We start from the raw sequence: 128,794 nt of genomic DNA, 5'->3' as shown, positions 1-128,794 counted from the left end.
ACAAGTACCTCGGGCTGTGGGTGGACAACAAACTGGACTGGTCATGCAACACGCAGCAGCTGTATAAAAAAGGCCAAAGCCGACTGTACTTCCTCAGGAGGCTGAGCTCTTTTAACATCCGCAGGAAGCTCCTGAGGATGTTTTTCCAAGTGGTGGTTGCTGGAGTACTGTTCTATGCTGTGGTGTGCTGGGGGAGCAGCTAGCAAAGAATGACTCATTCAGGCTGGAGAAACTAATCAGGAAGGCTGGCTCTGTGGTCGGCATGAAGCTGGACACTCTGGTGGCAGAGAAAAGGACACTAAAGAAACTGCTGGACATTATGGACAATATTATATTATATATTCTGTATTAATATATGTGTATATATGGTATATTTATGCTTATATCCTTACTCTCATTCCCCTTACTGTATCTGTAACATGCAACTTCTGTCGGTGCTGTGCTACTGGAAACTAAATTTCCCAGAGGGATTAATAAAGTTTCATCTAATCTAATCTAATCTCTACTAATGGGAAACTGGCTTTAGATCCATAAATGACACATTCTTCACTAATCAGGATAGTTGGAAAGCTTTCTTCTTTATAAAGGAGCAATACATGTTTTTATTAAACATTTGAACATAATGCAACACAAATTCTTGCAGAGGATACAAAGTCAGAGAGATACAGTTGAAAATGACAAGTACACGTAGAGCGGCTGCAAAAAAATGACGTACAAGCAGAGTGCAGCAGCCAACACAACACAAACATTGGGCCCTACACTCTAGCTTAAAAGCGAAGGACCCACTCCTGAGTATCATAGTATGAACCCTTTTGAATTGAGGCCAGTAACTCACATCCATCCCATCATTTCCTGGTTCATCAATGTGTGAAGTAAGAGCAGACTGAACAAAACCAACACTTCTTAGTTTTTTTTCTAGTTTTGCTCTTTGCGCTGAAGTGACTGATAACTGGCAATGAGGTGTCCAGTTTCATGGCATCAGGACCAAACTGGGTTTCCTGGGTTCAGAGGTTTGCAGAACCTTCCTCCCTTTGTTTCATCACAGCCGTCCTGTTGTTCTGTTGGCCCACTGAGAGCGACTTCATTTCAGAAACATCAGGAAGACTGAAGCTAATCTCCACTGTAGGCCTGCTCCAGAAGATGGACAAATCCAGGACTTTATGATTGCGACCTTTGTTTGTGTGATGTGAGAAGTACTCCACATCATTATCAGATAAAGCACAGAGGCTCTGCACTTTTACATAATGATGTTATATTCAGTCCTGTAAAAAGTTATATGTTTATTAATATGTAATATCCTCCCTGGTTACTCTGATATGCATGACTTGGTGGTGATGGTGAATAACATGCCATTAGCAAAACACAGTGTGAAAGAATTCCAGATTCCATTTTTAGTTCAACAAACAAGTGAAGACCTTTGACCTTACATTGGGTTTGATTTAATACTTTAGGGGGAAATATCATGTCCTCTTTATGCAGCTGACTGCATTCAGGATGTGTCCTGGATGTGCAACACAATATCCTGAAGCACTGCTGGTGCACATCATTTCCACAAAGTGTATGGCACAGGCACTGTTTCAGGTCCTCTACCGAGTCGGTATCCCGAAAGAGATCCTCAATTCAATTCTTTATTTATTTGTCACATGTAGTTATAGCTAGTACAACATACAGTGAAATGTTTGGTTGACCAGGACACCTTGTTCATGTCTCGCAAACTAAAGGAATTACTGGGCATTAAATTTGTTTGGATTGTTGTGATTTGGTGCTGTATAAATAAAACTGAATTGAATTGTTTCAACTCAGACTGTAGTATCATTGTATGAGCTTCATGTTTAACAAGCATAAATGTCATCATAGAATTTCCTCCGTGCTCCTGCAGAGCATATCTATTCCTGTCACCACCACATAACGTTTGTGATTGTTTTTAATGATGAATGCCCCACAGTTGTGCACAAATACAGTGTTCCAAACCAACCTCATTAACCCCCCCCCCCCCCCCCCCCCCAAAAAAAGGAGACTCACATATAGCTCCTATATAAGGAATAACAAATGACAGCTATCATTGTAATAACTCTGTCTTAGTTTCTGATACTCTAAGTATTAGAAAGTGATGGACTGATGTGTTTACAGACAGCATTTTAATCATGATTTTAAAGGCTGTAGGTTGCAGTCATCACTTGAACACTGTATAGAAATGTAAGGGCTCAGTGCTGATTCTTATAGTTGCATCTGCCTCAAACTGTAAGAAACATGCGAAATATCACAATACTAAAAACGGTTGGCAGGTAGGAAGCACCAGGTTAAATCTATATTTTAATTTGGAATTCAAAAATCGTTTTTGAAAAGATGTCTTTATTGAGAGTTTAATTCTTTGTTTGTGAATTTTATTTTCAATTTGAAATATTCAATCAATTTTGAAATATTGAATTATAAATAGTGCTTTCATTTTTAATTTAATTATTAAATAATAAAATCATTTTTAACAAATGCATTTATTAACGCATATTTTATTGCACAATTCATTATTGAAGCACAAAACTGTTTATTTGATCCGCATGACTCTTCTGGTTTTCTGTACTGGCAGCTGATAAGATACAAAGACAGTCACATGACCTCACGAGATTGTCATTTAGTTCTCGCGATATCTCATTTTACCACTGTACAGTATTTCCATCATGGCAGGCAGTAAGTTGGTATTAGAGGCTAGAGTAAGTATAAATGGCTTTATCTTAGGGCTTAGCGTGGTTGTAATTCCTCTGATCAGAACCTGGTTTGGACGTCACGACTGGGTCTTTGATTATCTGACCGAGACTCCCGGGAAAATTGCGATTTCTTCTCATATTGCCCTTATTAACGGCCTCTTACTTCTGATATACAAGGGACCTCTGTACAAGGTAGGTGCTGTCATAAGGTTACCAACTTCCTGCTTTTGTGCTGAATCTTATGCTGAAGTCGTATTTTTTGTGACCTCAGTTTTTTTTTGGCATCCTGCAGTTAATATAGCAATCTAGTTTTACGCCATTTAATATTAAATGCTAACTCTTGCTGCTAATGTTATCAAACTGAGTCGCCTAGCTAGCCTAGCTAACACTGAGTTAATCTCATTAGCAAAAGAAGAGAGAGGCTGTTGGTATTAGTGTGCTAAACATAGAAGTCTGTTAAGCTTAGGAACTTGCTGATTTTAGACAGTTGAAATGGCTAAACTCGATAACTGGTACTAACAGTTACTTTGTGCTGTGACAAGAAAGTAATACAGAAGTCCATTCAGAAATCTGCTCATTTAGTCCTGTATTGGTTTGTATCTAATATAATTTACTTATACAGCATTGCTTGAGTTGATGAATGGAGAAAGAGGCAGTGATAAATTACAAAATGAGAGAAAGGAGGACAGTTACAGGATTAGGAAGCGCATAGGATTAGCAAGGAAGATGTGAGGGCTATAAATAGAATGAAAAGTGGAAAGGCGCTTGGTCCACATAACATACCTGTGGAGTTATGGGATTGTCTTGGTCTCTCTGAGAGAGCAGGGCAGCGGACTTTGCAAACACATTGTTTAATGCAATGCCTGAGAAATAGAGGAGGAGGATACTGGTACTGCTTCTCAAGGACAAGGGTGATATGTAGCACAGTAGTAACAACAGAGCAAGAAAACTGTCGAGCCTTACCAAGAAGCTATGGGAAAGAGTTTTTGAACTAAGACTGAGAAGACCCCTACAGATTGTATGTTTGCATTGGAGAAGTATAGATAAGGTACTGTCTTTCTGGATGTAGACAAAGCATATCTTAGGATGCTAGGAGACACATTGTGGTACTGTATGAGTAAAGTCAGGAGTGACATAGAAGTGTGTGAGGTGTGCAGCTGGAATGAGTTCCAGGGGATACATGGTCTGGTACTTGTATACTGTGCACTCAAAGCACTTTTTACTACAAGACTTATTCATCCAATAATACACACATTTATTCAAGCAGTTTTCCTATCAATGAGTGCGTTGTCTGTCATTCACTCACGCTCTGCATTGTGGATGCACAGGGGGCAGCTTGCCCATGGATCATTTGACATTCAGACTGGAGGAGCTGTGAAACAAACTATCGATCTGGAGATGACCCCTTCTGAGCCACAGGTGGGGCTGGGATTTGCCTTGAGCCCCATCTTGTTCACAGGTTGAAGATGAAGTCAGGCAGGAGTCTCCCTTGACTTTGATATCTGCAGATGACATTGTGATCTGTAGTGAGAGTACAAAGCAGGTGGGATCGAGTTTGGAGAGGTGGAGATATGCTCTGGATAGGAGAAGAATTAAAGTCGGTAGAAGCAAGACAGAATACATGTTTGTGAATGAGGAGCAGACGGGTGTAATAGTGAAGGACGAGTTTTAAATCCCTGGACAGTGAAAAAGTGAGTGCAGAGTGTGTTAACAGCATGTCCTCGTTCTAGGTTGCTGTGAGAGCCTGCTTTTTGGGAGTGACCTTTGGCTGTGGTTTAATTATAACCTTCTCTGAAACCACTTGGACACATTTTGGCTGGTATGTACATTTGTTATGTTGTGTAAAACTATATATATGTCACATTTTCTTGGTTAAATTCTACATAGATTGCGTACGTTGACATCAGGATGTGTTTTTTCCTAATATAGGCCGGCTACAGTTGAACGTGAAGTAATCCTGTCTTTCTGCAGGTACATGTGTTCCCTGTCGTTCTTCCATTACTCCGAGTATCTGGTAACGGCCATCATCAACCCTCGCAGCCTGTCGTTGGACTCATTCCTGCTCAACCACAGTGTGGAGTACACTCTGGCTGCTGTCTCATCATGGGTGGAGTTCATTGTGGAGAAGCTGACCGTTCCAGGTTGGTGTGTCATCTGTGTAATGACCTGCACTCAGTCCACTCAGAACTGTTGAGAAGGGAGGTTGCCTGATCCAGTATATTAGCTCATGCTGAAATAACAATGATCTCAGATTACATCCAGACTGTGGAGCGTGTGCATGGGCTAATGGATTCATGGCTGACTCACATCCTATGTGCAGAGCTTCTGGCCGTGTCGTAGTACCCAGTATGATGCTGGCTGCTGCCAGAGATGTATCACTTTCCTTGCTGTCACATGGGTATGACAATCAACAGTTCCAAAGAGTGGTTGGAGATTCGTGTTTCAAAATAGGAAGTAAACATGTCTGTTAAGTTTAAGTAACATTATAGTTTGGCTGGGAACCTGTGGCGACATGCAAAATGCATGAACAGCTATTCGTGTAACCATCAACATCAAAGAAATATAATAATCAGTTTTTTTTAATAGATAACAGAGAAGGAAGGAGAAAGAGGCCAGCCATCATCCTTTCATGGGAACATACTGACACCTAATGTGCTCACACCTCTGTTGAATAAAGGAAGTGATGTACCCTGGTTTCCTGTTGGCCTGCAGACCAGCAGCTGGTCAGATCCTGATCTGCGCTCTCAGGCTTTTTATGTGCTCACCAGTATTTCATCGGTTTTTCTTATCTCTTATAGAACTGAAGCAACTCAGCTGGTTGAGCGTGTTGGGTCTCTTCATGGTTCTGTGTGGTGAAGGATTACGGAAGGCGGCCATGTTGACAGCTGGTTCCAACTTCAATCACATTGTCCAGAATGAGAAGGCCCAAAGCCATGTGCTGGTCACCAGTGGGGTCTACGCCTATTTCAGACACCCCTCCTATGTGGGCTGGTTCTACTGGAGCATAGGAACACAGGTGAGCTGCAGCAGCAATCATTAGTGTTTAACTTCAGCTCATTTTTCCACCTGGTGTGGTTTGTTTGTGCAAGTGTGAACACAGTAATCGCGCTCACGTGCAGACCAAAGCAGCCTCAGCGAGACTGTTTGGTTCTGTGTGGTTCCAAACAAACTCCAGAGTGACTCTGGATCACAGTTTATGATGTGAACGTGCTCACACACTAATCCGAACCATCTACCAGGTGTATGGTAGAAGTTTGATCTCACAGGAAACGTCCTGTAGCCACGTATGCTTCGTATTCTCAGTGCAGGAAGGCGCTATAAGCTCTGCATGGGCTAGCAGCTAGCTGTGAAATGACTAAAGAAGTCTTCAGGCTCTGAACGTTTCTCCCACTGTAAACACTACGATCAGATGAACACAATCAACTTTCTGGGGATAAAGAAGTCTTTTCACTTTCTTTCCAAGCTCTTTAGAAAACCTTTGGGATGAATTAGAGGAGAGACTGAATCAGGCTCATCCAACATCAGCCTCACAAATGCACTACTAGGTGATTTTTAAAACATTCCCATACACACACTCCTAAACTTTATAGAAAGCTTTCCCAGACAAGTTGAAGCTGTTATGCTGCAGGTTGTGCCGACATCCTAAATCCTTAAACCCTGTAGTTTAAGAATGGGATGTCAGTTAAGTTCATGTGTGTGTGACGGCAGATGAGCAAATACTTTCAGATCTGGAAGCTACGTCCATCTTTTATAATGTCTGTTAAGCCCACGCAGCCCCCAACAGCAGCAGTGATGACGATGCTGGCACAGTCTAACATGGAGTCTGTTTACAAACTGTAAAGAGCGAAGAGGCGGAGGTTTATGTCATCCAAAACAGCAGCGCTGTTCCTGTGGTCACCATTAAAACCTTTACTGGGGAAAAAAGCAAGTGTGAGTCCTTCATCAAAGCAGCTGATCAACAAACTCCAACATGAAGAAAAGCAACTCAGCAGCTGTTTGTTTTATACAGAGAAAAAACCCGCAGATGAACTGTGAACTTAGTCCGATAGCATGTTTAAATGATACTGCTGAAGGATGACGGCAGCCATCGTATTTTACATGGAAGAGAGCAGGGGTGAGCCTAAAGGGGGGCATGGGGGGCACTAGACCATATTAATTTCAATGCTATCGTAACACGTTTCACATTGAAAGTAAAATAATATAAAAATTTGTGTTTGGTACATCGCATTAATATTTTTGTACATGGACCAGTAGAAGATGGAGCCGCTGACCTGAGGGTTGTTAGGTAGATGTTGGTAAACTTTAAACATTGCAATTTCTAAAATGGAAACCAGTAAGCAGTTCATTTAAAAGCCTGTGTTGTTTTTTTTCTCTTTTGAATATCAATTATTGCTCGTTAATAGAGCTCACTGAGTGATGTAATGAGATCACTCTGTCTCCACCTTTCATGGATCTTCTTAAAAATAAAGAATGTAATTCTTGAAAAATGTAAATAAGCCCTTTTGAGCTATAAATAAGTCAAGTGGGCTTATTACTTTATATCGTTTTCAAGTGCTGTTTATGTGCAGCGGATCTTCAGCAGGAGTTTGTTCATCAGTGAATTGAATCAGAATTTGTAATGAACATATTAGAAACCCTGAGATGATCTAAATGTATATCTCATATGATTTAGATGCAGTTTTCTATGCATCTAACAGCTCTGTCGTATCTAAGAGTAATGAGCAGCACTACAATAATAAAGGTAAAAGAAAATATTGATACTGTGTATTTTTACAATTGGGATCATTTTATCTTCTTGTTTGTTAAACACAAGGAACACAGTTTGATCAGAGTATAGCATCAAGTCAGTTAAACATGTGGGATATGTTAGGTAATGAGATTATTCAGTTTCAGCTGCTTTGGAGTTAAAAAAATGAACAAAACAGGAAGTTTCCAGGTGGAGGCCATTTTATTTAATTTGTCACTGCTAGCAGTATGAAGCAATGCCTGTGCCCTGCAGGTACCACCTGTAGTCCAGCTGCTCTGTGATGATACTGTGTGTGCCATTGCCAGAAGCGTTGCTGTGTGGCACCGATGGGCCGCTACTGTAGAAGAGCTGGACAAGGCCATAGAAGGTTCTTACACCATAAGCAGGACCAGTATCTGTTCTTTGTAGGAGGGACGCAGTGAACAATTAATAACAAATACATTTGTCAAGATTTAACGCTGAGATCCAAACTTAAAACAAAGCAAGCAAAAACATTACAGAAGATGTGATCGGGCACACAGAACAGGATATGAAGGGTTACTGCTCGGCTGCTTTAATGCAGCTGTCAGTGTTTGAAATGCATCATTTTTGGTTTGTATGTTTTGGAACACTTTGTGTAGAATTATGAAAGATTTCTTAAAGTACTAACTATGAACTACATGTCCCACTCCTGCTGCTACACAGACCTCAGTCACTGGTTATTTGGTTTACTATTGGAGGGTTTTTCTAAATCAGTTTAATGAATTGTTTGTTGTTGCTGACATCTGTTGTCTTTTTCTGGCTGCTGCAGGTGATGCTGTGTAACCCACTGTGTATCCTGGCTTACACAATAGCCAGCTGGCGGTTCTTCCGGGAGCGGATAGAGGAGGAGGAGCTCTCCCTTATCCATTTTTTCGCCGAGGACTATGTTGAGTACAAGAAAAGGGTTCCCACCGGGCTGCCCTTCATCTCAGGCATTCGTGTCAACTAGACTGAGGTGGATGCTGGACGCAATAGACTTAAAGCTCTAAAGCGAGTCAGACCTGATGGGTGGGTGTGTGTCTGGGCACGGCCCTCCCGAGGTAAAAACCCTGCAGCTGACTGAGAGTCCGTAGCTCACAGGCAGAAACCATGATAGCTGCGACAGTGTCAGGCTGCTGGACTGCTGTTTTTATATCAACCTCCAACATTCAGTTTAAGGCCAGACAAGCTGCACTCTTCTACATGTGTCCCATTTCATTTATTTCTCACGTGTCATTTGTACACTTGTAGCACGCTTTGTGTTCTCACTGATTACCTGTGTTGTTGGAGAGTGATGTGATCATTCTCTCAGGGGTTAGTAGCAAATGTTTGGACAGGAAATCAACCGGGTTCAAAATCATTAGTGTACAAATTCTTGTAGTACTTCTCCATTAAAGCAAACTATTTTTGATATGAGACAGACCCACACGGAGACTCATTATATTCAAGTCCTGATGTCTAAGTCTGTGTTTATCATCACCATGTTTCCAGTGGCAGATGTGCAGAATAAATGTCTGTTTATCCTCTGAATCTGGATTTAAATGAACAAGTCAGATTGGTTGGGAATGTTTACATTTTCTTTCTAAACATGTCCAATTCCACATCGTCCCTGCTAATCCCAGTTTGTCCAATCACACCTCTTCATGTGAAACCTGCAGTCAGGCGTTGCTATTAGGTGTAGTGTCAGCATATAAATAAAAAGACTTTTTGTAGCGTCATCTGTAGTGTGATGTAACAAAAAAAGTCTTTTCTATGTGAAAAGACCAAAATTACAAAGAGTGAAATTCAGTAGCACAGGTTGGCTCAGTGCGCATCCTCAAAACATGTGATCTGGTTTAAAAGGAGTTGGACAATAAAACATGTCATGATTTATGGAGACAAATAGTCCCAATTCTCACTTTGTACCTCAGCTTTTCTCCTTTTTTTTGAGCTGTGAGCAGAGAGGAAGATGAGCAGAGGTGTTTAATAAGACCAAGGCCTCACTTTGAAGTGACATTTGTTCAATTTTAAATGTTCATGAGAACTTTTATATTTACTCTTAGTTCCATTTACAACATGACAGTGTGACAAGTGCGTACGAATACCATTCAGTTTTGTTTAGTTACACTCTTACAGAGCATTTCATCGTCGTATATGACTGACTGCAAACGTAGACCTTCATATGTATATCGTCCCTGTTTGCGCCTCCTGTAAACCTGTGATGTGACTCAGAGGCAGGACAGGTGAGAGAAGTGACAAGGTAGAACAGAGTGGAGTCACAGGAAGTGCTCACAGAGAGCGGTTTATCACAATAGGACAAACATTTTTGCAAAAGGGGAAATATAAGAGCTCAACAGGTCGATACAGGTTGAGTGATGAATATGTGAAAGGTTGGTTTTTATCAAGTTAAATATACAAAAGTGTTTAACAGAATTTTATGCATGGACTGATGAAATAAATGAAGCTACACAGGAATCAGCCCCAACATTAAATCTACTTACAGCTTAAAAAACATTGAGTATTACTAAAACATGTGATGCATGGAGGCTCAAACAATTCACACATAAATGTCTCAGAACCAGAGACCAAGTGACATCACCAGAGGTCCTCGGCCACAGCTGTTTAGAGCTCAGGTGGACCGACACAGCACTGGGCACATGGCTTTAATGTTGTGGCTGACAAAAACTTGATTAAGGATCGTTTCTAAGCACCTGAGTACAAGAAGGACGTGTACATACAGCATTAAACAAGTGTTTAGTGCTGTATGCTCGCATTATAAAGTACCTGAGGCTGTTAAAGTAACGTGAGCATGATCTGTATTCAACAGGAAGTGCTAGCAGCGCTCCGGTGCTGGAGCTCCTTTTGTATTGTAGGAACTGATTATTCTTTTCGTCTCTCCTGTCAGCTTGTGACCCTCAAACTGTTATCCAAACCAACCAAATGACTTTATACTGTCAGCTGTAGCCGACAGTATAAAGCGCCTTTAGGGAACAGTTGTTGTTAATTGGAGCTATATAAATAAATCTGAGCTGAATGACTGAATTATATTTGGTGTTTTTGTTTTGAGGAGAGATTGGATTACCCTTATCTGACTGTGTGTTTAAGGCTTTAGTATCAGATTTCTACTCATGTAGTAAAAACACTGAAACCACAATATTGTCTGTAGATGCAGAAAAGTGTTTACAGAGTAAACTGGAAATTTTTATTTGCAGCTTTACACGCATTTGGTTTCATAAACTGGTTAAAAATAGTTCCCCAACAGCATGTGTCAGGACAAAGGAGCAAACATCCTCCAGCTTCTGTCTCCAGGCAGGGATGCCCACTCTGCCCTTCATTGTTTGCAATTTTTAACCAACCACAGCATCAATCAGACAGGCTTTAGTGATTAAGGGCATTAAAATCAGTCTTTATGCAGATGATGTGTTACTTTTTCTCCAACAACAAAGACATACGCTCATAGATGAGCCTGGCTCATCAGAACAGGCACTATGCAATAATATAGACACCATTCATTACCATTCATCAGCTCAAACGTAAAACGATGCTGTAAAGCATCAATATTCAGCGGCTCTCTGACAGCAGGGTGGGAGTTTCTATAAATGAAATGAGATTTAAAGACAGTGTGTCCTGTTTTCTGTTAGCAGTGAAAGCATCAGTGACGCTCTCATGAAAGGGAAATGTTTTGAGGGGAATGTACTCGTGAGCAAGTTTAATAGTGTAATTCTGCTGGATAGAACTGACATCTGTATGCAGATGACTCTGCTACGACAGAGAGAAAAGCTAAATGGGAGGAATGATGGTACTTTGATGAACCGAGGTGCAAAAGGTGGAAACTGCAGAAAGTGTGTGTGCACAATAAGTTAGCATTTTTTGTTGTTTGTTGTTTTCCCACATTCTATATTCCATGAATCACATGAGCTGCTTTTCTTTTTCTCTGTTGGAGTTTAATGTGAAATATTTTACTTATATTACAGTACTGTGTACAAATGGTATATTGAAATGGGTAAATAAGGTCCAACCATCTGGTTCAAACAACCAAAACACCACAGTCATTATTAAACAGACCTTCTGCCCATAGATGCTATATGACCATCAGAAACTGGGAACATGGCAACACTAAGAGCGTAGGCCTTGTACCTGTTTCTGTGTTTAGCATGGCAGTGATCTGACCTCACCTGGCAGGCAGATGTTTTGGCATTTCACCCTCACTCAACATGGTGTTTGATTAGCTTCACTGTTTAACTGGTAACTTATTTGTATGTGTGTTAACGGAGACATCCATCAGGGGAGTCAGCATGAAGACCCCCCGCAGTGAGACAGCACCCTGACCCGAAGCTTTACCTGCTTTTTATATATAATAAACCAAACACTACATTTCCAGGTGTCCGGTGGTGCTTGAATACATTTATTAATGTTTTAATACCTCATGGTAGGAGTGGATACCATAACAGCACACGTGCAGCACATCTGGAGAGTATTAACATAAGTTTAATTGTTCCACGTTTTGTCATGTTACAGTCTTATTCCAAAATGGATTAAATTCATTTTTCACCTTAAAGTTCGACACACAATGGCCCATAATGTAAAAATGAGATCAGATCATGAATGAATCAGATGTTTCTACAACTTCATTGGAGTCCACCTGCGGTGGAAAATGCACACACTCAGTAGTTGAGCGTGCATGTCAGAGCACAAACTCAAAGCCAAAGTCCAAGAAATTGTGTCGAGGCACAGATTTGGGGGAATGTACAGAAAGATTTCTTCAGCATTGAAGTGAGCACTGTGAACTCCAAAATCACTTAATGGAAGAAGTATGAACCATGCTGCCAAGAGCTGGTCGCCCCGACACGCTGAGCGATCGGTGTAGAAGGGCCTTAGAGAGGAAAATGACCTGGTTCTTAGTAACAAAGTAACACTGTGATGAACCTTGGAGTCATTTTTGACCAGGACATGTCCTTCAATGTACATATTAAACAAATATGTAAGACTGCTTTTTTCCATTTGTGCAACATCTCTAAAATTAGAAACATCCTGTCTCTTAGTGACGGTGAAAAACTAGTTCATGCATTTATTACTTCTATGCTGGACTACTGTAATTCATTATTATCAGGAAGTCCTAAAAACTCAGTGAAAAGACTTCGGTTAATCCAAAATGCTGCAGCATATTTCACCTGCACTGACTTCTCTTCATTAGCTCCCTGTTGAATCCAGAATCAAATTTCTCATCCCATACAAGGTCTTGAAAAATCAGGCTCATCATAAAGACGTTGTAGGCTGTTAATTTACTTGTTGTTCCTAGAGTATTTAAAAGTAGAATGGGAGGCACAGCCTTCAGTTTTCAGGCCCCTCTTCTGTGGAACCAGCTCCCAGTTTGGATTTGGAAAACAAGATTCCCTCTCTACCTTTTGGATTAGGCTTCACATTTTATTTTGCCAGTTTAAAAATGATTCTATCCCCAGGTCAAATACATAAATAAGAAATCCACTATACATATAAGTTAATATATAAATAAATATACTTGTTCTGTGTTTAATTGCTGGTTAAAAACTGAGTTGCATTAAGTACTGACTAACATTATTAATGTCATCCAAAAAAACGTTGATTCTGTTCATCTGGACGTAGCGTTTCAGCAAGAGAAATGTGTCGTCACTCATCCAGGTGACTTCTTCAGTCTCAGCTGACTGCAGGTTTCCAATCTTATAAACAGAAGCTCTCCCTTATCACCCGTAGTAATCCCATATGTGTCAGGAGTGTCAGAACAGTTGAGACGCATTTTTTCTAAACACTGCAGGCTCTGTGAAACTCTGTGGCTTTTAAACCCCAAAACACGCTGCGCCAAAAATTGGTCCACCCCAAGGATCCCCCAACACAAACAGAGTAACAGAGTGTACGCTGTTGGAGGATTGCCAGGATTTATACATCGGGGAAACCAAACAACCTCTGGTGAAGAGGATGGCACAACACAGAAGAGCTACCTCGTCAGGCCAGGACTCTGCAGTCTTTTTACACCTACAGGCCAGAGGACACTCTTTCAAGGATGAGGATGTACACATCCTGGACAGGGAGGAACGCTGGTTTGAGGGCAGTCAAGGAGGCCATTTACGTGAAAAGGGAAAGACCATCTCTGAATGGAGGAGGGGGTCTAAGGGTACATCTGTCACCATCTTACAATGCTGTTATTGCAGCCATTCCCCAACTCTCTGTGAATGGTACTCATGGACATTGATCAGTGCAGGAAACCTGCAGTCAGCTGAGACTGAAGAGGTCATCTGGATGAGTGACGAAATGTTTCTCCCACTGAAAATGTCCAGATGAACAGAATCAACCTTTTGGGATTTCTTTACCTGGATGATTGAGCATCAAGACATTTTCACTTAGGTGTAGAATAAAGTGCTTGCATGAAAGGGTCTGAATGGGTGAATGAGGCATGTTGTATAAAGTGTGTTGAGTGCTCCAACAGTTTAAAACAGCCATATAAGAACCACCACATGTACTGCTTAAAGAAGTCCAGTCACATCCTTTTTTCAAGCTCTTAAGAAAGGATCAGGTCGCTGAGCAGTATTAATACTGTAGCACTATAACTGATGATAAGGTTACCTTTGAGCTTTAGGTGGATGCTGTCTGTAGAAAAGCTTCCCAGCACATCTAATTTTAGGTTACTGTTTTATTAAATCTGCTCTTCCACTCTCTTTTTTTGTCTGCTGGTGCAGGCACAACGATACTTCAAGATACAGTGACAGAGTCCAGCACAATCGCAGGTGTGACCCTGAATGAGCTTCCACACCTGTAGAAGGTTATGGCAGCTCCTCCACACTCCTTATTAGAGGAGTTTGAGTTGATTCCATCTGGTTGTAGAAACAGTATCCCAGCATACAGGACGGCAACTCCCCAACCATTCGTCTTTTAAATAACTCACCATGTTCTCAATGGTCATATTGCTTTGTTGTGTATTTATTGCACATTATTGCATTTTGCTTGATGTTTGTGTGATTTCTACTGACTGCACAACAAATTTGCGTTTGGGGATAATAAAAACCTCCCTGATCCTCCAGAGTCAACTTATCCTTCTGTCCTCCACCCGTTGTCTCTGTCTGTGTCTTGCCAAGTGCGTGGTGTATATGGACGTGGACATATGAATGGCCACAGTCATAATATATATGGACATACAGTAATAAGTTGAGAGATGTGATAAAGTGCCAGGCTTCTTCCCGCTAACCATCAGAGCATTCCACCGGAGTGTTGAATTCCATGTTTTGTTTCTTGTGGCTTGTCTTTGCTGTCATCTCCTTTGTGCATAGCCTCATGTACCAAGGAGGGAAGCGAGTGGAAAACTTGGAATTACCTGCCAAGTTTCTTTCTGTGGAGCCTTGGAAAAGCCACTCTAACTTTTATTCCTGCCTCGTGTCCTGCGCTGGAGTCCAGTGTCCCATTGAAACTATAACACGACTGTGCAGCTCAGTTAAGCACCATAGAAATAATACTAATTCACTTTCAGTTAAGCTAATTTACGCAAAATTTTATGACAGACAAAACAAACATCTAAGTATTTTTATTCAGAAAAAATATTTTATTCAATGAAATCTCCTGGAAAAGCTGTTAAGGCCTTGAAGGTACAGTATTAGAAAAACCGGTGAAGATATCTTCAAGAAGGCCTTCGATGATGTTGCCAACGCATGTAGAAGATAGAAGATGTGAAGCCTCCGGCAGAATCCTTTATTCAACACCTTTCATGAACTCCAGGAACTCTATCAGAGACAACGAACAGGTCAGTACATCAGTCACATCAGCAAAGCTATTCATTACTAACTATCCATGACTGGGTGCAATGGAGGAAACAATGTTATTTTGAACTTTTCTACACAACACTGTTTGATTTAAAATCTATGGGTTTTAAAATCAAAGTCCATAAATATCATTTTCACAGTTACTCCTTTGGATTTTGTTTAGTTGCCTTTTGAACTCAGTTTCTGATTTTTGTTACTTTATGCACTTTGTCAGCCACAATAAAGAGCTCAGTGACTCTGTAATCATTCTCCGTGAAATGGTTTGTGAACGTGATGAGAATGTTCTCCTTATGTTGTCAGGAGTCAGCTGTTTTGTGCACATTTTAATTGCAAATAAACTGCTTCCCATACCATCATAATCAATTTTGCCATCATTGTTTTTGTCTCCATCCTTCATCAACTCTTCGATGTCATCTTCAGTGATGGCCTCTCCAGTGGACTCCAGCATGGACTTCAGCTCTTCTAAGTCTATGTATCCATCTCCATTCCTTCACATAAAAATACACTCATCAATCCTACGTGGAATACTCGCTGAGCTCTTTTGGCATTAAGATTTTTACTGTATGTGTACTTTACATACGCAATAATATTCAAAACATCCCTCAATCTCCTACTGGCAGTCAGCAAAGATTTGTCTGGTATCAGGCTGGTGTTATTTTCTTTGTATTCTGGCTGCGTGTGAACAAAAAACGCAAAAGAGACCTACTTATCAAACATGCGAAAAAGTTCAGCCAACTCCTCCTCAGATTTTCCTTTGCTCTCCTCCTTCATGCAGCGGACCATCATAACCAAGAACTCATCAAAATCTACCGTCCCACTTCCTGTGAAAATACAGCAAATAAATAAATCAGGACTATAATGTCTTTTTCACCTTTTAATTTTTTTAAATATGCAAACCATGTCATGAAATAAACATGTTCCTGATGGCAACATACTAATACTGACATACCATCTTCATCCACCTCGTCAATCATCTCCTGTAACTCTTCAGGAGTGGGATTCTGTCCCAGCATTCTCATCACCTTTCCTAACTCCTTGGTACTGATGCAGCCGTCCTCTGCATCCTGAATGAAGATATCAAACGCAGCTTTGAACTCTGAAAAAACAAATCATTGTTGTTACTGAGATTGTTGTTAACGTTGCACACAACAACAAACAGCCGATGCAGACCAGACTGATGCTGAAAATATAACATCTGTGAAGACAAAACTAACTTTGAACTGTTTCTATCGAGGGCTTGTTTACAGCATCTAATATTACAGGAATTCACTGATTATCCTTTGTTATGATAAAAGCTGTCATTTAAACACAAAGATCCAAATCCTATAATCTTATAATTTATCCACAATGGAAAACAGAAAACAAAATAAAATATTTACACTGGAAAAATACTGTTATTTATTCTGGCACCATTTATGGGAAAGAAATAGGCTTTCCTATGGTGTGAGGTTTATTGTCAAACAATGAAATAATCCAACAACCACAAATTTATCAATTTAGTTTTATTTATTTTGTTTGTTTTCTGTTTAACCATCTTTGATTTGTCTAAAATATTTATTTATGCTTGCTTGAAAACGTAGCTTCACATATCAGATACTTCACAATCTCAGGCCTTTTTTCACACATGGAAATCTGAGGCAATGATCATGAATCCCTCAAAAAGTATTTAAAATAAAAGCCTGAAATGGTTCATTGGTTTCTCCTGTCATGAAAAATAATCAGGATCTGTAATTGAAAGAAAATGAACACAAAAAATAATGAAAACAAAACATATTCATATTATTAATATAAAGTGCTTTGAGGTGACTGTTGTTGTTATTTGGCGCTGTAGAAATGACACTGAATTATAATTCTATAACTTCTTTCTCAAAGGTGGGATGAATAAAGCATTTTTCATTTCATCTAATAAAGAGAAAGACAGCAATGAAAAGAAGTCGTTTCCTCACCATTTTTTTGCTCCTCTGTTAAGTTCTCGACCTGGAGGAAAACATCACATTTTAATTGACATGAAATTCATCTGACTTGTGTTTTTCATTTGGTGATTGTTTGTGGCACTCAGCAGCAGCAGAGGTTCACGTCTGCAGCTTCACTCCTGCTCTCAGTATGGACTGCAATGTGACACTAATTTCTTCACTTGCTATTCTTGTTTATGGGAGTTGAGTTGACGGAGTCAGCAGCTGTCACTTCTCTTCTTCCCTTCAACTGTCCAGCTGTTCTTTGTTCTCTTGTCAGGCACCATTTATTTATACATATAAAAGTGACATTTTCAAACCATTTTCAGACCAGCGTCTTGACTCCAACATATAGTTTGGTGACCTCGGGCAAATATTCAAATGAATCCCTTTTTCTTTTCTATGAACTTTCTCCTAAAATTCTTCATTGCACTGCATTGTGAAGTTGGTCAAATATATCACACTGGTACACAAGGCTGACTGAACTCGGATTTCACTGTAAAGCTCCAATAACGCAAAGCTTACAATAATAACATAACTTCACATTTTCAGGAGGACACTGACAGTTGTTAAAAAACAACTATACAGTCTGTCTTATAATATAATTATGTAATTGTCCAATAAATATGTATATCATAGAAGACATGTTATAGAAGGAAATATAACAGCATACTCGGCAATATCAGTACTCACCGCTGCTTTATATACATCATCCATGGCTGCTTATCTGATCCTGCAGTTGAAACAAGAGCACACTCAGACACAGCACGAGGACTGGCAGTTATAACTCCCTCTACCTTTATTGTGAGAGGACTGTGAAACTAAAAAAAGGCTCTTGACCTATCTCACAAAATTCAAGGAGGATGGTGGGAGGAGTGACAGAGGGATTAAAAGAGAGAAGTCTATAAATAGGAAACAACAGAAGGCAGCAAAGAACAGTGAAACACTGTCAGTAGCCCCTCAGCTCTCCACTGCAGCACATTTGAATCATATCACTGCAGGCTTCAGCTTTTTCTTTTGGTCTTTGAAGGTTACTCCCAGTAAACACAGGACTGCTGTAGTTCCCAGTGACCTACACTTACAGGACTGTAATGGACCATAATATCTTAAGAGCTTCGCTGATTTTAGAAAAGACATGGTGTCATTGAACCGCTGAGTGCTGGAGGGAGCTTTAGTCGACTTCCAGTGAAGAAGAAGATAACGTCCTGCCGTTAAGAAAGTAAACGTTAAAATATTTATTGGTTAGAGGTCAACTGGGACATGGCAACATGGGGGAAAGGTTTAATGATCACTGAAAATGTCCTTTTTTCATGTCCCATGAAATCGAAATAATTCTGCCAAAAGTGAGTAAGTGATGAGCCAGAGAGTCAGTGAGACTGGGATGGATCTGTGACAGTCAGGTTTTAGAGAGCAGGACTGTATGAGAGAAAGCTGAACGCAGACTGAACCTGTGTGATTCTTTTAGAGCATTGTCTCACCAGTCATCCCCCAAATTTAGACCCAGTTCACGTTCCCAAGCAGCCTTTAGTAACTGGTGAGGAATCAAAAAATGACATTTCATTATAAACTTTAGAGATAATTGGTTTTTGAAGAGGGTCTTGGCTCATAAGCTCCTCCCACTGCTGTGGAGAGAAGAACTGGGAATAAAACTTTGGCACAATGTCTAATCTGAAAGCACTGAAACAGGTCAGAAGGACGGAGATCTGAGAGAGAGAGAGAGAGATCTGTGACGCTGCAGAAAACACCATCATTGTAAAAATCATTAAAACATGCCAGCCCCTTATTATATCATGCTAAAATGGTTGAAACAGATGATTCCTCAATAAAGGAGATAACGTAGATACTTAGAGAGTTAAATTTGACATGCCTCCTAGACTGATGCCAAATTTTCAGTGTGGAGTGAACTAAGGGTTCTTTGTGAAGCCAGAGAGGTTGGACGGAATAGGAGAAGTAAAGCATTTAGAGTGGATGAGAAACAGGACGGGGGCTCTACACTGAGCCATAGAAGGTCCAAAGATCTGAACCAAAAGGAGATTTTGTGGATATGCGCTGTCCAGTATGGAACAGGAAGTTAGGAAGTGACAATCCGCCTCTGAATTTTACATCACTGAAATGTGGATTTGTTCAGATGGTCATTTTAATCACACTGATTTTACCAATAAGCGAAAGAAGTAAGCTTCCCTATCTTTGGAGGTCCTGTTTAATTAGCAGAGAAAACAGCATTTAATGTTACATTGATCCTTGATGTTTAAAGTCAGAGGGGCCTAATTTAAAAAAGGGACATCAGAATGTGTGAGCAGTAATGATGATAGGCTAGCATTAACTTTTAGCGATGGTCACTCTATAATCAGAGAATGAACCAAATCTGTGAAAAGCAGATAAAATAAATGATTTGGAGAGAACAGGATCCGGGACATACAGCAATAAATCATCAACACAAAGCAATAACTTAAATTCTGTGCCTAATTGGGAAATTCAGCTAAAAATAGAGGAGGACCTCAGAAAGACTGACAGGTGCTCTATGTGAACAATAGGGGGGATAATGGGGATGCCTGTCTCATGCCACAGGAAAGACTAAAAAAGCCTGAGTGAATGCTATTGGTGGAGATGCTGGCATGAGCAGATGTATAAAGGACTCTTATAGAAATGAGAGCAACAGATTTTGAAATTAATCCAGTTTTAAGTGAAACTACTGCAGTTGTCAATGGTGACAAAGGCACCTGTTTGTTCATTATGGAAACTGTTAGCCGATAAAAGTCTAATCATTAAAAGTGCTTCTTTCTGTCACTGACAGGCTCTTATTATAAATGTCTACAGCTGCTTAGAGAGAGATTTTTTAAAGAGCCTGATCATTTTGGTTTAAACAGAAACAAGTGATTTATGCCAGAACGTCCTGTCCTCCCTGTTTCTCCTCACTGCTTCCCTGATATCCGCCCCTCTTCCTCCTCATACCTGCTGTGGCGAATGAAGCCTTTGGGCCTAACCACAGTTGGTCATTGAACAGTGTAAAGGTAAACCAAAACATTTTTCTTTTTTGTTTCTGTCAATCTCGAATGAAGTGATGCTAAAATACTGTTTCTGTAAACGGAGCTCTGCTTTGAACAGAGAAGTAAAGATGCTTTTTGTGATGGAGGAAAATTATTTTATTCATTTCACAAAAAGATGTATCTTTGTAGACCATAGTGCTGTCAAACACTCACAGCTGTACATGGCTGTGATAAAACAAGTACTATCAATGAAAATACTTTGATGGCATGAAAAAATGTAACAAAAGGGCAAATTATTATGTGTAAACACAATACTGATGTAAAAAACAGTCTGGCGTGCTCAGTCATCCAGATAAGGAAATTCTGCCTGACTGGAGAGGTGATGAAACGTTTCTCCCACTGAAAACATGAAAATAGGACTAAAAATAAAATATTAGTAAAAGTACAAATTTATGACAATTCTTGCATTGCATCAGTTTTCCTAATGAACTGCTTAATAAGTGTATATTAATGTTACAAATGGTAATAATGTTACAGAAGTTCTACATATTCATATCTTTATGCACATAGCAGTGTTTGAAGTATGATGTTGTTTTTCAGAGAGTAACTTATAATTGTGCAAAATATGCTTGCTGCACTCTCCTTTATAAATGATCTCAATAGGGAGCTGGAACAAGTTGTCCCGGTGGCACCTTCACCATCACTGTTGAGAGAGGCGATGCCAGCACAGACAAAGCATTGTTTCTTACATGGATTCTGCATGTGCAGATTCAGGAACACTGAATCTCATTTACCCTCAGCAACTGAAGCCGGCTGTGAAGTACTTCAGAACATCTTCCTTCAGCTGGATGCCAGCAGGCTCTTGACCAAAGTACAGATGCTCAATAATAATGTGTATGAATGAGCTGAATCTTCTGACAAATGGGCAGAATTTTATTTTAGACTGAAAGTGAATAAAATGATCCATTGGTTAAAAACAGCAGAGGAGGGAAAAACTACACTTTAGAAAATGTTAGCAAACTTTGTAACGTTTGTTGAAGGTTGGTGAGCAAGTTCAAATTATATGTTTATGAGGTATGTTGTATTTATACTCCATGCAATACAGACAAAGAGTAAAGAAAAATATGTGATTTTGACTGCAGGGTGAATGTGCGTAAACATACTTACATGTGCACGACTAAAGTGTCATCTTATTGACCTCTTATGTTGGCAGAAATGTTGTCATTTTCATTTATCTGTCCATCAATGTCATGTGGTTTGGGTTTTTCTTTTAAACTCACCTACAGTGCAGGCATATATTGATCAGTATTACAGTTAAAATCTACACAGATCCATAAAGGAATACATCCAACCAGTGTTCCCTCTAAGCTGTGCGTGGAGACTGTGTCAGCAGTGTGCGATTGATCCAGCTAAAGCAGGATAACATTTATTGTTCCTGAGCTTCATGTCAAAGTAAGGAAAAAGATCAGAGATGGATCATCAGCGCAAGATTATTATCAGAAATGGTTTCCATACTGTTAACTGTCGAGTGGTTTGAAGACGCAAGACCATTAAGATCGGTGATATGCTCGGACTCAAGTTCATCATTGGCTAGTTTGCAAGACAGTCACTCAGATAGCAGGCCACACAATCTGATAGAGATTCAACAAACACTATGGAGTTGATACGATGGGGCTAATGGTCACCTTCTTGGGTACCAGCGCATCATGAATCAGGGGAAATGAAAAGGCAGGTGTTATGGGGAATCTTGTGCTGAGTAATTGTATTTGTAATGTTTTATTGTTTGGGGCACTGAGAATTTAATTCATAGAGTCCCCAGGAGACATTGAAACAATGTTTAGTCAATATCAGGTGATTCTATTGAATCAACGTAGTGAGTTGTAGTGAATTGTAGTGAATTGCTCACTACCCTCCCCTCAGAAAATAAATGTGCTTTTGTTTTATCTTTGTTTTAAGACGATGATCAGCTCAAAGTGCTCAAAACGTACTTATAGACATTTCTCATGCTGAAATAAAGAGCACTTATCAGACTACTGGAAACAGATTATTTCAGCCCGGTTTCCTGTTTGTAAGCTGACTGATCTGCTGCCCAGTGTCCATCACTCCCTCCCGTTAAATCCCGTTTGTTACTTTTAACCCAGATCAGTCACTCTGAGGGGAAACAGGCTCCAGCAGCTCTGCGCTGAGAAAACGGGCTGCAGTTGTTTATTTTGTGGAGAATATGGGATGACGTCACCAGGGGTGTCAACCTCAGGCCTCGAGGACCGGTGTCCTGCAGGTTTTAGATCTCACCCTGGGTCACCACACTTGAATCAAATGATTAGTTCGTTACCAGGCCTCTGGAGAACTTCAAGACATGTTGAGGAGGTCATTTAGCCATTTCAGCTGTGTTGGATCAAGGACACATCTAAAACCTGCAGGACACCGGCCCTCGTGGCCTGGAGTTCCCCACCCCTGCGTTACATTAAACAGCAGCTGTCCACGTTAAATCGTCACTGTCACGTGGGCGTGTTTCCTGTATCAGCAGCAGGTGTTTAACAGCTGACAGGTAAACCCGCGGGCCCGTCAAACTAATCGTTGTCGTGAGGAAAATGTCGACTCGTTGTTTATGTTACAAAAAGACGGACCAGGCAGAAGGTGTTTTGGGTTTTGTTTTGTTTTTAATTAAAATAATTTAATTGTTATCTGAATATAATATCGATACCTGTATATATTTGAACGAGCTGGAGATGGAGACTTTATTTTGCGGAGGTCTTTAATCTTGTTGGAGCGATCAGACGGTTCCGTGAAAATGACGAATCTGCGGATGCAACATTTTTAACACGGAGAGTGGAAAACAAACAAATCTAACCAGTTAATGTGCAAACTAGTTAATAAGGAATACCGGAACTATTGCGAGGTTCTATGAACATCCATTGCTGTTTTAAAAAAAAAGTTTATTGGATGAATGGAAATGAAGCGATTTTGGGACAAAACGAATTCCATCAATTTTTCGGCGTATGATGTGTAGCGCATGCGCACCGCTTGCTCTTCCTTTTTGATAGCTTCTTCACCATGGCGCCTATTGTAAGTAAAAAGTCGTGCTAAAATCTATCGAAGTTGTATCTTTTCCTATATGAAATCTGGAAAAAACTGGCTTGTTGCATCTACATGGACTAAAATGCAGGGTTTGGGTCCGTTTGTGATGGGTTTTTTTCGGTTACACGGCTGAGTTTTTGTGGCCTATGGCTGTCTGTGAGTTAACGTTAGCTTAGCAGCGTCGCAGAGCTAACCACGTTGCTAGCCCTATAACGATACCTTTGTTTAATAAGGTGCGCAGATAAGGTTTTGGAGGCTGATAGTATCTACGGAGCTATGTTTGTTTGTTTGACCTGTTTGTTAGTTAATCGCTCCGAGACGTGAACGTTACTAGTCGGGGGATTGACGCAGAGCTCAACTCATGGAGATGTTTTAATTACTTTTAGTCGTACTTATCAAAACATTAAAGAGTCGAAAATAGCACTTATGCATACTTAATGTTGTCATTGAATGTTCTTATAATTAAAGTCGAGCTTTGGCTAGAAACTAAGTACAGTTGCATCATCACGTATATTAAACTGTTATGCTGAATACATATAACTCTGTATGTAAAAGCAAAATCCGCTGTTAATTCAGACTGCAGGATTTTTGAATTAATCAGTTGAATGTGATGGTGACCAGATTTTACCAATCGCTCTTTGGACCTATGTACTGCACAAACGGGAAATTAACATTTTGATACATTGGAATGTTAACAGTTGGTTGTTGTTGGGTGTTTTACTAAATTTTGTTCATATAAATGCAGTGGACAGTCTAGAGGTTCTTTGCAGTGAAGTAAATGTTTGTCCTTCCATTGGCAGAAGAAGCAGAATGTCAGCAAAGGTGGTAAGAAGAAAAAACAGGTCCTAAAATTCACACTGGACTGCACGCACCCTGTCGAAGATGGCATCATGGATGCTGCCAACTTTGTAAGTTTTAAGCTGTAACTTTTTCTGAGTTATTTTATTACCAATTTAAGACTAAAGGCTGTCCTGCACAAGCTGCAGGGCCTCTTTGAGATGACATTCCTAGCCAGATCTGGTTCACTCTACACCCTTTTTGAGTTCAGCCTCCATTTGGATTAGCTCGGGAAACCACACCTTTACACACACCTAAGCTTCGGACTATATTTATTCTTCTTCTCTTCAGTCTGTAACATTTCTTGCTACAGATGTCTTTAGGGCCACATGACACTAAGGATGAATGTCATTAGCATTTTCTCAGTACTGGTAGTTGTCAGCACCTAGTTACTGATACTATAATTTAGTGTGAAATGCTTAGTTACTGGTTATACTTATACGAGTTGTTAAGAACAAACTAACAAGGCCAATGTGGTTATGTACAGTGGGGCAAAAAAGTATTTAGTCAGCCACCGATTGTGCAAGTTCCCCCACTTAAAATGATGACAGAGGTCAGTAATTTGCACCAGAGGTACACTTCAACTGTGAGAGACAGAATGTGAAAAAAAAATCCATGAATCCACATGGTAGGATTTGTAAAGAATTTATTCGTAAATTAGGGTGGAAAATAAGTATTTGGTCACCTCAAACAAGGAAAATCTCTGGCTCTCACAGACCTGTAAAGTCTTCTGTAAGAAGCTTTTCTGTCCCCCACTCGTTACCTGTATGAATGGCACCTGTTTGAACTCATCATCTGTATAAAAGACACCTGTCCACAGCCTCAAACAGTCAGACTCCAAACTCCGCCATGGCCAAGACCAAAGAGCTTTCGAAGGACACCAGGAAAAGTATTGTAGACCTGCACCAGACTGGGAAGAGTGAATCTACAATAGGCAAGCAGCTTGGTGTGAAAAAATCAACTGTGGGAGCAATCATCAGAAAATGGAAGACATACAAGACCACTGATAATCTCCCTCGATCTGGGGCTCCACGCAAGATCTCATCCCGTGGGGTCAAAATGATCATGAGAACGGTGAGCAAAGATCCCAGAACCACACGGGGGGGACCTGGTGAATGACCTGCAGAGAGCTGGGACCAAAGTAACAAAGGTCACCATCAGTAACACACTACAACGGCAGGGAATCAAATCCTGCAGTGCCAGACGTGTTCCGCTGCTGAAGCCAGTGCATGTCCAGGCCCGTCTGAAGTTTGCCAGAGAGCACATGGATGATACAGCAGAGGATTGGGAGAATGTCATGTGGTCAGATGAAACCAAAGTAGAACTTTTTGGTATAAACTCAACTCGTCGTGTTTGGAGGAAGAAGAATACTGAGTTGCATCCCAAGAACACCATACCTACTGTGAAGCATGGGGGTGGAAACATCATGCTATGGGGCTGTTTTTCTGCCAAGGGGACAGGACGACTGATCCGTGTCAAGGACAGAATGAATGGGGCCATGTATCGTGAGATTTTGAGCCAAAACCTCCTTCCATCAGTGGGAACTTTGAAGATGAAACGAGGCTGGGTCTTCCAACATGACAATGATCCAAAACACACCGCCCGGGCAACAAAGGAGTGGCTCCGTAAGAAGCATTTGAAAGTCCTGGAGTGGCCTAGCCAGTCTCCAGACCTCAACCCCATAGAAAATCTGTGGCGGGAGTTGAAAGTCCGTGTTGCTCGGCGACAGCCCCAAAACATCACTGCTCTCGAGAAGATCTGCATGGAGGAATGGGCCAAAATACCAGCTACTGTGTGTGCAAACCTGGTAAAGACCTATAGTAAACGTTTGACCTCTGTTATTGCCAACAAAGGTTATGTTACAAAGTATTGAGTTGTATTTTTGTTATTGACCAAATACTTATTTTCCACCCTGATTTAAGAATAAATTCTTTACAGATCCTACCATGTGAATTCATGGATTTTTTTTTTTTTTTCACATTCTGTCTCTCACAGTTGAAGTGTACCTCTGGTGCAAATTACTGACCTCTGTCATCATTTTAGGTGGGGGAACTTGCACAATCGGTGGCTGACTAAATACTTTTTTGCCCCACTGTATTACAAAGCTGAGGTGGTGGCAATTTTTCTGGCAAGTGGCAAGAAACAGTGTTTTTACATGTTTAAGATGATATCTAAAACAAATAAGAGTAGGGTTTTTTTTTTTCTTCTCTTTTAAGCAACAAGAAAATTGGTAAGTACCAACCAAGTTTCTGCACGTTGAACAGATAATGAGGTAAAGGTCTCCTCTCTGTGTGGCTCTTGTCAATTGATGAAGCTTTCTAGGTGCTAATTAGCTTTCTAAACTGCAGTTATTGGTTATTGCTCACAAGCATTTTGATGTCAACACCTGAATTCAACAACTTGGGTGGGTGAGTGAATACTTTTGGCAATGTGGTGTACGCGCCACCAGAATAGCTGCATCAAATATCAACAAACTGGGTGGTGGATTAAAAGCTGTGCACAAGGACAAACGTTCTCATAATGCCAGTAACTGTACCTAGGATAAAGAAATGCAGATCTATTGCTTAAATAAAAATAGTGCTCGTTATTTTGACTTGAGGTGGAAAAACACTTGAACGTTTAGTTTGAACATTGAAGGCTTTGCTGGAAACACAGGACTCTAAAGCAGTTACATGTAACACAGTCAAATGTGCTGCACAAAAAAGTCAAAATGAATTAACACCGAAGGAATAACCCCAGAAATGACTGATTTTTGAATATGTAATTATCTACTTGGGGACAAGTTTAATACCAGGGTCCTGTAGCCATCGAACTCACAGCCATACAATTGGAAAACAGCTCGTAACAATCCATACTACTGTTAGCTTCATTTAAGCAAAAAGGCCTGATGCATTTAAAATCCACAAACTCACTCACCCAAAGAGATTTGTTGGTTTTATTAGAACTTTGCTTGTTACTCTTCAGTGAACTTGTTGCTCATGTGGAGCATAAATAGAGCCGTCGACATAAAGTAACATTTTTACCACATGTTAATTGCAGGAACAGTTTCTGCAGGAGCGCATTAAAGTGAACGGCAAGGCCGGGAACCTTGGTGGCGGTGTGGTCTCCATTGAGAGAAGCAAGAGCAAGATTACAGTGTCCTCTGAGGTGCCCTTCTCCAAAAGGTATCAGGCACTCACTGTGTTGTTTGATCCTAATGTAAAGTTCTGAGTAAGATGACGAGACCACATTACTAACAGAAGCAAATGTAAAGACCAATTAACTCAACATCTTCATATAGATCATGTGACGTTACTAAAAACTGCTATTGGTGATTTCACTGTGCTGAAGGGTTCATGCAGCTGCAGCCATTCACAAATACTAACATTAACATTTTCATTTTAAGACATTAACAATATGGTGGCATAGCAGTGTCAAACGACAGCTGACACACATCTTTAATCCTGAATGACTAATAAATGTAAAAATAATAATAATGAAACTATGTCTAATAAAGTGTCAAATATATTATATGAAATGTAACTTTCTCTCTTGCTGTGCAAGAACAAAGCTGCACAGGGTTTTTATTGAATAGAATCATCATGTGAAGTGAGCTGGGATATTACAACTGAAGACTGGAACCTGTAGTTTAATTGAAAGTGTAATTTCACAGCTAGTGAGCTTATTAGTCATTTTTTATTTAATAGAGGATTCCAGAAAAGTTGAGTCTTTTAAAAAATAAAAATGGATAAATGTATTTGCCACGTAGGCAAATAGTTTAACAATTAATGATGATGTCAGGGAATGGATATTTAGGGAGTTCATCATCATCATGATCGATGAGAAAACGGCCCATGGTGAACAGGATTCAGTTCTTAAAGGTATAATGGCAGTTATGAGTTCAGATGTCGCCACACCACCACTCTGTGTTTGTGAGGGGAAAAATGTGCTATTTTCATGGCATTGTTAAAGCAAGGTTTGCATAGCTTTTTGTAACATTCCATATACCAGGAAGCTATCCATTAGAGATGGACTGATCCGATATTACGTATCCGTATCGGTCCGATACTGACCTAAATTACTAGATCGGATATCGGAGAGAAATAAACAATGTAATCCGATCCATTAAATATCAAAAATCACCTCACAAAACTTGAGACATGGCATAACTCTGCTCATAACCGTAGCGCGTCGGAGCAGTATGCATCACGTGATAGAGCGGCTGTGGCGTGCGGGACCTGTCCGCGGTCTGGTTGAGCATTTAGAGTTTGAACTTATACAAAATGCAGCAAGATATTTAAAAAAACAGTTTTATTGATTAAAAAACACACTATATCGGATTCATATTGGTATCGGCCGATATCCAAATTTATGATATCGGTATCGGACATAAAAAAAGTGGTATCGTGCCATCTCTACTATCCATAACCCACCCACTCACCCACCGTGCTGCTGTTCCCTGAAGGGGATTCAACTGATGATGGAATTCATCTCTTGTTTTTCCAGATACCTGAAGTATCTGACAAAGAAGTACCTGAAGAAGAACAATCTCCGTGACTGGCTGCGTGTTGTTGCCAACACCAAGGAGAGCTATGAGCTCCGCTACTTCCAGATTAATCAGGATGAAGAGGAGGAAGAAGATGATGATTAAAATGGCAATTAATCTGATTTTGTGTATTTAAATAAATGTTGTTTACAATACAGAGTTTTTGTTTAAGGTTCTTTTTCATAATGTGATGACAGATCCGGAGAAACATTATTCATTCCAGTGTTACTGCACTGTAGAGCACTCACTGTAGGATCTACATAGGACCCAATGAATCATGGAAACAAGATTTTAAAAAATTGCAAATTAAGCAGCTCAGATGGGCTGAAATAAAACTGAGCGATATGATTTTGTTCATTCTTCATTGTTGTGAAGTGGGCGGAGTCTTCATATGGTCAAATAGGAGTCAATTACTGCTGGAGTTGAAAACAAACTGCTTGTAATTTAATGTAAGAGTTCTTCACAGGGTTCTTTCTGTCCTGTGACAAACCCAGTACACCCTCTGACTTATTAGCTTGTAGATCCAGCTTTAGGAGGAAATGTTTTCTGTTTGTCTTGCGTTGTTGTAGAGCAATTTTGGCCCCACTACAACAATCTGTTGTGGATTTGCTGGTGTGTTTGGGGTCACTCTCCTGTTTCTCAAACCAGTTTTGCTCCTTTCGTAGTCTTGATGGTGGTGATTTGGTGGCTGAGGAAAGGCACAGACCAGTTTCATGTCATTCCACATGATACCACTCAGCCAATCAAATGTGTGTATTCTGGGCAGCAAACACTACGACTGTACACTACAGACAAGATTTCGAGGCAAATGATGCAGAAAAAGATGGTAGAAAGCAAAAGAGAATGATACATGTAGGAAAAAAAAATGAGAGCGATACAGTAATGAAATACCAATACTTCAGGTTTCTGTATTTTTTTTTTATTTTTATTTTTTTCTGACAATGTTTTGCTTTTAATCCCTACAGTTTTAAACAGGTATCTGAACTTTCTACTCCTTTCAAAACAGGCTGTTTGCTTAAGTTATGGTCAAACGTCTTAAAATACCCCAATTTGTCCTGTTATCTATTGTAATTCAAGTTGTTTAAGTACAATGAAAGCTTGAAATGTTACAAAGTGGTGAGCTGGCAGAGGTTTAAAAAGGTAAGGTTACTCAAAACTGAAAAATCATGTACATTTCACAATGATACATGGGTTAACAATTTAAAGCTGTTCTGCAGCAATGGAGGTTGATCAAGCCTTGAAAGCTGGTGTAATTCCTACAGCTGTTCCAGCTGTTGTGGATTACTCTGTCTGCATAAAAGTTGAACAGTGTTGTACTACTTTGCAGTGTGTTGGTACAAAAATGGTGAGAAAAAGGCGATTAACAATGGAAGAGAGAAGGACCATCATAATACTAGCCAGCTGAGTCTAATATGGGGTGATAACAGGAGGAGGAAAAACTGCAGAGGCGTGTAAGACTGGTCCCCACTATAGTCACGTTTTGGGTAGGTACAATAAGTTTGTCCAGATTTCTAGAAATTAGAGCTGCTCCATCCAAACTGGGATGGATTCTGTGTCTCTTAGAAAGACCATGTTTTCCCCAGAAAGTTTCCAAATGATCTATGAAGCCCACATTTTTGGACACCACTCAGACAGCCACCATTTTAAGGCAAACATGGACTCTAAAGATCTTTAAAATATGGTTTTTCTAACCAGATTCTTACTCTGGATGGCATTACCTTGGCCTCCAGTAGAATAGAATAGAATGCCTTTATTGTCACTATACAGTTGTATAATGAGATACAGAGCATCTCCTACTCAGTGTAAACACTGTGAGGAACCTTGGAGTCATTTTTGACCAGGACATGTCCTTCAACGCACATATTAAACAAATATGTAAGACTGCTTTCTTCCATTCGTGCAACATCTCTAAAATTAGAAATATCCTGTCTCAGAGTGACGCTGAAAAACTAGTTCATGCATTTATTACTTCCAGGCTGGACTACTGTAATTCATTATCAGGAAGTCCTAAAAACTCCCTGAAAAGCCTTCAGTTAATCCAAAATGCTGCAGCATATTTCACCTACACTGACTTCTCTTCATTAGCTCCCTGTTGAATCCAGAATCAAATTTCTCATCCCATACAAGGTCTTGAAAAATCAGGCTCATCATAAAGACGTTGTAGGCTGTTAATTTACTTGTTGTTCCTAGAGTATTTAAAAGTAGAATGGGAGGCACAGCCTTCAGTTTTCAGGCCCCTCTTCTGTGGAACCAGCTCCCAGTTTGGATTTGGAAAACAAGATTCCCTCTCTACCTTTTGGATTAGGCTTAAAACTATGTAAGTGCTCAAAGCATATAGTTAGGGCTGGATCAGGTGACCCTGAATCCTCCCTTAGTTACACTGCTGGGGGGCTTCCTTTGATGTGAGGAACCCCCTGTTTCTACACTACTCTGCATTAAATCAGTCATTATTTCTCTCTGGTTTTCTTCCACTACAGTGTTGTCCGGTCTTCCTGGTCATGAGCGCCCCACTGAGCCTGGTTCTGCTGTAGGCTTCATGTTAAAAGGGAGTTTTCTTTCCCGCTGTCACCAAAGTGCTTGCTCATAGAGGACATCAGATTGTTTGGATTTTCTCTGTATTTTCGGATGGTCTTAACCTTACAATGAAGCACCATGAGGCAACTGTTGTTTGGTGCTGTACAAATAAAACTGAACAAACAGGCCACCATTCACACACCCCTCCCCATCAAACTCCCCACCTCTGAGGTGGATGGATGGCTGAATCGTTTTGTTCAATCTGACCTGAGTAGGTTTGACTGCACAGACAAATTCATTTACAGGAATCTTTATTCAACCATTTCAATGAAACAAAAAAAGCAAGAAACAAACCAAACAAAAACATAACCCAGAGAAATTTCACCATTAAAAAGAACGCACTGCACCTTATCACGTCGAACGAGTTTAGACAGTGCATTGGTGGTTTTGAAGGTTCAGACCTGTTTGTGAAATTGCTTAGAGCGCTGTAAAAGTTAAACTTAATGAAATAAACAAGAGAAAAAAAAGAGCTAAGAGACTCTGTGGTCTTGGAAGGACTGAGGCGCGCATCATTGATGCAAACATTGAAGAAACAAGGAATGTAACATCAACATGAAGTGCACAGAACATGGCTGCTGTGTCTCAGGTAATATTCTTCCATACACTTACTATTTAATGCATAAGTGTGCTCACAATGACAAGTGCGACTGCATAGAGTAAACAGAGTACCTGAATGGTATACTCAACAGCTGGACCAGGATGCATACGAGCCATCCGTGTTGTTGCACCAGATCATCTTTTCTTAGTTTCCTGTATATCCATAACAACAATAAGCTTGGCATTTTTCAGACTTTTGGCAGTTGTTAATAAAGCTGTGGTGTTGTCAAACTGCACGTGGATACTCCAAGTATAATTTGCAAAGAAAAACAGCTTTTTAAACCTCATTCTGGGGCAGTCTCCAAAAGTGTTTTAATCAGATTTGACTCGCGATTCTATGCATGCAGTTTGGTCGTGGTTAACACTAAAGTCAAACCTTCAATTCAATCAAAATAAGCTTCAGAATAGCTGCCCAGAGGCATTACCAAGATGGCTGCCAAACATCAAGACAACTTCAGTCAGTGGAGAGTATACAACCAACTGTGTTTAATCTGGGTAAACACTATCCTGTCGACCTTAATGCAGTCTGCAACAAAGTACTTAAGTGCACTATATGGAAGTGTATTACTGCAAGTATTCAAAATGAGACACAGTGTATGTTCCAAATCCTGATTATAATCTGCAGCAGTCGCATACACTCGGTCACACTGCCACAGACAAGACGGATCAGCTGATCCTCGGAACCAAATAAACAAGAATTCCATAACCTGAACATACATGTAGAAAAAGGCACAGGTATGGAGTGTTGGTCTTTAAAATGCCCCCAGTAGGAAAAGACCGAGGGCTCCTGGAGTAGCACCTGTAAATGTCACAACTATCAATACTGAAACAAACAAACAGAATTAAGAGACCCGACATGAATGAGAAAAGAAACTGGAATAGGTTTTTTGGGAAGCACAACTTTGCTGGACGAGATGTGCTTAGAACAAACCGTTGCAGGCTCATTGGGAAGTAAAGATATCTTGACCATTCATTGTGAGAGCTGGACCATCCAGAGCATCTGTCAGTCTCCAGTCCCATCTTCTCTGATTTGAGTGTCCAAATTGTTGTGGAGTCTGTTGGGAGTCGCGATGTGTGGATAACCTTCAGACTCGTGAACACCTCTCCCCTCAACTCAACCATCCCACTAGCACGATGCCGTGACTAGTAGCGACTGAACAGGTCAGGTATTCCTGCTGATCACATGGTTCTTCCTCTGCTCTGTGAAATGGGTTGAGGTGTCACTGCTGGTGGGCCCTTCAGATTGTTCGGGGGTTGTACTCAGGCAGCTTTTTAAGTTTCTCCTGTTCCTGCTCAGTATCCTGTCTAGCAATGACCAGAGAGTGAGAGTAGCCCATCACCACCTGGAGAAACAACACGCACGTTATTTGAAAGAGAAGGACATTTCCCTGCTTCGTGGTAAATAGACAGGTTCTTATATTTCAAATCTACCCGAGTCCTCAAAGCGCTTTGTACAACCTGCCTCGTTCACCAAGTCTCACAGGCACTTTTGTCGTATGCTTTTTCAATTTAATTTAGCTGACTTTTTTTTTTTTAATATACCACCACATCACAACAGATGCCTCAAGGAACTGTACATTGTAAGGCAAAGAGCCTACAGCAACTATTAGTTGCTATTGTTATTATTAATTGCTACAATGTGTAGCAATTAGTCTACAGGTTTAAGGACATCACTACTGAAGCTGAATACAAGCAAACTTGGGCTGATATAATGCTTATTCAAAGTTTTACTTTTATTCAATCCAAGCTCACACAAATTATACAGTTTATCTACCCGTAAGCACTTATTACTAACACACACACACCAGGGTTCAGTATCTTGTCCAAGAATACTCGAGTTTTTGGGAGTCTGGGATCAACTCTGCGACTGTCTGATTGGTAGCTGACCAATCAGACCACGTTCTACCACCTGAGCCACAACCGCCCCAGTACAAATCCAAGACTGTCTGAAACTATGCATCAGATTTGGATCGGATCATTCACACATTCTAATTATGTGAAACTTTGGCACTGCTTAATTTGATCAACGATTGATCAGCGATTGTAACAGTATGCATCTTAATGACTCTACTTCAAATAGTTACCACCTTGTCCATTTACCTGCTCAATGTAGATGCCATCCAAGGTCTTTACCTCCTGGGCGGTGGTGGAGGATTTGGGTTTGGTGTCTCCGTATCCCTGCAAAATCAATGACAGATGTGATCAATGTTCATCTCCTATCTTACAACAAAACAGCCAATATCACAATATTTCACTTGCATAAACATTGTTCGAATTTGGAAGCAAGTCACTGGTCAAATTCATCTTCATGTGAATGTCAAAGAGATTTTGACAAGACTGTAGCAACACTAAAGCACACTACAAAGTTTCAATGTAACAAGACTGTGGAGTCTTATGATCGTTTTCCAATTCATCCTCCAACTTTAATTTTCCTGTGTCCCACTTATTTTAAGTTATATTAAAGTAATTTAAGTACTAAGTTGTTTTGCATCCTTTTCCCCTGTTTTCCCTCGCTGCCTACTGAACAGCCATCGGATGGTCTTCTGGTTTTTCGACTTCACAAACTATACAACACACTGATGGCCCTGGATACTCATACTGCAGTCAAAAACAAAAATGCACAAGGTTGGAATCAGGCGGTGGGATAAAATTGTTCATAGTGCAAGCTGCGCCAAGTTGCAACTCTTACAATTTAACAAGTCCATTTCAGTCTGGACTGTCAAAACTGATTCCAAAATAATTGACCAATGTGACAGATGCAATGCCTCTTCTTGCAACCTGAGCCACATGTTTCCACTCCTGGTGTAAAATGAACAAATGTCGGACTGACTACTTCATGATCATGTCTAAGGTTTTAGGGACACGGGTAAATGCGGAGCTTTTCATTGCTATTTTTGGGGGTTCCACTTGTTCCCCTGTAGATTAACAAGTCGTTCTCTGTTAGGAAGATATATCCTCCTTCTCTGGAGTTCACCTTTGACTTCCCCAAGTTTTTGTGGCTCAAAGACGAGATTTCTTTAACTGGAAAAGATCAATTTCACATTTAAAAGGTAGCTCTTAATTTCTTTCAAATTTCTTTTATTGGTTAAATTTTTCCAACTATGTCTGTAGTTTGTGTATACCCTGTAAGTTGATTCTGTTCATCTTGATGTTCATCATAAATCCTCCCTCCCAACTGGAAAACTTGCTACCTGGCGCACTGCTCTGAGCATGCGTGTTTAAATACTGTCAGCGCGAGTTTCAGACGAGCAATGAATGAGACTCGCTCGTCGCTTGGATTTTAAGGAGGATGTCAAACAAAATGTGGTAATTTCCAAAACATGCTGCAAACGGAGCAGTGGCATGAATTTATTCCACAAGCTGAATCATCCACTGCAGAATTAAGACTGTTTTACACTCTGCACGCCAACGTCTCCCCACACACCAGCGGAAACGTTAAACCAGCTGTGACACCTGTGACTGTTCTCGGTTAGTAGTTTTTACACTCAGTATCTAGACTTTTGTTTCTGTAATTTGAGGGCATCACATTTTTTATTTGACAGATTTTATGTTATTAGCACAAAAGAGCACCTGTGTAATTTCAATCGTTTTATTTTGTCTCACAAAATATTGATATTTTCACTAACTAAATTTTAATTTTATTTTAACTAAATGTTACTATTTTAACCAAACAGAACTATTGTTCTGTATGTTTTTTGTTCAGGTTTAAAAACAAAAATAACGACAGATTATGTAGACGATGGCCTACAAAGCTGTTAACACTGGACATGTGATGTCTCATAATGACTCTTACCAGCTCTCCAAATGTGGGCGAGGGTCCCCAGCTGATTGTACTCTCATCTGCAGCAATGATGATGCTGCTCTTCCTGATTGATACAAACATGCAAACAGAGTCAGAGCTACGGATGTAGATAAGAAAACAACAAACAGTCCCAAAAGTGTATGTAAAACACTATTAAAAGTGCTTTACTTACATTAATTGTATTGTAAAGTACTATACATACATATTACACATAAGGTGCTGAATAATGACCCATCTTATCTTAAAGACCTCATAGTACCATATCACCCCAAAAGAGCATTTGGCTTTCAGACTGCAGGTTTATTTGTGTTTCCTTCAGCTTCCTGGTGCCTCTTCTGTGGAACCAGTTCTCAGTCTGGAGTCAGACACCCTCTCTACGTTTAATGCAACAGGTCTATGCTGCTGAAGGCTTCCCATGAGGAGTATGACGTGTTTTTTCTTCACTCTCTTTTTTCATTCACTGTGTTTTTACGCCACTCTTCATTTAATCAGTTATCCCTGAACCTTGTTCTGCCAGAGGTTTCTTCCTTTCAAAAGGAAGTTTTACCTTCCCGCTGTTGCCAAAGCGCTTGCTCAAAGGAGGTCATGTGACTGTTTTCTCTGTATTATTGTAGGGTCAACTGTTGTTTTGATTTGGAGCTATACAGGTTAAACTGACTCTAATATGCATATGATAATATATCAGTGTGTGTGTGTGTGTGTGTGTGTGTGTGTGTGTGTGTGTGTGCACAGTGAACCTTCAAAGGTGAGTCTATAAATCAAAGCGTGAGAGAACTGACCCTGAGGAACTGTCCAATTAGGGCAAGATAATCCCAAAACCAAAAAATACTGCCGGCTGTGAGTGGTACCCCTCAGCTACACCTATGGCATCAATATAAAAAAATCCTAGGCGACTTCCTTCCTGACTTATCACATTCACAATATTTTCAGAAAACGTGCCTTGTGATCTTGAGGTGGAGGTTTAAACTTATCTGAGGTTTCTAGTAGATACATCTATGGTATGAATCTACGTGAGCTTGTTCTTGAGTTATCACATCAACAAACCGTCCACGCTGTCCACCCACCTGGTGGGGTCCCCACAATACTCAATCAGGCTTTTATGGCTGAAGGGTAATAAAAACCAAAAGAAAAAAACGAAACCAAACAAGTAACGACAGCACTCACCCACATGCCAGGCTGCGGATCTTCCAGCCACAAAGATCCTGCACAGCTTTGGGGTACATGGTTGACTCTCTAGAAGTATTGGTCACCCCCCAGAAAAACAGCCCACCTGTAAAATACAACATGTACAGATTTATACGTGTGCTCCTCTCACACCTCTCATTAAAATTGTAGTTTCTGTAAACAACCTTGCAAAGAAAAAAAAAAGTTTTCTGTTCTTTAGAAGACAAAGTTAAAGAAGCCTTTCTTTTTCACGATTACTTCTTTATGGTTTCAACAATTTGAATACATTAAAAATGGAAAATAATAATCGCACCTTGTAATGGCTTTTTGTAGCAGGAAATAGCCATGGTACAGTTTTTGTCCACTAGGGCATACACGTCATCATCTGCTAAGCTTCTGCTTCAGTGACGTCTGAGGGAGTCCATCCTCTTTATATTGAAGAACTGATTTATATTTAATTGATTTAATTCTTCGTTCTGCCAGTGTAATCTTATGCAAATGACTATAACACAAGTCTAAAGTATGAGCAGACTGATAGGCGCCTCTTTTATGCTCCTAATTTCCTTCAAACAAATTTACTGTGCAGCTACAAAGTTACATTTTAACTCCATGAGACTTGTTTCTAAAATGCATTCGGTTTGTCTAAACTGTTGATGGAATGGACTGGTGGGCAATTCTGCGTGCCACATGACTTCACTTTCCTGAACATCCAAGTTAAACAAGAATCTGTGAAAACTAACAGTATCAACGTTCATGAAACCTACTTGAGCGAGACTGTTTAGAGATCTTGTTGCAATATGACATACCCATCTCGCTGACAGCAAACGAACATTGGTAGCCTGCATAGATCTGACTGGCACCACGGCCAGGAAAGTCAAACAGCTTGACCAGCCGGGGAACCATCTCATCCTTCTGCTCGGTGTGACCGAGGCGCCCATAGCCGCCAAAGCCCCAGGTGAACACGCGCTTCTGAGAGTCCAGCACCAGCTGAAAACACAAACAGCAGCAGTTTGTAAACCCTTTTGCAAAATTAAAAAAATCAATCAATCAATCACTGGCCATCTAATTTGATTTGCTCCTGATAAGACTTCTGGGAATCCTCTCACCGTGTGATTAGCCCCGCAGGCCACGTCTCTCACAACCACGTTAGGCACAGGCATGATCTGGCCATCCTTGGACTTCTCAATGAAGATCGCGACACGACGAGGGATGAGCTCACAGTCGAACTCTATGCGCTGGGCACGAGCTATGAACTTTCCATCACTGTTGTGGCCTGCAGTGACAGAGATGCAGAACAATAAAAAACTAATGGAGTTTATCGTTCCCAACACATCAGTGCTTTCCAGTGCACAAACTACACTACTGTGTCTACATGATACATATCCCGTGGTATGAATTTCAGAATTCTATGCCACCTCATTCTCAAGTTATCACATTCACAAACTTGGATGTCCATGCTGTCAGCCCAAGTCTAACCTGGGAAATTCACCATGATGAAAATCATTTGCGTGCATTTAACTACAGTTTTCTAGAATAAATCAGCAAGAAAGGTTTTGTGAAACACGTCAGTGATGGTGAACTGTAATGGGCTCGATATAAAATGTCATTTCATCTTGATAAGTGTGTAGTTTGTTAACATATGAAAACACTTTATTTACCAACCCAAACAGATGCACCTATGGTATCAATTTCAAAATCTTGAGTTAACACATACACAACATTTTTGGAAAACTTGACCCTGAGGTTGAGATTGCTGAAATTAAAACTGCTCTAAGTTTTAGTAGATGCACCTATGGTAACAATTTAAAACTCCCAAATTGCTGAGGCGTGAAAACTGGTGTCATTGCAAACAATCTTCTGCAGCCTTAAGCAGTTTTATACTGTAAACAATGTTAAAACATGAAAATACTGTGCTGAGAGCTTACCCAGCTGTCCATACTCTGGGCAGCCGAACGAGTACAGGTTTCCTTTGCAGTCCACCACCATGCTGAATTCAGCACCACAAGCCACCTTCACCAGGGGCTGCCCATTGTAGGAAATCTAGAGAGAAACACAATTCAGTTTTATTTATATAGCGCCAAATCCCAACAGTTGCCTCTAAGTGCTTAATACTGTATGGTGGCACCCTAAAATAATGGAGCAAAAACCACAACAATCAGACAACCCCAGCAGCCTAACCCCATCACAGCAAAACTAAGGGAGGTTTCAGGGTAACCCGATCCAGCCCCAACCAGCTTTATTAAAAACGATGCTTTAAGCTTATCTTAAAAGCCACGAGTATATCCATCTCTTGACTGACTGGTTCAACAGAAGAGGAACCTGAAACCTGAAGGCTCTCTCTCCCACTCTACTTTTAAATAGCCTAGCAGGCAGTCTGAGAGGAAGTGATATGGCTCAGCACGAGTAACAATAACTTTAATTGTGTATCACATTTTAACTGAATTTGTGCTTCACAGTTTGAATAAAAGACACATTAAAAGTAGGGGTGCAACGATACACAAAATTCACGGTTCGGTTCGATACTTTGGTGTCACGGTTCGATATTTTTTCGATACAAAAAAAATGTTCATGCCTTTTTAATTTGTCATTTATTAAAATTATAAATATATATTTTAACTCAAAAGTACAGTTTTTAAATTTAACCCTAACCCTTGTGCATGTTTTTTATTTTGACAGCGAATGCGCACCTGTGGACCACTTATGTGCAGCCCTGGTTATTTAGCTCATCATATTGCAGCCACAGAAATTCTTTTGTCCATGAAACCATAAAGCTGCACTTTCTTTTTGCCTTATAGTCTGATTTGTCATAACTTCTCCGTTTTGTGGTAAGCTTTTCTTTGGCTGTCACTTCTTCACCCTGACCTGTCTTATTTGGCTCAGCAGAACTGAAATGCTTTTACACGCTCACTCACATAAGCTCAGCGATTCTCTGCGCGATCAACCTCTCACATGTTTAAGCTTGCTGCGGGAGATTTCACTTGTCATGTTTGCATAGTAAGCTAACGATTAATAAGACGATGTCAGAGGAATTGGTGCACAAATTATCATCACTCACAGATCAGTGCTGTCGCTCTCTATACACAGTTCGCACGATTGCAAAGTGAAAGCAAAAAAACAAGCGCAAATTCAAACGCGACTTCAATATGTCACATATTGACAGTGGCTCACCGATGCCAATGACATAATTACCCAGCTACATTTCTGAAAGAATGCAAAAGCATTGACATATATTTTTCCTACAATAGCCCGACGGGCAGGGAAGAGATAGATTTTGGTAGCCCGACTGAAAAAATCGCTAGCTCCGGGACGTCGGGCTAGCGATATTGCAAGCCCTGTATCTGATTGAGGAATCACTCATCTTTGGAAAAGAGAGTTTATTACAGAGAAATGGCTCTTTCCAAAATAAAAGCTATACTATCCGCTTCTTCTGGGCTATATTCTCAGCAGCATAAGGAGAATCATGTGCTAACAGCTGTCTAAATGACTCGGCTAAAGTTAGTAGCATGCTTGTTGTTTTTGTCTTTGCACTAGGATGATGTCGGCGTAAATGTGCAGTCATATTCGTTGTGTTCCCACTAGTGCTTTCAGGTTAATCTCGTTGAAATGACCTTAACGCCACAACACGGCAAATCTCCGTTAACGAGCTACCGCCGATCGCTCCGTGCATGGGGCTACACGGCAAACACGTTAACGAGCTAACTGCGCTAACACACTAGTTCACACCAATGTAATTGAGCATTGCATGGCACATCCAACATACTGTTTTACTTTAGTCCATGACTCGCTTACCTTCACGGTCATACGTCACATGAAAACCAAAATAATTCCAAACGCCAGATCTGAATGTTGCAAGTAGAGCTTAACTTCTGTCTCGCTAGCTTGCCCTGCGCTCTTCCTTCTGACTATGCTGTCTGTGTTGAGCGCTCAGTGGATCTGCGCTCGACAGTGCAGCCTAGGCGGAGTAGTCGAACACAGATTCACTGAGCGCTCAACACAGACAGCATCGTCAGAAGGAAAATTGATAAAATAAATTACAAATGTTGTATTGTTCGATACATATGCGTACCGAACCGAAAGCACTGTATCGAACGGTTCAATATCGATACGAATATCGTTGCACCCCTAATTAAAAGTATACATGTTCAGACATACAGACCAACCACATGGGGTAAAACATTCATTCCAACATACACACTTAGATGTAAACTACAGCCCAAAATAAAGAGGAAAAGATTAAGGGAACGCTAACCTATAAATGTGTTTTCAGCAGTCGTTTAAAAGAAATCTCACGCTCAACCTGACAGGGTGTTTGGGCACCACAGCCTCACCAACATAATGTTAGGAGACCCTGGTTAGAGGATTGGACAGGTCAGCCGCAATGGTAAGCTCTCTGAAGTTTACCAATGCGGCTGACTAATCAAAGGTCCTGGGACCCTGTTTCTCAGCTCATTCCAGGTGCTGCATGTTTGTTTTTTTATTACAGGTACAGCAGTTTGCCACACATTATACAGAGCTCGAGACTAACTTTTTTTCTTAGGTGCACCAGCACAAAAGTTGGGTGCACCCAAATTTTTTCGACCGCATCACATTGTTTACTTTGAAAGGGCCTGCTTCACCGCTCCACTTAAGATCAAAGTGGGCGGTATGTGGCCCGTGATGTAAAATGAATTTGATACACATCGATCATAATTTAAGACCAATGCATTAATTAATCAAAGGAGTAATTAATCATATGATTATTGGGGTTTTCTCTGTATTATTGTAGAGTGTTTACCTTACAATATACAATATATGTGCCTTCAGGCAACAATTTGCTACATTTATACAACACTGTTTCTGATGCTGGATTTAAGAAATAAGTTCGCTTTTAAAACATGTAAATGTTTTGTTTTTATGTATCACTTTTCTACTCTGCAGGAGCGCTCAAAGTTCTTTATACGATGCCTCATTCACACCTCTTCACACAAGCACTGTTTCAATGCAGAAGTGCTTTCTATCTAACATTCACACACATTCATGCTCTGATGGATGCAACAGAAAGCCACTCCTGTTTGAGGATTCTGACAAGAGGAGCTAGCGGTGTTGATTCATTTAAATTAACCACCTCACTGCTGTAACCAGGTTTCTAGCAGGCAGAGTAAATCAATAATTTGATTAAATAATTAATCATTTACTCACAAAGACTTAGAAGAGCGAGACCACTATAGAGTAAGTTTTGCACAAGAAAACTATAATCCAGGCAAATAATTTCATTTCACAGGATCAATTAAATTCCTTGCATGTAAATTCAATAACCTGCATGTGAACTTAGCAGCCACATGCACAAAGAAGCCACTGTCTACGTGAGTATGTCTCCTTGGTGCACTGTTGCAGTTTCACAGTCTGTGGGTAGCTCTCTGCGCTCTACATCCTGTATGCACAAATCAACTGATTTCTGAATGTCGGAGGCAGAGCACAAAGGAAGGAGGTGTCCTGCTGTGGTCACTTTGATGGACTGTTCAGGTTACGGCTTTAAACTGAGTTACATCGCGGCAGCGCCGTAAGCGCCGTTTTAAACCATATTTGTTTACAATTTGGAAAATAAAGTTAGCAGAATTAACGATCCACAGTCATTGTTTGCTGTGTAGCAGAGGAGTTGCTGACAACCAAAGGATTCTAAGGTAAACTATGAAGCCACTGCACTGCTGTCCCATTAATTAACAATTTTGTTTTTGTTTGATAATTTTATATAATTGTTTTGAGTTTGTTTTTGTTATTTTGAAACCATAAAAGCTATGGAATAGCAGATTAACTGTATTCATTTCCTGTGACTGACGAGACTTGGACAGCAGTGACACCTACACCACCACACTTTATCATCTGATAAAGGAAGGAAAAGTACGAGTTACACCCTGGCTTACCAGTGCTGGGGTGAGGACTGCATCAGTCTGGTTGCCCTGACCAAGCTGGCCCAGCTTGTTCTCTCCAAATGAATACACAGCACCATCCTCTGAGGAGACAGAGTACCATCAGCAAACATGTTAAAAGCACAGAGCCATTACCGACTGGATTTCAGTTTGGAAACCTCCTTCGATGACCTGTGCAATCAAACCAATAATGCGTAATCCAATCCCAGAATACACTGGTGTTTCATTTCAACAAGCGGCTGTATTACACGATCTTGTGGCTGTTCTGCACAACCACTGAAAACAGCTGCTGTTGTGCAAGGAAAACCCACACAGTCCCCAGTTAAGCCTACCTGTGAGTGCCAGGGTGTGATTGCGTCCACAGGCTACAGAAACAATAACATGCTCTGCCAGGGCCTCGATTAACTTGGGAGCTTCCAGGCGCTTGGTGTCTCCATGACCCAGCTGACCTTTGTCATTACGACCTAAGGAAGCAGGAAGACAAGCTCAGTGTCTGATAACACAACCAACACAGACAACCACTGTGCATGTTACTTACCCCAGCTCCACAGCTTTCCCTCTGTGGTTATGAAGAGACTGTGAGCAGCACAGGGGCCAGACACCACGCAGCTAACCTGGACGTCATTTAGGCAGCCATAACGATGAGGGCCCCAGAGATTTTGGCCCAGGTTGCGGAAAGCAGCTAAGAAACACACACAAAACCCGTGTCAAGACCCCCCACACACACAAATGCACAACACTGGCACAACCAGTGTTGCCAACTCCTCAGTAAGGAAAATCGCTATTGGCTGGCCTAAAAGTCGCTAAATGACATCATCGCCTAATTTGCATAATTGGTCATGCTAATCTAATTGTAACCTACGTTGTTGGAGGGAGAGAGAAATAACATCGTGGAAGAGACAAAGTGAGTAAAAAACATCCTAAATGCATTTAGAGTTTATTTAGAACTACAAATTAAATTTCTTTTAGCAATTATTGTTTTTTTAATGTCACAATTCCAACCCTGCTCCTTTACCCGGGCTTGGACCGGCAAAAGTGACCCGAAATAGGCACTCTGGTGGAGTTACTTTGTGTGTGTGTTTATAAGTAGTTTTAAACCTTGTGATCCACAAAACAGCATAATGTAAAAGAAGAACTGACTGCGTTACAGCACCCGCTGCTTGTTGAGAGTAAAAGCGATACGCGCTTTCACGTCTTTTTTTAGTGACTTTTTTTCAGAAAAAAAGTCGCTAAGGGGTCTGAAAACTCGCTAAATATAGCGACAAAGTCGCTAAGTTGGCAACACTGGGCACAACGCTCCCTCCGTACCTTATTCTGTTCATAAACACTGCATTCTTTAAGAATGCTGACATTTCTATAAACGGAGCACAAAAAAGAAAGTTTGTGTTTGATCATTTCTTGTAATAATGCTTCTTTGTAATAACTAAAGGTGCACGGTTGGCTTGGAGAACTTTAATAGTTTAACTGCACAAAAAACATTGTCAAAAAAACAGCGTTGACTGTATTTATGTGCCAAGTCAAAAATATACTTTCTAAAGAAAATATTTTTGTTAAATGCAAAAATATATAAATAATGTCAAGTGCAGTCAAAGCTTAACATTTTTATTGGTCTGTGGAAAAAATGTTATATTTTTAAATAAATGAAATTTCATTAACACAATATTTTATATTATTTCAATTTTATTTTATTCAAAATATATTTCAAGTGGATGTGGTCTGACACTGCCCACGGCCCCCTTTAGACTCACCCCTGCTTGGCCTTCAGTGAGCTGTGTAATATAAACATGCTAAGTTAACAGTTCATCTGCTGACTTTAACGGAGGATTTTTCACTGTGTAAAACAAACAGCAGTGGAGACAAAGTTTACTTTTCTTCAGGTCGGCGTTTGTTGATCAGGTGGTTTGATGAGGACTTTGCTAGCTTTTCCCAGTAAAAGGTTTTAATGGCGATTACAGGAACAGTGCCGCCGGTCAGCCCGACCTCCCGATGTTATCAGCTCCACCTCTCTGCTCTTCTCCGGTGTGTAAACAGACTCTAGAGTGACAAAAAACTAATAAAATGCACCTGGAAAGTGTGGCGCATTATGGCGTGCATTTTTAAGGATGCACTATTCAAAAATCCGTGACAACCACCTCAAAAAACCAACTTATCATACATCTAGTTTCCTTTGAAAACTGCAAGTGGCCAGAGTCAGGAAAGACTGAGAAATCCACTGCTGCAGCTGAGCTGTGGTGTCTTTCAGGGAGAGCAACAGCTTCCCACTCCTGCTGATACACCAGGAAAGCAGTGAGAGGAGCCAGCCAGCTGAGAGATGGAGAGCAGAATAGACACGCTGTTCTGCCTTTATCAAAGACTGATAGTTTAAAAATAACTAGCTACCCGTTTTCAGGTAATATTTAAATAATTCTGTCATTAAAATGGGATGTTTTCAGTCGTGCTCAGGTCCTACAAGCAAAAAGTAACATGAAACATGGTGTATTCTGGATTATACTACTGTTACATCTATGTATTTGTTGCATGTTATTGTTGCAGATGTCAAATGCTTTATATATTTTACAGTAAGTTCACAATGATGATATTCATTTGTATCATCTCTGCACTGTTAGAGCCGTTTAAGACTGATATCTTTTCCATCTGGCTTGAAACAGTGCACATATACAAGTACTCCCAGTGTCACGCGAGCTTTTATTTCCTAAACAAAACTTACACTTTAAAAAAATTTTTCCATTTATACTTCCTTTGCAAAAAATATGTTTGTAAATTCTGGATTTGACATAAGCAAATAGATTGGAATATAAATACTCACTTCATGTAGTTAACACCATCATCAGCTGGTTAAATAAACAAGCCCATTCACTCATTTGGGGTCCAGATGTCAGCATGAATGAACCTATTTCAGACTCTTTGGCTGCAATGATTTTTTTAACCCCAGGCTCACACAGACTGAGATGTGTACGGCCAGTTCATAGTGAACAGGCTGCATCATCAACTGACTTCTCTACTGCAGATGTAAACTAATCAACCACTTATTGATTTTATCTGGATCTGTATGCCCCTGCATCAGTTCTGCACTTTAATGAGAACAGCAGTCAGGTAAAGACAAGAGCATCCACACAGCAAACAAAAGCACTCACATGCACAGAGAGTGCTTTTTTTTGGAGCCAATTTCTTTTCATGTTGTTTGGCAAACTGTTGCAGTCATTTATTGAAAATGTTGCAAATAAATGAAAATACAGGAAGCACAAAGTCTGTGCAGTTCTAATGAGCTTGAAATGAATATTTGATACGTCTTTGTTCTTTGCTCTCCTCTATGAAGATAACACCACACACTGCTGCATCTCTCTCGACCTCCTCCATAGATACCAGATATTGTAAATTTGCATTTGTCACTCCTTAAGACCTGCTGTCACTGAATTTTGAGGAAGCTTGTGAGAGCTTTACTTAGTAAATCAAATTTTTGCCGTTTCTGTCTTGAACAAAGGTGACGACAGGATTCAGGAAAAATTGACTTTAGAGGGTAAAGAATGGCTTCTTGACAGCCACACGTCTACTTCTGATGAGGCTTGGCATACAGTAGACTGATCAACTGACAGGCCAGATGCATCTTTTAGAACCTGTGTTGAGTCTTTGTTTGATTATGTTTCTATTTCTTATGGACATTAGTTCTTGAAGATCTCTGAAAGCTTGGAGGATTATTGTTTACAATATTAAGCAAAGTATAAAATAGAAATAAGACTGCTCAAGATTTTTGAGGAATCATTTTCAATGAGTAATTAGTACTTTTAACTGGTTGTAATGAAAGATACAATCAATGTGACTCAAACTGCTCCAATGTTACAGGCTTAAAGCTTTCAACATGTCCTGATGTTGTCTCCACACTCTCAGATGTCCAACTAGGGGCTAAATTTGACGAGTACCTGGAATCTAGTTAAGTGCTGGTGGTTCAGCTTCCAGTGCAACAAGTCTGCAGCAGTATATCACAGCTGATAACATTTGTCTAGATGATGTTCAATGATTTCTCTGCCCAGGATATGCCCCTAGTGCCCCTGAAGACAACAACACAGGGACTTGATATCTACAATATGGTGAAGAGATTCTTCATAGAGGAAAAAAAAAAAAAAAAAGAAGATACCAGTGAAAAAGCTGTTGACGCAACTACAAATGGAACAGGCGTCATTGTGCAATGTAAAAATTACACAGATTTCCCAACATTTCTACATTACCCCCGCACTATTCAGCAGCAGGAGATACATGCAATATGACAACTCCCATCATAGAGATCATAATTAGCATCTGGAACTTTTAGCTGAATATGGTAACCTGTTACAAAACACAAAGATCCGATGGTGCAGGCGGGGGCGAGTTTGGCAGTGTTTTTGTCACTTTTGAATTCAATGAGTTAATGCAAACCCAAGATGAAGACATCTCACTGTAAATGCATTTAAAGCTACGATGAAAATTCTCTCTGTACATTTACAGAGGAAGAAAAAAATCCCTGCACTTTCCCTCTGTGCAGTCAGTGCTGAATAACAATGCTTCTGCATCTGGGGCTTTGGACGAAGCTGCAGACAAGTACGCTCAAGCCTTAAACAGACTCGGGCAAGAGTTTGAGAACAGGTTTAGTGACTTTGATCGACTTGAGCCATGTGTGTGTGTTAGTCATCTGAAATCATTTCATGTAAGTGTACACGACATGCACTGCTGAACAGCTAAGTCCAACTTGGATGCTGGACAAGATTAAAATCCTAACAAAATGACCTCCACACATCTACAAGACTCACTCAGAAGTGCAGTGTTATTTATATTGTAATTATAGCCCAGATTACAGTTCACTGGTGTACAGCATATCTGTAAGTGGGAAACCAGGCTTCCCACTAACAGATATTTACAAAGACACTGTAGTTCTGTTAAACTCAAATATTGTACAAAAATGTGATCAGTTCAAATAAAAAAAAAGTTACATGATTTGAAGTTGTGACAGTTAATGGTTTCTTAAAGAAAATGCTACAGAAATTGTGATTTTAGACAAAATGCTACAAATGTGTTCATTCATACAAAACTGTCAAAATATTTACAAAAATATCACAAGTGGAAACAGACTTTCAAATGTTGATACAGAAGATTCGCACAAATAAACAATGTTGTGTATTTAAATCTGCATTTCCCAAATAATTGCAAATATTAATTCTGGGGAATCCTCGACACTACTGTGATCAGGTCACCCGCTCTCAGATAGAAATATTAGCACTAAAGGGGAACAGCTAAACTTTGTTATTCAAGATATCATACAAGTAGCACCTCGTACTACTCTGTATGCTTCAAGTAACTCTCAGTTTAACAAAAGGTCGGTGACCCTTGACCCTTGACGCAGTATAGGTTGACCTCACAACTACCAGCACCATGGAAGCTCATGAAAGGTGTGTTTGTATCAAACAACAGACGTACTGTTTGATAGAATAGAAAGGTAAAAATAACATTTTGTAGCTTTGATTATGCACTGAAGCCTTTTCTTGATAAAAATAGTTTCTCTAACAGGCTCAGGACTACAGTGTGCACTCTCTGTATAAGGACCTCAGGAAGCTTCTTAATCACGCCATCATCACCAAAATATTAAAAATGACTAGATGAGTCATACTCCCTAAGAAAACAGGATACACGTGGCCATGCCAACATACAAAAAGTAGGACTATCCTGCGACACAGGTACATTATAGGATAGCCATTTGAATGGTGTTTACCTTGCTGTTTGGGAACCTCCTTTCTTCCAATCAAATCCCAGTTGGTTGCCCCAAAGATGAGCAGTTGGCCCTTTACCTTTGGGCACTCGAGTTTCTGCAAAAAGAGGACAATAACTATAAAAAAAACAAACAATGAATAAACAAAAAATAAATCTAATCTAAATTTCCTGGGTCAAAGGGAAAAGTAGGTTTTATTTTGTATTATTATTTAGCAATAACCAAACAGGAACAGCTTTAACACAAACTTTTCATACAGCAAATATTTCTTTTTAAACAAGAAAAACAATGAAAAAATGCTGATTAAATTTCATATTACAGGTCAGGCTGTACTATGAGAAGGGAAAAGCATAAACACACATGCTGATGAAAAACAACAAAGAAAGGCGAACGGTTTGACTGACGGTCATTATCAGGTAATAACTGAGAAATGTTTGTAACACAGAACACTTTAACTTTCAAAAACCAGTCAGTCTATGTTTGATCAAACGCACTATTTTCTCTTTCACGTCGTCTGCCACAGTGACCGGTTGGAGACCAGACTTGGTGGTGGGTTTGCCGGATTTCTTGTTGTTTTCCTGCTCAAAGTCAAACTCGTCATCACTGCTGAAATCCCTCTCTCTCCTTTTCCCGCTGGCTCGCTTCCTTTTCATCCCACCATTCCCTGAGACATCTGTCACCTTCTTGCGTGGCATCTTTCAAACTCAAGCTGTTTTCTGTGGAAAAGAAGAAACCACATAGTGTTATTCAGACCACATGGAAACTTAATTGTCAAAGAAACAAAGGCTGTGGAAAAGACCGAACGAAGGCTTGTTGAATAAAACTACTAACGTGTTAAATTACAGAAACACTTATTTGAAGTACAGCACAACACAATAAGATGTGAATGAAAAACCCTGTGCAGGAGTTAATTACCAAAAACTTCAACTCATTAAACTCGTGGGCTGGTTATGGCGGAATGGACGTTATTAAAAATAACTAAATGCTTCAAATCGGTCTTTTGTTAACGTAAACTTTGGCGAATTGGCGAACTTCACTGCCTACAAGTTCACACGCTTGAGTTGATGCTGCCAGCACTATATGTGTGCCGTTATATAAGTTTGCCACATTCAAGAAGCCCTAATTCATCTCTATTGTTACGTACAAGCTAATAAAATCTCTCCGGTTTTCTTAAATTAAATTCTTAGTGGCTGTCTAATACTCTGCTATTCGACATTGGCGTCGGGGGAAATACACAAACAAAAACAACCACCTAGCTTGTTATGCACACACAAAAAAACCCAGCAAACTATAACAGTGCACCGGTTTAAGTTTGCGAGCTAGCTGCTAGCCTCATTAGGCTGAGCGGCTAACCTCTGTCGCTCTTTGTTCACATAATGGTTGGGTACCAAGCTAGCTGATGTGCTAACACACGGCGTACGAAGTTAAATAGTTAGCCGCTACACAAACAAGCTGCGCAAAGTTTGTATATTGTACGAAAACACCAACACTCTCGAACCCACCGTAAAATAATATCACATAAAATGGGAAAAATAGACGACTTAATAGGTTTCATTAAGCTAACGTTACCTCTCTACTGTATGCTAACACACATCCTAAATAAAGACATAAACACAAACACTCTATAAAACGATGATACAACATAAAACTTTATCCACGTTTTCTTGGCTGGAAATATTTTTTTAATAAGCCCAGGTACAATCTGTGTGATTTCGGGAAATATCATTATTAATTTTAGACAACTAAAAATAAATCAGATACCGGCGATTTCCTGATTCAGCGGCTCTCTGTCCGTCTCTGGTTTGATTGATTTGAACAAAAGAAGCTGCAGTCTGCTTTTACACCACGTGGTCTGTTTTTCGTATTCATACAGGAAGCCGATACACACAGGGGTGCCGCCGGGTGATATGGGGCCCCGTGAAGAAAAGCAGCACTGTGGCCCCCACCTCGTTCATATTGCAAACCATGCGAGCCCAAAAATATAACACTGTGCAGACATCAATATTCTGCTTGGATAATTACATTTTATGACTCTGTGTAAGCTTGATGAGAGATTTTTAATGTTAATGTTTGCTAATGGTTGGTACCTTATACTAAAAACAAATAAAATATACCTTAACTACTGTTTAGAAATATGTATGTATATATATATATATATATATATATATATATATTTACTTAATGCACAGTTGGCGTGAAGCACCTATAATTTTGCTGTACATGTACAATGACAATAAAGGGCTATTCTCTTCTATATAAATTAAATAGAATAGAATTCAACTTTATTGTCATTGCACATGCACAGGTACAGGGCAACGAAATGCAGTTTGCATCCATCCAGAAGTGCTTTAGTGATATAGATATATTACAATATATATTAGCAATAATATAGATATGTGAGTATATTACAGAAATGGGTCTATTATGGTATGTTATAATGTACACGGTATGAAGTATGTTGTGAATATTCTATAACTATAAGTATGTACAGGCTGTAGTGAGTACAAGCTATGTACAGGCTATGAACAGGATATAAATATGAAAAACTATACAGAATATGAAATAAATAACTTTACAGAAATCTGAGATATACAGCTATACAGAAATGGGAACTATGCAAGTTGTAAACAGTTGTAGGGTTAAAAATTATCGAATGTACAGAATGATTATTTACACAGAGCTATACAGTAGTGCAGTTAAGATAAGTGAGATATAATTCCTACAGAGGCTATATAAAGTGCTAGTGGTTGTGAGTGGTGGTTCAGTCCATGTTATTATTGTGTCCTCTGATCCTCTGATATGTTTTTTTCAAACAAAGTATTGCAACATGAAATTTGTCTCTGTCCTGAGACCTGGTGGAAATAAAAATAGATTTTAATCTGTTTTAGCTTCCTGAAAGCTCTCACCACCTGCAACAGTCAAAGGCAGTGTGCAAAATACACCCAGAGCTGTACATCTCTAAAAGTTCTCTGCTCATGTTACAAAATAAATAATGTGTAGAAAAGTATATTTCCCAAAGGGCCTCCTGCAACTTTGGACATCACCTACTTCTTGGGTCCTACCTCTGCTTGCCACACAGCACAACCCTGACAATAGCAGCCATGGCAGTTTGTCTTCCTGTTGGCTGTCTTACAACAGTCCCAGCATGGGAATAATCACTGCCTAGAATATAAATAAAAACACCTTAATCTGTTTTATTTTATCTTATTTTATTTTTCACTGTGATTCATTCATTCATCGAATTTGTTTTTGATTAATGTGTGTAGACATGAGTGATTGTGTTTATGAATACTGCTGTGATGGTAACAAAACAGCACCACTGCACAGAAGACTCCACCCCCTCCTGGTGACCAGGTGATGACCCTGTCCCCGGACAGCGTGAGGAGATCCCTCAGCAGGATCAATGCACGTAAAGCTCCGGGTCCTGACAACATTCCTGGTCGTGTACTGAGAGACTGTGCAGTGGAACTCACTGATGTCTTCACAGACATCTTCAACATATCACTCATCCAGGCTGTCGTCCCCACATGTTTTAAAGCCACCACAATCATTCCGGTTCCAAAAAAGTCATCTCCCTCCTGCTTTAATGACTACCGTCCTGTTGCACTTACTCCCATCCTGATGAAGTGCTTCGAACGACTAGTCATGCAACACATCAAGACTGTCCTGCCCCCCTCCCTGGATCCCTTCCAGTTTGCGTATCGGCCCAACCGCTCAACCGATGATGCCATCTCCACTGCACTCCACTCAGCACTCACACACCTGGACAATAAAGACTCATATGTTCGAATGCTGTTCATAGATTTCAGTTCAGCATTCAACACTATAATCCCCCAACAGCTCACCCAAAAACTGGTCCAGCTGGGGCTCAACACCTCACTGTGCAACTGGCTGTTGGATTTCCTCACCGGAAGACCTCAAGCAGTACGGGTCGGCAGTAACACATCCAGCACCATCATTTTAAACACGGGGGCCCCGCAGGGATGTGTGCTGAGCCCCCTCCTCTTCACTCTGCTGACCCATGACTGCACTCCATCATACAGCTCCAACCTCTTCATCAAGTTTGCGGACGACACAACGGTGGTGGGTCTCATTAGCAACAGGGATGAGACCGACTACAGAAGTGAGGTGAGACGCCTGGCCACGTGGTGTGCTGACAACAATCTCTCTCTGAATGTGGAGAAGACAAAGGAGATTGTTGTGGACTTCAGGAGAATGCACACCCAACATGCTCCTCTGACCATTGACGGAGCGTCTGTGGAGAGAGTGAGCAGCACCAAGTTCTTGGGTGTGCACATCACAGAGGATCTCTCCTGGACGTACAACACCACAGCACTGGCCAAGAAATCACAGCAGCGTCTCTTCTTTCTCCGCAAACTAAGAAGAGCAGGAGCACCAGCCCCCATCATGCACACTTTCTACAGAGGCACCATCGAGAGCATCCTGTCGAGCTGCATCACTGTGTGGTTTGGAGCCTGCAATGCGTCCTGTCATAGAACCCTCCAACGCATAGTGAGAGCTGCAGAGAGGATCATTGGTGTCTCTCTCCCCTCCCTCCAGGACATTTACAGCACCCGTCTCACTAAAAAAGCCCTTTGCATAGCGGCTGATCCCACGCACCCAATGCAAAGCTTCTTCAAGTTGCTGCCGTCGGGGAGGAGACTGCGGAGTCTCCAGGCCAGGACCAGCAGGCTGAAGGACAGCTTCATCCATCAGGCTGTCAGGAAGCTTAACTCCCTCCCGATTCTGCCCCCTCTCCCCTCTCTCCTCCACGGTCTCACTGAACTCTGTCACACACACTCACACACACACACTCTCTGACTCACTCACTGGCCTGCACCAGTTACCAGTCACTTTGTGGAGCATTGGACTGCCATTACCTCATAAGACTTTGTTGTTACACTATCTCTTACCGTACATTACTAAATCTCCATTTGCACTATTTGCCTATTTGCACTACTCTGCCTGGTTTGCACTCAATGTCATTTACCCTTATATTGTATATTGTATAGCTTTCTTGTTATATGTAAAATTGTATTATATTATTTAATTTTATTTAATTTTTTTTACTTTAAAATATTTTACTTGCATTTTTAATCACTCTTATATTTAAATGTTCATTTTCTATTTTATCTAGGGATTGAGAGTAACGAAGTTTCTATTCTCTGTATGTCCTGTACATGTGGCAGAATTGACAATAAAGTTGACTTTGACTTTGACTTTGAACTGTATTTATTTTTATTAAGAAATAATATTTTTTCCATATGCTTGACTCGGGTGTTTTTTGGCAATAAGCTCTCTAGCTTTGGAGCAAAACCCTTTGACATGAAACTGAAGATAGAAGGGTGATAGAAGTGTTGCACAGCAAGCCTCGAGGGCCGGTGTCCCTGCAGGTTTTAGATCTCACCCTGGGTCAACACACCTGAATCACATGATTAGTTCATTACCAGGCCTCTGAAGAACTTCAAGACATGTTGAGGAGGTCATTTAGCCATTTCAATCAGCTGTGTTGGATCAAGGACACATCTAAAACCTGCAGGACATAATTCACACCAACACTCTTTCTGAAACAGCGAAGCTTCAGATTGCAGACATCGTTAGATGTTGTGATGGCCAAACCCGTGGCCACACTCTAAAGTCAGTAACTTTTGTATTTTCGGTTTTCATTTGAACATAGTAATACATTTTAGTTGCCAATAACTTTATTGATTGGTTTGGATACATTTCTTCGATTTGTAAGCGCGCACATTTAGTTTACTTATGTATTCATACTACTTCATTTCTTTGCTTTCTGACTAACCTTTGTCTTTTTATTTCTTACCTGCCATCATCCCTGGGAGTTGCTGGACAAAAGATGGTAGCCAGGGTTTGAAACCATTAAATGGAAAGGAAGATAATTGGACCATACCACCACTTCCTGCTGAAGGGGAGAATGTGTGTTTTCTTTACTTTAAAAACAAAGTATTTGTATTTAATTAAATATTTGAGTTTAGGGTTTAATGGGGTTTTTGATTTTCTTCTTTGGTGTTTAGTTTATTAACAAACTAGATTGTACTGCATCGTTTGTGATTTATGATTTTGTTTTGTTTGTTACCCCTCATGTGTCACAATGGTCTGATCAGCCATTATATATACCCTTGTATGTCATTTCATGTTTAGGTCAATTATGTTTGTTTGTAGCAGTTATTTGGTTTGTTAAGGTTGCAGTCTTTGCCGGAGTTCAGTTTTGTTTCTTTGACCTCTTTTATGAGCTCAACATTTATTACTCTTGTAAATATAATTTTTGGGGGTTAAGTAAATGGAAACTATATTTTTCTAATAATTCCTGGGACTCCTCCTGTTTTTTCAACTCGGTCCATCACAGATGTCAACAACATGATCGGATGTCACATGGTCACAGTTTCAACCACTGTCCAAACTGAAACCTAAAATTAGTTTTGTTTTTTTGGCTTTTTTCTCTGCTCATTTTTGTCATGCTGGAGTATAAACGCCACAGTATTTATAAATCCATTTTTCGCCTTTGGACTTGACTTCTCTTCTATTGGTTATCCCTACACAGAAAAGAGAGGGGCGCTGGTGGCCATCGCACACTCGTTCTCTCTAACCTTCTTCCTCACAAGGATCAGCACACAGTAAGCATTATAGCATAGAATGGAATAGAATAGGTCTTTATTGTCACTGTTACAAGAACAATGAAAGGCAGTTTGGCATTGTTCCATGTGTGTGAAGTACACAATAGCGTAAGTATTTACACAGTAACACAGACAAATTTACATTTACACAAGAAAGATATGTACAAGTTATACATACATCTACACACATACATCTGTGTGTGCGTAGGGGGGGATGCTGCTGTTGCACATCGAGTGGGGTGGGGGTGCTGTTGCTACTATAATAATTACAGTTTAAAAATGTAGGAATGTTGGTTGCAATATAGTAAAAATAAAAATACTGTCTATAAATAAGGTGTAATGTCCATGAGTGTTGGCAGTGCAGTTATCCTCCAATCAGGGTGGAGGTAGGGCATGTTTGATAGCCTGTGGGTAAAAACTTCTATTGAGTCTGTTTGTCTTTGAGATGATGGACTTGTAGCATTTACCAGAGGGAAGGGGGGAAAGTGAGTGTCCAGGGTGCGAGGGGTCCTTGATGATGATGCTGGCTTTCTGCTGAAGTCTGCCAGTATAAATGTCTCTGAGGGGGGTTAGTGAGGTGCCAGTTGCCCGCTCTGCTGCCCTCACCACCCGCTGCAGTTTCCTCTTGTCCTCCGCGGCGCAGCAGTTGAATCAGAGTGTGCAGCAGTAAGTCAGGCTCTCGATGGTGGAGCGGTAGAAGTTTACTAGCAGTCTCTGGGGTAATTGGGCCGGACGCAGCTTCCTGAGAAAGTACAGCTTTTGTTGTGCTTTCCCTACCTGGTGGGAAATGTTTGTGGACGAGGTAAGGTTGCCGAGATGTGGACTCTGAGGAACTTAAAGCTTTCTAACCTTTCTAACCTCCTCCCCATCAATGTAGAGGGTAGAATATCTCAGAGTAGGTTAATTAGGTAAGTATAATTTCAGGTTTTGATTTTTTTTTTTTTTAAATTTGATTCTGCTTTTGCTCTGCTCCTGCTAAACTCCTTTAATAAAATACTCTGCAATTAAAGTGTAAACTGTTGACATTTCCTTTGTGAAGCAGTAAAGATAAAAACTTGAGTATTAATCTACATTAATATGAACAGCTCTCACTCCAGCAGTTTAAAAGTAACAGACCCTTGGGGCTTGGTCCAAGCCATTAAATTCAACCCAATCAGTTACCAGGTACACAGATCTAGAGGTCAGCTGTCCTTAACGGGTGTGGCTGGTAGGACCAGGCCTGCAAAGCTACTCAAGCTCCCAGTTTTTAATCAAAAGAGGGAGGGTAGACACCCAAAGGGCTTCGATCACCTCCCCCATTGTTTGTGAATGTTAGACAGAAAGCTTTTAAGCAAAAAAGTGCTTGTACTTAATACAAAAGTGCTTGTATTAAATGGTGTGAGTGGGTGAATGAGGCATGCTGTATAAAGCACTTTGAATGAACTGGGATATTACTTGAGTGTACTGATGCAGCTGCAATCACAGCATTGTCCTCTGTTCAGAAATGCTCTTTCCCGTTTTACATAAATGGCGTTCTCTCTTCTTGTTCGTCTGTTTTGTGACATTTGTTTAGGCTCATGTTGTTTGCTTTCCCGAATGATAGATCATGCATTTCTCCTGGCACGTAAAAGCATATGTTACTCTGTACTGGGGGTTGGGCACATTTTAACGCTGGTTTAAGGTACACATCAACTTTTAATTGTCCCCTATTACTAATGAAAATCTCACTATCAAAGAAGTCTAGCATGTCCCCGTTGGTAAACTTGATTTGTTTTTTAACCAGGTTAATGTGATCAGTGAATTGTGGCACCTCTTGAGATTTAATTTTGACCAAAAGTCTTTGCCATTGTTAAAAATCTGAATTCCTGTGGATTTTTACTATTGTTCTACTTCACTTATGCCATCTGCATTTTCTTTTCAATATATCCATATACCTGAACTGATGACTTGGTGGTGTTCCAGGCTAGGATAACAGAGCGCTCTTTTTCACTTCCTCTATATACAAATTGGTGTCAGTAGGTAAAACTGGGGAACCCATGGCACATCCATGTTTCTGCCCGTTAGTACTGGCCCTTGTATGTTAAATATATGAAATGAAGACAGTTCCAAGAGCAGACTCACTTGAATCGGTGCTGATCCTGTTGCTGATGTTGGGACTAGCCTGTAATTTCTTACAAACCTTTGGGGCTTTCAAACCCCAAAACATGCCAAAAACTGGTCCACACTAAGGATAAAGTCTTTGGTACAAATAGTGTATGCTACTAAGTGTCAGGGGGATTTATCGTCTTTCTGGGATGTTACCTGAGTCTTTGCTATTGCTGGTATCAGAGGCTGTAAATCCAAAACTATTCTACATATCTGTGTGCAGTAAAGGATAAAACAGAAATGTGTGTGGAAATTATACAATATACAATAATGGGGGGTTATAAGCCTTAAAGATGAAAATAAATTCTAACATAAGCAAATATGTATCCACTAGTTAAATTTGAAGTCTAGTATTTCTTTTTATTTCCTCCACTAACTCTAAGAAAATTTACTTTTTAAGGAACACGGTTGAGTATTTAGTAAGTGAACTAAACAACTAAAGTTTTACCATATTGGTAAAACAAAGACTATCACAACGTTTCCCAACCAGAAGCCGTGGGTGGATAAAACCATCCGCGACGCTCTGAGATCCCGCACCGCTGCCTACAACACGGGACTCATGACGGGGGACATGGACCCGTACAAAGCCGCGTCATATAACGTGCGGAGGGCGGTGAAAGAGGCGAAGCAGCGCTACGGGAGGAAACTAGGGTCACAACTCCAACAGAGTGACTCTAGGAGCCTGTGGCGGGGACTAAGGACAATAACGGACTATAAAGCACCAACAACCGGTATGACGAACGCGGCCGTGACTCTGGCAGACGAGCTGAACACTTTCTATGCTCGCTTCGAGGCTGCAGCTAAGGTCTCCAACAATGCTAGTGTTAGCGGCGCTAACGGCTGCAGACAGGAAGATACTGCCAGCACCGGAAACGTGCTCGTCATCTCCGAGCATGAAGTAAGGAGAGCCTTCAAGAGAGTGAACACCAGGAAAGCAGCAGGACCAGACGGCATCCCAGGTCGTATCCTAAGAGACTGCGCATACCAGCTAGCTCCTGTGTTCACTGAGATATTCAACATCTCTTTATCTCAGTCTGTGATCCCCACATGCTTCAAAGAGTCCATCATTGTTCCTGTCCCGAAGAAACCCCACCCTGCTTCTCTCAATGACTATCGCCCTGTAGCCCTCACCTCAGTAGTGATGAAGTGCTTTGAACGCCTGGTCAGAGACTTCATCATTTCTTCACTACCAGACACACTGGACCCACTACAGTTCGCTTACCGTCCAAATCGTTCCACAGACGATGCCATCTCTCATCTCCTCCACACATCACTCACTCACTTGGACACTAGAAGGGGGAATTATGTTAAAATGCTCTTCATAGACTACAGCTCTGCATTTAACACCATAATTCCCTCCACACTCACCACCAAGCTGGAGTATCTGGGACTCAGCTCATCTATGTGTCAGTGGATCTCCAACTTCCTAACTGGCAGACCACAGGCAGTAAGGATGGGCGGACATGTCTCAGCCTCCACCACTCTCAGCACTGGAGCCACCCAGGGGTGTGTTCTGAGCCCCCTGCTGTACTCTTTGTACACATAAGACTGTGTGGCCACTACCAGCTCCACCACCATCATCAAGTTTGCTGACGACACCGTCGTGGTGGGCCTGATCTCTGATAACAACGAGACGGCCTACCTGAAGGAGATTAGGAATCTGGAGAACTGGTGCCAGAGGAACAACCTCCTTCTAAACGTCAGTAAGACAAAGGAGCTGATAGTGGACTTCAGCACAAAGCAGGAGAGGAACTACCAGACCCCCGTCATCAACGAGTGCCCAGTGGAGAGAGTGGACAGCTTCAAATACCTCGGAGTTCACATCACGCAGGACCTGTCATGGTCCTGTCACATCAACACCGTGGTGAAAAAGGCCCGACAGCGTCTCTACCACCTCAGACGCTTGAGAGACTTCCAACTGCCCTCCAAGGTGCTCAGGAACTTTTACTCGTGCACCATAGAGAGCATCCTGGCGGGAAACATCTTAACCTGGTTCGGGAACAGCACCATGCAGGACAGACGAGCTCTACAGAGGGTTGTGCGGTCAGCTGAGTGCACCATCCGCTCCGAGCTCCCTGACCTGCACTCAATCTACAGCAGGCGGTGCTGGACCAAGGCCAGGAAGATCGTGAAGGACCTCAGCCATCCCAACAACAGACTGTTCTCTCTGTTGAGGTCAGGAAAGCGATTCCGCTCCCTGAAGACCAACACAGAGAGACTGAGGAGGAGCTTCTTCCCGCAGGCGATACGGTCTCTCAATCACACCACCACACAGTACTGACCCACACATACAGTTCTTACACACACTGGACTTTCTGGACTTTGTTTTTGCACAACACTGGTCACTATATTCTTCATTTCCGGTTAATACTTGTACAGCTGCTGTTATTGTGTATATATTTATTTATATTTAGATTTCTTCATACATTCTTATATAGTTCTATATTGTATATTGTGTATTTTGTTGTACAGTTATTTTATTTTCAACTTTAATTTATATATTTATCTTATTCTTCCCAGTTAAATTTACCCTTCATTCTAATTTGTGTTGTACAGTTATTTCATTTTTAACCTTAATTTATATTTTATTCCTTCCTAGTTAAATTTACCCTTTTTAATTTTTCATATTTATTTCCTATCTTATTCATAGCCTTTTCCTTTTTGTTTTCTTTAGGTCACGAGCAGTTGTCCAAGCATTTCACTACATATCGTACTGTGTATGACTGTGTACGTGACAAATAAAATTTGAATTTGAATTTGATTTGGTAAATAATCAGCTAAATTCCACCAACATCAAACTCTGATACAAAGTAAATTACAGTTACTTCAATGAGTAAAGCCCCAGAACACCTGCAGCAATAATCATTTCACTCACTGTCAAAGCCTCATCTCACAGTCGCATGTTAAGCTGCAGGCAGCTGCTGCAGTACTCTCCTGAGCGATAGGTGTCGCCACTCAGACAGTATCTCCACATAAGCGTCTCAGCTTCTTGCATAATACAGTGCTGCTCGCTCGTTGACTTTGTTAGTTGTTCCCGTACACGACTCAGGGGGACGATGCCTTTCAGTCTGTGGCACCGTGTCTGTGGAACCGTCACTACCACAACAACATTTAGTTGACTCTGTGGATTCTTTTAAAAGCAGCTAAAACAAAAGGCTTGCTGTTGAGAATGTTATATTGAATTAATATTTACTTAAACTTACATGCTTATTTTACTGTCTTTATTTAGTTAATTAATCATTTTTGTAGCCTTTTGTGTACAGTGCTTTATGACCACTTGTCTGTGAAAAGTGCTTAATAAATAAACTTTACTAAACCTTTTCTACACAAGCAGAAAAGACAAAACCAGAAAGCAAGACTTTGTTTTGTTGCAAAATGTTTTCCACAAACTCAAGTTTTCCAGCTGTTCCAACACCTAAGCTTCTGCACTGGAGTCTGTGTTGTATAATTGAAATGGTAACAAAAACCAACAGGATTGTACACTTGTGTTTTCATGCCAGCTGCGGTGGCCACAGCACAACGCACCATGTTACAAAAATTGAGAGGTGCATGATGACCGACGTGCCTCAAAGGCTGTGTTGCACAACGCATGATATGATGTCTAAATCAGCACAAAACATCCAGTAGACAGACATAATGCCTCCATAAGGCCTGCCTGACACCCATCAATAAAAGCTGCCATCACTTCCAATATGAAGCCTTAATATCATTTGAATGTATAACATAAAAAAGAGGGGGAACTATTTACCCATCTACCTAGATAATTTTCTAAACATATTTTTTATTGTTATGTATTTCACATTTTGAATGGGTAAAGATTTGGGCCCCAGCCTCAAGGGGCCACTGAAGTTCTTCATATTGGATACGTATTTCCTCCCCAGCATTGCTCTTTGGGTTTGACAAGTATACAACAAGCTGAAACTCAATATGAACGTTCATAGCTGAAGACTCAACTGATATTGATCCTATCGTTTCCTATCACACACACTTTTCACATTTCACTGTTCCTGCATGTCCACGATGACTCCTGGAGCTAAAATTTGTGAAATTTCCAAAACAAGTTCAGCAAACTACAAATGTACATTTTTTAAATCCAATTTTTTAACAAAAAGCATATAAAGTATAAAATACAGTGCTACACAGCTGTACTGTGTAGTACTGTGGCATCACAGCAAGAAGGTTCTCAGTGTTTTGTGTTCAGTGTTTTATTTGTTCCTGAGTAAATCAGTTTGGCTGAGATTAAAGTTACAGTTTTCACACAGCTGAATGAATGTCAGACTGAAAACGGATTAAACAGAAGTGTGAGATGGTCGAGAATTTACTCTAAAAAAAGAAACTATTTGAATGCAGGATATTTTATTGACACAGTTTAGCAGGAGCAAATCAAAAGCATAATCAAATATTCAAGCAATCAAATAATTTGAATTATACTAATCCAACCAACCTACTCGGAGCTAATGCTGACTTTGTTTTGATCTTTAAGAGGAGAGCGGAAAGCAGAAATGGGCACGCCATGGCTACGATGCGCCTATCTCTGTGTGGATATAATCCAACAGGAGAGGAGCCCAGTTCTTGTTTCCAATCAGAAACAATGGAGAGAGAGAGGGAAAAAGTCAAAAATCCTAAATTCAATTAGTGGGCATTGGTTGCTCCTGTAGTGTCACTACTACAGAATAATTCCTAATCCCCCCCCCCCCCCCCCCCCCTCTCTCCTGTCTGGATTGATTTACAATCACCTCATATCCAGTCACACCTCATCATCATTTCAGTTTCACCATTTATGATTTAAAACAAAGTGTAAATTTGAAATTTTAAAATCTTCACATTTTCTTCTTTTCTATGCTGTACTTTAACATGACTTGTCAATAATTCAATCACATATGAACACTTAGTCATGCATGAATATATGTTACTTCATGTTTCATTCAGTTTATTCACTTCTCAGCATAATCCCTTTTAATTCAAATGCAGATGAATACTTTTTCTTACTTTTTTCTTCAAAACGCTGACAAACTGTCTTTGTCAATTACAATATAGTCAATACGATTTTTTAAATTAAACCATGCATTTCAAAGTCAGACATTCTTAGCTCCTTAGTGTCGCCACCAATCACACACAGCCTCCAAGGCCATCTCCACAGACTGTCAGTGAGAGGCCTGTCTTAAAATCATTACTATAGTTTCTTATTCATTATACTGTTTAACTTTCTACCTGATTATATTCCAGTATTAAGCAATTATATGTGATTAACTATCAGCAAGATCACATTAGTAGTAGTAATTATGATTCTATGTTCAACAATTACAAGACATATTAGCATTACTTTTGTTCAAAATCAGATATAATGATGAGTTGGTGACACATTTGGGATCTTTTCCACATTCCTACAGTCACACACAGACACTAATCTGTGAAGCTGGATCATGTCCACACACACAAAATCCAGAGAATAATTTTCATTACTCAAACTGCACTCATTCAACATATGAATCATAATTATATTCTTTATCTTTCATTAAGAATAAAGATGATTTACTATTAGCAAAAGCACATATTATGGCACTCAACATCATTTTAATCATTAAAGGCTGGGTGTTTACCCTCTCTCAGGTGATGGGAGGTAAGTCGGGGGACTTCAGTCTTTCTCTTTCCCACCAGTTGACTGTGGGTTCTCTTCAGGTACTCTGGCTTTCTCCCAGTGATATGCAGTTAGTAAGGTTAAGTTAACTAAATTGGCCATAGGTGTGAATGGGAGTGTAAATGGTTGACCATCTCTGTATGTTAGCCATATGACAGAATGGCCACCTGTCCAGTGTATAGCCTGCCTCTCACCCAATGGCAGCTAGGATGGGCTCCAGCACCCTATGACCTGGAGCGCAGGATGTATGCATTTAAACATGCTTTTGTTGCCAAGCCAGAGCAGAAGTTGGCTGCAATCAAAGTAATGGAGATCGTACCACCAGGATGATACATACTGGCTGCTGAAGGGAATTCAGTCATTCAGCATTACTCTCTTTTTATGTGCAGTACTGTGCAAAAGTTTTTAGCCACCTCATTTTTCATACTTTGCATCTAAGAATCCAGACGTTCATTCTTTAAAAAACAACAACTAACAATTATCTTCAGTTCTCCAGCCTTTCTGAAGCTCTTCAAAGTTTTTCTTTGGACATTAGCCACTTTTATTTGTTAAGCCGCCGTGGCGGGGTGTGATTTGTGGCTCAGTTGCAGGGGAGGGATGGACCAGTGGGTTCAGGGTGTGGTGTCAGGGGAGGCTGGCCCACACAGCTGCTGTCCATCACATGGTCATGCTTCCCTATTTCAGTAGGATGCCAGGACCTGACAGGGGAGTGTGTCGCATTAACAAGGTGGCTGGAAAGCTGCACAAACATTTAAATAGTTATAAATAAAGGAATTCACCTGTCTGTAACACTGTGTGCTCGGGTGCTTTCCAACACAGCTACTAAACACTGACCAGTGAAGCAATAAAAAAGTACCTAAGTCAAGGGATGAGCTACCATTGAGTCTACTAACAACAGAACACTTAGTAAAAAAGAAAAAAAATGATATTAATATATATATTTATATTTATACATATATTGGTAAATGGTAAAATGGCCTGTATTTGTATAGTGCTTCACTAGTCCCCTAAGGACCCCAAAGCGTTTTACACATCCAGTCATCCACCCATTCACACACACATTCACACACTGGTGATGGCAAGCTACATATTGATTATAATTCTCCTCATTTTGAACCATAATGAGTGCTAAGGTGATGATGGAGGGTGACTGCAGCAAAGGCTTTGGCTTTGTGTGCTTTGTGTGCTTCTCTTCTTCAGAGGAGGACACTAAAGCTGTAACAGAGATGATTGGACGTATTATGGCTACAAAGCCACTGTATGTGGCCCTTGCTCAGCGGAAAGAGGAGCATCAGGCTCATCTAACCAACTAGTACATGCAAAAGATGGCCACTGTCCGAGCTGTGCCCAATCCTGTCCTTAACCCATACCAGCCTGTTCCACCCTCATGGCAGCTATCCCACAGGCTCAGAACGGTGCTGTGTTCTCTGCCAAACAGCTGGCCCAGCTGGAAGTTCTGGAAGTGCGCCCTCAGCACTTCCAGAACATGCCGAATGCTATGCGTCAGTCAGCACCCAGGCCTCAGGCCTTAAACACCATCTATACAACCACCACCAACAACAACACCCAGGTCCCACACTGATGGCTGCTCAGCGTATACCCACACAGGCACTCAACCAGTGCCCTGCAAATGCTTCAGCCGCCGCAGCCCCAGTGCGTGCCAGTACAAATATGCTGCCGGTCTCTGGTCCTAGCAGCTGTCAAGAAGCCGTTGTTTAGGAATGGAAACAAGGGGAAAAGGCTGAGGTACGCTGAATTAAACAAGAACAGGACTGAAAATCAGTGGCAATAGTTCTCATGGAGTGATGAAAATTTCTAATTTTGACTTAAACTGTTATCATTTGTGACACCAAAGACCCCACAAGTACACATTGTTGCAGTGTTAGTGATGTTTTTGCAGCTTTCTAGCCTCTAGACAGCCTGGCCTCTTCTGAAGACTGATTAGCCAATCAAATTCATCCAAGAAGGCAATTTTTCGTGAAAAAATGAGCAGTACTCAACTGGCCCAGGAGCTCATCGACCCAGGGCATGGGATAACTGAGACACTTTATTCATGGTAGTCAACACAGAACCATAGAGACCCATCTTGGGGCTACACCATACTCTCTGTGACTCTTCTATTTTTCTCATTTTCAGTCTTTCAGCCATTGGGGGCAGGGATAGCTCAGTAGGTAGAGTGGTGGCACCATTGTAAGGTCAGGGGTTCAAATCCACTGAATGGCTACCCTGAGGTACCCCTGAGCAAGGTACCGTCCCTACACACTGCTCCCCAGGCGCCCAGTGGCTGCCCACTGCTTCACTGAGTGAATGGGTTAAATGCAGAGAGGAATTTCTCCACAGGGATCAATAAAGTATACATTATTATTATTTCTTTCTGAACTATTTTCATCTCATGCTCAGGTAACCTGTAGGGCCGTGAACTCATCGTCATGCCAGGTCCCATGTTAAAATGGTGCTCTGTCAGTGACATACGACTGGGCAACATACAACATTGTGTGGCTCCTCCTCTGTCCGACACTACCATCTCAGAGTCAGTGTCACCCATTCATTGTGTCACTACGAAGGGTCCTTGCCACTTGGAAAGTACCTTTGAGCTCAAAGAAGGAAGCAGTATTGCCTGATCCTAGACCCTCTGTTGTCCATGTGTTGCAAATTCTCTTGTGATAACAATGTGTGTAGTTTTGCTCTCCCGTCCAGGACCTATTGAATTTTGCTCTTTGCTGGGCTTGGGCCTTCCTCCCAGTTTTTAATAATTAGGGTCAACACACCCTGTGTCTTCCTGCCAAACAGTAGATCAAGGGGTAACCTACCCAAATGCAAACAACCGAGGGTCTAACCAGCAATCCCAGTTGTGCTCATCCTCGTAAATAAACTTCTGAATCATGGACTTTGAAATCTTATTCAGCTGCTCGACCAGCCTGTCAATCTGAGGGTGATAGATGCTGATGCAAACATCTTTAATGCCCAGTAATTCATACAGTTCTTTTAGTGTGGGAGACATGAATGCCCTGATCAGACAGTATCTTTTTTGGGATGCCGACTTGGGTAATTACATGAAAGAGCACCTTCGCCACACTCTTTGCAGGAATGGAGTGCAGGGGCACTGCTTCAGGAGATCCCATTACATAGTTCACTAGAACTGATGTAAAGTAATATCCCCAATTTAAATAAAAAAGACTAAATGTGTGTGACGTGGTGTGGTCTGTGGCTCAGCTGCAGGAGAAGGATGGGGCTGTGGGTTTAGGGGCAGTGCCAGGGGAGACTCCAGGGGAGTGTTTCTAAATGTTGGGGCTTCAGAAAATCAACACAGTGTCAAGCACCTTATCCACAGAGAAAGCTAAAAATAACTACACTAAAATAAACCAACCAGAATACAAATGTAAATAAGCAGGAACTAAAAAAGAGGAGTCACGATATAAAGGAGTTTAAAAATCTAAAACAAACAAACAAACAAACAGAACATCAAATAACAAGACTTCAGTAACAAAAACCCCTCAAAACTGGACCAAAGCCCAGGACCATATCAAGTTTTGACTTTAGAGCTTGTTAGATTTGCACACTCTTTTTTTGTGTTGTGTACTATATTTCCATGTCTGTTTGCACGTCGCTGCACCTATTCCCAATTTTCAAAACATCAAGAGAAAAAGGGTGGCTCAAGACCTTTGTACAGTACTGTAAAATGACATTAATTCTATCTAAGACCTACCACATTAATGAAACATCCATTGTTTTTAATAAGCTGTACAAACAATAATGGTCTGGAATGTATTAAACAAAGCTGTTCACAGAACACAAGGACATAAACCTACAAACACAGAGGCCCACACAACACAACACAAGGAATATCTAAAAAGTTCTTCTTCATATTAAGTCAAAATCAAAACCTAAGAAGTAGAAACCTTCACTGATCACATCAACTCAGTGGTTAAAAACAAAGTTTAGGGAGGAGGATACCAAGGATAATGGGTTACCATTCCTGGACAGTGTTGTGCTCATTGAAGAGGATGAAAGCCTCAACATTGAAGTTTACCAGAAACCCACACACAAGACAAGTGCCTACTCTTTAACTCCCACCACCCAACAAAAGTCCAATGGCAGGACATTTCTCTTGTCCAGATCAGGCTGGCTGTTCCACCTGATCACGCCCCTCCAGATCTAGCTGTCATTGTCCACATGACTGTTGAAGTCTGTCGATACGAAGTGTGGCATCATCCAGAACCCCACCCTGCAACTCCAAGAAAGTTGAGTACTCTGAACTGTTATTCAGCACAAGAAAAAAAACCTTTTGTCTACTGGGAGAAAGCAAGAATACCCACTCTTGCCCACTGCCTCTAAGGGACTGAGTCCAGTCTCTTGCCAGGAGCCTGGTTCTGGGGCCATTTTCAATATCAAGCCTAAATACTCTGAGCCAATAACTTTGGAAAGAAATTGGACTCAAAAGGGTTAAAAATGTGTATGGTATGTTAATAAAGATTTACAAAAATGTTCAATCCACACACAAATACAAAGCATTTTAACCACATGTAAACTATTTTGCAAATGCATGCACCTAAACATGAATAACTACGGATCATTTACACATAATTTATGAAGTTCAACTTCACACGATTTTCACTTTCAAAAAGCTTTCCGTGCATCTAGATGTCTAAACTACATGTAACATCCTTCTCACTTACAACCTTAAATACGAGTGCACAAATAGCACAGGTCACATGCCCACGTGGGGACGAATTTCATGCTGCCAGCTTCACACAGACTCACAAATGTAAGCTGCGTTCAAGATCTTGCTGTCATCTGGCCTTCTTCTAAACAGAACTCTACTGGAAAACATAGATTTACCAATTACAGACACTACACAGTACCCTGTGAAGGTTGATATATATAGTTTAAATAAGCTGATGCTGTGGATGATAACGTATGCATTTATAACCCTTTTGAGCCAAAATTCTCTCCATAGATAACCACCTTTGTGTGTCTGCTTGGCCTGATTGACACTGTTGGCGTGTGTCTGATGACAGAATGTCGAACTTTCTTTGTAATACTTAGTATGAGTGAGACTTTCCAACTCAAAAGTTCAGGAAGGAAATTAGTATGAATTGAAATTTTTTTATGTCAGGTCACAACTAACTATGTCTTTTAGCTGTTAAAGCGCTACCTGCAACAAACTAATTTCTCAGATTCTCTTAGGTTAATTTATGTTGGCAGAGTTATTGGCTACACATGCTGGTTGGAGACAGGAACCAGATCAGGTTTGAGTCCACTGCTATGCTGGCTGGGTTGAGGACTCTTATCTCCTCCCTGCAGTCCTCCAATCATGGAGCCAAGGGTACTGCAGCTGCTGCTGTAGGTCTCCATCTGAGCTGCCATTCTCTTGCCAGGTTTGTCTTTCGGTGGCTGTGGCGAAGTTTGGTTCATGAGAAGAGACACTGGAGTGGTAGCCTTCTCGGTCAGACTCTGCACTGTCACTGATGACTGGCATAAGTACACATGGAAGGTACATTCATATTAGAAAAGATACATAGCTTTTTACACAATTCCATATGATTGTTATTCATCATAGTCGGTTTCAGTTTAGTTGTTTTTATTAACATAACACCGGAAGAGGGTTACAAGAATACCATATGACCAATCATATAACTGTCCCACTCTCATATTTTATGTTCCCATTAGTCCCAGTATATACTAAACATTAGCACTGTTTTCTGTAATCTGCCTGTAACACTCTTTTTCCACATTAAAACCACCGAATTGTGAATAACAAGGTTGGGAAATTTTCTGATCAATTTATAATGCGTACAAAATGCAATGTAGACAACAAAAAATAACATTAAAAGTATGTTTGTGATTATGGTGCTGTGGGGATATATTAATTAATTGCACCAGACTGCTACTGGCAGCAATACTGACTATGAGGTGAATCATGTACTTGCTATTAGATGATAGAGCTACACTATCTGTGTCATATAAGTGTCAGTAAATAAAATTATGTTAAATGTTTTTGCTCTCATAAATGTATTCAGTTCAATGCGTTTTTTGAAGCTTTTTAGCTATTCAGTACAATTCAATTAAAATGTATTGATGCAGTGCCAAATTACAACAACAGTTGCCTCAAGGCGCTTCATATTGTAAGGTCAAGACTCTACAATAACACAGAGAAAACAGAGAAAATGCCAAGAATCATATGATCCCCTATGAGCAAGCGCTTTGGTGACAGTGGGAAGGAAAAACTCCCTTTTAACAGGAAGAAACGTCCAGCAGAATCAGGCTCAGAGTGTGAGGGGAGGGAGCAGAGTTGGTTAATATGGAGAGCCAGAGATGAATAACAATTAAGAGTGGGGGAGATGAAGAGTGGGGCACAATGAGTGAAAAAGGGTGAGCCAAAAAAGAAACAGTCAGTGTATCGAGCTAAGAGAGGATTCAGCCCTGGCTATATGCTTTATCAACAAGGAAAGTCTGAAGCCTAATCTGAAAAGTAGAAAGGGTTCTGTTGTAATGGTGTGATGCAACAGTATGAGGTCTTTAGATTAAGATTCTATTCTGATGTTAAACATGGGCTAAGGAGGCAGGCCCAGGGAAGGCCGTCATCACACCGGGCAGTAATTGTGTAAATGGCCTGTATTTGTATAGTGCTTTACTAGTCCCTAAGGACCCCAAAGCACTTTACACATCCAGTCATTCACACACTGGTGATGGCAAGCTACATTGTAGCCACAGCCGCCCTGGGGCACACTGACAGAGGCAAGGCTGCCGAACACTGGCGCCACCGGGCTCTCTGACCACCACCAGTAGGCAACAGGTGAAGTGTCTTGCCCAAGGACACAACAACCGAGACTGTCCAAGCCGGGGCTCGAACCGGCAATCTTCCAATTACAAGGCGAACTCCCAACTCTTGAGCCATGATCGCCCTTGACCTCTCCTATTTCAGCAGGTGCCAGGACCTGAAGAGGGGAGGTAAGCAGTGAGCAGGAAGTAGCACCAGAGATGAGTTGGGAAGCCGGATACTGCCGGCCTGCATGTGCCAAAGTGTTTGTGTGCAAAACAGTAATAAAAGAAACTGTACTTCACCGTGACCCTCTGGCTGTGTGTGAGGTCCTTAGTGCTCCATGGAGCCCAAAGCGAATCTGTGTGATGACGGATATGTGACCTGCACAACTGGTGGAGGCACTAGCACAAATGGTGGTGGAGCTTGCTATTATGCACTGGGAGCAGCCAGTGGCCACCCATAAAAAACACGTAGAACCAGTCCGAGAGCCAGACAAAGGTACCTCCCACAAAAGAGGAGGCCCAGTTAGTGAATATGGTGGTCCTGGAACAATTCATGGAGGGGCTCCCAGCGGGAATGGCAGAGTGGGTCTGCTGCCACCAGCCCTTGGATCTGGCGGTGACCCTGGCCAACGATCACCTGGCAGCACGGCCAGGGTCTCTAAGGGAGCTCCTGCAGCTGGAGGTCGGGAGCCGGGCAGTCTCAGCCCCGAAGAGGAGGTTCTGGAGCATGTTCCAAGCATGGCTATAGTTACTGCAGCTGCTGAACCGGATCCCCATCCCCTTCTGTTTCCACCCCCTTCTTCTGCTGATGCGACTCTGATTTGATTTGATTCAATTCAGTTTTTTACTCAGAAATATTATAATTATGATTTTTTTATGAGTACATATCCATATTTTTATATCTATGTATAAAAGCAAAGCTGACACTTGTGAAACTTCATCAGAGGTGGGTGTACCCCTCTTCTTGATCTATAATAGCTGGGATAGGCTCCAGCCGTGAACCTGAATTGGATAAGAAGAAGATGGATGGTTGGATGGATGGAGAACACTGACACACACTGGAAGATGTGTTGCATTGGAATAGGAAAGAGCTTAGAAAAAGTGCTTAAGCAAATGGGTGTGAATGAGTGAATGAGGCAAGTTGTGTAAAGCACGTTGAGTGCTCAGAGTAGAAAAGCACTGTATATTAATGGTATATTTACCATAAGTCAATGAGAAAATAATGCTAACATCTGGAACGAGATTGTAACATGCTTTTGAGAACCAGTTTTCATTAGCTTGGTGGTTACACTGTGGGTTAATTGGTGTAATACCCACGTGACACAATTGCAGTAAAACATATACATACAGAACACAAACATAAAAATATCAAAACAAAATTGTAATAAATTGATGAAAATGTAAATTTATAGACACCTACAGTTGGTCAGGGAAGATGTAAGATGTAATACAGAAATAATGGGAACAAATTAGTATGAACCTGTTTTTATACAACAAATGAATGACTACAGTGCTATTCACAGCAGAACAAACATTTAAGGCTCAGTGTTAAACTATGTAGGACAAAAGCTGGAGGACATGCACGGATGCTTCTCTAATGGAACATATTCAGAATATTAAAGCACTTTAACTCACATTGCTCACAGATACCTGGCTCCCTGCTAACATTTTCTTCTTTCTGGCCATGTTGGGATTCCAGTGGCAAACCAGACTGTCATTCTGCACGCTGTAGTTCTTGTGGCCAATCAGCCAGTATGTATACATTTTGCCCTTACCCTGGCAGGAGAAGACCGCACGTGAAAAAGGAGCAATGAAAAGGTACTGTTCACCAAAAAAACCAAAATGAAAACTAAGCACTGCATATTGTTTGTGTATATGTGGAAATTTTAAGAAATCTCTTAAAACAGACTTGTGTTGAACATGAAGTAAGAAAATGTTTTATAAAAACTTGGACTAAAGACTCTTTAACAAACATAAAATTTCCACCAAATTTCACTTTTTTGTCTTTTAATTTAAATTTGGAACATTCTTAAAATAAATAAAATAATATTAATGATAACATATTATGGCATAGCTGGAAATTATTTTACCTTAATCTCAATCTCTCCACGAAGCTGCAGCTCATAAGCATTGTCTTTGATCAGAGCCAGGTATGCTTCTGAACTGATGTGGATTTTCTGAGCTGGCATAAAGAAAAATTAAAATCAACAGACATTAAAATCATGTAAAGATTTAAGATTTTCCAGATTTGTATTTGTATATTTGTGCAAGAAAGATCCAAGAAAGCTGTTTTTGGTACCAAATTCCAATACAACACATACAGTCTATTTAGTTTCATTTCATGTCCACTATATTGTGCTATATTGTGTGTGCTAGTGTATACTGGGACTAGCTGCACATACGCAGGCTGGTTGATTCCATTCTAGAGGCTGTGTTGACGGTATCTCCAAATAGACAGTATCTTGGCATCTTGTAGCCCACTATTCCTGCCACACATGGACCTGCATCGCAGGAGAAAAAGAAGCAACACTTTACAATCTTCTAAAAAAAAAACTTTAGCACTAAACATTCAGAATATTCATCAATGGAAGAAGATTGGGGGGAAAAGCAACGACATATCAACTGTAATTTTTGTAAAATGTGTGGTGGTGGGGTGTGGTTTGTGGCTAAGCTGGGAGGGGTGGTGTCAGGGTGCCAGCCATCACCTAATTGTGCCTTTCCTATTTTACACAATAGGACACTGGGAGTGAGGGGCGTGTGGAGACATGAGAAAAGCTGCAAGCAGCAGTCAGAGTGACATTAAAGTGGCTAAAAGAAAGCATGAGAGATATGCCTGAGCGACGGCGCACACTAACCAACCTATGGCTACGTGCATTGCCCAACTCACGGGAACTCGTGCAAACGCCACGACACTTCTGCCGGGTGGATCTTCTAGGCGGATGGTGTGTGTTCTGTGGATGGGCTAAAATCAGACAATTTACACTGGATGATAAAGTACTTGTATTACTCTCCTTATCCAAATGAAAGTTATTTGCCAAGTGGCAGGGACCTTTTGTGGTCATGCAGTGAGTGAGGGATGTTGACTATAAAATGGTGCATTCGGACAGGGGTGGAGCAAAACAAATATAGCACCTCCACCCCCTTAAAGCATGGAGAGAGACAGAAACTGTATCTCTGGGGAACCTGGTGAAAGACCGTTGTGATAACCATCTCACGCTGGTTCAGACAACAGCGTTTTCCAGATGCATTCTCTCACTTGCCCATTCACACCACACTCACCACTTTGAAACTCACCCAGGTGTAACACTGTGTTCATGGTCCTACAGATTATCTGTACATAAAAGACAAGTAGTTCAGAAGGAACTGGCTGTAATGCTGGAGATGAGTGTAATAAGAGAGCTGCACAAAGACGGCTCTATATGCTCGTGCACAGACTAAAACAAAGTGAATGAGGTGTAATCTGATATGGTTCCTTTACTAGATGGTACTTACCACAAAGCACCTGACCAAGGTCACTGTAGTGATTCACATTTTTATCAATCCCCACGCAGATTATAATTTTCTATAACACAGAAAACATCTGCTGTATCTTAATAAATTCCTCTGACCTGTGTGGATGCCAGCTCTGAGCTGAAGCCTCTCATTGGGCATGTGAGGAATGGAGACCTGTCTGACGGCTGCTACCAGATCCAGAGCCATCTTGGCAATTTCATCCACATGTCTGTCTCCGTTCCTTTCAGGTAGGCCGCTCACCACCATGTATGCATCTCCTATAGTCTCCACCTGGATTAACAGATTTTTAGAAATGCATAAAATATACAACCTACTCATGTCTAGGAAAATGCCGGGATCGGTGTGGGATCGACTCGTCTGATTTATATATTTTGCAATACCATATTTTCCGCACTATAAGGCGCACTTAAAATCTTTTAATTTTCTCAAAAATCAACAATGCGCCTTATAATCCAGTGCGCCTTATGTATGAATTCTGGTTGTGCTTACTGACCTTGAACTGATTTTATGTGGTACACGGCGCTCAAAAATCTGTCAAAAATGTTTTCGGGTGGCTGTAGCTCAGGTGGCAGAGCAGGTCAGCCACTAATCAGAAGGTCGGTGGTTCAATCCCAGGCTGCCTCCTGGCAGCATGCCAGATAGGTTAGTATCTTGGGCAAGATACTAACCCCATGTTTGCCGCCTACTGGTGGTGGTCAGAGGGCCCGGTGGTGCCAGTGTCTGACAGCCTCACCTCTGTCAGTGTGCCCCAGGGCAGCTGTGGCTACAATGTAGCTTGCCAATGGGTGAATGACTGAATGTAGTGTGAAGCGCTTTGGGGTCCTTTGGGACTAGAAAAGCGCTATCCAAATGCAGGCCATTTTAGTACGACTTTGGTAAGCTACGAAGCCGCACCGCTTGATGGATTGTCGCAGCATTACGGCTACCGTAGTCAGAAGCCTTGCAGAGTAATCTGGGTCCAAACTCTGCTTCAGGTTCCAAAGTCAAACAAACACTGCAGCATCACTGAGAGTTAAAAACTGTCTAAATTCTTTCATCTTTAACAAAATGATCAGCTATGCTGCTTTACCAGGTGTAACAATTAAGTTTAACATCCAGGCATCCATGAAAACAGAATTTATTATATTTAACAGAGTTAGAAGTTAGCAGGAAGTTAGCTCGCTAGTTTCCACCTAAACATGATATACCATGTTCTGACTGAGAGATTTCTGAAAATTTCTGCTATCACTTAAATGAAGGACCCTCCAGCAGGAACAGAAGATGAAGAAGAAATGAAGACAGAAAACTACATAAATGAAGACAGAAAACTAAACAGCAGTGATGTTTGTAGGGTTACTGAAGTTGGGCTAGCTGGTATATAATGATGTGCAATGTGATCGCGAGCGACACAGCTATGTTAGCATAGCATATACACAGTGAAGCTGGAGGATGAACGCTAACTTTTTTCCACTCGATAAAAGTTAACGTGAGGGTTCCCGATGGTTAGAGACAAATGCAATCGCATGGCAGGATGCTGTAAACGGACCAAACTTCAGTCAGGAGAACAACTGAGAAAATCCATCCACAATACGAGGTTAGTCATTAATATACTGCAACGACATTAGGAATCGATGGTACGGAAGTGGAGGAAGCAAGAAGAATGAGCTGAGTAAAGTTTGACTAATCTGACTGTTTTGTTTCGTTTAATGTGCCTTATAATCCGGTGGAGAGAGAGGTGGTCAGATTGTCCCAGGTGGGGTAAGGGTGTCGCTTTCCAGGTTTGCTTGATGTTACTGTACACACGGTCCAGTATCCTGAGCCCCTGGTAGGATGCTTAACATGATGGTGGAATTTCGAGTTTACCAATTTCAAACATGGCTTATTAAAATCCCCAGCAACAATAGGGATGCCCTCAAGCTGGTCTCTCTGCTGTTTACTAATGATAAGTTTTAGGTGATCCCTTACCAGAGTCTTTGTTGCAGTCCTGGCGGTGAAACATCAGATATTTGTGGATGGAGCCAAGATTCAGTTATAATCAGTAGATAACACGCCCGGACAAAATGGTTGTAGTAAATCTTTGATTGTAGCTCTTCCATTTTGTTTGTGTGGGATCTGTCGTTAGTTAGGAAGATGAATGGAAGCAGGGGTTTGTGTTGCTGCTTTTGCAGTTGGACACGATAGCCAGCTCTGCATCCCAGCTTTTTATTCCTCTCCTGCCATCTCTTGCTGTTCCTGACAATAACCAATGGAGCTCCTGGTGGTCTTGCAATCCTGATGGATACTGTGGGTCCAATCCAAATAAAGTCTAGCTTCAGGCTGAGGTCAGTGTCTATCAGTTCCTGACTACTGAAAGTGATTAGTGCATTGCAGGAACTAGCAATGAAAAAGCATAAAAAACACAAAAAGAAAAGTGCTGCAGCACACGTCCGTTTGCATTTCAATCTTTGAATTTAGCTTATTTGAAACTTTAGTAGGATATAAAGAAGTTACCCTAAAGTCCAAGTTTGTGGTGAGAGTAGCCAACAGTGAAATACTGAAAATATTCTTTGGGACTAGCTTCACACTGGAGTACTGCATTCCAAGTGAAGTATCACAATGACAACTATGTGACAAAGTACCAACATCAGGTCAGAATCAAATCACTGAGCTATGACTCGTCCATATTTGCGAACTTAGCAGAGGAACTTTATAGCATTCTCCTGTTGTATGGCGACACTTTCACATCATCTGGTATGTAGCCAGTCTATGATAAGAGCAAGACAATAGCATTTAACGCAGATGAAGAACTGATTCTATGTGACAGTCTTGTAACTCTTGGAGAAAAAAAAAGTTTAAAAATGTCAGAAGTTTCATGTATCTTGGTGTGGTGCAGCTGCAGGGAAGGGGTAGAGCAGAGGGTTCAGGGGCAGTTCTAGGCGCACAGCCACAGTGTGCCAGCCACTATTTTAACTCAGTAAAATGCTGAGACCGGTCATGTTCAGAGAGTAAGGACAGCAGCAGTGGAAGAACGCTGGAGGAAAAGCTGCAAGTGAAGCACACGTGTAAAACAGTAATTGTGAGAATAAACGCGACCTGTTCAGTTGAAACTCAGAGTCTGGAGCTGGATGGTGGGTTTCCCATGACCGTGGTGTTACATTGGCACCCAACTGTGCCTATCACACAAGATGCAAGGGAGCTGGCCAACATGCACCAAGAGCAAGAGACAGCACCACAGCAGTAACTGGAGACGCTGCAGGCCCAAGCCGAGCAGCACACACAGGTAATAGGAGAAATAAAGTAAAAGTAAAGTTTATTTATTAAGCACTTTTCATAGACAGGCAGTCACAAAGCGCTGTACACAAAGGTTAAAATAAACAGAACGTTTGGTAACAAAATCAAAAATATAGTGAATACAAAAGGTTGCATATAAATAAAAATGTAAAATTGAAAAAGGCGTTGATCAACAGAAGTTCTGTTTAAATAAAAGTTTTAAACTGCTTTTTAAAGAATCCACAGAGTTAACCAAAAGTAGTTGTGGTGGTCGACTGTTCCACAGCCTTAGTGCCACAGACTGAAAGGCTGGAGGATTTGTGGCTCCGTACCTGTTAATCCTATTTGTTCCTGCTGAAGGGTCCGAGGAACCTCTTCATCCATCTTCTGTTCCTGCTCGAGGGTCCGAGGAACCGCTCCAGCCATCTGTCTGGAGGGTCAGAGGAACCATTTCTGTTCCTGCTGAAAGTCCAGAGGGGTCGCTCCAGCCGTCTTCTGTTCCTGCTGGAGGGTCCGGGGGGTCGCTCCAGCCGTCTTCTGTTCCTGCTGGAGGGTCCAGGGGTTCGCTCCAGCCGTCTGTTCCTGTGGAGGGGTCCAAGGAACTGCTTCAGCCATCTGTCTTTGCTGGAGGTTTAGAGGAACCGCTTCAGCCATCTTCTGTTCCTGCTGAAGGTCCCGAGGGTCGCTTCAGCCGTTTCCTCATCCTGCTGGAGGGTCCGGGGGGTTCGCTCCAGCCGTCTTCTGTTCCTGCTGGAGGGGCTGGGGGGTCGCTCCAGCCGTCTTCTCAAATTCAAATTCAAATTCAAATTTTATTTGTCACGTACACAGTCATACACAGTACGATATGCAGTGAAATGCTTGGACAACTGCTCGTGACCTAAAGAAAACAAAAAAGGAAAAGGCTATGAATAAGATAGGAAATAAATATGAAAAATTAAAAAGGGAAATAAATATGAAAAATTAAAAAGGGTAAATTTTACTAGGAAGGAATAAAATATAAATTAAGGTTAAAAAGGAAATAACTGTACAACACAAATTAGAATGAAGGGTAAATTTAACTGAGAAAGAATAAGATAAAATATATAAATTAAAGTTGAAAATAAAATAACTGTACAACAAAATACACAATACACAGTATAGAAATATATAAGAATGTATGAAGAAATATAAATAAATATATACACAATAACAGCAGCTGTACAAATATTAACTGGAAATGAAGAATATAGTGTCCAGTGTTGTGCAATCCACATTATGTCTTCTGCAGTGCAAATATGCTTAAAGTGATTTAAGTGGTGAAGTGAAAACAATGTCCAGAATGTCCAGTGTGTGTGTAAGAACTGTATGTGTGGGTCAGTACTGTGTGGTGGTGTGATTGAGAGACCGTATCGCCTGCGGGAAGAAGCTCCTCCTCAGTCTCTCTGTGTTGGTCTTCAGGGAGCGGAATCGCTTTCCTGACCTCAACAGAGAGAACAGTCCGTTGTTGGGATGGCTGAGGTCCCTCACGATCTTCCTGGCCTTGGTCCTGCACCGCCTGCTGTAGATTGAGTGCAGGTCAGGGAGCTCGGAGCGGATGGTGCGCTCAGCTGATCGCACAACCCTCTGTAGAGCTCGTCTGTCCTGCATGGTGCTGTTCCCGAACCAGGTTAAGATGTTTCCCGTCAGGATGCTCTCTATGGTGCACGAGTAAAAGTTCCTGAGCACCTTGGAGGGCAGTTGGAAGTCTCTCAAGCGTCTGAGGTGGTAGAGACGCTGACGGGCCTTTTTCACCACGGTGTTGATGTGACAGGACCATGACAGGTCCTGCGTGATGTGAACTCCGAGGTATTTGAAGCTGTCCACTCTCTCCACTGGGCACTCGTTGATGACAGGGGTCTGGTAGTTCCTCTCCTGCTTAGTGCTGAAGTCCACTATCAACTCCTTTGTCTTACTGACGTTTAGAAGGAGGTTGTTCCTCTGGCACCAGTTCTCCAGATTCCTAATCTCCTTCAGGTAGGCTGTCTCGTTGTTATCAGAGATCAGGCCCACCACGACGGTGTCGTCAGCAAACTTGATGATGGTGGTGGAGCTGGTAGTGGCCACACAGTCATATGTGTACAAAGAGTACAGCAGGGGGCTCTGAACACACCCCTGGGGGGCTCCAGTGCTGAGAGTGGTGGAGGCTGAGACATGTCCGCCTATCCTTACTGCCTGTGGTCTGCCAGTTAGGAAGTTGGAGATCCACTGACACATAGATGAGCTGAGTCCCAGATGCTCCAGCTTGGTGGTGAGTGTGGAGGGAATTATGGTATTAAATGCAGAGCTGTAGTCTATGAAGAGCATTTTAACATAATTCCCCCTTCTAGTGTCCAAGTGAGTGAGTGATGTGTGGAGGAGATGAGAGATGGCATCGTCTGTGGAACGATTTGGACGGTAAGCGAACTGTAGTGGGTCCAGTGTGTCTGGTAGTGAAGAAATGATGAAGTCTCTGACCAGGCGTTCAAAGCACTTCATCACTACTGAGGTGAGGGCTACAGGGCGATAGTCATTGAGAGAAGCAGGGTGGGGTTTCTTCGGGACAGGAACAATGATGGACTCTTTGAAGCATGTGGGGATCACCGACTGAGATAAAGAGATGTTGAATATCTCAGTGAACACAGGAGCTAGCTGGTATGCGCAGTCTCTTAGGATACGACCTGGGATGCCGTCTGGTCCTGCTGCTTTCCTGGTGTTCACTCTCTTGAAGGCTCTCCTTACTTCATGCTCGGAGATGACGAGCACGTTTCCGGTGCTGGCAGTATCTTCCTGTCTGCAGCCGTTAGCGCCGCTAACACTAGCATTGTTGGAGACCTTAGCTGCAGCCTCGAAGAGAGCATAGAAAGTGTTCAGCTCGTCTGCCAGAGTCACGGCCGCGTTCGTCATACCGGTTGTTGGTGCTTTATAGTCCGTTATTGTCCTTAGTCCCCGCCACAGGCTCCTAGAGTCACTCTGTTGGAGTTGTGACTCTAGTTTCCTCCCGTAGCGCTGCTTCGCCTCTTTCACCGCCCTCCGCACGTTATATGACGCGGCTTTGTACGGGTCCATGTCCCCCGTCATGAGTCCCGTGTTGTAGGCAGCGGTGCGGGATCTCAGAGCGTCGCGGATGGTTTTATCCACCCACGGCTTCTGGTTGGGAAACGTTGTGATAGTCTTTGTCTCCACGGTATCATCCGCTAGTTTCCCGATGAATCCCACAACCGCTTCCGTAAACACGTTGACATCATCATCGGAGCTGTTTCTGAACATGCCCCAGTCTGCGTCATCGAGTGCGTCCTGTAACGCGGCCACCGATTGATCAGTCCAGCGCGCGACCTTCCTCTGAACCGGAACTTCCTGTTTCAGCCTTTGTTTGTATTTTGGCATGAGGAAGATGGCGGCGTGATCAGATTTGCCAAACGGGGGGCGGGGCTGTGCCTTGTAGCCGTCCTTGACCGTAGTGTAGCAGTGGTCCAGTGTCCTTTCACCTCTGGTGGGGCAGGTGATGTGTTGATAAAAGTTCGGCGCTGCGCGTTTGAGGTTGGCGCTATTAAAGTCCCCCGTCACAATAAGCGCAGCGTCCCGGTGTTGTGTCTGGTGCTGTGTGAGTGCCTCATGCAGCTCGCATAAGGCGGTGACCGTGTCCGCTTGTGGTGGAATATAAACGGCACTTATAATGACCGATGTAAATTCCCGAGGTAGATAAAAAGGACGACACATGATGGACAGTAGTTCCAGATTTGGTGTGCAGGAGCGTGTGAGAGGAACAACGTTCGCACTGTTGCACCAGTTGTTGTTCACCATTAAACACACGCCGCCTCCCCTTGACTTCCCCGAGTCCCGTGTCCTGTCCATGCGGTGAACCAAGAAGAACTCGGCCGGCTGGATGGCGTGGTCCGGCACCGCTGGGTTCAGCCATGTCTCGGTGAAGCAGAGGAGATTGCAGTCCCGAATGTCTCTCTGGAACTTTACCCTGGCCCTGAGGTCGTCAAGCTTGTTCTCCAGTGACTGGACGTTGGCGAGCAGGATGCTAGGCAGAGGTGTGCGGTGTGCACGAGCTCTCAGCCTGTTCCTGACGCCGGCTCGCTTCCCTCTAGGCCGCCGCCGCTTCCCTTTGTTCTCCCTCAAGATCTCACTCGGCCAGCTCGGATCCGGAGTTAAAAACTTCGAATTGTGAGTACATTGTAAACCAATAGAAACAAGAGTGTCACTGTCATACCTAATGTACCCAATGGTGATGATTTTGCCGATTTAGAAACGCTGAAAACTAACTTAAAAAACAAAGACAAAGAAAAAGTGGTCGGAGCAATCGTGACGGCAGCCGACCTCACCGGCGCCATCTTCTGATCCTGCTGGGGGTTCTGGAGAACCACGCCAGCCATCTGTTCCTGCAGGGGGGTCCGAGGAACTGCTTCAGCTGTCTGTCTTCGCTGGAGGGTCAGGGGAACCGCATCAGCCATCTTCTGTTCCTGCTGCAGGGTCCGGGGGGGTCAGTCACCTGTGCCGTTGCCACTTTCCTTGTGGTTGGGCCCTGAACTGTTTAGCAATGGACTGTTGTGCTGTCGCCTTCCAGGTTGGTCACCTGAACTCTATGTGAACAGTGTCCATGAGCTCCAGTATTTTCTGTGGAAACTGTTTCCTGTTCCTGGTCCTGCTAATCATGTCCTGTGTTTCTCTGGTTATCATCTCATGTTTCTCTCCGCATGTTATAATTCAGGTTTGTTTACTGGGTTTCCCAGTTCAGAGTATTTCTTAGTTCTGTCCCTGCCACCCTTGCTTTTGTTTGTTTTCACCTATTGTAAATAAAGCTCACTAGCATCACTGCCTATGCCTGCATTCTGGGTCCTTCTCTCATAAACTCCACACGTCTGCCGTAGCAGCCGTGACATGTTTTATTGTGAAGGTCTCACGTTTCCATGTTCAGTGTGTCTACCTGTGGCGGCGTCATGTTAATTCGTGTCAGTTGTGTTCCCCGTGTGTTCTCACTACCCAGACATTATCCTTCTGTGTATTTATGTCAGCGTCTCCCTCAGTCCTGTGTCGTGATCGCCCTCATACCTCACTGTGTGTTCTGTCTGCCAGCCTGTCAAAGAAGTACAGCCCAACCAGTCAACCATAAAATGGCTGATTCCACTTCAGCCTACCTAGCACTTCTCATTCTGGAGGCTCCTGGGAGCATGAAATCAGGTCTGTCAAGGCTGTCCTGACTGCAGCCCTGGGTTCGCAAGTTGTCAGCAAAGAAGTGTGGACAACTCGCAAACCCAGGGCAGTTGCTGATGATTTGGCCGACCATTTGTTACCACAGGCAGTATATCGCTGCTTGGACTGCCAAGTACTATCAGACCACTTCTGGACATGGTTCCTGCACCACTACCTGCCCGCCATACTCTCTCTTAGTGGCAGTCAGATACAGCCCTGCTTCAACTGGGTAGTGTTTTGATAATCGCTGATCCCAAACTTCCCAGAGCTTCACATAGCCTGTAGGGAACATTGGCAAGGTGATCCCTGGCAGTCTTATTTGCACTGCAGAGGTTAAAGTGATGGACCATACCTATGGATGACCTGTGAGGTAACCTCATTCGGCTGACTGCTGTTCCGAATGAAGATTTATACAATGGATTTAGTACTGCAAACTTGCTGGAGCAAGTCTGGGGGTGGCTGTTCTGAAGATGTCATTTACCAGCCTGTCCACAAGGGGCAGCTATGTACTGTATTTAGTGCAGATGGATCAGTGATAACCGGTTCAGCCATGCAGTCTCTTGGTTGGCTTCATCAGATCCACAGTTAATTGCTGTTTGTGTTCCTGTGTGTGCATCCAGAGAAATGTAAATTGTAACGTTGCAACTGTTCAGTAAGGCGTGCAGGCTGTGAACAACTTTTCAGTTTCTGATAAACTTTAATGTGCCTTATATTATTGTGTGTATGCATGTGAACCACATCTCTGTGCTGCCTTAAGAAGCAGTAAACCCATAAACTGTGTCATGATTCTTGGTCTGCATTGAGCCTGGGGGAAACATAGGGAGTGCATTCGAACCAATGTGATTATCACCAAGTGTAGCTGGCATGGTAGTTTAGAGCCTTCACCACAATAGCAACACAGCATAATGAACAGGATCCATACTGTCTTAATATCATTCTTTGCAGCAGAGACTTCAGGCTTCAATGATGGCTGCAGATAGAGAACCAGGGAAACTCAGCTGCAGCTTTTCAGACTGATTAGTAGTCTGAGGAGCAGCCCAGAACCCTGCTCTGTCTCTTCTGCAAGTACTGCAAAGGTTCTGTTGAGGTTTCCTTGTGTGTAACGGCACACACAAAATACCTAAATCAGGGAGGACTAGAATGTATGCTAGGGCAGCGGTCCCCGACCCCCGGGCCTCGGACCAGTACCGGTCCGTGAGTCGTTTGGTACCGGCCGCGAGAGTTGAGGCTCAGGTGTGAAATGTATGGTTTTCAGGGTTTTTATCGGTTTTCAGCGTTATTTTGTTATCGTTTTTATCGTTAACTTGGTTTTCCTGGGTCTTTTCACGTGTGTTATGAATAAATCTTCTTTTTTTTGGTACCGGTACTAGTTTTATTTTGTTGTATTCATCCGCGACACCTTAAAGGCCGGTCCGTGAAAATATTGTCGGGCATAAACCGGTCCGTGGCACAAAAAAGGTTGCGGACCGCTGTGCTAGGGTGTTACTGATTGACAGTGTATATTGTTACTGAAATCTGTTGAAGCCTAAGCTACAACCAAAATTAGGCTTTACAGAGGTATACTGAAAGGCTACAACTACTAACTAGCAGATTCAATACATCTGCATAAGTGCAGACACCCCAGATTTCAACAATGTATAACCTTAAAGCCCAGAGACATGCCCACAGAACTAGTAACTAAATAAAGAATTATTTCAATTGAAGTCAAAAAAGTGATGAAAGTGGAAGTAAAACTTGGGTTACCTTGTAGACATCATAGGAGTCAATGCGCGTATCAAAACACATGTAGAGGTTGTTGAGCATCTTCACTACTTGCAATGGAGTACAGGACGCAGATATAGAGGTGAAGCCCACAATGTCTGAGAAAAAAATGGTCACCTGGAACCAAAGGTAGAAAAGTAGTTCCATTACTATATAGAATTACTGGTTGTAGTGGAAATATAATAGAAAACATCTAAAAGAGAAATAAAATCTTCAGACGGAGAAAACGAAGTTGAACTTGTACCAGAATTATGGAAAGAAACTGTTGATTGCTTTGTTGTCAACTCATGAGAGCATGCTTTTCAGTTATTAAAGATGAAACCAAAAAGAGGGAGACACACAAACAAGCAGCAGGAGAATGGCTGTTGTAAAGGCCTGGCTAAGCAACTCAAGACATGAAAGGCAGTAACGGAGGATGTACATAGGTTCAAGACTTTAGGCAGTCACTACCCGAAAAAAAAAAAGTTTACTTGGATATTAAGAAACATTCTTGTATTAAATTTTTTAAATTGCTTACAGATGTTTTCAGATGAAAGATGTCCAAAACCTATGGGGCTACACTATACATATATATTAGGGGTGCAACGATACACAAAATTCACGGTTCGGTTCGGTTCGATACTTTGGTGTCACGGTTCGATATTTTTTCGATACAAAAAAAATGTTCATGCCTTTTTAATTTGTCATTTATTAAAATTATAAATATATATTTTGACTCAAAAGTACAGTTTTTAAATTTAACCCTAACCCTTGTGCGCGTTTTTTATTTTGACAGCGAATGCGCACCTGCGGACCACTTATGTGCAGCCCTGGTTATTTAGCTCGTCATATTGCAGCCACAGAAATTCTTTTGTCCATGAAACCATAAAGCTGCACTTTCTTTTTGCCTTATAGTCTGATTTGTCATAACTTCTCCGTTTTGTGGTAAGCTTTTCTTTGGCTGTCACTTCTTCACCCCGACCTGTCTTATTTGGCTCAGCAGAACTAAAATATATATCGTGCTGCTTTTACACACGGACTCACATAAGCTCAGCGATTCTCTGCGCGATCAACCTCTCACATGTTTAAGCTTGCTGCGGGAGATTTCACTTGTCATGTTTGCATAGTAAGCTAACGATTAATAAGACGATGTCAGAGGAATTGGTGCACAAATTATCATCACTCACAGATCAGTGCTGTTGCTCTCTATACACAGTTCGCACGATTGCAAAGTGAAAGCAAAAAAACAAGCGCAAATTCAAACGCGATTTCAATATGTCACATATTGACAGTGGCTCACCGATGCCAATGACATAATTACCCAGCTACATTTCTGAAAGAATGCAAAAGCATTGACATATATTTTTCCTTCCTACAATAGCCCGACGGGCAGGGTAGCCCGTCTGAAAAAAATCGCTAGCCCCAGGACGTCGGGCTAGCGATTTTGCGAGCCCTGTATCTGATTGAGGAATTACTCATCTTTGGAAAAGAGAGTTTATTACAGAGAAATGTCTCTTTCCAAAATAAAAGCTATACTATCCGCTTCTTCTGGGCTATATTCTCAGCAGCATAAGGAGAATCATGTGCTAACAGCTGTCTAAATGACTCGGCTAAAGTTAGTAGCATGCTTGTTTTTGTCTTTGCACTAGGATGATGTCGGCGTAAATGTGCAGTCATATTCGTTGTGTTCCCACTAGTGCTTTCAGGTTAATCTCGTTGAAATGACCTTAACGCCACAACACGGCAAATCTCCGTTAACGAGCTACCGCCGATCGCCCCGTGCATGGGGCTAGACGGCCAACACGTTAACGAGCTAACTGCGCTAACACACTAGTTCCCACCCATGTAATTGAGCATTGCGTGGCACATCCAACATACTGTTTTACTTTAGTCCATGACTTGCTTACCTTCAGGGTCATACGTCACATGAAAACCAAAATAATTCCAAACGCCAGATCTGAATGAGAGTGGGGGAGGTCCATCTTGCAAGGAGAGCTTAACTTCTGTCTCGCTAGCTTGCCCTGTGCTCTTCCTTCTGACTATGCTGTCTGTGTTGAGCGCTCAGTGGATCTGCGCTCGACAGTGCAGCCTAGGCGGAGTAGTCGAACGCAGATTCACTGAGCGCTCAACACAGACAGCATCGTCAGAAGGAAAGTTGATAAAATAAATTACAAATGTTGTATTGTTCGATACATATGCGTACCGAACCGAAAGCACTGTATCGAACGGTTCAATATCGATACGAATATCGTTGCACCCCTAATATTATATATATATATATATATATATATATATACAGTGGGGCAAAAAAGTATTTAGTCAGCCACCGATTGTGCAAGTTCCCCCACTTAAAATGATGACAGAGGTCAGTAATTTGCACCAGAGGTACACTTCAACTGTGAGAGACAGAATGTGAAAAAAAAAATCCATGAATCCACATGGTAGGATTTGTAAAGAATTTATTCGTAAATCAGGGTGGAAAATAAGTATTTGGTCAATAACAAAAATACAACTCAATACTTTGTAACATAACCTTTGTTGGCAATAACAGAGGTCAAACGTCTACTATAGGTCTTTACCAGGTTTGCACACACAGTAGCTGGTATTTTGGCCCATTCCTCCATGCAGATCTTCTCGAGAGCAGTGATGTTTTGGGGCTGTCGCCGAGCAACACGGACTTTCAACTCCTGCCACAGATTTTCTATGGGGTTGAGGTCTGGAGACTGGCTAGGCCACTCCAGGACTTTCAAATGCTTCTTATGGAGCCACTCCTTTGTTGCCCGGGCGGTGTGTTTTGGATCATTGTCATGTTGGAAGACCCAGCCTCATTTCATCTTCAAAGTTCTCACTGATGGAAGGAGGTTTTGGCTCAAAATCTCACGATACATGGCCCCATTCATTCTGTCCTTAACACGGATCAGTCGTCCTGTCCCCTTGGCAGAAAAACAGCCCCATAGCATGATGTTTCCACCCCCATGCTTGACAGTAGGTATGGTGTTCTTGGGATGCAACTCAGTATTCTTCTTCCTCCAAACACGACGAGTTGAGTTTATACCAAAAAGTTCTACTTTGGTTTCATCTGACCACATGACATTCTCCCAATCCTCTGCTGTATCATCCATGTGCTCTCTGGCAAACTTCAGACGGGCCTGGACATGCACTGGCTTCAGCAGCGGAACACGTCTGGCACTGCAGGATTTGATTCCCTGCCGTTGTAGTGTGTTACTGATGGTGACCTTTGTTACTTTGGTCCCAGCTCTCTGCAGGTCATTCACCAGGTCCCCCCGTGTGGTTCTGGGATCTTTGCTCACCGTTCTCATGATCATTTTGACCCCACGGGATGAGATCTTGCGTGGAGCCCCAGATCGAGGGAGATTATCAGTGGTCTTGTATGTCTTCCATTTTCTGATGATTGCTCCCACAGTTGATTTTTTCACACCAAGCTGCTTGCCTATTGTAGATTCACTCTTCCCAGTCTGGTGCAGGTCTACAATACTTTTCCTGGTGTCCTTCAAAAGCTCTTTGGTCTTGGCCATGGCGGAGTTTGGAGTCTGACTGTTTGAGGCTGTGGACAGGTGTCTTTTATACAGATGATGAGTTCAAACAGGTGCCATTCATACAGGTAACGAGTGGGGGACAGAAAAGCTTCTTACAGAAGACGTTACAGGTCTGTGAGAGCCAGAGATTTTCCTTGTTTGAGGTGACCAAATACTTATTTTCCACCCTAATTTACGAATAAATTCTTTACAAATCCTACCATGTGAATTCATGGATTTTTTTTTCACATTCTGTCTCTCACAGTTGAAGTGTACCTCTGGTGCAAATTACTGACCTCTGTCATCATTTTAAGTGGGGGAACTTGCACAATCGGTGGCTGACTAAATACTTTTTTGCCCCACTGTATATAGCGTAGTGGTTAGACTACACGCCTTTGGAGCAGAGGATCGCAGGTTCGATTCCTGCCTGGGGCGTTTGTATCCAGTAAGGGTCCTAAGGCTAGACCCCCTATGCTAAGCAAGCCTACCGCAGACATGAGCGAGACAGATAAATATGAAGACGTCGCCCGGATCAACAAGGTCCGCGTCAGGTGTTGAGGAACCAGGGCACCCTGACGACAAGTGGGCTACTGGAACAAGAAGGCATCGGTGGGCAAGAGACGAAAACAGGGCATTGTTGGAATGCTACTATGCAAGTAACCCTGGCGGAAGGGGCTACACGAATAGGATGAGGGACCTATGGATTCTTCGATAACCAACATCCACAATGACAGTGAAACAACTAGTAGCTCAGTGTTCCAACATTCGAAAGAAGGGACTGCTATCACAGCTAGAGAATTGACGAGGTACAACACAAATGCTACGGCAAGGAGGAGTCAGGACGCCAGATCAGGGGGGAGATATCATCACCCCTACCCGAGATCTACAATACAGCAGCAGTGACCAGTGAGATGCTTGGCTACAAGTTGAACAGCCACAAGGGGCAGTACCCTCCATGGAGAAGGAGGCTAGAGGGCAAGATCAAAGTAGCACGGAGGGAGGTTAGCCAACTAACGGAGTTGCAGAAAGGTGCGGCAAAGAAGGTGCATAAGAAATCCAGCCAACTGTCCATACCTGAGGCCTTGGAAACTGCCAAGCAAAGACTCACAGCCTTGGCCAGCCGTTTGAGGAGGTACACCAGAGAGATAGAAGGCAGGAGAATAAACCAGCTGTTCTCCACAGAACCAGCAAAAGTGTACTCTCAGTGGCAAGGGAACAATATGAGAACAGCACCACCAAGGCTGGAGACGGAGCAATACTGGAAGAGCATATGGGAGGAGGACGCAACCCATAACGGCAATGCTCAGTGGCTAGTGGATCTGAGGGCAGACCATAGCGACCTCCCTGAACAGGGTCCAGTAACCATCACAGTGGCAGATATCCAAGAAAGGGTCTCCAGTATGAAGAGTTGGACAGCACCAGGGCCCGACATGGTTCACGCCTACTGGAGAAGCTGACTGCACTCCACGAGCGTCTGGCAGCACAAATGAACCAGCTGCTAGTTAACGAGAGACACCCGGAATGGCTAACCGAAGGTCGAACGGTCCTGATCCTCAAGGACCCCAAGAAGGGACGGGTCCCATCCAACTACCGACCAATAACCTGCCTCAGTACTACATGGAAGCTCCTGTCAGGCATCATATCGGCTAAGATGAACAGGCACATGGGTCAATACATGAGTGGGGCTGGACAAAGCTGGACTGAAAGACAGCACGGAAGCACTAATCATGGCAGCACAGGAACAAGCACTAAGCACAAGATCCATTGAGGCTGGGGTCTGTCACACCAGGCAAGACCCCAGGTGCAGGCTGTGTAAAGATGCCCCAGAGACAATCCAGCACATAACAGCAGGGTGCAAGATGCTAGCAGGCAAGGCATACATGGAATGCTATAACCAAGTGGCTGGCATAGTATACAGGAACATCTGTGCCGAGTATAACCTGGAAGTCCCAAGGTCAAAATGGGAGACGCCCCCAAGGGTGGTGGAGAATGACCGAGCTAAGATCCTGTGGGACTTCCAGATACAGACGGACAAAATGGTGGTGGCTAACCAACCGGACATAGTGGTGGTAGACAAACAGAAGAAGACAGCCGTAGTGATCGATGTAGCGTTTCCGAATGACAGCACTAGGTGCGGTGACTCCCAAGCTAGGCGAGTGGCTCCAGCAGATCCCGGGAACAACATCGGAGATCTCTGTCCAGAAGAGCGCAGTCCTAGGAACAGCTAAGATACTGCGCAGGACCCTCAAGCTCCCAGGCCTCTGGTAGAGGACCCGAGCTTGAAGGATTGACCGCCTGCATGGGGCGAGTGGGGAATTTTTTTTTTTTAATATATACATACTCTATATATCGCTATATGTGATGTTGAGATGAACTGCACTCCTGGAAGTGCTTACAAAATGGGTATTATTAAAACCTGATTCTTTGATCCCCATAATAGAACAGATAAAACCCAACTCAGAGTGGTCAAAACATTTTATATTTAATTCAATCATCTTCCAGAAGAGAGAGCCTTGCACAACGCCAATTGCAGAATCTCTAACATTAGAATCATAAAATGTGTCTCATATAGGTGTTATTTTGGTACTTTACACGTCACACAGTTTCAACAGCTCCTAATATGGTACAAGTTCCTCTTTTCTGTCTGGCTTCCCGTATTTATTAATATGCTTGTATAGCTCTAGACTAACTTCCAGTTTTTCAGTCTGGCTTTAGTAACCCCCAAATTACATTAATCCACTACAATTTTGGATGTATTAATACTGTGATTTGAAATGTCCTAAATTCAAATAGAACATCCAAAATGTATCCACTGATTGTGCAAATTGTCTTTCTGAAGTTGTAACTTTTATTAAATTGTCCTTACAGCTTATAGTCTGTAAGGACAATCAGCATAGAGCATACAAAATGAACAGTCAAGTCTCCAGTTCATGCTAATAAATAAATAAATGGAAAACACCAGAGTGTGAGGTGACAGGGGACACTTTAGTGTACAGTGGTTCCTCGCTATAATGCAGCCTTTCGCGGCCTCGCTGTTTTTTTAGGTGCAATTTTCCATGCTTTTTTTTTTTTTTTTTTTTTTTTTTACAGTGCATTGTGTTCTGCGTCCTGATTGACAATGGTCTACAGCCAATCAATCTTGTGCCGTGTCTCCTGTACAGTACAGAATGCGTTCAGCTTGTCAAATTTACATAAATCTTTGTTCGCTAGCAGTGTGACTCTGAAGTGCTGTACTGTATGTTTGTAAGTTTTCTCCCCAACAAACACAACAATGTTGACCAAATGGTGTGTCAAAGGCACCTGCGGTAGCACCCAAAAGGCACAGGAAGATTTTTTTTTTTTTTTTTTTCAAAACAGTAGGGCAGGGTTTTTTTTAAAGATGTTTTCTAAGCTTTCTCTTTTTGTTTATGTCTTCTGTGATCTTTGGGGCTTGTTCTGAATTCTCACAAGAGGACAGTGTTGGCCAGGTAAATGTAGGTAATAGGACTGGGACTAGCCAGGATGACTCAGCCAGGACTGGTGTCCTACACCACCACATGTGTGCTGCTTAGCTGTCCAGTCCACTCAATACTGCTGAGGTATGAGGTATGTACTGTATGTGTGAACAAGAAGCTGTACGTTTTAAATAACCATATGAATTATACTGGTGTTTCTGACTATCGCTCATTGTATTAGGGTCATTTAGAGAACTGTTTGCTCCCAGTGATCTTTCTTCTGCCAATTAATTTTCATGGTAATACGATAACATGACATTGAGACTAACTGACGACTGTTTCCTCTTTTGTTTACTTACAATTATTTTACATATGATTTGACAGCGCATGATTTGTCAACTTCTATATTCTTCCCTCTCTGATATGTTAAGTTTGTTATTTTAGCCTAATAATGTCCTCCCTCACTAACATCTCTTTGAGCCTGAAAAGCCTCTTCTTCTTCTTCTGGGTCATCTTTTGGCTGTTCCCTTTTGGCGTCACCACAGTGGAGCATCTCCCTCCATCTTATACTACCTGTGACACACCAACCCTCTTCGTATCTTTCTTTCCTGTAATATTCTCGATATTCACAAGCTATTGTGAAGAGCTATTTGTGTATATGAGCTATTTGTATATATTAGAGCTATTTCTTATATTTTGTAACTTTGGAATATATTGTATTATTTAATTTAGTTCAGTTTGTTACTGTTCTTATTGTCTGGGAGCAACTGTAACCACATAATTTCCTGAGGCATTAATTCTGATTTCATGGCAAGCCTCCTCTTTGGTCTTACTCTTTTCCTCCTGCCTGGCAGCTCCATAGCAGATCAACATTGGTCTTCTGCTTGACTATCTCCAGATCTGCATAGAAATTTCATTGTCCTATATTTGGAAGATTGCTTTTGAAATGTTTAGATTGTTTTTTTTTGTATATTGAAAGCTATGTCAATGATTGAACATGAATATATAAATAATTATTTGTGTGATCTGTAATTTGGAACAGAAAATGCAAAACGTGAAAAAAGTCTTAGTATTGGCTAGTTAAAAAATGTATTTTTAATCAAGCAGTTTAATTGAGTTAGTGATACCAGGAACCATAGTAGTCCATGGTCACATTGAAGGATCCCTGAAACTGCTGGCTAAGAAAAAATGGGTCCCGACAAAACGGTGTTCCTGTCTTTGGGAATGCACAGCAGTGGCAGACATGGGCTGAGGCTCACCTGCGGCTTGGCAGCGTGCAGTGGGGTCCTGCACGCTGCCCTCCAGCGGACGCAAGGCAGGTCCCGTGGGTGCGCAGAGCCCAAACTCTACTACAGCAGGTCCCTCCTGCGCTCTGGCCACCGCCGACCTCTGACTCCGGCTGCAAGGGACTCTCCCACATGCTGTCCGCTGGCTTAGGTCAAGCACCACAGTCCAGCACCTTGACCCCCAGGTCCCTCTGGTGCTCTGTCCAATGGGTTGGGCTGAGCAGGTGGTGGAAACTGAGGTTGCTCGACTGCCCTCCTCTGTGGAACAGGAACAGGTGAAGGCACCTGCCGGTCACCAACCGCCTCCCATCTGTGGATGGGGGTGAGGTCAGCAGTCCGGAGCAGTCCGGATATCAGCCACTCCACTGCAGTCGAGGGACACCGGTGGTGTCGGCCAGGAGCAGACTTTAGCAGCCAGACTCTATATCAGGTGTATCTGGCGCTCAGTCCAGTTCTCCAGTTCCTCCACCTCTCGGGGCGACACCGCTGCCTTCTCCCTCTGCATGGCCAACAGAGGCACTGTTGAGAGTATTCTCACCAGCTGCATCACTGTGTGGTATGACTCTTGCAAAAAGCTGCATCAAGTAGTGAGAACATCCGAAAGGATCGTGGGCGCTTCTTTTCTCTCCCTCCAGGATATCTATTGCACACGCCTCACCTGAAAAGCCCTCTACATTACAGGTGACTCCACTCATCTGTCCAACAGCTTCTTCAGTTTGCTGCCATAAGCAATGCACTTGATTTCTTCTTATGGTTGCCTTTGTCTTCACAGTTACCTTCATTTCCCACTTACTAACCTTCAGCACTTCCCGATTCACTAAATTACCTCCATCTGTGCTCATTTTCTTCATCAGCTGATAAAAGTACCCCTTACATCTTATCAATACACTTTTTCATCCCTTTACTAGTCAATTTCCCTACATTTTATGTCAGGTCTGTAGTAAGAAGCGGACCCAAACACAGTGGTGATTTCCCCAAATTCCACCCAGTGCTTGTGTCCATGGCATGAATCGTGAATCTTCAATTCTCTGTACAATGGCTCTGCCCCCATGACAAACTCCATTCCCAAATCTTAGTGAGAAAAAAAACACATCAGTCTATCGGGCAAGCAGTGCGCACACAAAGTTTTCACTAGCGAACAGGGGCTTTAATGACAAGTAAACTCAACGATCCGGCATCGACTGAAGCTCAGCCACACAGTTAAGTAGGGAGGCTGATGACGATGCTTGCTCGTAGGGGGTCATATGATTGTTGGGTTTTTTTCTGTTGTATAATTGTACGATCTACAATTGAGTTGAATTGAACCTGCAAGGTTTCAGAGAGGGAGATTAATGGAAGCCCCAACCTCTTGGCGAGGGTCTCATTGATAAAATGTTGTTCTGCCCTAGAGTCAACACATTTTCAGTCAGGCCTGTCAGTATCCCCACAGCTACTGATGGGCAGCATCTTTTAGCTGCGAGGGGCAGGAATCTGCAAAATGCCCCTTCTTTTCACCTACAATCTATCTTATTCTTCAATCAGGGTAGGACAGCTTGGCATGGCCCAACTGCATTGGCTATTCCTACCAGTCTACCTGCTCGTGTTCCACCTAGCGCCGGTCTGCAGACAGAGACCCTTTCCAAGGGCTCGAGCTTCTACCAGCCTGCCGAGGTCCACCAGTCCATTTTCCATACTCATGCATATGATCATCCAAAAGGTCATTATATCATCACTTATTATGATGGCGGCGCGTGAACAACGCGAGGCTCAGTGTCTCTCCAGAATCTGCTATTTAGCGGTTTTTTATCTACTTTTAACCGGATTATTCGTCCAGAATTGCTGTGCGTTGCTGACCTACAGCAGACAAGAGCTTCTGGACATCTGGACTCATAACTCCAACAGTTTTATCGCCGATCTCCGACTCATCCCAGAGATCTCCAGGACACCGGAGGCTGCCCACTCTCCCCGGCCGGGCGGAAGTGCACGCAGACGGCGCCGAGATCGTAAACAAAGGCGAGGTAGGCGCGGAGGGCTACGGGCTAAGCTAAAGCTAACACCACACCGGCTGCCTTTACCCAGTATTTGCCTCGCCAATGTCCGTTCTCTGGCAAACAAAATGGATGAGATACGGCTCTCCATCACTAACAACTGACGGATTATGGACTCAAATGTCATGTTTTTCACCGAAACATGGTTGAACAACAGCTGCCCGGACAATGTTATCGAGTTAGCTTGACGCCACACACACCGAGCCGACAGGCTAGCAGATGACTCCGGCAAGACCAGAGGTGGAGGTTTGTGCATTTATATTAACAATGCTTGGTGCATGAACTCCACTACTACTGAGAGTCACTGCTCACCTAATGCGGAGTTTTTAATGGTCAAATGCAGACCTTATTATCTCCCCAGAGAACTCACTTCGATCATACTCACTGCCGTGTATATCCCCCCCGACGCTAATGCTAGGTTGGCCATGAAAGAACTTTCTGCAGCCATTAACAAACACCAGAATAAACACCCCGAGGCTGCTTTTATTGTTGCTGTCGACTTCAACCACACCAACTTAAAGACAGTCCTCCCCAGATTCCACCAACATGTCTCCTGCCACACCAGAGGACAAGACTTTAGACCATGTGTATTCCAACCTGGCTGGAGCCTACAAAGCCACACCCCTCCCCCACATTGGACAATCGGACCATCTCTCCCTGTTCCTCACACCTAGGTATTCACCACTCATCCAACGTGTGAAACCTGCTGTGAGGACAATTAAAGTGTGGCCAGAGGGGACAGACGCAGTGCTCCAGGACAGATTTAAAAACACAGACTGGAATATGTTCACCCACACAGACCTGGACCAGTACGCCTCATCTGTACTGGATTACATCTCCGAAACCACAGACAGTGTCACCACCCAGAAACGGATCACCATGTACCCCAACCAGAAGCCTTGGATGAACCGGGATGTTCATCTCCTCCTGAAGGCCCGCAACACTGCCTTTAGGTCAGGAGATGCACACGCCTACAGTACAGCCAGGGCTAATCTAAAGAAGGACATCAAAAAAGCCAAACACCATTACAAAAAGAAGGTAGAAGAACACTTCTCCAACTCCAACCCCTGACGCATGTGGCAAGGACTCCAGACCATTACAGACTACAGGACCAACAAACCCTCCCCCGCATCCTCTGATGTCTCCTTCCTCAACGAGCTCAACAACTTTTATGCTCGTTTTGACCGAGGGAACCCCACAACCACAACCAAAGCAGACGTGACACCAGACCACCAACCTCTGACTCTCTCCCCCACCGATGTAGGAGCGGTGCTGAGCAGGATCAATGTCCACAAGGCTGCAGGTCCCGATGGCATCCCCGGGCGTGTTCTCAGAGCGTGTTCTGGGGAGCTTGCAGGAGTGCTCACAGACATATTCAATCTGTCCTTGGCCCACGCTGTGGTACCGGCCTGCTTCAAATCCACCTCCATCGTCCCGATACCCAAAAACTCCAACCCATCTTGCCTCAATGACTACCGCCCAGTAGCACTCACCCCCATCATCACTAAGTGCTTAGAGCAGCTGGTCCTAGCACACTTCAAATCCTGTCTCCCCCCCACCCTGGACCCCCACCAATTCGCATACCGCCAGAACAGGAGCACAGAGGATGCAGTCTCCATCGCACTGCACTCTGTCCTCTCACAACTGGACAACAACAACACATACGCCAGAATGCTGTTTATAGACTTCAGTTCAGCATTCAATACAATCCACCCCTCACAACTCATCAGGAAACTGACAGACCTTGGCATCAGTTCCCTCATCTGCAAATGGTTACTGGACTTCCTGACCAACCGCCCCCAACATGTCCGGCTGGATAACCGCTGCTCATCTACAATCACAATGAACACCGGTGTACCACAAGGCTGTGTGATGAGCCCTTTCCTCTACTCCCTCTTCACCCACGACTGCAGACCTGCTGATGGTTCCAACACCATCATTAAGTTTGCAGATGACACCACGGTGATTGGCCTCATCAGTGACAACGATGAGGCCGCCTACAGGGAGGAGGTGGATCGTCTGGCTGAGTGGTGCGACAGAAACAACCTGCTGCTTAACACCGAGAAGACCAAGGAGCTCATCGTGGACTACAGGAGGAATGCTGACCCACATCCACCCATCCACATTAAGGGGACGGCTGTGGAGCGTGTGAGCAGCTTCAAGTTCCTGGGAGTCCACATCTCCGAGGATCTCACCTGGACGACCAACTGCTCCAAGCTGGTCAAGAAGGCTCACCAGCGCCTCTTCTTCTTGAGGACTCTGAGGAAGAACCACCTGTCCTCAGACATCCTGGTGAACTTCTATCGCTGCACCATCGAGAGCATCCTGACCAACTGTATAACAGTCTGGTACGGGAACTGCTCTGCCTCGGACCGGAAGGCGTTGCAGAGGGTCGTGAAAACTGCCCAGCGCCTCGCTGGAGCACCACATCCTGCCATAAAAGACATCTACAGGAAGCGGTGTCTGAAAAGGGCTGGGAAAATTATCAGAGACCCCAGTCACCCATCACATGGACTCTTCATCCTCCTGCCCTCTGGGAGGCGCTACAGGAGCCTCCGGACTAAGACCACCAGGTACCGGAACAGCTTCTTCCCCACAGCTGTCAGACTCCTGAACTCTGCCTCCTGACATCTGACCCACGTTAACACATGGACTGAACATACACACACCCACAATGGACAACCGTACCCTCAAACACACAATAATAACATGGACTGAACCACCACTCACAACCACTAGCACTTTATAGCCTCTATAGAAATTATCCACACCCTCACTTATCTTAACTGCACTACTGTATAGCTCTGTGTAAATAATCATTCTGTACATACAATAATTTTTAACTCTACAACTGTTTACAACTTGCATAGTTCCCATTTCTGTATAGCTGTATAACTCAGATTTCTGTAAAGTTATTTATTTCATATTCTGTATAGTTTTTCATATTTATATCCTGTTCATATCCTGTACATGTACTCACTACAGCCTGTACATACCTATAGTTATAGAATATTCACAACATACTTCATACCGTGTACATTATAACATACCATAATAGACCCATTTCTGTAATATACTTACATATCTATATTATTGCTAATATATATTGTAATATATCTATATCACTAAAGCACTTCTGGATGGATGCAAACTGCATTTCGTTGCCCTGTACCTGTGCATGTGCAATGACAATAAAGTTGAATTCTAATTCTAATTCTAATTCTAATATGAGATCTCTGGGTGAGTCCTTGGTACTGCTTGTGCTCATTTCAGCGCTCGCCCCGTCACCAGTTCCACCACAAATGAAACCTTGGCACAGTCTGAAGCATAGGCTTGACTCTGCTGTCTGAAAAGCACATTGCATGAGAAAACCTGCACTTTTATCCAACTCTGTCAATATTTTTTCCGACACCAGTAGCGGATGCTCCCAAGGAAAGGGTGAAGGGGAGGTAGAGGACAGGCAGCAGGAAGGCAGAGAGGGTGGAACATTTTCTGCCATGGTGAGGTTGAAACATACATTTCAGTTTGGTAACAACCTGGAGGAGCACATTCTGTTCCTTTGAGATATGCTGCAGCATTTTCTTATGGCGATCCAAAAAATCTGCCTGAAGTGACAGCTCTCGCTGAACAGGGCTCGAGTCCACTGGGTCCTTTGCTGGCTGGATCATTCTGTCAGGTCTGTGGTAAGAAGCAAACCCAAACGCAGCACTCTTCCAACACAAAGTTTTCACTAGCGAACTGGGGATGTACTGACGAGTAAACTCAACTGATCCAGCTTCGAATGAAGCTCTGTCACACAGTTAAAATGGGGAGGCTGCTGACGATGACAATCAGCTCCAGCTGGCGAGGGCTGATGAGCAGCAAGTGTGGCCGACTTCAGCCTGGGAATACTTCCCGGTCAAATGACACTTGAAACTGGACTTCCGGAAACACACACATCAAAACACAGAAACACAGAAACAGGGAAATAGAGAACCGGGAAGGGAGCCAAGACAAAACAAAGCACATGGACACAACGGGCAGGTCGACCGGCGAGGACATTTTAATTCACTTCCATGCCTTTCATTCTCTCTCACCGGTTCTGAACATGCATTCACCTCTAGTTTTGTCTAGCCAACAATATCACAACCCAGGCCCTGACCGGTCGGGTACGGAAATGTTGATGATGTGCATGTTTGATTTGGCAAAAACTCAAACAGGGGCATCTGGGCTTGTGGCTGGCATTAGGACTACACTGGCTTGTGGCCATCCCCCTACCTGGGTTCAATTACATCACATCTTGACTTTTTGATTTAAAATCCACTGTGGGGTTGTGTGGAGGCAAAATTACAGTCTTTCTCCAGCAAATTCTGGATATGACTCTAAGACATTGATTTTTAAAATAAAGGTACTGTTATGGCAATAGCTTAAGAAAATGCACTTGAAGACATTAAAAATCCTCTTTTTTAACATTATATAGAGGACATGGCAGTATAAAACATATACAAAAACCCACATACCTACAGTCGATTTAGAATCACCAATTAACATAACGACATACATGTCTTTTATAAGAGACAGATAAGAGGAAGCTGGAGTACCCAGAGAGAACCGCCAATCCCCACATAGAAAGGCCCAGGCTGCATTCAAACCCTGGAGCTTATAGTATGAGGCACCAGTGCCACCACACCACCATGCTATCTGAAAGCAAATGCCAAATGTCTAGCAAGTGATAGTTTAATCTTTGATGTTTGTTTTTTTTAAAGGATCAGTGCATAGCATTTATAGGCATTTAGCCATAAGTTTACAAATTCAAACTCACTGAATATACCTTTCACTTTCCAAAAATGCAAATGCCTAGGGGAGCCAGCATAACAGAAGAAGACCCATCCAGGTCATCGTACTATAAGGAGCTTGGAAAGAAAAGCGTCTGGACTTCTTTAGGTTGCTTGAAGACGTTTCACCTCTCATCCGAGAAGCTTCTTCAGTTCTAGGGTCAAATGGTGGGGAGTCCCAGATTTAAGCTCCATGGGAGTGTCTCCTCAAGAGGGACAATGGATACCCTATGATTCTCTACCTAAGCATACGAGCCGAGGTGTGAAAACAGGTGTGGGTCACAATCAGCCAAGGTTTCGGGTGAGCTCATTGTGAAACCCAGCCCCACCCTATCATGTGATTTCCTGAGGTCAGATGGCCCAGGGTGTGAGTGGGCGTTAAGGCGTCTGGGAAGGGATCTCAAAACTGGATTATAGATGGCAGACAGTTGGTGTCGTAAGCCACCGCCTCTGTTCAAAGATGGTCGCTCACAGAGGACATACTGTCAAATGGCTTCTTTCACTCCTCTTTCAAACCATCTGTCTTCTCTGTCCAACATGTGAGCATTGGCATCCTCGAAAGAGTGACCTTTGACCTTTAGATGCAGATGGACCACCAAGTCTTGTCCCGTGGAGGTGACTCTTCTGTGTTGTGCCATGCGTTTATGAAGTGGCTGTTTGGTCTCTCCAATGTAGAGGTCTGGGCATTCCTCGGTACACTGTACAGCATACACCACATTGTTATGTTTGTGTTTAGGAGTTTTTCTTTTGGATGAACCAGTTTTTGTGTGAGTGTGTTGCTGGGTCTGAAGTACACTGGGATGTTGTGCTTGGAGAAGACTCTCCTGAGTTTTTCCGATACACCGGCTACATAGAGGATGTCACTAAGGAAGGAGGCATGTTGTACAAAATGCTCAGAGTAGAAATGTAACATATAAGACCCAGTCCATTTAGCTAACAAAAACAAGGCAGTTTGTAGGTGATTGTAAAGAAAAGATGAGATAATTATTTATACTACCCTTCAGTTTTGGCACTGGGCCCCCCCTGTAGCCTGAACAATGGTCCTTTATATAGAAAGTCAGTAATAATATCTTGAAATATCAGAGTTACATTTTCAAGTACCTCTCACTTTGTCTTTTTCATATCTGACTTTTTGTCACCTGAGTACAATGTGTCAGCTTGCAGCTCAAAGTCTAGGATTTTTCCCATGGTTAGCCCACAAGCGGTATTACAGCTTATGTCCTATATCATAGAGGGCTTTATATTTTATTTTGGCATCTCTATCCTGTTCTCAGTTGAAGTGTTCTCCGTTTTCATTTAGTTTGAAACAAATTAATAAGGGGTATAACATTTTCCTCCTAGAATACTCTAGAACTTGAAATTTGTTTAAAATTTACCCTATCAAGCCATATTCTGTAATCGCCCCACAGCCCTGTTCAGAGGGCTTTTTTGCTACAGCTGCTTCAAATCTCTTCAAAAAGCCAGATGCAATTTTCACTCATACGATATGTTTTATCTTCCAATGAATATGCAACAGGGCAATTATAGACAATTATGCTAACAATAGCAACAAAGGCAGCAAACACACACACATTCATTGTGTATGTGTGTTTGCAGATCTTCCAGAAGTAACCCCCTCGCAGCAACATCCCACAGCTCTCACAGCCGCATATGCTCTGGATTTGTTTGGTTAAATGATCAAAGCAAATGGCAATTGTATAAGGTAAAGGTTGTTGTCTTCCCTTTCTTTGCCAAACTTGCAACTTGCATTTAAGATTTTAGGTTTTTGCATCATCAGAGGAATAAAAGTTGAAATGAGCCCATACTGAAGGCTTTTTTTTCATCAATCTTTGTAAACTAGTAAAAGATTACTCTTAGAGATATAAAATCTCTTTCCTATCAAGAGGACTCTCCATTTATATAAACAAACTGGAGTCTATTAGATAGATATGATACAAACTACTGCAGCGCATTACCTGTAATACCTACAGCATGTTCTAATCGCTCTAACAGGATATTATGGTCAACAGTATCGAACGCTGCACTGAGGTCTAGCAGGACAAGCACAGAGATGTATTTAAATTTAGGGGTTTTCAGAATCAGATTCTTCTAATTATAAAGCTACTAAAGATTCAGACACAAAGCCTACCTCATTTCTGCAGATTTATTTTCTTATTTTGTGTTTTTCCTGTTGCACATTTCTAACTTTTATTTTATTTCATTAGAAAATGTACAAATTAAAATGACACAAGATACAATAAAACCTGACTGCATAAACAGTTTCTGATGGAGAATTTATTTTGAAACTGTTCTGGTGTATAATTTGTTTCCAATGACAGGCAAGGAAGGCTGGTCCATTGGTCCAATCAGGTTTGAAGGGGGATTTAAACACCAGCAATCCTTCACTGTATAACCTGGTATAGTCATAGCTACCTCTTGCACCAACCTTTTCGTAGCTCTCAGCTTCAACATGTTTATGCTGGCGGAGCTGTTTGGCAACTGACTTTGGCAGCATTTGGTGAAGCAGATCTTCAGCCAGCTGCCTCTGGTGCTTAAGGTCTTGTGTTTTCTCCTTCAGACTGTGGGCATAGTTTTGTATCCACTCTGTCATCTGTTTGAAAGAGAACATCACCACAGGGTAGATAAGGCACGCCATGGCCAGCAGGCATATCCTCATACTGAGGCCTGAAGAGATGGATCGAGAGCCCGCCCTGAGAGCCAACACTGCACGATCAAATAAACACTGCTGAGTGTTTGTCAGAGCTTGAATTCCAGTGTGAGACCCAGACAGACGTTCCGTACTTGTGCCAGAGATCTGCCATTGACTTGTGTCAAAAATATAGGAATGCTGAACATCCAGCGTAGTGTTTATCTCGTGGTCTATGTTTTCTAGCCAACAGTCATTCAGTTTCTCTGTCAAAACCCTGGCAAAGCTGAGGTAGCTCAGAATGTATGACCATCTAAACTGGAAGCCAGTAGGAGTTTGCATGTGGCCAAAGTCTCTCAACTGGTGGTTGAGCTCAATAAATGTGACCAACAGTCTTGCAGACAGTACATCTCTCCAATTAGAATTCTGTTTGGCCTTTACCAAAGTATCTTCTACTGTACACCAGACGTCAAGAAGTCTTTCAATAGCCAGTGAGAAAGCAAGAATTCCACTTTCACTGGTAATGTTTGTATCCTGTGAAGTATTTAAAAATCCTTGAATGCTCCTCACTAGCTCTTTGCAAAAGCTAGGAAACTCAGTACTGCAAGGAATCCCGATGTCATTACTTCGACCCACCAGTTTGTCACAGTGATTATCAAAGATGAGAAAAAGCATCTTAGGAAAACTTGCCTCAGCTGTCTCATTCCCTACTTTTTTGGAAAATAAATGTCTCGTCTTTTGAAGTTTACTGACAAGTTGCAGGAGAGTTAGAGTCTTGCATGAAGTCAGCTCGCTGTAAGCTGCTTCTGTAGTGTACAGCAAGTCAAAGTTGGAGTTGACGTCGATGAATACAGATCCAAGCAGGGCCATGAAAGAGAGGAGGCAGGCTGTCAGAATCCGACGAACAGTCTGGTTGCTGCCTGAATGGGAAAATATGGAACATCTGCAAAAGAAGAATACAGTTTGTTTAATGTGCTTCAGACTAACTACCCAATGCTAAGTACTGTCTAAATGCTAATTACAGGCACTGTTTTTGTTCCTTTTAGACAAATACCGGTTTCTAGACTCTGTATTTTTAAGCTTTAATGTTATTGCGCCCACTATGCTGGCACACATGCGAATTAGTGCTAAGTGACACATTAAAAAAAACAAGAATTGAACCACACAGCTCATAGCAGGCCATGTTATTTGGCAGGTGAATATGCAAGTGCATATTATTTGCATTACAAATATTCCAAAGGACATCACTACCAGACGTTTAACTGGGTTTTAGTCCTTTTTTAAAAAAATGTATTTTGCTGGGACTGTTGCAACACATCATACAACATGTTGTTGTTGGATATTTTTAATATTAGTGGGAATAATCTCACTATATGTTATTGTACAGATGCATTCTTTATTACTGTTATATTTAGTGGTAGAATCGTTACAAAACAATAGATCCTATTATGTGCTATTGTCAAATATTATTATTATTATTTCTCAAGGACTGATATAGGGACACAATTCTTGCCCCAAATCATTTGACTCTGTGGTGAGATGGCTGCTTTTACTTCTGTCAGGCGTATGTCTTATGGATCTTGAATTATTTATAATGTTAAAACAAAGTCCTAAAAACACCTCCCTATTTAAGTGAGGGAGGACAGGAATAGATTATTTAACAGAATGTAGAATCGGAGAAATTAGAAAAATTCTAGTGAAAAGTGAAGATTTGCCTTCTTCCTGTGTACTCTTTGGTCTGGACCCATTTGAGTGCCCAGTATAGTCCTATTATAACTTGATCATGGATTTTCAGAGAAAAGCAGAGAAAAGCAGGGGAATGATCTGAAAAGCTTGTGTTCAGGTCATTCACCTGACCTGAACACAAGCCTGGAGACGAGCTACTTCAGTTTTTGTTTTTATTATTTTATCATGACAATATAACTTGTGGTTGTGAATTTATTAACTTTATCAAATGAATAGTGCTGAGTGGCATTTTGTAGATTTAATTAAGTGAAAGCCTCTTTATGAGGTACACCAGGCACCTCCCTTCAGCCTTTTTAGCCAACCTAAACTGCCAGCTCGTTAGTAGGAAGCCTCAGACCAAATCCCTCCACAACTTCCACATTACTTTTCTTTTTGTTGTCACTTTTTTGATTTTCACCGAGTTTTTAATTACTTGGTGTGATGTCGCAGTTTCTCAGTGCAAAACAGTTATATGTTATAGGACAGAAAACATTAACCTTAACTTTAATGTTGTTGAGTGTAGAGGTCCACCAATATTTAGATGTACTGTGAATAAAGCTGATAATCTCTTCATATTCTTTGTTTAGTGCAAACAAACTAAGCAAACTCTTGTTTTCCGCTAAATAAGATGCAAACTTATCCAATTAGTCATTATTATGAAGACAACATAAACATGCCCTAACTGCAATCTGTCAAGTAGTCAGTCAGCAGAATCTACAGCAAATGTGGAAAATGTATTTATTTATTTAATTTTAAAAGAACCATATATTCCAAATGTCTGCCTGTGTTTGGGGGGTTTTCTCGGTGTGTCCTAACTTTCTGTCTCACCTGCACAGCTGACACTCGCTGCCCGCATCGTGTTGCCTCCCCGGAGCGACTCTGCTGTTCTTTATGAACCTTCTTTTGAGAGAAGCTGAGGACAGCGTCCCAGATGCAAAACACTGTTTTTTCATCAAGTCCAAGGACGTCATGAGACTTGTGCTGGAGCTGCTGTTATTTGATTCACCGCAGATGATAGAAGCTGATAGAAGTCAGCGCAAGTCAACAGTATTGTCCACTTAATCTGTGGCCTTAAAAAATTTAGATACTGATAAAAATAAATGTATTCATTCAAATAAAACGCATTTAATCCAAAATACACATTAGGTTAGTTTTACCGTAAAAGCTGTTTCTGCCTTTCGTAGCTCTGTGATCGCCGGCCTGTGCGGGATGTAGTACGCAGCCTCTCTCCCGAGCGGCGGGGCACGACTAAAGCTGCATGTCTCTTCGATGGCACAGGCTCCAGCGGTTTTATTATGAAAGTGATCTCGGTGGACAGGAAGTCGTGGTTTTCCTGCCAACTATTTGATGTTTTATTGGTAATAATTATTCAAATTTGATTTAATAACATGGCCATGGTTAACCTGGCACAAGTCTATCGATCTATTTCTAAAATATAATGTTTGGGATACAGAATCATATTTTCTATGAAACTGTAAATCTCTGCAGCAGCTCACAGTTATTCATACAGCATAAATTCCCCTAATGTTAATCAGCCTGAAAATATCTGGCTGATTACAGCCAGATATTTTACATCTGGAAGCTGAACTGAACCGTGTCCACAGGCTGATCTGCACGTCCCACTCTGCACGGTCTCGGATTAACTCTAATTAAATGCTATACTCATATAATCCCGTTCACCTTTTTGTTCCTTTAGAATCATATGCCATTCACTCTTGTTGTTGTTTGTCTTGTCTTTCTATTCTCCTCTTTTTCCTGTCTTTTCCTCAGCCAACCAGTGGGACGGATGGCTGTTGCTGTGGAGCGATATAAACAAAACGGACTAAACTGACTGAAACGTTTCATTGGTCCGATAAGTTCACTACCCAGACTTTTGTGTTTTGCAGTGGTTTCACTGCATTTTATACATTTAAAAAAAAAAATATATATATATATATATATATATATATATATATATTTGTCATCTCACTCGAAAACATTTCTTTCGATTAGATGTAAAGAAAGAAGTTCATGTTTTCCGAAGAGATATCTGGAAATTTCAGTTTAGATTCAGGAATCGAAGCGCACATATTTGCACAGCTCTTTTTCCTCCTGGTTGTGGCTTTTAATTTTGAAAGCGCTTGCCGGAAGTGCTTTATGTAACTTTATTTGGCTTGAGAAATGAACACACACGTCCAAGTGTATAGTATTGTGTGCAGAAAGAAGGAGAATGGTGAAACATAGTGCGGTTATGGTAGGGTCGCTAACTTTCCGCGTCCTCGTGTAACGCGGTGGGCCCGCTGCCCGGTAAAGATTCCCGGGTCGGACTCCTTGTCGTTTTCACGGAGGGAGTGTAATCAGTATATGAAAGCGTTGTTTGGAGCCGTTGAACAAAGAGCTTTTCTTCCCTCTACTATTGTTACGGACTGGGACGGCTGGTATCCCTCCGATCCAGAGGCGGTCTCGAACCGTAAAAGTAAGTGAACTCATCTTTAATGTCTTTTTTTAAGGAGAAGAAAAGGTGCGTTTGAATGCGCTACTTTTATCCATTACGCAACCAGCAGGTCCAAGTGTCCGCCTGGCTAAACTGATTTGATTCAAAGCTAGCTGTAAGTTTACGCAACACTGCATATATATATATATATATATATATATATATATATATATATATATATATATATAATAGTATTTACAGGTATATTTGGTTCACACGGGTCTTTCGCTTAAATGTAATGTGTGCGGTTTAAATTTGAGCCAAACTCCTTGTTTTGTTTTCGTTAGCGAGTTTGGAAAACTAACACTCTGCGTTCTTACCGTTCAAAGTCACACAACCTATAGTGTTAACGTTATCCAGATCACATGCATATATATGGCAGCGTGATTCCACGGTTCTTTCTTTGATTTTTTTTGGTGCTCATTAAATCGTGGGTTTCCACAGCAACCGCGCACGTACAACCCCACGTTAGCCTAACTGAGGTCCCCCTTTGTAAGAGTGACTCACGCCATTCTTAAATCTGGAAATTCAGATTCAGTTAAGGCACATATATACGCTCAAATCGGACCGGGACACAGTGGATCCCGTCTTTATATCAGCATGAGTTAAAACTCAGATTAGTGCAAGAAGTTGGCAAAAGAACCAAAGTTTACATGACTGAAAAAACAGCTGCTGTAAGAGATTCAGGATCCAAAAGTGTTGCTGAAAGATTAAAATTAACACTTTTCATAATCAGTGTTATATCAAGGCGGTGAGCTTTGCCAGAGACACTGAGTAACATTTAATTGTCTCTTCCAAATAATGTGAGACTTCGTCCACATGGCGAGCACTTGTTGAGTTTGTCATGTTGCTCCTGTTGACAGGTGAGGGGTGCCCTGTGCTCCAGTCATGACCTCTGGGAATGGGAACACTAACAGCACCCAAAACAATGGAGAGAGTAAACCTGCCCAGGCCATAGTCAAGTCTCACATCCTCACCCATCTCATAGAAGGCTTCGTTATCCAAGAGGGTGCAGAGCCTTTCCCTGTGAGTACCGGAGCTATGTATGTTTCTGTTAATGCAAATGTTTGTTGAGTGCATGAATACACAGCCTGAAAGTGACAACAGAAGATTAGATTTGATATATCTGACAGAATATAATGTTTTGTGTTGTGTTTGTCAGCTGTTCCTCTCAGACTTCAGGTTTCTAACAGTCTGAGTCCTAATCCTCAGAACCCTTTGCACAGTGTTTGGCTCTTTCTATCAAAAGACTTCTTATAGAAAAACAATATTGATTTTCTTTCATCCTCGTCTCTTTTCACCATTTTCAAAGAGAAACACTTGCGTGAAACTTCACTTTACACCGAATTATTTTTTGTTTGCAGGCCTGAGTGTGCCTCATCCTCCCTCTTTGGGATTTTTGAGCCACTAATTGAAATTTTCTTGGCAGAACTGACTTCATGTTTCTATATAGATTATAATGCATTATGACATTATAATAATTGGCCTCACTTATTAAATCTGTCCAATAATGTATAAAAAAATAAAAGCATCTTATTTTCTTATATTTACGTGCTGTGTACCTGCTCTACGCCTCACTGGTTAGGATTTCCATGACTGCAGTAAAATTCTTCATCCATCACTTATCCCAGCTGCCCTGAAGAAAAAATTAATTCATGATGATCCCAAAGACTGCAGTTACTAATGACCACTGATGACCTTAAACACATTTTTATAATTTAACATAGTCCATAATCTTGAGCTTGTGTAGCGTTCTGCGCTCTTCATGCAGAAACAACTCAACAAGAAGTAGTTTATATTCCAGAGTTGTAGTGTTCACAGTTCAGCTGTGGTTGTGGTTAAAAACTTAAGAATGATCAGGAGGTTATGGCATCAAATGCAAAACTACATGATCTGCTCCACTTTGTTTATTATGGCAGTTGTTTTCATGAATGGTCTGATAGTCTGTCGTCATGAATTATGGGATGGCGTCTCCTCCTATTTCATAAAGGATGGTCCAGTGACCATCTTTTCACATAACGTGGCTACTCTGGTTCTGACGATCTGTGCTGATGGTTTTACAAACTCACTGTAGAAAGCTGGAGCGTGTGGCACTTTCCCATTGTGCAAATGTGAAACCAGACTTTCCCGTCTGTGGGAGCTGTTACGTTGCACTTTTGGAGCCAGTGTCTGCGCAGTACTGACTTGAGGTGCAGTCACTGCGTCAAACTCCTGCCCACACGGACTGGACGTGACCACGAACATGCCCCTCTGCTCTTTTAAGGTAGCCCAGCTGCTCCAGTTTGAGGGTATCTGCTGATGGGTTTACCGTTACTGACAGCTTGTTAAATTAAGGTAAATACAATCACGTCACTATGATTCAAAAGACTCACATCTTAACGTCTTATAGTTGTACACAACACCTGACATCACTCTGTAGCTCCTGGTGGTGATTTGTTTGCTAGATTAGCTGCTAGCATATGCAGTGTGTTAAAAACTTGTTACTGGCTAGTTAGCAGTGCTACACACATTTTTGAAGGATTTATTACTCCTTAGTTTGTGTTGTCGTATTTTAAACAGAGGTGACGTCAGCAGAGTTGCTTTTAGAATTATCTGGACATTAAAAGTCATTCTTTGAGATTTTAACATAAGACTGAGGATGATATAGAACTGCAGATTTAAACAGTCTTAGATCCACTCACAGAGCACTCTGCTGACATGGAAACATTAAATAAAATGTTAGATCTAAAAATGCAGCAGAAGGTTTGATAGAAGTTTAATTTGTCCTTTTCATGTAATAACAGAGTCCACATTATTATGAACAGATAGTGAGGGAGACCAAGCTGGGTGTCCAGAGGTTTGGAGAAGCTTGTTTCCTTTCTGTCACCACAGCTGTCCTGTGCCAGATGTTCTGTTGACTCACTGAGAGACATCATTTCAGAAACATCAGGAGGACTGAAGCTTATCGCAGGGATCAGCCTGCTAGAACAGCCTGTTTCAGTTTTGTGTTCCATGTTGAAGCAAAATATGATTTTTGCCATTTTTCAAGTGGTCTTAAAGTTTTGGACTGTGTATTATCCTCTCTGGTTACTCTGGAATGAATGGCTTTGAATGACTTTATGGCAAATATGACTCTATTAGCAAAACACAATGTGAAAGAATTCCTTATTAAAGTGAATAAGTGAAGACCTTTGACTTTCATCAGGTTTTATTTAATGCTGTCAAAGAAAATCTCATGTTCTCTTTATGCAGTTGAATATATTCAGTGTTTAAAACAGAAACTGTGCAGGTCTGAGATCAGCAGCTTTCCTAAACACTGTTTATGCTCCTATGTAATGACTCCAGTTACATGGATGTTTAATCTCTTTGACTTTTTGAAGTTTAGTCCAATGTAATGTGGGTAGTTACCATTACAAGTGGACATATAAGAATATTTATCTGTTGTCACTGGGCAGGGTGAGGAATCCTAGGTCAGCATCTGTTACACTATAGACAAAATAATCATCACAAACTGTCAAATGTGAAGTTTATCCCTAAAATATGTGGAGACAGAAACATGCAGCTGTTTACAGATATTTATTTAACAGCTCTGCAGAGGAAAAGGAGAACAGTTCATCCTGTAATGTAACAGTAATGTTGGTGACTGGGCAGCGCGATGACTTTTGGACCTCGGTGTAACAGCATCAAGTTAGAAGTTAGAATCAAACTTATGGGAGAGGGTAGCCCTCAAACACGTAATGAGAACGACCAATAACAGCTGAAACCATCTTTGGGTAAAACTTATCTGAGAAAATGTGCTTTTGTTTAGTTTTACCACAGTCCCATCTGCTTTATGGCCTGTGCTGCAGTAGAGATGGCTCCAGGTGTTTTCTACATTCATTGGTCTGAATGAGTAATGTCACATTAACAAGATGAGGATTGTGCATTACTGTTTTGGAGAATGCTGTGTGTGTGTGTGTGTGTGTGTGTGTGTGTGTGTGTGTGTGTGTGTGTGTGTGTGTGTGTGTGTGTGTGCGCACGTGCACACACTGTAATTTGATGTGATGTAGGCATCAAATTACAGTGAGGTAATTTAATGTGATGTAGGCACAGTAAAAATGCTAAAATTTTATCAGCATTTCAAAAACCAAACATGAGCACACTGTGCATGTGTGTGCAAAAGTTCAAGGCCTTAACTTTATACAAAGTCTGTTTGGGCTGAACAAGTGAAGTAAGGTTCAGTGACTGAGGGGAAAATGCTGAAATTTGTGCTCTTTGAGCACTTTGCCTGGGCTCAAAAAACACTAAAGATAAAAAGCCTGAAATTTTCACTGTTTTTTGTTTGGTTTCTTACCATCTAAATTGTTAATTAGTATAAGCAATGTGAGCGACACAGAGAAACCATGAAGGTCCTGGGTTCGAATCAGCTATCTGGGGCCTTTCTGTGGGGAGTTTACATGTTCTCCCCTTGTCTGCGTGGGGTTCCCTGCAGGTACTCTGGTACTCGTTCTTCCTCCCACAATCCAGAGACATGTAGTTGGTGGGATTAGGTTAAAGTGATGATTCTAAATTGCCCATAGGTATGAATGTAAGTGCAAACTAATGTCTGTCTCTCTGTGTTAACCTGCAACATGACCTGTGTAGGCGGTACCCTGTGTTTTGCCACATGGAAGCTGGGATAGGCTGAAAAGGAGAAAAATATTTTTGTTTTGTTTTATTTATTTTTTGCCAACACAAATAAAATCTTACTTTCACAGCAACTTTAATAAGTGCTTTTATTTATTTAGATTACTTCCTTCTTCTGTTGCTCTGTCTAAGCAGATTTCTGTAATTCTATAATTCAAACCAACGACATGTTTGTTAAACCGTTTCCTAACAAGACCGTTGGAAGAAGCCTCAGCATTAATATGCTGTTTATCTTTATTAAAAGACTATGTATAACAGGCTTTTAAGTCATGTTTTAACCACAGTCTTCTTAAAAAGCTTTTGTTTTTGCTAATTATAGAATTATTCCTAAATAGTTCTAGGATGACGTCAGTTCTGCCTCCATAACCCACCAGCTGATCGCTGTAAGATTTAAGAGAGACACAAGGCCTTTTATTTCCCACTAGGACAAGAGTGATTATAGGTCATACTATTAAGAAAGTTTCATTCATGTACATGCTTATGAATGATTTCATCCAACAGTATTTAATAAGCATCAGTGCACTGATACGTTTTTGTGTCTGCAGGTGGAACGTCCATCTTTCTCAATAGAGAATCTAAGAAGATATACACCAGATTCAAAGATGGACAGCCTGTCAACAAAGGGTTTGTCAAATTTAAACGTTTCTCTTTCTCAGAATATGGGCTTGGTTTGGGCACGCTTGTCCCTGTAAATCAGTCCAAAGCTGTACTGAGTGGTTGTCTTTATTCCTCAGATTCCTTGTAGACTTTCAAAATCAGTGCCCAGGACTATGAAGCTGTTTTTGTGGCTCTTGGTGGCCCGACACTTTACTAAGACAAGCTATAAAATTAATTTATAACTTTTTAGAAATGCATTTTTCTGGATTTTTTTTTTAGTTATTGTTCTGTCTCTCACTGTTCAAATCAACTGAAATTGTAGACTAGAGGTAGATTTCTTTATTTAGTGGGCAAACTTACAAAATCAGCTGGTGTTCAAATAATTTTTTCCCTGACTGTAGATTGTACCAACATCAATTTGTGTCCCACTGTTTTCCAACTGTCAGTAGGCTTTTGGATGGCCCTTTGTAATAAATGTATAAATGAAAATCACTACTGTGCCTCAGCATATTTGACCTGTCCAACACGCCCAACACTTCTTCACCAGCTGGGTTTGTGACAAAGATTTGATTGACTGCAGAGCTTCAGAATACACAGTAAGCTGTAGTCAGTACCGCCCACACCTTCATCCTTGCTCAGTTATATGCAAGATTGAGGAGATTTCTAGCATTTCTTTTCTGAGGGTGCATGTAGAGGTAGAAGGTGTAGGACAGCATCATGTTGAAGATGCTTAAAAGCATAAGAGCAAGCAGGGACGCTTGTTTTGCATCACTTTTGAATGGGCTCTGAACAGGAACGTTTTACAGAATGATGCCATATGCATTTTCATGGAAGGACGGTATCATCAAAAGCTCCCTAAGTTGGAACAGTTTGTTAATTTAATTTCATATCGTACAAGTGAAACCAAGTCCAGTCTGATCTGTCACTACCACAGGGATTGGTCGAAGGGTTTTGAAAGTAGCAAAGTGACCTCAGCTGCACATATAAACGTGTTTTGGCTGCTCAGTGAGACTAAAAAAGTGCCATTAAATTTCATTCAGCATTTATTTTGTGTAAGAAAGCAGTCAGGAATACTGGGCATAAAGGGAGTTGTGTAGAACTCTAGAGTTGTGTTAGCCCCTTGTTTTGGTTAACAGCTTTGGTGTTGGTGCTGCTGGATGCAGTTCTTTTTACTGGATGTTCAACAGTTTCAGCGTGATGATCACAAAGATTGTGTTGACTGTTCCCTCAGAGGTAAAGGGCCAGCAGGAGCCCATGCTGACCTGTGAATTATGCGGCAGGGTGGATTTTGCTTACATCTTCAAAAGATCTAAGAGGTTCTGTTCTACGGTGTGCGCTAAACGGTAAGATCATTGTCTTCATTTTCACAGTTCACTGTGGTTCACTGCCTTAATATTGTCTCCGAGCTGATACATCATTAGTCGACATTTAGGAGAATATGACTGAGGAAGCTACTTGAGTGTTTGGTCCAGTCTTTGCCTGTGACCTCAGTGTCACATGTTTATCTCCCGTGTGCAGTGACTTGCTGTGTGCTATAGCTCCAGCTATTTTAAAATATTTTAGGGTCTTTACCTTAGAATATAAAGCACCTTGAGGTGACTACTGTTGTGAACTGGTGCTATAAAGAAATAAAATGGAACTGAATACAAAGAACACTTCTACTGAGAATGACAAAGGAATAACTTAATTCACAACACACCAGACGTAAACATCTAGTTCAGACTTGTGAATGATGCACAGATTTTGAACTTGCCTTGTTTGCTATCCTTGTAGTTACAATGTGGGATGCACAAAGCGAATGGGTCTGTTCCCGAACCGCAAAACCACCCTGGAGAACATGAAGAAGCAAAAAGCTGTGAATGGAAACCACAAAAACACCATCATAGACTCTAAAAAGAAGGTGAGACAGTCAGGACTATTTACCCTAATGAAGTGAAGGATAACTGAGAGTGGTTTGCAAAGATGGTGGTGGTTGGTGCTTTGAACCCCGGCTGCTCCAGTCTGCATGTGGCTAACATTGTAACGTTAGTAAGATGCTGAACCCAAGTTACTCCCAGTGCATCCATCAGACTGTAAATGTTACATAGAAGTGCAGAGTGTGTGTGGGTTTGCTGTGTCTCTCAGTACGGTCTCAACAGCATAGAGGAGGTTTCAGTACTCTAGCAGAGCTGAACGCGGCCATAGAAGCTCTTTAAGCTGTCAGCAGGACTGGTATCTGCTCCTTTGTGTAAGAAGAAACAGGATAAGCACTGCCCAAACCAGAGAGTCGATATCTCTGACCAAACAATCAGAAACGAGCTTTATCAGGATGGCCTGAGGGCACGAGTCCTTCAGTGGCCTTGTGCTTCCTGCAGTTTCTGAAGGATGAAGAACTGAAATGTTTGAAGGTTGCCATGTTGCCGCCATCCTGGAGGTCCAGACTGGCTCTTAGTCCATATTCTTGTGCCTTCCCAGTGTCATCAGCATGGACCCTACCACTAACAAGGGTGATCAAAACACAAACAACCAAAATATAAATAAACATGAGGCTAAGAAGAATTCTGGATTCTGCTGGTAAAAGAAATGGGTACCAAACTTTTGAATATGGTTATATATATATATACTATATATATATATATATATGTGTGTGTGTATGTATGTGTATGTGTGTATATGTGTATATATATATATATATATATATATATATATATATAATTATATATAGATATCAGCCACCTCCTCTATCTGCCGGTGGTACATACCGTGCAGGGGCCTGTCCTTCCATGATGGTTCCTCGTCTCCCTCCTCTTTCTTGGGTTTCTGCTGCCTGAGGTATTCACTGAGCACTCGGTCAGTTGGGGCCATCTTCCCAATGTATTCTTGGATGTTCGTTGTCTCATCCTGGACTGTGGTGCTGACACTCACCAGTCCCCGGCCCCCTTCCTTCCGCTTAGCGTACAGCCTCAGGGTGCTGGACTTGGGGTGAAACCCTCCATGCATGGTAAGGAGCTTTCTTGTCTTTATGTCAGTGGCTTCTATCTCCTCCTTTGGCCAGCCTATTACCCCAGCAGGGTACCTGATCACGGGCAGGGCGTACGTGTTGATGGCCCGGATCTTGTTCTTACCATTCAGCTGACTCCTCAGGACTTGCCTGACCCTCTGCAGGTACTTGGTGGTTGCAGCCTTTCTAGCGGCCTCTTCATGGTTCCCATTTGCCTGCGGGATCCCCAGGTACTTGTAACTGTCCTCTATGTCTGCAATGTTGCCTTCTGGTAGTTCAATCCCCTCAGTTCTGACTACCTTCCCTCTCTTTGTTACCATCCGACTACACTTCTCCAGTCCGAACGACATTCCAATGTCATTGCTGTATAGCCTGGTAGTGTGGATCAGTGAATCGATGTCTCGTTCACTCTTGGCATACAGCTTGATGTCATCCATGTACAGGAGGTGGCTGACAACTGCTCCGTTCCGTAGTCGGTATCCGTAGCCAGTCTTGTTAATGATCTCACTGAGGGGGTTCAGGCCTATGCAGAACAGCAGTGGGGACAGAGCATCTCCTTGGTAGATCCCGCACTTGATGGTGACTTGTGCTATGGGCTTGGAGTTGGCCTCTAGTGTTGTACGCCACATCCCCATTGAGTTCCTGATGAAGGCTCTTAGGGTCCCATTGATCTTGTACAATTCTAGGCATTCCAGTATCCAGCTGTGGGGCATTGAATCATAGGCCTTCTTGTAATCAATCCAGGCAGTGCACAGGTTGGTCAGTCTGGTCTTGCAGTCTCAGCTGACTGTTCTGTCTACCAGTAGCTGGTGTTTTGCGCCTCTGGTATTGTTGCCAATTCCTTTCTGTGTCCCGCTCATGTATTGACCCATGTGCCTGTTCATCTTAGCCGATATGATGCCTGACAGGAGCTTCCATGTAGTACTGAGGCAGGTTATTGGTCGGTAGTTGGAGGGGACTGGTCCTTTCTTGGGGTCCTTGGGGATCAGTACCGTCCGACCTTCGGTTAGCCATTCCGGGTGTCTCTCGTTAACTAGCAGCTGGTTCATTTGTGCTGCCAGACGCTCGTGGAGTGCAGTCAGCTTCTTCAGCCAGTAGGCGTGAACCATGTCGGGCCCTGGTGCTGTCCAACTCTTCATACTGGAGACCCTTTCTTGGATATCTGCCACTGTGATGGTTACTGGACCCTGTTCAGGGAGGTCGCTGTGGTCTGCCCTCAGATCCACTAGCCACTGAGCATTGCCGTTATGGGTTGCGTCCTTCTCCCATATGCTCTTCCAGTATTGCTCCGTCTCCAGCCTTGGTGGTGCTGTTCTCTTATTATTATTGTTCCCTTGCCACTGAGAGTACACCTTTGCTGGTTCTGTGGAGAACAGCTGGTTTATTCTCCTGCCTTCTATCTCTCTGGTGTACCTCCTCAAGCGGCTGGCCAAGACTGTGAGTCTTTGCTTGGCAGTTTCCAAGGCCTCAGGTATGGACAGCTTGCTGTATTTCTTATGCACCTTCTTTGTCGCACCTTTCTGCAACTCCGTTAGTTGGCTAACCTCTCTCCGTGCTACTTTGATCTTGCCCTCTAGCCTCCTTCTCCATGGAGGGTACTGCCCCTTGTGGCTGTTCAACTTGTAGCCAAGCATCTCACTGATCACTTCTGCCGTATTGTAGATCAGCTTGTTAGTGTCAGTAATTGTGGTTGTAGGTATCGTCCGCAGTGCTGCATTAACATCATCTAGCAGACCTTCTGAGGGTACTTCATGTAATCTTGGTAACCGGCTACGGGGGATCCAGGTTTCAAGCTTGGCCATGATCCTATTTTTCAGGTCAGTTCCTCTCGCACTCAACGATCCTTCTCCTATCGCACTTGGGGCTATGTACCCAATCTCGGGTGGGGGTGATGATATCTCCCCCCTGACCTGGCGTCCTGACTCCTCCTTGCCGTAGCATTTGTGTTGTACCTCGTCAATCTCTAGCTGTGGGAGCAGTCCCTTCTTTCGAATGTTGGAACACTGAGCTACTAGTTGTTTCGCCGTCATTGTGGATGTTGGGTATCGAAGAATCCATAGGTCCCTCATCCTATTCATGTAGCCCCTTCCGCCGGGGTTACTTGCGTAGTAGCATTCCAACAACGCCCTGTTTTCGTCTCTTACCCACCGATGCCTTCTTGTTGGCAAGATATATGTGTGTACATACATATATATGTGTATATGTGTGTATACATATATATATATATATATATATATATATATATATATGTGTGTATGTATGTGTGTGTGTGTGTGTGTGTATATATATATATATGTGTATATATATCTATATATCTATATATCTATATATATATATATATATATATATATATATATATATATATATATATATATATATATATATATATATACATACATATATATACATATATATATATGTGTATGTATATATATATATGTGTGTGTGTGTGTATATATATATATATACACATATATACATATATATACATATATATGTGTGTATATATGTATATGTGTGTGTGTGTGTGTGTGTGTGTGTATATGTATGTATTTTCTCTCTTTTTTTTTTTTTTTTTTTTTAAATCAGACTGATGTATTACACCTATAAATGAGAGAAAAACCTCAATATAGTCCCATTTTTCTCTCGGACTCCCTCAGACTGCTCCCTGTGTTCAGAAGCCTGCTGCTGCTCTGCCTACTGCTCACTCAGTCCACCCTGCACAGGAGGATTCAAATCAGTGTTCAGATTTGTCCCTCTACAAAAGACCCCCGTCCCCCGTGTCAGTTCCCCAGCGCCTGCCTGTGACACAAGGCTCTGAGCTGCCACTGCTGCACCATGGCTTCCTGCCCAGTGATCCGGGGCAGTGGAACATAGAAGACGTTTACGAGTTCATCTCGTCTCTGCCAGGTGGGTGCTCAATCTGGTAACGCCTGCGTTCATATCCAGCTGTGCATTTTTCTTTCTTTACAGTGCAGAAAGACTCAAGTGTGCACAACTCTACAGAGGCTCTTCTCATTTATTCATAATTTGTTTCTATGGAGACAGACAAACTTGTAATAACTACTGAACATTAATCTACGAATCGTTAAAGGCACTTAACTCAATCGATGACAACTAAAAATCTCAACCAGTCTAAATCTCAGTGACCTGAAGTTTTGTGAAAATCTTGTGAATGTTTTAACCCTGAGAGGAAGCCACTTAGGGGTTTCAAACTGATACCATCGGTGTATCTACTATCTGCTCTCAGACAAGTTCCAGTGTCAGTCATCTTGGACTCAGCGTCAGAATCAGAATACTTCCTCAGGGATTAATAAAGTTTTCTGATTCTGTTTCAGAGGTGAGAAGTCGCGTTTTCTAAAAATCTTGTGAATGCAGTAACTGGACATGACGTAGGATAGGTCTATCTCCTAAGTATCTTTGACGAGTTCAAATCTCAGTGACCTCGACCTCAAGGTTAGTGGTCAAGTTTCTGTAACCTTCTGAATGCAGTAACTCAACAACAAAGTCACCTCGGATTTTAAAACTGATACCAGATGTGTATCTACAAGGAGCTAAGGGGTTGCACTGGCAGCTGCCAGCAAGTTTGTTTTTCCAGTGAAATATATAAAAATGCCAAAGATGATACAGTTTGTCAGGCATAAAATAATATTTTTACACCACCAAGGTATTACCACAGAGCCTTTGGGATGGTGTGTTGGGTATGTTCTTTAAAAACTCGAGATATCTGGACAAATGGAGGACAGAACAAGCTGTCTACAGCAGCTGACCAAATTTAACAAATCCAGCAAAGATCTGACACAGATTAAATTGTTCCTGACTCGGCTGATCCTGTGGTTTGCTGAAGCCTCATCATCTTTTTTTTTATTTTTTTATTTTTTTATTTTTTTTTATTGCCTGTCCCGTTTGGCTCTTTTGCCATCAGAATTGTTGTCTAAAGGCAAAGAAAGATGCCCAACGGATTTACTTTACCAAATTGACCATCCCAGCCTTGCCATAATGGTCCATTTGATTCACCTTTTATTGTTTATTTTATTTTCACTTACTGAATATGGGACAGACTTTACTGGGGGAAAGAAGGGGAGAAAGAAAGAGGGAAAGAGAAACAGCTGAGAAGAGGGACGGGGGAGAAGGGCAAAAACCAACAGAATGAGCAGAAAAAGAAAAAAAAGAAGAAAAAAAAATGCATATATCAGTCACCTGGGTCACCTGCTGAGAAAGAAAAAAGAAAACAAGCAGAAGAGAACAAGAGTAATAGAATAAACAACATCACAATGATATATGGGAATATGACAGTAAATACTAAATATTAAACATTATTGTGCAGCACATAAGATCAACAGAACACAGTGTGCTTTGAGATAGGAGCCAAAAAGGGTGTAGTTTGTGGGTGTGATCACCTGTGTGTACACCTGTGAGCATGGACGCGCTTGTTTTTTGTTTTTTAAAAGATTCCTTCATGTAATGATCTGCTAGAGGGTGTGGGGGGGCCACAGCCCCGTCCTCCAGGGCATGAAGCAGGTATGGAGGAGATCAAAACTCCAGACATCCAGAGGCCCCCAGAACACAAGAGACCAAGGAAGACCAACAGAGGGGCAGCCACGCCACTGTGCCAGAAAGAGCTGAGGAGAGTCCCAGATGAGGGCTCACTCAGCAGCCGCGGAGCAGAAGCCAGGGGGAGTTGCAGTGACGCGCCCGTGAGCTCCGCCGGCAGCCAGCCGTGCCTGAGTGACCGAGCCCCAGGCCGAGATGCCGGGGGCACCCCACCTCCGAAGTGGCCCGAGCAAGCCCCAGGCTCCAGGCCCCGATAAGCGGCCGCCAAGGAGTGAGCCGGTGTGTACCTGGACGCCCATCCCCGGACACAAAGAACCACCAACGCACCGATGTCTGAGGGAGTCCGCCACTGGCAGGGGAAGTGGTGGTAGGGGGAGATAGGCCTCCAAACCTTGGAGGGCCTGAGATGTCCCCAGAGAGGTGGCGCCTGACACCCAACCTGACATATAGACACAGAAATACAGGCACACACAGATACAAACATCCATTCCCACCCTCATGCTCTCATATGCACTTACTCCACACTCAACCAACGTGGAGACAGACATAAAGAGACGCTGTACACACAATCACACTCCCCAAGCGTACTCTAAGCCCCGGGTCTAGGTACCCTTGCCCCTGGAGGGGGGGAACTGCACCCAGACCCAGGTGGTGTTACCCTTTTCCCTCCGGTGGGGGGAGGCAGACCGCCCCGACTCCGCAGCAGCAGGGAGGCCCCACACTCCAGACCGCAGTCGGACGGCCAACTCCTCCTCCTAGCCCCCCCGCTCCAGCAGGTCGCAGAGAATGGGGGTGAGAGAAGACTCCAAACCTCCCTCCACCCGCTCATTGTAGTGTTGATGCATGTGTGTTCTAAGGTGCATTTAAAACCCAGGAGGGCATGGAGCTACCTGCCAGAGAGCAGCAGGTAAGCGCAGGGTCCCTCCTGCTGGCCCTCAATGTCTACGTGTATTTAACATTGAGAGGTGGGCAACGACGCCAGGGGTGAGGTGTACACCCTGATGGTAATTTGGATTCCGTGTATCGTGCCCACCCCCAAGATCCTATATGTATGTGTAATGAGAGTGTGAGTAATGTGAATGTCTAAGTTGTGGGATAAAATTGAGGCAGAGGCAGCCAGAAGGGGACAGGGGGGGGGGGGGGGTGGCCTCCTCTGCACCCTGGTGACATACCCCTACTCCAAGGTCCTGCATGTGTGGGTGGTTGTGGTGGAGCGGGAAGAGGGAGGCAGCTGGAGATGGGGAGGGAAGGAAGGGAGGGGCAAGTGACCCCTCCCTGGGGCCAGCTCCCCCGCTGATCCCAGTAGGCACCCCCATACTCCGCGACCCACCAGGGAAAGGGGGCCCAGGCCCATCCAGACCGGGGCCCAGCGCAGCAGCGCCTCCCAGCCCCATAGAGCCCAGGACAGTCCACCCAACCCCACCACAGAGAAAACTGCACCCACCCCACCATCCACTCTTCTTCCAGACTGCATAAGACAATAAACACCCAGGCTGAGATCTTCCTCCACCTCTCCTGTGTCTCCCCCTCCTGCTGAGAGAGCCCCTGAGGAGAGGAAAGCTCCTGCAAGATGTGACAATCTTCCCCACCAGTTGAAGAGCCCCCCAGGTGGCTCGATGCACCGGCGGCACCCTGCTCCAGGGCTGGGCCCCCATGCACCCACCCGCCCACAACTCCGGCAACACACCAACCAGGACCCAAGGCCCCGAGGCCCGGCCCATCAATTGATTGATTGATTGATTGATTGATTGATTGATCATACTTTATTCATCCCAAGAGAAATTGGGTTAAGGCTGCCAGCTGTGCCAGCGCCATCTTACCCTTCTGACCATACATACATTACACAAACATCACATGGGGAAGACAGGTCAGAGAGGTTTAACATGGTAAATACACAACATGAGGAAAGACGAGGAGAAAAAAGAACTCCCCCCCCAGACTGAGCTCCAACAGGGAGATCAGTTTGAGAACAGAAAAAAAAAAAAACCACCTCAGCGCACACAAAAAGCACATGACTATCAATACACCATAGAAACACAAGACAAGCAACAGGGGCGGGCAAAGGGTAATAGAGAGCCGGTGTAGACAGCGCATCCGGTCCTGCAGCATGTCTGCGATGGTCCAGTCGACTGCCATCTTCCCTGGGAGGGGACAAGCATCGAAGGCGTTTGGAAAGGGAGGGGGATGAGTGTGTATCAGTGTATGTGTGTGTGTGTGTCCAGAGTTCAGCTGAGACGGTGTCATTCGCCCTGCCAGGCTAAGTAAACAGTCTTCCAGCCAACCCAGGTGGCCTTGCATAGGGGAGGAACAGTCTAAGCACCGTCTGTTATCAGGGTGTTTTTGTTCAGCTCCAGCCTTGAGATCACAGCTGGCGCCGAAGTGGTAGCCGCATGAATTGATGGTGGCTTTTACTTTAGTGCGAACAACTCATGTGAATTTCAAAGCTGTTCTAACAGTCCGACACTGGTCTCTCAATCTCCTGTTGGAGAGCCGTGAGCTTCTCCATGATGTTATCAAACTTACGCTCCGTGATGTCATTCTGGGTGGCTGTAGCTCAGGAGGTAGAGCAGGTCACTTACTGATCGGAAGGTTGGAGGTTCGATCCCAGGCTCCTCCAGTCTGCATCCAAGTATCCTTGGGCAAGATACTAACCCCAAGTTGCTTTCCGATGCATCCATCGGAGTATGAATGTGTGTGAGTGTAGTTAGAAAGCACTCAGTATAGAGGTAGTGCTGGTGAGAATGGGTGTGACTGGGTGAATGTGGTGTGTTGTATAGAGCACTTTAAGTACTCCGGGAGAGTAGAAAAGCGCTATATAAGAATCAGTCCATTCTTGTGCTCAAAGAGCCGATTCTGAGAACTCACGACTGCAGTGAGCTTCTCCAAGGTGTAATCAAATTTTCGCTCAGAGGTCTTATTCTGAGTGTTCTTCTCCAAGATATTATCCGTGCTGCGCTCAATGAGCCCATTTTGAGAACTCACCACTCATCCCATCTATTCAATCCCAGCGGGCAGCCTTGTGGGGTTTTGAACAGCCGATTCCGCTTTGTTTATCTTCGATAAGCCAGGGCCAAGCCAGCTCCGATCAGCAAGAACCCTGTTATCATGGTTCCGAATAGGTAGATATCTTCAGCGTCTTCGATCGACAGTCCCGCCAGGCACACGACCCTCCAGTTCTGCCACCCGTCCATCGTGTATCAGGCAGGGAAAGTACCTCCAGGACACTCAGGCTCACCCGAGCCCAGACTTCTCGTTGAGAAAAGGGTGTCAATTGCATTCAGGGACCAGTTGATCAAATCCATAATTCCTCTTTAGGTTTTAGAGAACAGACTGTGAGAGAGTGTTCCAGGGAAAAGTAATACAAAAAACACGAGACTAGACAAGGACACAAGAGGCTAAGCAGGGAAGATAAGGGAGAGGAGGAGAAAAGTGGGACCGCCTTCGCCAATTCAGACGCCACCAACCTTCCAGTTAGTAGATGACCGGTTGTCCCACATCTACCACACTGGGCTGGCTGTCACTTCCAGTTAGTAGCACAGGTCAACTTCTAATTGGAAGGTTGGTAGTTCGATCACCATCCTCTAACTGAAGCATCAGAAAGCAACTTGGAATTAGTATCTAATCTAATTAGGCAAGCTGAAGAGGGCGGTGATCGAACTACCAACCTTCCAGTTAGCAGATGACCTGTGCTACTAACTGGAAGTGACAGCCAGCCCAGTGTGGTAGAACAGTCCCCACCAACAATAACTGCTTCCTGAGAGTGGCTGTTTTCAGGTCATCAAGCCACTGATGTAATGACACTGAGTATTCAGGACCACCTGTGTGTCTGTGTGAAGGGGAGTGAAACAGCAGTGATGGCTGAGAATATCCATGGAAGACAAAAGGCTGCATTTAACTGCAAAACACAAGTTTGGCTTTCCAAGTAACTTAAGGGTTAACCCAGGGTTTTCTGTACTACTAAGGTGGTTTACTCCTTAACAGGGTAAGTCGTCATGGTAACTTGTGCTGTGAACCTATCTAGCTCTGAAGCAGGTTAAAATCCAGATCAACAATCAGTTCTCCAGAAAGTAGCATCACCTGTCCTGGAAAATCTGCCCGACCTCTGTACACACACAGTAGGAGGGTTTATTGTTTTTTAATGGAGGTGTCTTTCTTTCCCTAATGAACGTCTGTAATAAATAATGTCGATGTTTAGACACAACTTCATTCTGCGACACCACGTCCAACATGTTGGCAGAACCTTCACTGTATATCAAAGTCATACATACATTATGTTTGAATTCTATTTTTATATTTAATGTTTGCTCTCAAATCCAACACTGAGTGTGCAGCTGAGAGAATAAAAGCTGAAACCGTCAGAAGCAGGTTTCAGTTTAAAATCGGCTGGAAGTGCCACATTTACAGTTTGTTTTAAGCGTATTATAGAGTTACTGCTGGTTGAATGTGTTTTATATGTGCAGCTTGTTAAACTGTGCTTTGCTAAAAAACACTGAATGAATCACAAACTGTCACATTGTCACAAGAACACAGGACACATGTTACGATTACCTGTTCATTAGTTTAAAGCTTTCCAGTAAGCTTTAAACTGGATCCATTTAAAGATTAAAGTTGCAGAGCTCTAATGTTTAACCATCAGCTTAGGAATCAGCAGTGAGAGTGCACTCAATGTTAAAATGATCAACTGGATCTAAAATGATACCATTCTGTGTGCTGAATCACCACGTTAACAATGAATGATCGTGTCTTTTTTTAAAACAGTGTTTCATTTTATTGAAACACATTTTATTATTATGTTTTCTATGTTTCTTATAGATTTTAACACATTTCTAGTAAAGCTGTCACATGGATCATTTTCTGTGATCCATAAAGGCTGGTAATGTAAATGTGCATTTGAAGTGTTTTAAGTAGCAGGTCATTTCAAATGCAACATTTCTGTCAGCTGAATAAACATCAGCAAACACACAAACTGTGTGTGTGTGCAGTCTGTGACAGTGTGTTGCTAACTAAAGGTCCAGCTGCTGGATTCCCAGGGAGAGAAAAGAGTGTAACTTTAGTCAGAGATGGAGGAAGACAGATGAACAGGTTATAGTTAAAGGTAAGAGCTTAAAAACATGTAATGTCCTCATTTTTATTCCCATATTGGATCTGTATATAATGTGTTTTGATAAGTTGTATATTTTCACATTGTGAAACTCCCTGCAAAACGAGCTAAGTATAGTAACTTTGTGTTATTCAAATGCTGATGTTGCATGGTAGTTTTGTGCAGGTTAAACAGGTTAGCTTGCTCACAGTCAGTGTTGGGTTACATTAAATGTAGCAAAGATTAATGTGGACTGGAGCTGCTGTCGCTTAGATTCATTCACTGAATTTCTACCAATTGTATAAAGACAGTGTACAGTGTACTGTTAGAGTAGGATAATTCAGCAAAGATGGCTCAGCAAACATCTGCTTACATTTAGTTGAATTCAGTTGTGTAAATCCACAAAGAGCAGCTGACCTGTTCACTAATAATCACAACTGATGTAGAGTTACTGAATCCCACCTTAAACCCCGACTGTAAACGTTTTTCTGTTTAGATGTGGAGGCAAAGTCGCCCTCTACAATATAGGCAACAGTTTGGAATGATGTTTGGAAACTGTCTTTCACTGCCTGTGTCCTGCATCACTCGTTTAAGCTTAGTGCATTCATTAGAATTAGAAAGTAGATTTGTATTCTCCCGTTGTAGTCTAATGTAAAATTAGGTGTAGTTACCTTTGGTAGAATTGTCCTTCATGGAGCTACTCTTTACTTCCTTACTTTCAGTACATTTCACTTGTTTACTTATGCTCGAGTAAAATTGATTTAATACTTCAACTTTTACTGCAGTATTTTTTTTAATTCAGGTATTTGCACTTCGGCCTATTTCAATAATGTCTGTACTTCTGACACTCTGTGCCTTCATAAATTAGACAGCAAAGCTTTGACAATCTCTCTGAGATTGCAACCAATCTGTCCAAGTGAGGCTATGACTATTTGCTGAAAGGTTACCTCCTGTCAGGGGATATTTGCTGTCTTTAAAAAATAATAATAAAATATCAATATTTGGGTTCCCCGTATTAATACAATATGCCTGATGTTTGGTGATGCTATGCTGTATCAATTTTTTCCTCCACCCCCTTTGAGCTTAGTGATGCAAGGCTTGGACGCAGTTGCTCAGCTGTGGAAAACTGCTCCATGAGCCCCTCTCCACCCTTTTCTTGATCTAATCTGAAGACCACCTGAAGTTTGAAGCTGACTGTGATTTTATGTGGCCTACCACTCCATGTCTGGGTTGCTGTTATTCCCAAGTACCACTAACTAGATCATTGAAAAGATCATTGGAGCCTCTGTTCCCTCCATCACAGACACTTATTGCACCCACTGCATCTGCAACGCCACCAGCATCGTGGATGACCCCACACACCCCTCACACACACTCATCATCCTGCTGCCTTCTGGCAAGAGATACCGCAGCATTCGGCCCTCACTGCCAGACTGCCAAACAGTTTCTTCCCTCACACTCCAGAACACTCAGCGACATGCTGACACACACCTTCTTACACCAAGTGACTTTTTGCACAACACTCAGTCTTTTGTGCATTTCTATTGCACTGTTGTGTCTGTATCATTCTGTTGTGTCTTTGTTGTAGACCATGTAGCACCATGGTCTTGGAGGAACGCTGTCTCGTCTCACTGTGTACTGCACCACTACACGTGGTTGGAATGACAATGAAGCCACTTGACTAACAGCTGACTGCAGAACATTTAGTAGTCAGGATTTTTACTGATTTTTACTCGTGAACTCGAGGCTGGTCACGAACATGATCCTGACGGACATCAGACTGGTCGACTTTGGCCACACAACAAAGGCAGCAGTGAAATTGTAAGAAGTGAAGCTGAACACCAAACAGGTGTTAACAGCATGGAAATCCCAACCCTCTATGCAGATTAGGGTTGTCACTATCTGATTATTACACAACAACAGTCGATCATAGTGATTTCTTTGATGCCTGACTTCAGCAGTGTCCTGTTCTGATTCCGCTCTCTTTGTGCTTCCCTTTTCTTGCAAAGAGATTTCCGATAGATTGTTTTACTGTTCTCTGTAAGGACTGCATGTGAGCTGTGAACTTACCGTTGTCGCTCTGTTGCTGCAGGCTGCCTGGAAATTGCCGAGGAGTTCCGCTCTCAGGAGATCGACGGGCAGGCCCTGCTGCTGCTGAAGGAGGACCACCTAATGGGAACCATGAACATCAAACTGGGGCCTGCACTCAAGATCTTTGCTCAGATCAGCATGCTCAAAGACTCATAGTTCATCTCATCCAATACATACACAGCTCTCAATGGCAGCTCAGCTATTACTGCACTAACAGGACGTGCTCAGGATTCCCCATGTTAAATAGTTCTCGGCTGAATTCAGGTCCCAAGACAATTTTCATTGATGGATATTTTGTACCTGTCTCCTGACCTAATGGCCGTCAGCTCCAACGTTTACACTGAAAACTTCACTGTGCCCTGTGGTTGGGAGGGCTGCTGTGTTAGCTAGGCAGTGTAGAAAAAAGTTTGATTACAAATACATTTAGTTTTTTATAGTGTTTATTGTACCTTAAGTTTAGCATTTCATTTGTTCTGGAGGGTGACTGTGAAGATTTCAAACGTGTGCCTACTGTTTCAGTAAAATACACTTTATTCAAGCCTCTGCGTCCTGCATGGAGTCAGTTATTCCTGAATGCCTGTGATCCGGCTTTAGGACTGTCTCATCAAACTCTGCGTGGTTCTGTGTCTGGTTTGCACAGTATTTGAGCTATGGGAAAAATAAATTTAAAAAAATCACAAGGAAGATAACTATTCATTTATCCAGCTTAAATACAGGGCTCTGATTAATTGTGTTAAAGTTAGACATTAGACAGTTAACAAAGTAACTAAGCTTTGTCCAGACTCTGCACTCTATGGAAGGTATGGTTTTGTTTGTTTAGTAATCTTTGACTGAAACGGAGGTAAAGATGCAGAACAGCCCAGCTCAGAGCCAAGATGCAGCTGGGAATGTGTAAGAGTATACTCTGTCAGAGCATGTCATTGCTTCATACACAATAACATTTAAAGGTTTTCAGAAAGGTGAACTATGAAGCAAGTTCAGGATAGCCAGGTATTCTTATTTAGCTGGCCCAAATATTCGAGCAGCTACCACAGCAGTGGCTTCACTCACTTAAAATGGGGCTATTTGCCTGAGCATTTGTTAAACACAGACTGGTGCTTTCTGATGCTCGCCAAAATTCAAGGAGGCCTGGAAATTGCCTGGAAGTGTGCAGAAACAACAACAATCCAATACACTTTCTGCAAAAAACAGAAATAAGAAACCCTCAAGAGGCTCTTCAGCGATGGTACTTAGACTTTTTTTGTTGTGCTTTTATTGCACTGAAGTCGTCGTAATGTTTTCTTGGTATTGATACACAGAACTACTACTAAAACTGGTCTGTGGAGGTTCATCTCCAGGACAAAACAGAAACTAAACAACATTGTGTATGCTGTGCAGAGCAGTGAGGAGTGCTCAGTCCGTTACATTGGAGAACCTAAACCATAAACACATGGCACAACATAGAAGAGCCATATTGACAGCACACGACTCAGCCACACATCTGCACCCTAGGACAAAGGTCACTCTTCGAGGATGCCGATGTTCACATTCTGGACAGAAAAGACAGATGGTTTGATAGAGGAGTGAAAGAGGAGGCCAATTATGCATACTGCCATCTTTGAACATGAGCTTACGACTCATGGCTCAGAGAAGGTTGGGGACCACTGCCTTAGATGATTCTAGAATGTACTGCATATGTGTCAGCCTTTTAATTACTTAAAAGCTGCCTTATGAAGGTGACATGCTTCATTGCTATATGACAACATTCGTCTAAATCAGTTGGAAGACCTACACTTTTCCATGTTTATGGAATAGTGTTTGTCTGCTTCCACTCTGCCAGACTAAAGATTTCATTGGTGGTGGATGCACAGACAATATCAACTGGTCACAGGATGCCTTCATCAGATGAGCAGCTTGTTTGTTTGTTGGATCAAAAACAAAAACAGGAGCAATCAGTCTGCAGAAACATGATGATTACTTTTGCAAGAATTTGAATTTACAAACACACAGACTCAGGTTGAGGCTGACAGCAGGAGCACCTGTAAAGTTGATGGTGTCCGTTGATTCAGTCACATTTCAGTTCACCACTTGCATTCATTGTTTCTTTACAATGTGCTTCTCGTGTCCTCTGTCCTCTGATCGTCTGCATGTGACCTCAAGCAAACCAAGGATGTGTCAAAAATTAAAATACAGCTGTGGTGGGCTGCATCAAAACAATTCATGATTTATCATTAATATTGTTTATAAAGGTTTACAGATATTACATTGGATTCAAGTTTCCGCCCTTCCTGGGACACTGAAGGACATTCAAAGAGTGGTCCTGATTCAGTCCCTTTCTGTGTCCCTACTGTCATTGTCCCGTTGGGAGATGAACCTTTGCACCAGTTGGAGGTCCAGATTGCTCTGGAGCAGGTTATTAACAAGCATGCACTGTACACGTTCATCTTTCCTTTGACCATTACTAGTCTCTCAGTTTCCAGTCTCTCCCCAAAGCAATCCCCACAACATGATGCTGCCACCGCATCACTGTGGGGATGGTACTGACCAGGTGATGAGCCGTGCCTGGTTCATCCAGACATCATGATTGGCATTCAAGCCAAACAGGTGAACCTTTGTTTCATCAAACTAAAGAATTTTATTTCTCATGTCATGCATCATTTACTGAGGAGTGGCTTCGTCTGGCAGCTCTACCATACAGGGCTGATTGTTGCAGTGCTTCAGAAATGGATGTCTTGGAAGATGCTCCTCACTCCACAAAGCAGCACTGAAGCTCTGTTGAAGTGACCATCGGGTTCTTGGTCACCTCACTAACTACAGCCTCTCTACCCTGATTGCTCAGATTTGCCAGCAAGGAAGAGAACTGGAGGCCACTGTGCTCACTGGGACAGACAATTCCTTGTAACTGGACACAAGGGAATATATTCTAGCATCCACAGAACCTTCTTTTGTGGTCTTCCAGATCTTTTGGTGTTAGACCTGTTATGGGCTCCTGACCTGTCTCTTGGCCAGGGACAGTTGGAATAGGCTCCAGATTAAGTTTCACACTTTCTTTTTTTTTCTCGATAAAACTTAGAGATGGGGTTGGATCAGGTGACCCTGAAGCTGATATAGGCTGCTTGGAAACCAGCCAAACCAGTTTATTCCTAATGTTGGTCCCGAGCCCAGGTAAATCAGGAGGGTTGCATTGGGAAGTGTAAAACCTTTGCCAAATTAGACATGTAGATAATCCTGGGTTAACACCGCTGCCAAATCGTTGTTCAGTAAATTATGTGCAGTTTGTTCACCTATTAGTTCTGTTTCATTCAGCCGACACTGGGTCCGATGGGTCCCAGATGAAAGAAGAGAGAAAAAATGAACACATTTCAATATTTTCTCACAATAATTCGTGATTTATTCTCCCCAGTGTAAGACAAAAAATCATTTGCTTTAAATTTACACGATCAGAAATCACCCTAGCTTCTTTCTTCATTATAAGGCACACACAGCAGAAACTAAAAGCTTCACATCCTCTCGGCTACAACGTGTTCATGAACGTACACTCACGTAAGAACCTCAGTTGAAAAATACAAAACATTTTTTGCAACTTGTTAAAAGTAGTAGAAATGCGTACACACATAAACTGAGTTTGCTTTGTTTTAAAAACCCTTTATTTGATACAAGTATTTTTGCAAATTCTGAAATCAATTCTAACCTTCGATTTATTTATTTTATTAAAGTTGTTATAAATTGTCAGTTGCAAATTGTTTT

At 42.2% G+C, this 128,794-nt stretch overlaps 6 protein-coding genes and 1 long non-coding RNA gene across 10 annotated transcripts; 4 read left to right on the top strand and 3 right to left on the bottom strand.

The window, feature by feature from the left end:
- The first annotated feature begins 2,651 nt into the window (after positions 1-2,651).
- On the top strand, positions 2,652-11,342 carry icmt (isoprenylcysteine carboxyl methyltransferase). The gene is made up of 5 exons (XM_040003772.1): positions 2,652-2,894; positions 4,433-4,521; positions 4,674-4,843; positions 5,501-5,718; positions 8,240-11,342. Exons 1-5 carry the CDS (start codon positions 2,676-2,678, stop codon positions 8,417-8,419), a joined length of 876 nt encoding a protein of 291 aa, XP_039859706.1. The 5' UTR covers positions 2,652-2,675; the 3' UTR covers positions 8,420-11,342.
- A 3,620-nt stretch (positions 11,343-14,962) lies between these two features.
- LOC120716245 (troponin C, slow skeletal and cardiac muscles-like) lies at positions 14,963-17,986 on the bottom strand. The gene is made up of 6 exons (XM_040003700.1): positions 17,858-17,986; positions 17,159-17,189; positions 16,162-16,308; positions 15,919-16,033; positions 15,564-15,700; positions 14,963-15,173 (listed from the first exon to the last, which is right to left on the bottom strand). The coding sequence occupies exons 1-6, from the start codon at positions 17,879-17,881 to the stop codon at positions 15,142-15,144; spliced, it is 486 nt and encodes a 161-aa protein (XP_039859634.1). The 5' UTR covers positions 17,882-17,986; the 3' UTR covers positions 14,963-15,141.
- A 5,103-nt stretch (positions 17,987-23,089) lies between these two features.
- LOC120716246 (60S ribosomal protein L22) lies at positions 23,090-28,939 on the top strand. The gene is made up of 4 exons (XM_040003701.1): positions 23,090-23,217; positions 24,030-24,137; positions 27,106-27,230; positions 28,552-28,939. Exons 1-4 carry the CDS (start codon positions 23,206-23,208, stop codon positions 28,694-28,696), a joined length of 390 nt encoding a protein of 129 aa, XP_039859635.1. The 5' UTR covers positions 23,090-23,205; the 3' UTR covers positions 28,697-28,939.
- Positions 28,940-31,399: 2,460 nt separating this feature from the next.
- rcc2 (regulator of chromosome condensation 2) lies at positions 31,400-54,282 on the bottom strand. Of its 3 annotated transcripts, none has more exons than XM_040003698.1 (13): positions 54,190-54,282; positions 48,863-49,084; positions 48,372-48,465; positions 43,173-43,316; positions 42,967-43,098; positions 42,629-42,717; positions 38,654-38,768; positions 37,835-38,001; positions 37,535-37,715; positions 36,729-36,834; positions 35,556-35,628; positions 33,863-33,940; positions 31,400-33,105 (listed from the first exon to the last, which is right to left on the bottom strand). In XM_040003698.1, the coding sequence occupies exons 2-13, from the start codon at positions 49,061-49,063 to the stop codon at positions 33,001-33,003; spliced, it is 1,485 nt and encodes a 494-aa protein (XP_039859632.1). In that variant the 5' UTR covers positions 49,064-49,084; positions 54,190-54,282; the 3' UTR covers positions 31,400-33,000. The 3 variants fall into 3 exon arrangements, with proteins under 3 accessions (XP_039859632.1, XP_039859631.1, XP_039859633.1); XM_040003697.1 differs by lacking the exon at positions 54,190-54,282 and adding an exon at positions 50,130-50,199; XM_040003699.1 differs by lacking the exon at positions 54,190-54,282 and having other exon boundaries at positions 48,863-49,104.
- Positions 54,283-64,229: 9,947 nt separating this feature from the next.
- On the top strand, positions 64,230-81,750 carry LOC120716247. Its single transcript, XR_005691850.1, has 5 exons — positions 64,230-64,425; positions 70,688-70,695; positions 77,985-77,990; positions 80,014-80,019; positions 81,740-81,750. It is a non-coding gene; the product is annotated as an uncharacterized LOC120716247 (long non-coding RNA).
- LOC120716243 lies at positions 65,113-104,529 on the bottom strand. The gene is made up of 8 exons (XM_040003696.1): positions 103,478-104,529; positions 100,724-101,867; positions 83,205-83,339; positions 73,136-73,310; positions 71,930-72,028; positions 71,618-71,709; positions 71,163-71,303; positions 65,113-68,234 (listed from the first exon to the last, which is right to left on the bottom strand). The coding sequence occupies exons 1-8, from the start codon at positions 103,618-103,620 to the stop codon at positions 67,977-67,979; spliced, it is 2,187 nt and encodes a 728-aa protein (XP_039859630.1). The 5' UTR covers positions 103,621-104,529; the 3' UTR covers positions 65,113-67,976.
- Positions 104,530-104,782: 253 nt separating this feature from the next.
- phc2a (polyhomeotic homolog 2a (Drosophila)) lies at positions 104,783-125,606 on the top strand. 2 transcript variants are annotated; one of them, XM_040003675.1, is made up of 7 exons: positions 104,783-105,104; positions 105,986-106,148; positions 110,312-110,390; positions 111,595-111,706; positions 112,137-112,263; positions 116,004-116,253; positions 125,070-125,606. In XM_040003675.1, exons 2-7 carry the CDS (start codon positions 106,011-106,013, stop codon positions 125,222-125,224), a joined length of 861 nt encoding a protein of 286 aa, XP_039859609.1. In that variant the 5' UTR covers positions 104,783-105,104; positions 105,986-106,010; the 3' UTR covers positions 125,225-125,606. The 2 variants fall into 2 exon arrangements, with proteins under 2 accessions (XP_039859609.1, XP_039859610.1); XM_040003676.1 differs by lacking the exon at positions 104,783-105,104 and adding an exon at positions 105,158-105,237.
- The last annotated feature ends 3,188 nt before the right edge of the window (positions 125,607-128,794 follow it).

The sequence above is a fragment of the Simochromis diagramma genome, unplaced genomic scaffold, assembly GCF_900408965.1.
Source record: "Simochromis diagramma unplaced genomic scaffold, fSimDia1.1 OVJJ01000466.1, whole genome shotgun sequence".
In the NCBI taxonomy this organism is placed as follows: domain Eukaryota; kingdom Metazoa; phylum Chordata; class Actinopteri; order Cichliformes; family Cichlidae; genus Simochromis; species Simochromis diagramma.
The sequence above is the reverse complement of the archived record's forward strand: the minus strand, read 5'-3'. Positions and strand labels throughout refer to the sequence as shown.

Excerpts from the sequence above, each read along its gene's own strand:
- icmt (XM_040003772.1), top strand. The coding sequence starts at position 2,676 with ATGGCAGGCAGTAAGTTGGTATTAGAGGCTAGAGTAAGTATAAATGGC. Across the intron at positions 4,844-5,500 it reads GGAGAAGCTGACCGTTCCAG|AACTGAAGCAACTCAGCTGG; the intron begins GTTGGTGTGTCA and ends TATCTCTTATAG. Across the intron at positions 5,719-8,239 it reads ACTGGAGCATAGGAACACAG|GTGATGCTGTGTAACCCACT; the intron begins GTGAGCTGCAGC and ends TGGCTGCTGCAG.
- LOC120716245 (XM_040003700.1), bottom strand. The coding sequence starts at position 17,881 with ATGGATGATGTATATAAAGCAGCG. Across the intron at positions 17,190-17,857 it reads ATGATGTATATAAAGCAGCG|GTCGAGAACTTAACAGAGGA; the intron begins GTGAGTACTGAT and ends GTTTTCCTCCAG. Across the intron at positions 16,034-16,161 it reads TGACGAGGTGGATGAAGATG|GAAGTGGGACGGTAGATTTT; the intron begins GTATGTCAGTAT and ends GTATTTTCACAG.
- LOC120716246 (XM_040003701.1), top strand. Across the intron at positions 24,138-27,105 it reads TCATGGATGCTGCCAACTTT|GAACAGTTTCTGCAGGAGCG; the intron begins GTAAGTTTTAAG and ends TGTTAATTGCAG. Across the intron at positions 27,231-28,551 it reads GAGGTGCCCTTCTCCAAAAG|ATACCTGAAGTATCTGACAA; the intron begins GTATCAGGCACT and ends TTGTTTTTCCAG.
- rcc2 (XM_040003698.1), bottom strand. The coding sequence starts at position 49,063 with ATGCCACGCAAGAAGGTGACAGATGTCTCAGGGAATGGTGGGATGAAA. Across the intron at positions 43,317-48,371 it reads GGAGGTTCCCAAACAGCAAG|CTGCTTTCCGCAACCTGGGC; the intron begins GTAAACACCATT and ends TGTGTTTCTTAG. Across the intron at positions 43,099-43,172 it reads GGGAAAGCTGTGGAGCTGGG|GTCGTAATGACAAAGGTCAG; the intron begins GTAAGTAACATG and ends CTGCTTCCTTAG.
- LOC120716243 (XM_040003696.1), bottom strand. The coding sequence starts at position 103,620 with ATGACGTCCTTGGACTTGATGAAAAAACAGTGTTTTGCATCTGGGACG. Across the intron at positions 71,710-71,929 it reads AATGGAATCAACCAGCCTGC|CTCAGAAAATCCACATCAGT; the intron begins GTATGTGCAGCT and ends TCTTTATGCCAG. Across the intron at positions 71,304-71,617 it reads GTGGAGAGATTGAGATTAAG|GGTAAGGGCAAAATGTATAC; the intron begins GTAAAATAATTT and ends TTCTCCTGCCAG.
- phc2a (XM_040003675.1), top strand. The coding sequence starts at position 106,011 with ATGACCTCTGGGAATGGGAACACTAACAGCACCCAAAACAATGGAGAG. Across the intron at positions 110,391-111,594 it reads GGACAGCCTGTCAACAAAGG|AGGTAAAGGGCCAGCAGGAG; the intron begins GTTTGTCAAATT and ends CTGTTCCCTCAG. Across the intron at positions 112,264-116,003 it reads TCATAGACTCTAAAAAGAAG|ACTGCTCCCTGTGTTCAGAA; the intron begins GTGAGACAGTCA and ends GGACTCCCTCAG.